Source organism: Prosopis cineraria, unplaced genomic scaffold (assembly GCF_029017545.1).
Source record: "Prosopis cineraria cultivar Desert tree isolate PC_DT_omini unplaced genomic scaffold, ASM2901754v1 PC2, whole genome shotgun sequence".
In the NCBI taxonomy this organism is placed as follows: Eukaryota; Viridiplantae; Streptophyta; class Magnoliopsida; order Fabales; family Fabaceae; genus Prosopis; species Prosopis cineraria.
In genome coordinates, this window is record NW_026555333.1 from 25,418,195 (window position 1) to 25,562,373 (window position 144,179).

Genomic DNA, 144,179 nt, shown 5'->3' on the forward strand with positions numbered 1-144,179 from the left:
GTAGCTAGATTTTTTCTCTCTCTATCATTTCCCTCTGCTTCATCACTAGTCCGAGCTAGCATGTGTGTGTGAGTGGCCTTCAATTTCCTTTCTTCTTCAACTGCTGAATGGCTTGTATGTGTGTGTGATAAGCTCAATTTTTTTCCTTAGTTGACCGACTATTCTATTCGTCTCCTTCTTGATCGTGTAGCAGATTGGAGCCCAGCTTTCTTTTTATAATGTTGACCATATACTGGTTTTTAGTTGTTGCCATTGAAATTTCATTTGAGGTGAGTTGCTTTGTTTTCCCCTCTTTCCTCTTCGATTTCCATAGCAGCAAAAGCATCCTTTTTCCTTCCTCTTACTAATTGATGCTACACCTATCTCTTATTGTTGCTGTCTAGAGATTCTAGAAAGAACTGAGGTGACATTCGAGAAAATTTAATCCTAGTTCATTAACCTAACGAGGATAATTAGTGAGTTCTTAAGATGTGTGGCCAGAAGGGTCTAACATGGTGTAATTATGGTGATTTCGACCCTAGAAGTGGGTCTGGATCGATGGCGGGCTACCCGGGCAAGGAAAGAGTAAAGATTTATTTTCTGTGTCACATGCCGCGGTGTGTGGTTAGTCCACCACGGTGCACAGAGACAAATTTAAAAATAATGGGCTCCTCCAAAAATTCTTGGTAAAATCAACACAAGTTTGTACATTATTTATGAAATATTATTTTTGACAAGTATTAAACTGAAATTTGAAATGATCCATGCGAGTTAGGTATTAAAAATGTAAAGTGTATTTCAGAAGTGATTATTCTTCACATGTTTGAAACATGATTTTTAGAGGACTCTAACAGAATACTATTACTAATGATAGTTTCGTTAGCCCATAGCACGCTGTGGTTAAAAACTAGCTAGTTGTCTCATGGGCATTATTCTCACATTTTGTTATTCGTAGGTTTTATACCTGCATTTGATTTCGTGGCCTTAAGCTGCATTTAGTTAGTATTGCTTTCGTGGATTATGTGTTCATGTTTGTTTCATGGGTTTAGATGCGTTTGGTTACTTATCCTTGTGGACTGTGTGTCCACGTTTGTCTTCGTGGAATAAGCTGTGTTTGGTTATTTACTTTCATGGACTATGTATTCACTTTTTTTATCTGTTTTGTTGAGTTCTCACAATCCTAAATTTTGATTAATATGTATTTTCAAAATTTCAAAGGTTTTGATTAGCAAGTATATCACTTTGATTTATGTGTGAATAAATTATTTTCTTTAAACATGATAAAATAAATTGATTCCAATTTACTTTCATTTTACAGTTATGATTATGATTTACAAACTTATAAGTTTATTATGTTGAATTATCATCTTTTCAATTAGTTTACATTATTATTTGAGTTTATTATTTTAATTCTTTTAAATTCTACTTTGAGAATGCTATTCACTGTAAAAATTTATTTTGGTCTCAAATTTATTAGCTGACGCTAATCCCAGCACCAATCTTTGAAGGGCAATACAGTTATATTGGGTAAAAATTTTGTTTGGTACTGTTACTTTTTGATGTAAATATTTAAGTCTTATATATTTTGATTTAGAGGAAAGATTAGTTGCTCCACATATATTGTTGTTAGAACTTTATTTTAATCTATATACTATTTGTTGGCTAGAAGAGTTAAGCTCCGGACTGATACTATATTTTATGAAAATTTGTTATAAAATTTTCAAAAAATCTTATTTATAAGAAAGGTTTTATCAAAATTTTTACAAAAATGTGAAAGAATTGTTATGAAGTTATTATTAAAAATGTTTAAAATTTTCATATAATCTGATTATTTATTTTAAAAATGAAATGAATTTTTATCTTGAAGCTTGCGGAAATGTATGAAATGAGTCATTTTCATATCAATCACCTTCTATTTTTGAGGTGTGATACAAATCCTCTCATTTTCAAGATCTATGGAACTTTCTGTAATGGAACGCCAACCTGGAGAAGAAAACGCATTAGGACAAATAGGACCACAGCCCAATCTAATTCATTTCAATGCCAACTAAATAAACGTCTAACATGAGTGCTATCCGATCCAAGTGATAGACAAGGTAAATGCGAGGCCTGATTTATATGGATTAGGCCTATATGAGTTTAGATTCAAAAATCTTATTATTTTAAAATTATTCATTTTTTCAAACTCAACTCTTATTGATCGATTTTAAGTCCAGGCTTATAAGCCCATTTTCTTATTTATTTTTATTTTTAATTTTTTTAAAATTTTTTGAGAATTTAATTTTTATGATATAATATTAAATATTTTTTCTAAAATATAAATATAATTTTCAAAAATTTAAAATAAATAGTATAAATTCTAATTTTAAAGTACAAAGATATATATTCTAAAATCTAAATTTAACATAAAAATAAAAAATATCTTATTTTTAGAGGTAAAATTAGAGCTGTCAATAATAATTGGCTCGGTTCTTATAAGCCCAACCTTTAAGAGCTTAAACTCATATAACCTTTTTGTTTTTTAATTTAAATTTCTCATTACACTTCTTAATCAAATGTTTAAAATATAAATATTCTGTAGTCCTTTATTATCATCAATCTTTGTTTGAAAATAAAATATTAGACCCTTTAGAGAGAAATCTACTTGGAGAAGGTGATACTGTTTCTCAATTCTACTAACTTCATCTTTGTTACCTAGGCTAAATATTTAACAAATTATATTATTCTCATATATTAATTCAAAACTTTAAGTAAATTATATAAATAGAGTCCCAAAAACAACATAAGAGCTAAAGGGTTAGCCCATGTTCGTGCTCATTTTTGTATGGTTAATAAGGACAGGGTAAAACCTCTTTTATTATTTTTTTCCCAAGCATGTCCCTAGAAAAATACAAGGCCTAAAAACGTAGCTCACCAAGCCCAGTTTTCGTTGACAACTCTAGATAAAACTAAATACATGCCAAAACAGGTAGCATAAGGAAGCTTGTCTTGGGTTGGTTTGATAATTAATATGATATATTTGATTTGGTAATTTGTAACGGATAATAAATAGTTTAATTATAATGTTGGCATGATTGACTGTAAATTTCACACACACACACACGATAAATATTATCTAAAATATTTTTATTTATATACATTATTTAAATTTTATTATTTTGATTAATATTGATTGAATCACGATTTGATTATGATTCAATGAATCAGCCTTGACCAATTCAATCCTCGATCGATTATAACAACATTGGTTCTAGCTACAAGCAAAGGAAACTTTGAGTCAATAAAAGATGTAAACAAATAACCAACAAACAGTTGAAGTGCTTGTAATTTTATTAAGTATTTATTTTATAATTTTATTTGGTCATTTTATATAGTTTTTATGTCCCTTTATGGTTAACTAAGTGTCAAAAGATTTAGATATTAAAAAAAATATTACACAAAAAATAAGTTTAAGAGCTCAGACACTCCTAAATTTTAGTTTAGATTTCAAATTACCATTTAATCTTTTGTTATACAAAAATAGTTGAAAGTCCTTTAATTAGATTCACCTCAAGTTTATATATTTCTAAACTTTTATTCCATTTTTCATTAAGTATCTTCATACTAAAGATAATTATATTCAATGCATGATCAAGTATTAGATGTTGATGAGAATGGCTCTCTAAAGAATAGAAGAAGAAGAGAGATGAAAATGAAAGTGGTGAATGGTGCTTTCAAAGTGTGGGTAACAATTTCTTTCAGGCTTAATTAGTTCCCACCTACTAAAGTTTATTCAAGAATAAGTTGAGTTGATGATGGATTTCTTTTAGAATATAATGAAGACCCTGAGTTAGTGAGTTACATGGATTACACTTTCAAGACTTGAGCCAAGACAATAGTGAATTTTACAAAATGATAAATTTGACTTTATCTCCAATACATTCAAAGACAAAAGCAATGAGTTTCAATAGATCATGAGTGTTAATGGATGATCAAAATGAGTTATAGTGAGGGGATATTTAAAGATAATGCATGAAATGATGGCTTGAAGTGATACTCTTCACTTAAAGTGATAATAAACCCATCTTCGTTCATGATCCTATATGTTAGTTTATGAACAACTCTATGTTGGTTCATGAATAACATAGTTTAATAATTAATATTAACCTAAAGTTATTTGTAATAACTTTTTTTAAAAAGAAATATTTTTTTAATACGTAGATTTTTTTTAACATATTTCTCATCAAGTGACACTTTTTAATTTTATAACCTTTCAAAGGTGCTTTTAGAAATTTAGAAAAACATGATCTTAGTGACTATCTTTACATAACTCTTCATAAAAATTTCTTAATTTATAAAGACATGATTTTTTGAAAAAATCTCTTCATTTAATTTTGAAAATATTTCAACATTTAGTTTTGCATGGGAAAATATGCTCATGAAACAACACATGTCGAGAGACAAACATGCGACCAGTGGGACGATGAAGGCATTTGTATCCATGATTCGAGAACTATACCCAATAAATATACAAGATGCTGAACGAAAATTGAACTTATGAGAGTTATATAGTCTTAAAAGAGGAAAACAATTGTAATCGAAAATCCTAAGGATAATGTAATCAAGTTAACATCCATGCAGCTTCTGAAATGGGGAAAGGCCATCATGCACAGTAGTGGGTAACCGATTTAAAAGAAATAATGAAGTAGTAAACGCTTCGCTCCAATAATATAAAGGCAAAGAAGCAGTAGCAAGTAACATCAATCCCATATCAACAATAAGAAGATGGCGTCGCTTAACTACACCATTTTGCTCAGAGGTATATAGACACGAAAATCTCTGTTGAATGCCACGCTATTTGAGAAAAGGTGTAAAAACTACAAACTCAGCCATTGTCACTCTATGCTTGCTTAATTGTAGTAGAATATTTATTTTCAACAAGAAGTTTAAATTCTTTGAAAGCAGCAACCGCGTCAGATTTATGAGACAACAAATAAATCCAGGTAAATCTACTAAAGGCATCCACAAGGGTAATATAGTAGCGATAACCATTAGAAACAAACGGACAAGGGCCCCAAACATCCATTATTATAAGATCAAGAGGATGTGAGTATACTGTGGTAGTAGGAGAAAATAGCAATTTATGCGTCTTGTTAAGTTTACAAGCAGAACAAGGTGTAAGGAAACTATTCTTGGGGACTGAGATTTTAGCTGAACGAAGTACTTGATCTACTGTATGCAAATGAGGATGGCCTAGTTGATAATGCTAGAGATCAAGGACAGATGAAGACGTAGCCTAAAAACAAGTAGCATGAGAGTTGATTACAGCAGCATGCTCTAGTGATGCATCTCCTAAACAATACATCCCTGCATGTTCAGGTCCATGATGGAGTATTCTCCTAGTCTGCACATCCTTAACAAGACAAGCATAAGGGAAAAATTCAATAGAAACATCATTCTCCCTTATAGCTTGTGAGATAGAAATAAGATTCTTCTGCATAGATGGTACACACAACACATGCTGCAAACGTAAAGGTATAGAGTATGTACAAATGTGAGAATGCTAATAGAGGAGACAGGAAGAGATCTACTACCTCCAACAACAACGTTACTAGTCCCTTGAGGAGGAGGGGCATCTTGAAGAAGTGCAGAATTGTTAGTGATATGTTGTGTGGCTCCAGAGTCGAGATACCATGCACTATCTCCAACTGCTTCAAGAGTCGCAACATACGCCTTAGGTATAGGATCAAAAGCAACTACAAAGCCAGTTGTTTGAAAAGGAGTGCCAGAAGAAGGTACAGTGGATGAAACAGTAGAAGACAGAACAACAGTAGGTGGAGCATTATACGTCATTGGATAAGTGACCATTGGAGATACATAGGTTCCACTCGGTACAGCATTGTAATCATAATAAGAAGGTGCATCAGTACAGTAGACTTGATTTATCAAACGAATAGATGAAATGGAGTTATTAGAGTATGAAGGTTCGTACCTAAAATAACACCGATCAGTAGTATGTCCGATCTTTGTACAGATCTAGCATAAGGGTCGGAAATGAATGCTTCCACGACCACGTCCTTGATGGGTATAAGGACGAGTTTGAAATGGCCAACGACCACAACCAAATCCATGATAGGATGGCTGGACAACATATGCATGAGCTTCTTCTTTTGGAAACTCTAAACTAGAAATGTAATTCGCATGAACAACAACATTGTTGAGAAAATTTCATTGTCGAGCCTCAGAATCTATCAACATAGTAGTAACAGTTTCAAGGCCAAAGTGCTATTGAGATGAGTTAATAATAGCAATAACAGATTCATATTTTGTTGTCAAACCATTGAGAATATGTGAGACATGCATAGATTCAGATACAGGTTCTCCCAATAGAGCAAACACACAGATTTGATACTAGCAAGATAATCACGCATGCTTAATTCTCCTTTCTTTTGATTAGTAAGGAGATTACGATAGTATAGAAGCTTAGTCTCAGGTCTACTAGAGTAGACTCGAAGAAGTTTCCTCCAAATTTGAGCAGAGGACTCTAAACCAACAAGATCGGGGAGTACAGAAGAGCTTACAGATGCAAGTAATCATGAGGCCAACGCTAAATCTATGGCTTTATATGCATTGAAAGATGAGTTAGGAAGAATTTAACCTTCAGGAGTACAAATCTGTTTCGGCAGAATAACGATGGATCCGCCAAGGTATGGTAATAACTTGTGCTATTTGACAATGAAGAAAATTTGCTGTTTCCATAACAGGTAATTATTCTCGTCTAACTTGACTGTATTTTTTATTTGTGAATCCTCTTGTCGTTGCATCAACTGTCGGAAAAAACTTCATCAGAACGAGAAGATGCCATGAGAAAGGAGAATAGAACAGGAATCCGACACAGTGATTAGAATACTCTCAAACCTGTGAAGGCTCTGATACTATATCAGAGTTAACATAAATAAAATTAATATTTCCTAAATCTCTCTGTATTATTGCTTAATCATCAAGATTACATAATGGACTCTTATATAGTTGTGGTTACAACAACTCACAACAACTCATTTTTAATTAGTTATAACAAAACTCATAATAGCCTAACAATACAACTGAACAGTTAATGGACCTGGGCTTTGAGCCCATTTAATAAGACATTTGGTCTTCGACAAGGACATATCTAGTTAGTCGTTAGAAGGGGAAGGAAAGAAAAAATTATATAAAATGATTCAAAAAAATTTCTTTGCCCACCCAGAAAAATTTCAATTGCCTACTATTGAAGGAAAAAATTCATTTGCCTTCTTGAAAATATCACTCATCTCCCTAAAAATTTATTCAACTCAAATCTAAATTATATGTTATAATTTTAAATAATGATATAGTTCAAGAATGAAGGAATAATAATTTAAAAAATATTTTTTATTTTTTAAATGAAAATATTATTCCAAAAAATCCTCTACCACATGACAAAAGTGGCTAAATTTTATTTATATTAGATAGTTTTATTTAATACACCTATAATTGTATGCTTTATGCCTTGTTCTCTAATAATTATTAACAAATTTTTCCTCTAATTTAATTTATAAAATATTTAAATTTATATTTTTTAATTAATTAATATTTGTCTTGAGTAAAATTTTTGTTCCCATTGCTTAATTTTTCTGGGTTAACTGGACTCTCCGGCTAGCTCTCTCTATATAAGCTTATTAGTAAATTGAAAAATATTGAAGCAAATTTTCTCATGAGTGATCAGATGGCTAAGTTCTCAAGGTTCCTTCTATCTTGGCTTCTTTTGCAGCTTCTTCTGCTTTAAAATTCTCAATCTGTGAGTAGGTCAAGCACATAGAGATGAAAAACTGAGAATAGGTGTTCCTAAGAAAGATGGTTTCACCCAGTTCGTGAATGTACACTGACAACATCATGAAATGAAGTATGAAGTCTCCGGAGGATACAGCATTGATGTCTTCAATGCAGTAATAAAGCACTTGCCTTTTAAAGTTTCCCGTGAGTTTATTCCTTACGTCAAGCAAACAGGATAAAGCGCAGGACGCAGGCACATACGATTCATTGGTCCAACAAATTCTTGAAAAGATTAGCAACTGATCATTATTAAACTGAGTTCTTTTGCCCTTCTAAATACTGAAACTTTAGATATTAATACTAACAAATCATTTTTTTCGATTTCTGATCCTTGTCAAATTTCATGGAACGCAGTACGATGCTGTGGTGGGAGATGTGACGATCATGGCTAACCGTTCAAAGTTTGTGGATTTTACTTTTCCATACACAGAGACGGGAGTATCAAAGCTAGTGAAAGTTCAACATGAGAGGCACCTAACCAAGTGGATTTTTGTGAAACCCTTTAATTAGGGCCTATGGCTTAGCATAGCCATGGCCTCTGTCTACATCAGTTTCGTCATATCAATCATGGAATGCAATGTCAACAATATTAAAGGGAAAGAGAGAGAGGAGTTAGATTTTAAAATATAGAACGATAGAGTGAGTAAGGAGCTTGATTAGATTTATTAAGTTTTAAAATAAAAAATGATAGAGTTAGGAAGGAGCTCGATCTGATTTAAAAAAACTGATTAAAATTCATGTCAGTTTTTAAAAAGCGATATGAAAAATATCTAAAAAATTAATAATTTAAAATAATTTATTTTCTATAATTCACTCACTATCTAAAAAAGCGATGTCACATCTTTAAAAAACGTTGTGAAAAATGTCTACAGAATTAATAATTTAAAATAGTTTATTTTCTATTTTAAAAAGCGACGCGAATAATTTATCCATGTCACTTTTTAAAAAAGAGACATGAAAAATGTTCAAAAAATTAATAATTTAAAATAATTTATTTTTTATAATTTACATTGCTTTTTAAAAAGCGACGCGTCACTTTTTAAGAAAGCAATATGGATAATGTCCAAGAATTAATAATTTAAAATAATTTATTTTTATAATTCACGTTTCTTTTTAAAAAACATGAATAATTTATCCATGTCTAAAAGCGTGAATAATTTATCCACATCTTTTTTTTAAAACCGATGTGAATTATATTTAAAAATTAATAATTTAAAATAATTTTTTTTACAATCCTCACCGTTCTCGGTAAAACAATGTGAATTTAAATTTTGACGTCTTTTTATGGAAAGTGTTGTTGTCGCATGTAGGCTTGTTTTGCTGAAGCATGAAGAGATAATATTAACAGTTCAATATATATACATACATATGTTTTTGTAATAGAGTTCAATATTTTTAATATGTTGTAATCAGTAATGAATTATTTCTGAGATATTCTTGTGGTTTAATGTTATTTTCTTTGTATTCTTCCTGTCATCTTTGACTGCGTATTTGAATAATTAATATTATAACAAAAGTTAGTCCGTGGATTATAGAGATAAAACAATTTATTATTTTGGTCCTTTCAAATTTGTTATAATTTGCAAAGAGAGAATAGATCCTCTGAAATTAAGAATCTATAAATTTTAAAAGATTTGATTTTTGAAAACGAGAGATTATTTTATGCTTTATAAAAAATTATAAAACGAAAAAATATAAAACATAAAAATTCATGAATATCAACATTAGATAAGGCATTTTCTTGTAAAAACTAATAAATTAGTAATTTTTAATTAATTAAAGATCATTTTCTCTTTGACAGAGCTAATGGAACTTCAAAAATTTTGAAACAATATAGCTCATAATTTCAAAAATCAATATAATGTTTTTTTTAAATTTTAATGGTCAACATTGTTTATAAAAAGTTCCATGGCTTGCACTAAATAGTTGACTTAAAATTTGAAAATGGCTTAAATCTCATTTTTCAAAGGATTATATGTTATATTGCTCGATAATTTTTTTAATATGCTAATAACTCTTTAGAGAATGCTCTGAGGGCAAACATGTACTGTAATCATATTTTAATTACCCATACATCTGATATAATTAGATCTATATTATTCAATACACACATATGGAATGCAAAATTGTCTAATATGAATGTTTCTTTTAAAAAAACATTTAGAGAGGCAAATATTATAAGTGATATCAGAATCCTTAGCTTACATATCATTATCATTAGCAATATGAATGTTTCTATTCCTTCTTGGGATTTATTTTTTTAATCTTTTTTCATGTTTACAATAATTACATGTTTTTCCTTCGCCGAAATGTTTCAGTTGTTCACTAATGACCAGCTCAGGACATGCTTGTTCCATGATGGAAGCTACGAATTCTACTGCAGATCCAAATATACGATGCATCATGAATACTTTTGTTTATTATTGTGACAAATATATAATATTTAGTACACAATTAATTTTTTTTCATGTATTTATCAAAATTTTACATTAGCTGTTGAGACTAATACAACTCTCCTCCTTTATATGAGCTTGAGACTAGCTATAAACATAGATGGAGTTTTTTGGTACATAGTTTCTTCAATTAATTATGAAAATATAGTCTAATTCTTTATTTTGCCATTCATTTACATTTTAACATATAAAGATGTTTTGTGTGGACATGAAATGTATTCATTTTATAACGATTTATTTGTATTATCTACCGATTGTTTGTTCCATTTTTGGGGATTCTTAGTATCTGAAAGCTGGATTTTCTTCAACCTTTTTCATAAACTAGGATGCACGGGTCTTTTACAATAATATTTTTAAATTAGTATCAATACTGTAAGAAAATTCTTTCTCGAAATAATAACTTGTGGCAGGCACATTTTTCATATTATTCTATATATATCAGGGTTATACAATTATCATCATTAATATTAAAGATACATATTAAAGTAAAGAAAATGATAAAAACTAAAATTTTATTATGTAATGGATACAATCCAAAGGATATTAACAAAAAAATTATAATTTTGTAGATCAACTTATCTTTGGATATCAAAATGACATTAAAAGAGTAAATTAAATTATAATTGTGTATTTAATAAGAGTAAATTAAAAATGACATGATATTAATAATTTAACCACTTCTCTTTAATTTATATTATATAATTAGAATTTAGAAATAACTTTTATATAGGACTGGATACAAAAATATTTGATTGATGTTTTTTCTCCAAACAAATGAAAGATCTTTTGATATCAAACAAAACCTAGGCCAAAAGATAAAAATTATTATTATTAGCATGATTAATTTCAGGTGATATCACATCCTAAAACACCATAAAATTATCATTGTCAATATAGATTTTATGATATTTTAAGGTATTGCGTCGGATTTGGAAGTAATTTTCCCAAAATTATTTAGAACCATTACGTGGCCTCTGCGATGTACAGGGCGTAAAAAAATAAAATGTAAATAAATAATGATAATTAATACAAATTCAAAATCTAATTAATTGGAAATAATTTATAAATTAAACATATTAATGTTTAAAATAACTTTTAAAATGAATATAGATAATATAAACTGAGGTGCATCTGACAACATCTAGAATATTTAGATTAAAGGAGCCTCATAAAAAAACTAACAAGGCCCGCGTGTTTGGAAATAATGTATGAGTATATATAACAACAACAACATTAATAATAATAATAATAATAAAGAGTGAATTTCTAAATCCTAATATTTGAAACATTTGGATTCAAATAAAAATTAAATCTTTGCAAAGTGAAGTCAAGAAAAACACATAATCCAAAAATAAATAAGAATAAGAAAATTACAAACTATAATTACAAGTTATGGTAAAAAGAATGATATACCACTTCCTTGCACTGAATATGTAAAATCAGATATAAAATTTGTAAAAAAAGATAAAAATATAATTTAAGTAAATAATGATACTTAATTAACATTCAAGATATGAATTCTTTTTGAATTAAAAATATATAAATTTATAAGTAAAAACTTGATTATGCAAAACATGTTATTAAGAGAATTTATATTTTTGGCCTATAATGTATTGTTTAAGATCGTCAAATTAAAGGATCTTACTTGCAATCATATATGACACTATTTACAATAGCAACTACAAGTTATTGTGTTCAACGAAGCACAACTCCCTTAGACAAAAGTTTTCATCACACAAAAATGTGGGCTATAAATTGAAAACTCATTGTGTATGATTAGTAGAAAGTGTTTTAGCTACACAGTTACATGGATGCTTGAACTAACCCATGAGCTTTAAAAATTGGTAAACAACTTGACTCCCTAACTAGAAATGAGTATGCATTGATGAAAGTAAGAAAAATAAACATCATCATGAACCAAAAGCATTCCATATTATAAGGCAATATTAATAAGAGGTAAATCAAATTTGTAAGGGCTGCATAATTAAGCTACTTTGCAATACTTTCATAAGATTTAAGATAAATATAGTTGAGATATACTCTCCATTGCTTATGTTCTTAAAAAAATAAAGCCATCCTAACATAAAAGACAAAACTTGCAATATGCTGGCATTAAGTTGATATTATTTAAAGAAGAGGTGGGCATGGGATAGTTACCAAGTAAAATAGAAACCTTTAAGCATGAGGAAATTCAAAATTGAAGCAAGTTGAGGTGACTGAGCAAAAAGTTTGTTATCCCAGAAATAATGACAAAGAAAAAAGCAATTGATCTAGAAAAAATGAACAACAACCTGAAAAGAAAAATACGCATGAGATTCTTCACCAAAAAAAAAAAAAGAAAAAGAAAAATACACATAATTAAGTAGTAATTATAAAAATGATGTCATCTAGAATACAAGAGATCTTTTATACAAAAATTAAACACATCAAATTATGGTGAAAAAAATATTTAAATGCTTTTTAAAAAATGATTACATGGAAATATGGTCCAACATTAATGCAATAATATTCCTGGCAGTAGGACATGCAAGAAACATTCAATACTAATAAACTATTTTTCATCTAAGAGGAGATGCTCATAAACTTTAATGCCTAAATTAATAATGCATACTTTTATGTAATTGTAGCTTATAATTAGGTAGTATTAGAAAGATGATTCTATTAATTTATAGAAAGCACTTGAACTTTAAGATAAAATTTCCAAATTCCATGTGATAAATATTTCAAAACACTTATGGCATGCTAATGCAAGTCTACTAACCATGGTAATTACATATCTAAATGAGATCTCATAATCATAAACGAATTCATCTCACCCGCGTCAAGTATCAAAAAGATGGGAAGTTCCCATTGATTAATAGTCACAAGTAGAGATCACTTTAGAAAGAAATAATCAGAACAGGACAAGCAGACAACAAACAAAAATTGACAACATGGCCTTTGAATGTTTAATTAAAAGAGCACTACATCAAAATTAAACTATAAAAATATCTTACATTTTTTAATATTATATTCAATCCCTTAAAAAATACCTTACAATTATATCCAGTACAATATGAGGAAACACTTGATGATTTATGATTGAGAGTTACTACCTCCATTAAAAATTATAAAGCCTTTTTTAAGGGGTTAAATATAATGTTAAAAATATAAGATATTTTATAGTTTAATTTTCATGCGCGGGAAAAGTTGAAAGAGAAAAACAAAAGACAAACCTTGCGGCGCTATCATCATGGAGCATGAGAAATTGGTTGCAAGAAAACATATCCTCCCAATATGATCCAAAAATTATTAGTCTCCACTTAGATCATGGGATGAGGCAAGTTACACTTAGCCGTTCATATATGACCTAATTTTTAACCACATCCATAGGAAAATCAAAAAAATAAAAAATTATGATTTGAAAATATATTAAGAAAGTCATATGTGTGAGTGGGATAAAATGAGAGAGAAAAATAAAAGGTAAGACTTAATAAGAGAAAGTGGCTTCTAACAGTTTCAAAGATGTTACGGTTATTATTTTTAAGAAAATATTTTTAAAAATCAATGCTAGTGGGAAAGTTATGATAATGAGGGGGATAGTGGGAGAGAAGATTAGAGGTAAATAAAAATAAAGGAGAGAGAAATAAAAGATAAGGGGAAGTAGTTTCAATTAGTTTTAGAAACAGTTGTCATTGTTTTTCAAAAAAAAAATTAAAAATAATTGAAGAGATAATGGAGAGATATGTTGGAATGAAGTAGTTTTATTTATTTTTGAAATAAACAATAAAACATATATAAAAATATCAAAGACATGTGGCATGATAAAAGTGGGAGTGAGGTAGTTTTATTTATTTTTAAAATAAATGATAAAATATAAAATATAATATATACATATATATATATATAGAATTTAATGTAAATATTTTATTAATTCACATGATTATAATAACATTGGCATAAAAATTATTAATTAATTATTTAATTCAACTTTAATTTGTCTATTTATATGATTTAATTTGTAAGAAAATCATTTAAAAATTATTATTCATGAAATTATATTATACAAATTCCAAATTATTCACCAAATGAAAGTATATGGAAAGTTATATTTGAAATCATGGGAGAGAACATCAAGGTAAAGGAAAGCAATTTTTGTCATTTCTCAAATAATAATTTTATATAGGACTAGATATTATTTATATTGATATAGTATTTTTAAAATTAAAATTTTAAATTGTGAATTAATTGAGAAATTATATTTAATATTTTGAGATCATGGGAGAAAAGTTATATTTTCAAATTACAATCTTATAAATTCAAAAAATAAATATTCATAAGAGTCTTCCTTTGATTGTGATATGAATTGATATAATTTATAGAAAGAAGATATATTGAATGAATTAAGCTGCATTTTTAAAAATTAAATTATAATTTGGGAGGTTATATTTGAGATCATGGAAAAAAATATCGAGGATAAAGGAAAGCAGTTTTTGTCCATTTTTAACATAATAATTTTGTATTCAAAATAATATGTGGCTGCATAAAACTATAAAAAACTTAGTTGAAAAACTTAAAAATAAATACAAAAACTAAATCTTACGTGGCTACGTAAAATGGAGAAATAAAAAAAATGAAAACTTGTTATTATTATAGCTTTATTCTACTATTATATATATATATATATATATATTGATTTGCAGCAAGAATTACATTAATAAAATTTTTAAATGTATTGAAATCTCAGTTTATATTTATAGAAGTGAAAATCTCTTTTCTAGAACAATAGTAGAATACAACAACAAATTTTTTTTCATAAATTAACAGTTCACACCTGAAAATTATAATAACATCAGCAGTAATAATAATAGTACTAGAAAAATTTCATTACCAATAGAAAAAATTCTTCACAGACTATTTTGCGATGGCCCTGATATTATGATGCCACGGAATTTTCTTTGATGCATTTGCGAATTTTACTTCAAAAAAATTCTTGTGACACAAAATTCTGTCACAAATTTGTGCATAGAATAAAGATACTTCAGAAATTGTGATGAAATGCGTTAATGACAACACCAAATTGCATGCATCGTATATAGTGGGAAGCACATGGGCACTGAGCAGCGCATGTGCTCGCATGGTCTGTGGCTCTGGGGGATCCGTGACAACGAAGATACGGAAATTATATTACTGATCACTAGATAGATATAAACAGCCAGTTACTTCGTGCTTTCGAGGTTTTTTCTTTTTTTTTTTCAGTGCTTGTGAACTTAGTGATATGAACTCGATCACTGCCTGGCATCCAAAAAAAAAACACAGAGAGAGAGAGAGATAGATACAAACAAAGAAAAGGAATTAATTGCTCTGTATCTTCATTTACCTTGCGTATTAAAAATAAAAAAAATACTCCCTCCATTTAAAAATATAAGTCAATTTTTAAAGAGTTATGTGTTAAAAAATATAAAGCATTTTAATATTTTAAGGTATAATCATTGTCTTTTTTTAAAAAAAAAGTACTTCTATTAATAATAATTTTATATTTATTATAGAGTGTTTAATAGAGGTAAATATGAAAATATAGGGTTAGTTGAAAAGTAAGTAATTACTTTATTGAAAGGTAAAATTCGATTAAAAATACCTTATATTTTTTAATGGAAGGAGTAGTTTATTTTATTTTATAATTTCTTAACCTTGTACAGATTGTAAATATAAAATAATATCTTATTGTACTCCACATTTCCGCCAGCAATTTTACTCCATAATTTTTCACCTTATGCAAATGAAAAACAAAAACAATATATCTTATTCTGGACTTCATTATCCGATGCATGGTGTGTGTTTATACAACTTGGTTGTGGGTTATAAGACATTGTGTATTGATCATGTAGTTTATATTGCCACTTTAAATATTTTTAAGAATAAATTACACACAACTTTTTTAAACTTTGAATCAAACGCAAATTACTCTTTTAACTTTTAAAACTTAATAATAAATTTTCTTGAGCTTTCAGATTTATGCAAATAATCTGTAGCCATTAATTATCTACCATCTTAAACTATATTTTTATATGCATTTAAGCCTTTAAATTTTAATTTATATATAGATAACCCTTTAAATTTTAAGTTATGTGTATATAATTAATATATAAAATTAATCATATAAAGATATATGCATATATATATATATATATATATAAAAGAGTTGAGAGGGTTGAAATTAAAGTGTCAAAGGTTAAGGAATTTATATGTATATAGTTTAAAGTTTAGGAAAATAATATATAATTTAGCATATTTTTAATATGTTGTAATCAATAATGAATTATTTCTGATATATTATTATGGTTTAGTGTTATTTTTTTTCATCTATATATATATATATATATATATTTTGCATCTTAAAAATTCTTACTCTTAAACATTCAAAATCGGCCTACAATTAAGTTTGACAGTTAATTAATTCTGTCTCTTTTGATCGGAATGTCTACGTGTCACTCCATCCTAATCTGAATCTCTCCACCTCATCTCCTTTTCCCTCCCCTCAACCACAGCAAACGGAAATAGCAAAGATTGAGTGCGCGAGACTGTTTCTCTATTTAAGTCCGTTGTAATTCACCTCAACAATCAATCGGTCTATCGATTCCAAATCACTCTATGAAACCCCAAGATCCCACTGGGTTGCCATCTTCAACGTCGTTCCACAACACAACAATCCTGACCTCCGCCTCCAAGGTATGCTCCGTGAATTCGAGCTGGTCGCTTCTTCGTGGCCCGGCCCTCTCACTCATCCCCTCCTCTCCGTGTTTGAAATCAGAAGACGAAGGAGATGTAGATTCAGATTCCGAAGGAGGGAATGCTGACTCCACCGCTGCAGATCACCGTTTTGACTTTTCTTAACTTTTTAAAAATTTAATTAAACATATCTTAAAGTTTAAATTTAATTTAAAAATTGAAAATATTTTTTTTATAAAACAAAAATGTGTTTAAATGGGCTATTTGTGTAAGGTTGGCATTATTAACTCACAATTAACTCTAAAATTAAGATAATTATGGGACTAATTCAAACGGATTCCTAAGTTTGTAAAATTTATATGAATGGAATCCCAGGTTTGTAAAATTTAAAATATTATAAAATTATTTTATAAACTAAAATCAAAACAAAACATATACGAAAGCATGAAAATCATACTAACTAAGATAACAACTCAAATTAGAGCCAGATGAGTCAAAAATAGCAATTATGGCACAACATACCATGGCATAATGCACATACACAGGCATGGCAAAAACACTTCAACAAATTTGGCATTACACAGCGGCATAAAACATAGAACTATTGTCATGGTAGATTTTTTGGCCAAACTTTCAATATACCCCATTTTTCCATTTTTGGTGTCTTTCTTTTTGTTTTGAATATTTTCTGCATTTTTTAAAAAGGCTTATTCTCGACATTATGCTAAGGTGTAAATGCATTATGCTGTATAGTGGGCCAAATTTTAATTTTTTCTATATAATTTGAGCTTAGATGAGCCAATTTACTTTCAAACTTAATCCAAACGCTAAAGCCAAACCCAATAAGCTCATTAGTTATTTCTAACTATCCTCAAACTCAATTACATTTAAATTTATATAATTACCCTTTATTATATTAATAAATTAGGGAAAAAATTTTAAAGATGTTATAATCTATGTCCAAGTGTGTTTTTATAAGGTCTAAATGGGCCAAGCTACAAGTTTGATTATATTAAAATTCCTCGATTTTTTAAGCTTGAGTCCTAAAAACTGATTTAAACAAGTAGCTTGTTAAGCTTAACTTACATTCTTGGCTCTTATATATATATATATATATATATATAAGAATATTCTTGGCTCTTATATATATATATATATATATATATATAGCTTAAAGAGTAAACTCCACCAGCAACAAAAATTATCTTCTTTGAGATATGGAAGACAAATGGTAGACTTATTCTAACTAAATTGCTACATACTTAGCTATATTTGTCCACATTTTTCATTTATTACAATAAAGGGCTCAAAGTTGCAGACAATGATCGAAATATTATAGAAAATGATCAAACAAATTTTATGGGTGCTCTACATGTATTCTTGAACAGATTTTTATTTTTTCACACATGGTTGTACTAAAATCAATCTAACACAAACTGATTGGCGGGAAAAAATTTTGGAACTCAATCTGGTAGAAGCCAAATTTTTATTTGTAGTATATATTGGGAAATAATTTTGAACTTGTAGCATTTTGGGAAATTATTTTTTTGGTATAGTGCCATGGTCAATTTTTTATCTAATTCAAATTAAAATTTATTTAAAATCAAAAGACAATGATAAGGTATTTAATTGTAGAAAATATTTCCTAATTGGGTTATATTGTTATTTTGGGCCTGTACATTGGGTCTAGGCTTCCATAGATAGTTTTTACCTTTTTCTCTTCTTGTTCCATTAGGTCAATTGGTCAGGGTTGTGTATGTGTATCCTTTTAGTATTCTGTATCGAGACCGAAGTGTTTTTCCCTGGGCTTATTTGCCACAATAAAGTAGTGTTCAGTTTATTTTCATTTACCTATATGATACCAGAGCCAAATCTCCTAACCTGACCCATTTCTCATCTTCCAAACTTCAAGAATTATTCTTTCCTTAGAAACCCTAAGACCCTATTTGGTACATAGGCTTCAATTTAAAGGGATTGAGATTGGAATTGGTGTTGGTATTGGTAGTGGGAGTGGGAGTGGGAATGAAACTTTAAAATTATGTTTGGTATGAAGTAATATGTGTAGAGAATACTTACTTTTATTTTATTTTACAATTAAACATAAATTATGAATAGACTAAAATACCCTTTACATTTAAAAAAAATAAACCTAGCTTGTGAGGTCTGGAAGCAGTCGAATGCGGCAATCACCATGGCAACGTAGCTTTAGTTTCAAGTTTGAATGCGGCGGATCTGGAAGAAGTCAACAACGTCTCCGATTCTGATCTTTCCTCTTCCTCCATCTCCTTCTTCGTCGATGTGCTGTGTCTCTCTGAATTTTATTTTTCCTCCTTCACCTGCGTCTCTTCCTCCTCCGCAATTTCTTGGCAGCGTACAGATCGAAGCTTGAAAAGAGGATTTCATGGCAGCTGGACGGAGTGTACAGATCGGAACATACAGATCGAAGCTTGCGATTGTGTTGCACGAAGAGAAGAGACGCGAGAGAGAAATGGGTGAGGGCAATTTGGTCCAGATATTTTCATTTCCTGAAATGATTTTGCAAACCCAGGGGGTGGGTGATATTGTATAATCCCATGTAAGGTGGGATTGAGATTGGGTTTAAATTGTTTAATGATTCATACCAAACATAAAAAATTATTTTTCTTAATCCCAATACCAATCCTTAGCTTTCAATCCTATGTACCAAACAGGGCCTAAAGATATGAAGTCTTCTGCCGTGATTCATCATTGTTCATCATCTTCCTCATCGCCTCGCCCAAATCTTTACCTCATTCATCGTCTCCAATATTCAACTCGACAGCTTTTAGTCACCTTAATCATACAATTATGCCGACGATGAAGAAATCAGTCCAAGTCCTATTTCTTCCCTTCTCGGTCTCAATCACCCACTGTACCTCCACCCTTCCGACACCCAGACGACCACTTTAGCGGCACAACCGCTCACCGGAGCAACTAATTACACCATTTGGAGTAGAGCCATAAAGATGGCACTTCGAGCCAAGAACAAGATTGGAATTATTGCTGGAACATGCACCAGAGACAGTCAAAATCCATGGCTTCATCCTCAATGGGATCATGATCATTGCAACGCCGTAGTTCTTTCATGGCTGACTAATTCAGTCTCCAAAGACATCTCGACGAGTATTACCTTTTCAGAAGATGCAAAATTAGTTTGGGATGACTTGCAAGAATGTTTCAACATTACAGATGGTACAAAAATGTACAGTCTCTGCCGTCTCCTTAACTCTCTCACTCAGGATTTCATGTCTATGTCAAATTACTTTATTCGAAGTAAAAAAATTTAAGGAGAATATTCTTGTTCTGTCCCTTTACCCAGTTGCACTTATGCCTCCTCTATAGACTATTCTAGTATTAATCAACAACAAAGATTATTTCAATTTTTGATGGGATTCAATTCTTCCTATCAACAAGTTCGAAGTCAGATATTACTCATGAACCCACTCCTGACGATTAACCAAGCTTATTCTATGGTATGCCAAGAGGAAACGCAGCATACTCTGTCTTCCTCTTCATCTATTTCGCATACCGAAGGTTCTGCTATGGCTGCCAGAGGGAGAGGGCGATTTAGAAGAGTACATGCTCGTGGGACTTCATCTGAGGAATGCTTCTATTGCCATAAACATGGTCATAAGCAAGACGAGTATTTCTAGTTAGTGGGATTTCCTACCAACTTTCAAGCAGGAAGAGGGAGAGGAAATCAAGTCAGACAAATTACTCAAGCTGATGCAACCACTCCCAACTCAAATGCTAATTCTATGGCACACCAATCCTAGCAGCGTCAACTCCTATCACAATAAGATTATACGAATATACTAAAGATGTTGAAGAATGAAAATGCTAATGTGAGAGCCATTGCTGCCATTGACCTAAAAGGATCTACAGGTTTGATCCATACCATTCTATCTTTAGGACAGTGACACACCACACTAGTTGTTGGATTTTGGTGCAACCTGCCATGTTGTCAGTTCCTTGGATTATTTAGATATGTATGAAGAATATCATGGTCCTCCTTTGCGAATTCTAATCCCAAATAATGATAAACTAATAGTGGCACACATTGGGTCAGTTATACTATTTGACAATATTGTTTTACATAATGTACTTTATGCACCTGGACTTTGCTATGATCTGATTGATTTCCATCTCTCAACTTACTGAGGAGAAACATTGTGTGGTTACTTTCTTCCCTAATGTGTGTATTTTATAGGACCTTTACAGTGGGAACACAACAATGATTGGTAAATTGGACTATGGGCTGTACATAGTTAAAGAACCTGATGCTTATACACGCTACTCCTATTTCTATTTCTGAGCTATGGCATTTTAGGTTAGGCCATGCATCATATCATGTACTTAGACATTTGAAACTGTTCAGAGATGAGTTGCCATGTGCTAATAATGATAAGTGTACTGTGTGTTTACAAGCTAAGCAATCTCATCTGCCCTTTCCTGTTTGCAATATTAAATCTGCTCATTATTTTGATCTCATTCACATTGACATTTAGGGACTTTATAAGGAACCTACTCATCAACTTGACCCAATGGTACTAGATTTAGTCTTAACTTCCTTAAGGTGGTAGAGATTGGAGGTTCAAGTCTGGGAAGGTTCCAAAAGACCTCTTTGGTGGGGTGAGGAATAACCCTTAGGGAAAACTAGCTTCCGCTGCAGTGATGGGGGTTGGCAGAGTCCAAAAGACCCCTGGTGGGGTGGGGTGAGGACTGTTACAACCTACAACTTACATAATTAATAGGACACCATCTAGGGTTCTTGACTATAAAACCTCATATGAATTAGTTTACCAACAACTACCTGATCTTAGCCATTTACGAATTTTTTGGTGTTTGGATTTTGTCAAAAATTTACAAGGGGTAAGATAAGTTCTAGCCTAGGTCTGAACCATGCATATTTCTTGTTACCCCAGCAACCAAAAGGGTTATATCCTTTATAGTATTACAGATGATAAGTTCCTAATTAGTAGAAAGGTTATTTTTATTGAAGAAAAATTCCCATACAAAGATAAAAGCTTAATGGCTCTCAATTCAGGGGGAGAGTCTATCGAATTGAAATCCCAAGATCCCTTTTTGTTTGATTCTGATTTGACAGATAGAGTGCACCTCCAGATTTTTCTCATGATCTAGTTTAGGAAATTCAAAGCAATAGCAAGGAAGCATCAAAAACAAATTGCCCTGTTAGGAATCGACAACCACCTAGCTGGCTTAGAGACTATGACTGTTCAAAATTGGACCACATAAACAGTATGGAGGTAAAAGGTAAAAAGAAAATTCTTTATCCAATCCAGTACAGTGTGTGTTATTCTAATATTTCCTCTTCTTATAAGGATTTTCTTGCTTGTACTGATGAAATTATAGAACCAAACACTTTTAATGAAGCTGCAATTGACAGTAGGTGGATAGATGCAATGAAACATGAAATTGATGCATTGGAAAGAAATAGCACTTGGGAAATAGTTGATCTCCCAAAGGGTAAGAGAGCCATAGGATGTAGGTGGATCTTTAAAAAGAAGTATAATGCAGATGGAACTTTAAATAAATTGAAAGCTAGATTGGTGGCAAAAGGGTATAGCCAGGTAGAAGGGGTAGATTATTTTGATACTTTCTCTCTCGTTGTGAAAATGCCTACTGTTAGAGATATCTTATCTCTTGCTGTGAAGAATAATTGGTCTATGTGTCAAGTGAATGTAGATAATGCCTTTTTACAAGGGGATTTAACTAAAGAAGTTTTCATGAAAATACCTCCAGGTTTTGCAAAACAAGGAGAAACAAAGGTTTGCAAGATTGTTAAATCCTTACATGGGTTGAAGCAAGCTTCTAGATAATGGAATTTGAAGCTTTCTGAATCACTAATTAAGGGAGGTTTTGTACAGAGTAAACATGATTACTCATTGTTTACTAAAGTGAAAGGAACTAATTTTATCATTATTCTTGCTTATGTGAATGATTTAATTGTTACTGGCAATTCTGAGACACTTATACAAGAAACAAAGGATTATCTTCACAGTAATTTCCAAATGAAAGATTTAGGTCCTTTGAAATATTTCCTACGACTTGAGATTGCTCAATCTGCTAAAGGTTTAGTGTTGAATCAAAGAAAATATGCACTTGATTTGATTGCTAGTACAGGATTAGGGGCTGCCAGACCTAGAAATACCCCTATAAACTAAGGATTAAAGTTGTCTAGTGAACCTAGAAAGGGGAAAAAAGATGATTTGTTACTTGATCCCACTAGATATAGAAGACTCATAGGAAAAATGCTTTGTCTAACTATGACTCGTCCAAATTTAAGCTTCACAGTGTTGGTATTAAGTTAGTACATGAGTAATCCAAGAAGATCACATTTGAGAGTAGCCATAAATGCAGTGAAGTATCTGAAGAAGGATCCAGGCAGGCGAATTTTCTTTCCTTCCTCTGGGCGAAAGGAATTAGAAGGATACTGTGATTCAGACTAGGGTGCTTGTGCTAATACACGCAGATCAGTTACAGGGTACTTGATCAAATTTGCAGGGGCACCCATTGTTTGGAAGTCTAAAAAGAAAAATACAGTGTCAAGATCCTCTGTTGAGGCTGAATACAGGGCACTGGGGAACATTGTGTCTGAAATTACGTGGTTACACGATCTTTTGCAAGATTTAGGTGTGATAAGTTTTTTACCTATTATTATACATTGTGACAGCAAGGCAGCAATACAGATTTCCTTGAATCCAGTGTTTCATGAATGAACAAAGCACATGGAGATCAATTGCCACTTCGTGAGGGAAAAGTTGCAATAAGGATTAATCACAATTCAATATATATCTTCAGCTGAACAGGTAGATATATTCATAAAAGCATTAGGTAAAGGGAGCCATGAAAAACTACTAAATAGGTTAGGAACCTTGAATTTATTCGGTTCTAACTTGAGAGGGAGTGTAGAAAATATTTCTTAATTCGGTTATGTTGTTATTTTGGGCCTGTACATTAGGTCTGGGCTTCCTTAGATAGTTTTTTCTCTTGTTCCGTTAGGTCAATTGGTTAGGGTTGTATATATATACATCCTTTCAGTATTCTGTATCAAGACCAAACTGCTTTACCTTGGGCTTATTTGCACAATAAAGTATTATTCAGTTTATTTTCATTTACCTATGTTAGTTAGTTTAGATATTTTATTTTATTTGATATAATACTTAAAGATAAAATAAAACACTAAATACTAAATTCTAGAAAATCAAATCATATATTTTTGAGTTAAGGTTCAATTTTACCTTTGAATTATACTTCAAAGAGCACCCAGTGATCTAAACCATTTGTTACAGCAATTTTACCTCTAAAGTAATTAAAATATAACATATTTGCCCTTGATGTTAAAATATTCCAATGTTGACTATTAAATTGCTACATTTAACGATGCATTTTTGAGTTAAGGAATATTTTTGCTATGTTTTAATTATTTTAGGAGTAAAATTACTACGATGTAAATAGTTTAAGATATTGAGTACTCCTTAAAAAATAATTTAAGAGTAAAAATGCATTTTAATTAACTTGGATCCACTTGGCATTATAAGTGACATTTTCAATCAAACTTAAGTCCCAGTCAACATTATTCAAAGTCAACATTATTGTAGTATTTAACATTAGGGATAAATATGTTATGTTTTAATTATTTTGGGGACAAAATTGCTATGATAAATAGTTAAGAACACTGGGAGCTCTTCATAGAATAGTACATGGATAAAAATAAACATTAACCCTATATTTTTCATCAGTTTATAACTTGACTATTACAACTTGGCACATGGTAGATAGAGAAATAGCATCATATGATCAATTATCAAGTATAATAGTTGTAAATTTGAGTAGTTATGTTGAGACGTCAAGGTTTTGGAACATTATTATAAAAATACATTGAACCAAAACAAAAACATTATACTGATACTTATCAAACATTTCCTCTAAACTTTGTTTATACTTTTTATTAATCTCAATATAAGATGTGGTTATAGAATTTTAGGTGTGCTTAGGTGATTTGCTTAACCTCGTAGCAAATATAACCTTATATGAATAGCGTAGTTTTAAAGAGTTGGAGCAAGAAAAAATGTAATTTTTTTCCCTTTTGGCAGTTTCTATTTAACTTATAGGAATATTAATCAAATTTCAAGATTGATATGTTGGAAAGTTATGAAGCAATAATTAAGATTCTAGAACACTCTCCAATTGATTTTTTTAAGCTCATTTGTGGATTGATTTTTAATTGTGAATTTTGAAATTTTATTTTGATTTGTTCCAAAAACCACTTTTAAAATTTACTCGTTTAACTTGAATGAACTTAATTTATTGAGTAATTAATATTAATTTTTGATAACTCCTTCTACAATGACCTTGACTCTCAATTATTTTACTTTTAGACTCGTATGCTTGCGCGCGGGTGCTATATAATTTTAGACACATCAATCTTTCCCAAAAAAAAAAAAAAGAAAAGAAAAAAGACGCGTCAAGTTTTATGAAAAAATGAACGGACATGACTATTAGCTAACACCTTTTTTTTCTCTCTCTCTCTTTCACACCACTTTATTCTATGTTCGTAAAAGACAAGTTAGAAAAAGAAAACATAGGACAAATAATGAAGTAAACACATTGGAAATTCATATCTCAATCGTTGTCATCTTTCTCATGCCATTAATGGCGCACGGCAACTACCGTTGCAGTTTTCATTTTAGGATTGGACGCTTATGTTTGTTCTCTGCCATTAAATAATACTGGAAAATTTCATTGTTAATTAAAAAAATTGTTGCAAACCATTAATTTTCAGACGAAAAGCCATTAATTTTTCAACGGCCCTAAAATTAGGATGCCACGGAAATTTCACAAATTTGTGTATAGATATTTTAGATGTGGTCACGGAATGCACAAAATGACAACACCTAACATGAGAATTACACATAAGTAGCCTTAGGTGAACCTGAAGTAGGAAGATAGAAGGATCACTACAAAAGAAATGACTTTTAGTGATGACAAAAAGTCACCATTAATATCGTTGCAAAAGCTCTAATTGCTAATTCTATCTACATCGGAGGCGACATTTGTCGCCGCAAAAAGGAATGGCGACTACTTAGTCACTACTAAATGTTGAGTATTAATGGTGACATTTGTTGCTATTGAAAATTGATGCTAATTTGGCCAACCATATGACGCCATGTCACCCTTTCACTTTCACGCGGTGCCGTGTCACCTACCATGTGTCACTCGTGTCACCATCCACATGGCTCCACGTCACTGTCACATGTTGCCCCCTCATGCCACATGTTAGGATGTTATCAATTTATATTTTCATTTCACAAATTGCCTTTTTCATAGTTCAAACACATGACCTTCTTCTTTTATATTCCACTATTTTGCCACTGAGCTTGAATGAGTCTACAATCTATTATTGCATAATTAAATATATCATTAAACCAAACAAACACACACATATATTAAATAGTATAAAATATTATTACTATCACCAAATACTTCAATTTAATTATTTTAATTTATTAAAATTACAACTTATATTATTTATTTTGTCTAAAAAAAACTATAAATATAATTGATACAATGTCATTTATATTATTTTTTCCTTCTTGAGGTTATTGTATTATTCATTTTAATATTCATATTTATAATTATAATATAAAAATGTCTATGAATAAATAATAAAAATATAGATGATTATACATTAAATCATAATTATGAATTTTTCTTGCTATTTTTAATTAAAATTTTATTTTTACTTTTAATAAAAAAAACTTTTGAGTAATGTAATTGTCATGTTTTTAATTAAATTTTATTTTGTAATTCGTTTTCATTTGTATATTATAATTTTATAAAAAATTTATACACTATATGATCAATTTTTTTTATATTTACACAGCGAGATAGCGTAAAAAAATCATATAGCATCACATACATACATACATACATACATATATATATATATATATATATTTCATATATCGTAAAAATGAAAAGTAGAATTTTAGAATATTTCATTTATCTTCTTTTCATCTTCCTCTTCTCTATCATTGGCTATCGAACTAGAAACATCTAAACCAACATCAAGCTTCAAAGTTGCCAATATTAAATGTAGAATTTGAATTGAGAAATTAGATTAAATGAAATATAATTCTATGAATGAATGAATTTAATTATCACATGTTTAATTATTATAAACAAGTAGTGTTATTTTTAAAATATCAATTTAATCATAAATTTGAAAATAGACTCATTACCATATTATATGCATTCCAAATTAAAATGTTAAACAATAGGCTTTTGAATGAATGTATTACTTCACATAAGGGTGTGCATTGGAAAATTCTATTAGATTTGGTATTAATTGATGAAAACCAATGAATCAAACTGGCCTAAATAGTTGGACTAAATTAAGCTGAACATTATTTGATGATAAAAAATTGACCTAAAATAATATGATTTGTCTTGATTCTTTAATCCAGTTCATTAGCATTAAATAATACCTTAATTTTATCTTAAAATAATTTCATTATTTTAAAGAATCAATTTAACCATAAAATATATTAAATAAAAACTCATTACGTTATTTTATATATTCATCACAAAATTACAATAATACAACAAAATTTATGTTTTAAAGTGTTAAATATTGGATTAAACAAAAAATAAATAATTATGATGATGATATTGATTAAGTCCTTATTTGTTTGATCTAGTCTTAGATATTTTAACTTAGCATATTCAAGAAAAAAATCCCTAAATGCATGTTTTTCACAGATGATATAGTTCTTATTGCGGAGACAAGAGAATAGATTAATTGTAAACTTGAGTTATGGAGAAGAATATTGAAGTCAAAAGATTTTTACCTGAGTAGGAGTAAAATAGAATATTTACATTGTAATTTTGATAAGAGTTTGGTGAGTAGTAATTTGGAAGTAAAATTGGGTAATTAGATCATACCTTAACTAAAAAAGTTTAGATATTTGGGAGCGATTATTTAACATAATAGAAAAATTGATAGAGATATTGCACATAGGATACAAACTGGGTGGTTTAATTAGAAAAAGGCTAAAGGAGTTATCTGCGATTGTAAGATATCTAATAAACTTAAAGGGAAGTTTTATCAAACTGTTATAAGACCAGCAATATTATATGGTAGTGAATGTTAGGCTTTAACAAGATAGCAAGAGCATAAAGTTAGAGTAGTAGAGATGATAATGTTGAGATGGATATACGGATATACATGTAAAGACAAAATTCAAAATGAGCACATACAAGAAAAAAGTGGGTGTTGCATCTATTAAAGAAAAAATGGTAAAAAACTGTTCGATGTGATTTGAACATGTACAAAGAAGACCACGGGAAGCACTTGTGAGGAAAGTGGAATAGATAACTTTGAGCTCTGTCAAGAAAGGTAGAGGAAAGCCAAACATAATACTTTTAAAAATTATTGATCGAGACCTTTTAATTAATAATATTTCTAAAAGTTCAATAATTGATATAGCACAATTGCTTTATATAATCCATGTAGTTGACCCTACCTAGTGAGATAAGGTTTGTTGTTGTTATTGATAATGATAATATTCAGTTACTACTAATTATCACAAAAGTTAAACTTTCTACAACGACATACAAAGTTGCCGCTAAAAATCACACTTTTTATGATTACTCTAAAAAATCGTCAATGATTGTAAACTTTCAGTTGCGACAAAGTTTGACAATCAATGGCTATAAGTCATCAAAAAAAGTATGACTTTTAACAATAACTTTGCATGTCATTATAGAAGGTTAAACTTTCAATGGTGATTTTTATTGTCTCTACTGATTGCTTATTTTCAACAATGACTACTGAAAGTCTCATCATTGAAAGTTAAATTTTTTCTAATGATATTATTATTATTTTCTGTGCAACGTCCTAGCCCAATATGCCCTGAATGATCAAGAGTTTCATTTAAGCATGTGGGTCCAACTGTGACCCCAGTCCATGTCAAGTTGGGATGCTGTCAACTTAATAGGAGCTGTGACATAATCATTAGTGAATTTTAAAAAAATTTAAAATTTTAATAGTGAATATAATTTCAATTATGAAAAGACTAAAATACCTTTTACTAATTGTTAATTTTTCTACTTCACTTGTTAATTTACAAATATGAGTTACAAATTACATGAGTTAACATGTCAATAATTATATAAAATTTAACATCAGTTATTCAATCATAAGAAACAACATTAATTATTAAATTACTAACTTTATTTGTTTATTTACTAACATTAGTTGTAAATTACTTATATACAACTGATGTTAGTAAATTAACAAGTAAAATTAACAAATTAACAACTAATATTACTACTTTTCTGATAAACGGATGTAATTTAAAGTGATATTGATAAATTAATAAATGAAGTAAAAAAATTAATAACTAGTAATTTTACATAATAAATGAAGGATATTTTGATCATTTCATAATTCAAATTATTTTTACTTTTATCCTTTAAACTGAATCAAAATTTTAAAATTTTTTGAGACTTACTAATAATTATTATTTGAAATTCTCCCAATACTATTCCATCACGGATAGGTGCATTGCATGTGAACTAAATGATTGCTTTTGGAATATTCTTAATGGAACTTAATCATCGAAAAAGACCAAAACCACGCAGTATCGCCATCCAACAACTTGCAAGCTTCACTGCCCTAGTAATTAAAGCCTATAGAAGAAGATCAGCATCCAAAGATTACTAGACTGATACAGCAGGAACTTTCTGCAATGGCTGCTTCAACTGTTAACCAATCCTCAGAGATCGTTCTTACTGTGAAGAACCAACATAAGTCTGAAGACCCACCCAGTGGACAACCTGTAGATGATGAAGAAGAAGTGGTTGCGGCTGAACCTAAACCTAAGAAGAAGAACAAGTCCCGAATGAAAGAAATGGAAGAGTTCTTCAGATACGATAGTGAGAGAGATAAAGCAAGCGATGTACGGACAGCCCACCTCACTGTTGCTGTTCTAATGGTGACGGCCACGTATCAGGCTGGGTTGAGTCCCCCAGGTGGTGTGTGGCAGGAACACAAACCTGGCGGACTATGGTTTCCCCCAATACGCACAATGGGGCATCATTGACTCCAACACTGTATCACAAAGACACTAAGAGGTCTCTCATCTCCAACACCGCACCTTAATAAGTACTAAGGTGATCTTCTCCAACACCACACCTTACAAGGCACTAAAGAGAATTGTTTCCAACACCTTACCCTATCGGGTACTAAGGAAATCTTTATCATCTGCTATAGTCGGCTGAACTCCCACCTCTTATGATTATGCTTTCTAAACCATCTAAGGTTCCCATTTACTATTTTACTCATTCTTACACATAACACACACACATATATATTTCATTTGAAATCACACATTTCAATGCTTTATTTTGACTAAAACCCATTTCACACAACATTCACATAATGATATAAATCATGTTTAATCCAAAACAAGTATATGCACTACATAGCATACTAATATATAGTTTTAATAAACAGTAAAACAAAGGAAGTTATTCGGTTACCTCAGCCCTTCTGTCACTAAAAAGTTTACCCATGGATTTCAACAATCTTAACTGCTTATCTCAAGCTTCCTTCCTCTACTCACACGTCCAATATACCAATCTAGACATTTTTAGCACATTTTAGTCATTTGGTCCATTTTGACCAAAAACTCATTTCTACTACTTAGGGCTATATTCATCCATAAATTCTTTTCTAATTATTCATTCTAAGTCCATTACTATCCAATTATTACTTTACATCAACTTAACTAGTCTTTTTCACTTAAACATGATTTTTACCCTAATCTCTCTCTCTCTAGAGCTAAAAATTGAGTTACGAGTTCAAAACTCTATGGTTCAGCTTTAAACTAGTCGCAAAGCTCTAATTTAACTACCAAAAACCTTTACATTACTATTGGGAAAGAATTAAACCTATCAAATTTCACTGATTCAATCTCCTTATAGCTCATTTTCAAAGAAATTTATGTAGAATGGAAGATAAGAGTTATACGTAGATTACTTGATAAGTTATCGATCCGAATTACCTTCGAAAGACTTGAAATGGCTTGTGCCAACTTCTCAGCCCTTCTCCTCTCTCCTCTCGTGTGTTTCTCAGATTTTTTTCACTTTTGAAAATCACCAGATTTCACAACTTAAGAAGTGATTTTCTGGTCCATGTGCACGGTGCACGTAGTACAAGCCATGACACATGGCACAGTGAGATTTATTCTCACCACGCGCACTTGCTTCGACCCAAAATGTACTCCTCTCAATCGTATCTATTCATCCAACACACCAATAAGTCAAATCATCAAGCAATCATCTGAATCTCTAATCCCATACTGATTTCTACTTTCCCTCAATTAACCACTAATCACAAGATTAAGAAATTCAGGATGTTATATAGATTGTATGCTTATGTATAAATTTTTATCTGCTTGTAGACTTGTGACTAGGAAACTTGGTTATGGTGTGTAGTTTTAATGGAGTTATATGGTAGACCAAACTTTCACTATAAGGAAATGTTTATTTTGGTGTGTGTGTATATATATATATATATGAATGTGTGATTCTACACAAAATTGCAAAGTGGTTGCATTATGAACTGTGTACTATGGGCAAACATAAACCTTGGATATGGAAAGTAGGTATGTGGGCCCCATGGGGATCTTTGAGCTAAGTGAAAATATTTATCATGTGCATTTCTATGAGTAGATTGTGTTTGGAATAGTTTTTAGCCACTTGTGCAATTTATGCATTTTGAGGGTTTAGGGTCCATTAGGAAACGGCATTCGGGTGGTCAAATTTTGATATATGAGGATTTTCTATCATTTGAATACTCTATCAAGTACTCCTAATCCTATTTGATATGTCCAAAGTGTTCCTATAGGCTCTTGACTATTAGGATGAGAGCAATTTGATAGCAATTTTATTGTCAAATGATAGTTCGTAAAGTAACTTCCATCGAGCATCAATTTCACATATGATGTCCGATTGAAGTGATTCAAATATCTACATAAAGCTTTTAACATATTCTATCTAATGAGATAAATTTGGATATAATCTAATAGTCTGATCTAAAATTAAACCCCTAGGTGTAAAAAAAATTACTTTTTTCTTTCAAAATTAGTACCCTAAGTGTTCAATTCTCATTCCTTATGCTATTAGACCATTTTAGGCCTTGAATCAAGTCCAAAAGGACCATTTACACTTGATTGACACAATATATCACATATATCATATCAAATACTCATTTTGACTTCTCAATCTTACATTACATACTTATGGACTTATATGAGGCACAATGCATACAACCACATACATACATAGATTTTTTTTTCACTTTCAATCATCTGACTTCCTCATATGGAGCTAAGCTTTAACATATGGTTGGGAATCATAAATACACTTGAATCATATAAATGGGGCCAAGCCTCACCATTTGGTCAAGTTTCCTACAATACATAAATTCACATATAACACAAATGGAACAAGTTATACAATATAAAATGCACTTGCCTGATTAGCATCTAGGCTTACCCATATATCCAATTGATACCCTCGATGAGATGCAATACAAGTATACAAGCAAGTTCTTATTACATAATCACATATTCACATTTACATACATTTATACATTCTAATTGATAATTTAAATCTCTAACAACATATTTATGCATTCATTATATAACTAGGTAGTTATACCACTATCAATAGAGGCTACTCTTTCCTCACCTCCTTTTCCAGCCTTCTCATGCTCTCTTCACCTATGTATAAAGGTAATGAAGTGAGACATACATCCTAGTAACTTGAATATAACCCAAATACTGATTAGTAAGTAAAATCATAAATAAGAGATAAAGTAGCATTATTTCAACAACAGTATAAATATACATGCATTCATTACCATTCTCATTTATTGCTATGCTCATGTATTCCCAGTTCCCCCTAGCAGAGCAAGCTCTACACTTGAACCAGCACTTCTAGCCTTACACAAAATAGGACCCACCAAACCACTATCTCAGTCTGGGAATTATCAGTATAGGTGGCCTCCTAAGTCCCACCTAACGAAGCATTCTTAATGCTTGGACTGTCAGAACTTTCTAACCTTACATAGAGTAGGACCACAACCCCTTACCCTAGTCTAGTGTATACTCGTGGATCATTCTCCTAGATCTTTCCTAGAAGAGTAAGCTCTACGCTCAAGATCTTCAGGACTTTCTAGCCTTACACAGACTAGGGCAACAACCTCCTACCTTAGTTTAGGGTACACTCATGGATGCAATGCACATGCTTATGCATATGTCACTTCTTTTGCATTTTAAACATCACTCACACACCCGCATGCATCATTCTTTCACAATATTGATATTCTATTAGTTCATAAAACACAATGCACACTTTTATATAAAGTACTTGTAAACAATTTAACAAACTAACAAGTAAAAGTGTTACTCCAATTACCTTTTTAACCTTATTACCAAAGGTTACCATTCACACAGTTAACTTCCAAAGATGTAGATTCCCTTGAGAAACTTATCAATGCTCAATCTATATAAGGAACATTTCTCAATCAATTTCTCAACATTTAACATATGCACAAATTTAGCTAAGCCAAATCTCTTAATGCATAAAACTCAATTAAGGCTCTTTAAGTTCATATAATCCTTACTTTATAGTCATTATCTTTGTAGGCTATTTAAATGATCAAAACACCCTTCTAATTTTTCTATTTTCACGAGCTGAAAACATCAACTTTAAGCAAATTATGTACCATGTGCCACAGTGCATGCAACACACACCGTGATGAGTAGCACAATGAGGCTATTCTCACTAGTGCTCGCATGTTTCATACTGGCTTACCGTTCCACCTGTCAACCCTATTAACATATCAACCAACTAACACAAAATGTGAACCCAACATTCAAACAGTAATCAATTAACTAATTACTAATTTACTGCTAATTAGCAACTAGTTTTCCTATATTGAAATTTAGGATGTTACATTATTGCCAGTAGAAATTCTTACCACAATGGCAACAAATGGGAATCTTTACAATTTTTGAGGTTGCCATGCATAATTCTTATTGTTTCCACCTTGATCTCCATAACTAGTAGTGATTCCTTAAAACCGCTACATGAATCATGATGTTAGGTGACCTTCTAGTTTTTGTGCCAATTTTATAGTGGTTTGATTTCCAAAATCACTATTCAAAATTGAAGCCAGATTTTGCACCATTTGGTACCAAGGTTTGTTATGATTCATTATTAATCGTGACTAACTTTATTATGGTTTTTCCCTCACAAACCCCTACAATGATTGTTATGAGTATTCATGCCAAGAGGCAAGGGTCTAAATATGAAAAAGTAGTGGCAGTTTTCAATCTTGAGTTTTAGTATGCAACCATGACATGATTTTTTAATAGTGTCAAGACAATCGTAGATGCTACAAGAAAAGTTTGAGGGATAAAATAATCCTAGTAAGGTTTATGACATTAACAAACAACAACCATAAAGCTTAATACCAATCAATAGAATTATGAAAGGTACTAAAGGTAAATAGGATCAACCTTGCCGATTTGAAAAAACTCAAATTAATTTAAAAATACTTTCAAGCTAATGGAATCTTAAAAATGACTTTAGTTTGGAAACTAGTTAATAAGGCCCTTAAAATCACTTAAAGTCATAGTACCAAAGTCATGGAAGCATAGAAATTTGTTTGAGCAATAAAACAAGTCAAATAGGATTGAAAAGAAATCATTTTTTTAAAAAAATAAAGCAATCCACCATAGCAGGTAACAAAATGCCATCCACCACAGCTAATGAAGCTTTTTGCTGTGACTAATAAGCTTTGATAGTAACAACAATGATAGCTCCTAAATTCTAACTTTTGAAGTGTCTAACTTTCAGCTCAGACCTCTGATTAGGGTGACCTAAGTGCTCACACAAAGATGAATAAATAAGACATCAAATGGCATTGGTCATATTTTAATCTGGTATCATACAAGTATTTTGGGACACTTAGGGCTAAGACTTACATATCATACTTTTTGCCAATGAACCAAGTGCCACAACCTAATAGTTAGCTGTTAGCCATAACAACCCATCATTAAACAAGCCAAAAACAAGAAAAACTTGTTTAACCACTTAACACGCCAACTCAGTTAAATGACAATCCTTAATAACACACTTGCATGATATCCCTCATTAACAAAAGCATCATGATGGCCGATGACAAAAAATTAACCAAGATTATAATGGGCTCATGAAAATGAAATGTTAAACATACAACAACCTATTGTTGTCAAGATAACTATTCAATTACACAAAGATTAAAATAAAAACTTTACTAGATGAAGCTCTAGTCCCTAACCTCCAAAGCTTACACCTTGCCTTTAGCTTTATCATCTCCTAGAAAGTATTAACAATAAGAGTGAGATTATACAATCTCAATAATCAACAATTTAATTAAAGCATATTAAAGTGTGGTAGTCATAAGCCAACATCACATAAACTCACATTTGGCATTTCATAAGTTAACAACAATGCACTAATATGAGATATTTTGATTGAATCTATAGGCTATTAATTCATAATAGAACCAACCTATGTGACTAGGCTAGCCTTACTCTCCAATTATGTGGGGTTTCCTAGCTAAAGGTCCTCACACTTACTCTTAGATAATAGATTCTCCCTTCTCGAATTATCAAGGTGTCATAAATTGCCTGATTGATAGGAATCAAGGGACAATTCAGAATCCAACATTTAGTACCTTTGATTCATTGTAGGGTATTGAAGGATCAATGACTAAATCTAGAGCCAAGAGAATGAAAGAAGCCTTAAATTCATCAATTAGGGATGTTATACATGAATAATGAGCCCTAAAGAAAAATAGAGTTCTAGAAGATCCAAAAAAGACTCTTAGTATATAGAGCCTAACTCAAGATACTCAGGCCCATAAGTCCAATTGATTTAGTTATTATTATTTTCTTAAATTTTAAAAATTAGTTTACTTTTTTATTTTAAATTTAAGTTTAGGAAAATTAGTTTATTTTGTTTTAATTCAAATAAGGATAAAATATATCCATTAGGATATGATCTATCCATCTAGAATTCCAAGATTGTATCATTTAAGTTTTTAGAAGTCTATTTAAACAGTTAAGTCATTTGTATTTTTTGAATACTAGATTTGAATTTATGAATTAAATTTTTTTTAATTGCGAGGCTATTTTATTAGTGTTGTTCACTGTGAGATAACACACCATGGAATTTTAGATTATTGTGAATTGTCATTCGATTGCCACGTATCATTTGGTATTTAAAGCCTTAGTTGCTTTTTCAAGCTGTGTCTTTTTATCATGATCTTTCATTGTGTTCTTCATTATTTACCATTTTTTCTTTCTCATTTGTTTATCCTTCCTTCCATATATAACTCATTTTCATTGTGTTATTTATTATTTACCATATTTATCCTTCTCATTCGTTCATCTTTCCTTCTCTATATCATTCTTTTTCATAGTGTTCTTCATTATTTACCATTTTTATCTTTTTTATTCATTCATCCATTCTTCCATATATTATTCATCCTTTTTTGGCCATCTATTTTTTTCTTCCTTAAATTCTTTAATAAAAAAATTAAAAAAAAATCTTTTGGTTTTTATTGATTTTTGTATCTCTTTCCCTTACATATTTAGATTAAAACTAAAGGCAACGTGCTCCAAAAGAAAAATCCAACATATTTTATAGAAAAGAAAAGAAAAGAAAAGGTGCAAAGAAAAAATTAAAAAGACTTGAAAAGAAAAGTTGATCTAGAAAAAAAAATAGAGAGAAAGAGAATAGAGATTCAATCTAATAGAAGAAAGAGTTTGCATGTTTTTTCTAATTTAGTGAATCCTATCTTATCTTATCTATAATATCTTCTATCTCATCTTAATTGTGTTATCTCATCTTATTTTTCTTTTTGTATCTCATGTTATTTTATCATCTGATATCTCATCTAATCTCATATCCCATCTAATCTTATTTTATCTCACCTACCTTATCATCTCTTATCTTCACACTTCCTTTGTAACTTAACATTGGTTTCAGTGTAACTGTTATCTCATACCATCATTTCTGACTTAGAACTTTGCCAAATCAAATTTAAGTAAAGAGTATTTTATAACTACACATTAATAAATTGATAAATACAACTGATATTCTATTGAGTGAAATATGTGAGTGAGTGTGCAAGGTCTAAATTTTTTTTAACAAAGCTAACCTTTCAAGTACATCATGAGTGAGTATTTCTTCTCAAGGAAAAACTCTTCCTAGAAACCTAAAGTTGATTATGCTAAAGCACTCTGTAAGAAGCTTATTCAACTTGAAAAAGAACTTAGAGAACTGAAAGCTTCCTAAGGAGATGAATGTAGTGGCTAGAGTAAAGAAGAAGTTCATTGTAGGAGGAGGAAATCTCAAAATGGAAGTTAAGTTAAAAAAGTCATGAACACTTGAAGTCTAAGCTTTGAAAAGGCAATTGTGCATAAAATTAGTTTTGACCTTTTGTCATATTTCTTATCATATCTCTCACTACATATATTATTTTAATATGAAACATATCTCTTTTGAAAATAGATTCCAACAAATTTTTAGTGATAGTTTATTTATTCAAAATGATGTTCTATTGAGAAAGATATGAACTTTAGAATTTAAGTGTTGAGATATTGATTCTGCACAAGATTTAGTCTTGACCTTTGTCCACTCTTTTAATCATATATCAAAAGTTACATTGATTTTAAGTGTTGAACTTATTTCATTGAAAACTAGACTTCAAGAGCTTTCCAACCATATATAATTTGTCAAACTTCTATTGTGTGAGTTAGAACATTATGAAATTATGTGCAGTGATACCCTTCAAATCATGCGTGAAGACACCTTGGTCCATTGCTTGATTTGTCTTGAAATTGCCTCACCCTCCAAATCACACGTGAAACCTCTCTGTACACACACGTGGAATAACCTCTAGAAGCCTTATTTTTATTGAATAAGTTCTATAGGCCAAATCACATATGAATCACCTTGTGAAATGACTTCTAAAGTCTTGTTTCTCATTCAAATACTTCTTTGGTCCAAAACACATGTGAAACACTTTGCTCCCTCATGTGATTTTCTATTTCTTGCATGATTTGTTAGGTTTTTAAGCAAGATATGTCACCTATACATGTGAAAGTCCAAAACACGGGTGAAGCACTTCCAAAACATGCATGATATGTCACATTTGCTTAAGAAAACACTAAAACACGTGTGATTTAGCTCTGATTACACACAAGATTGATCACCAATGGCTATAATCACTGTGCAACGTCTCTAAACGGTCATATGATATCTCTACCACTTATTTCACTCCATGAGCTATAAATATAACACTCAAAACTCATCTTAAGAAGAGATTAACCTCAGAAATTATCAAGCTATGAAATTCATGTTCATATTACTCTTATTATATGAAAATCATTATTATTGAGCCAATATCATTTATATCTTCATCATTTGAGTATTAAAGCTATATTGTACTCATCATTAGTCTTAGAGAGAGTTTCAACTGAGTGATTTACATACTCAAAACCATTGTAAAGATAAGGGAGAGATTTCCTTTGTAATTAAGGGAGGTTGTTCTCTTAGGAAAAGAAGCTTACTAGTAAAGTAAGTTGCTATAAAGGCTCATAAGTGCCCAAACCAAACTTGTAAACATACTGAGGTGGCAAGCACCCACTTAAGCTTGTGTTATAGTGGAGAAATCTCAAGTAATTGCTTGAGCACTAAACATAGGCTCAAGAGGTGAAGCTAAACCAAGATAAATCATAGTTTGCACTCTCTCTTCCCTTAACTCTTTATATTTCCAACAACATAGTTTATGCTATGTTTTAGTGTCCAAAATATAATTTGATTTATTTATTTCATTTATTCAAATCTGCACTTAGAGATTATTTCTAAACATTCTTACAAATATTAAGATCACAAAAATAACTTTAGCATTATTACACATAAAGTTTAGAATTTAAATTTTCCTAAACTTTCCTTTGAACACAATTTTGCTTAAAAGGTTTTAAAACAATTGAAAATTCCTCAAACACCCAATTCGCCCCCGTCTTGGGTGTGTTGCCATATCTAATAGACCTTTCTGACTAAAAAGTTAACTATCCACCATTAAAGGGTAATTTAAATCTAGATGTTTATCTTGATTAGAAACTTAAAATGGAGCAAATGTTTCAATCTAATGACGTACCTAGTAAAAATGAGGTAAAAATTGCTACCCGTCAATTTTCTAATTATGCACTAATATGGTAGGAAGATTTCTTAGTAAAGCACTAAATCATCGCTAAAAAGCCTTCAAGATCTTGGGAAAAGCTTAAGAAGTACATGAGAAACAAGTAGGTGCCTAACTACTACTACTACTACTACAGGGAATTAAAAAGAAGGCTACGGCTGTTTAGCCAAGATTTAATAACTGTGAAGGAGTATGCACATGAGTTTGATGAACTTAAGATGTGACCTAGAGTACATAAAGATAATGAAGCTTCCAAGAACCAAGATTAGGCTAGTAATCAAAGACAAAATGGTTGCTTACACCTTTATAGATAAGGAAGAGCTCATGGATAAAGCCATCAAAATTAAGAAAAGGTTGCAAGAGAAACAATCAAGACCTTCAAATTCTAATTGTAAGAACTCAAAATCAACCTCCAAACTAAAGGATGCCAAGGCCTAACAAGAAGCTAAGCCTATGTGTAACACCCTCAAAAATACAAACCGATTTTTCACAAATTATTAAAACCATTATCATGGTAGAAAATTTTCTTCCATGATACATCCAAGACAATATACCACAGGTCTTAAAATATCTCAAAAAAGTAATTAGAACCATGAGGGACAGTCAGGATCCTCATGGCATGATATTTAAATTAGGTCATGAATCAAGAGAGACAAACATAATCGTCTTGGTCAAATAAATACTTTTAATAAAAAGGATTAGAGTTTACATGCTTCACAAAGAAGATATGTCCTAAGTTGGCCCAAGATACATTGTATAATCCAAAATAAGAGGCAACGTAAAAGATGGTGTTTCATACACCATAGTTACATCTCTGGTGCTTTCTCGGCCGGACTCGCTCTTGTAAAAATGTTAACCACGGGGAATGAGACTTGAAAGTCCCAGTAACCAAAAATTAATATGTAATGATGCATGCGGATGTAACTAATCATGCGATTGCTAAGTGGGCACACAAAACATTTAACCGAACAATATTTTCAAACAAACCGAACAAGTATTTAATTGCATGACTACACCTTATATCCTCCTTTCACCATGCTCAGACGCCAAGTCACCCGGCCAAAGGTGAGTTGGACCAAGCGACACACCACTCATTGGGTCCAATGAGGGCTTACCACGTGGTAATAATTAACCGAACAGAAATTCCCATTAACACCATACATTAAAATGCCCTGACAAGTCATGCATCATTCAAATATCCAAACAGGAATATATCCGAACAATAATATCTCATCATGATAAATAAAAATAAATTTTTGACCCACTTGGCAATAATTTCAAACAAGTATATAACAGTATTTATTTTCAATAATTCATAGTTTTTCCAAACAACAAGTCAACACATAACCATTCACAAACACACTCATCACAACACATTAATAATGGTTACCTTGTGTCTTGAATAACAAGTTCCCCTTCACAACTCCTTTTTCACCATTATCTTTGTCAATATAATCTACATAATTATTTCACAATACTATATATTAATTTTACATTAAAATAAATAACTCTAATTTAAAGAATTAGAAAGTCTTAGATCTATAATCCATATTAACACTAATTTAAGATTTATGCCTCATTTAACTTCCCAAATTCTTTTCTAAAATTCTCGTACCCTAACAAACTATTTTTTTTATCCTCAAATCACTTCTAGTATCACAATTTCATCCTTCTATATTCTAAAAATTCATCCAAAAATAAATTAAAAAAATTTAAAATTATCCTGAAGCCACAAATCACCTTTCTGTAACCTCAAAAATACCTATTCATACTTAAATAAATATTTAATAATCATAGGTTTATCCCTACATCTCAGATTCCACATAAATTCAACCATACAGATCTAGATTTTAACTCAAAAATTCTTAAACATGAGTTTCAACCTCAAGAAAATATTCTATAATATTTATTATATTCCTAAGAGTTTTAACCTATATTTTTAATCCATCATATCATCAGATTAACTATCCTATAGAAAAATCCTAATCAAAATATTTACTCTATCCTACAAAATAATCATATCACTAGAAAGCTAATATTATTTAGAAAATAACTATAAAATTAATTTTGTAATTAAATAAATTTTTAAATGCTAATCTAAACAGGAAAGTTAGAACATACCTGAAGAAAAAGATAATAACCCCCCTTGTGAGAAAAACGCCGAGCAACGTAAGAGGAAGAGAGAAAAATAATATAAAAATGGGATTGTGAGTCCCAAAATTATATTAAAAAAACTATAGGTTTGAATTTAATTATTCAAACCTTTGGGCCAAAAGTTACAATTTCCTCTAAATTGCATCTTAGCCTCTCATGCTTCCTAATGCACACACCCCCTCCTTTTTATACATGAAGGCACCTCTTCTCTTCCCTCATCTAACCAATGTAGGACTTAGAAACAACAACCTTCCACCCCCCCTTTTTTTTGTTCCTTCTACCTTCTCTTTTTTTTTTAACACACACATAAAAAAAATTATTTATGTATTATATCTTAACTAAATATTGCTTATGTGGTTTTAAATTTAAATTTTTAAATTCATAATTAAATACCTAATCATAATATTATTTCTAAATAACCTCAAATAATATAAATTCCTATTATTATCATTTTTTTCCTCAAAACCTAAATTCCACAATTTCTTTATTATATAAAAATCAGGATGTTACACTATGCCTAAGGCCAAGGAGGAATCTAATGTGATGAGGAAAGACACCATTCAGCTCTTATTTGAATTATTTTTGAATTTTATTTTCAATGCCCAATCTGATGAGGAAAGACACCATTCAGCTTATTTCCATCAAAGTTTTAGATTCAAACACTCATTCATTCACCACATTTCACTCTTTCTCATATTTTCTCTCTAGTTCATCTTGTCCTTCATTTTCTCTCATTGGTCTTCATTTTCCAGCACCTTAACCTTCACTTTCAGCCATTAAACCTCTACAAAACCTACACCATTCTTCATCCCTCACCTTGCTCGTCCCTTCCCTTACATTCTCATAAGGATCTAAGTTCATCTTCCTTATCTAAGCTTGCTATAGAGTTCGGCCACTTAGAGAAGCTCTTTGGGTTCTTAAAGATGAAGATGATTGGCCAAGTTTTTTAGTGAGATCCTAGAGAGATGAAGATAGAGGATGAATCTAGAGCTTTATTTGGTTAAGTTTCTTTTGTTTCCTATTCTCTTCTCATTTTACTTAATGATTAGATGTCTTAATCTAGAGTTTGATATCTTGGCTTATAAATTGTAATATGAATTTGATCTTGATATAAAGAGAAGAGGATTTTAAGGTTAAATTCTTTCTTTGGCTGGCATGGAAAATTTTGGCCTCCTTATGTTAGACACATAATCTTATGTTTTTCATTTAGTGAAATACATGTGTGATGTTTCATAATCTTGTGATGTTAATGCTTGTATTGTTGAAGAGCTGGACATAATCTTGTGGTTGCTCACTTCTTGCTTTAGCTGTGGCATTTGAAAGGATATTTTGAATAATTTACTTGGCTAATCTTTGCACCAATTTGTTAAATGAACTAAAGACTTTAATCTAAGACTTAGAAAATTTAACTAATTAGGTTAATTAGCTTAGGATAAACTTCTTAGGTCAAGACAGCTTTAGTTAAAAGGGAAGAAAAGCTAAGTTTAGCCTAATCACAAGAGGATAATGATTCCAAAATCAACTAATTTCTAGGGTTCCACATTCTTAAAAAGGGAAGTCTACGCCAATCACCTTAGTTAGAATTTTTAATTACTTGTCAAGTAGGTAATTAGGTAATCAACTTTCACAACATTGAATCACTTATTCCATTAAATAGCTTTTTAATTGAACTCAAACCATTCCTTAGGAGATGGCTTAGGTTGGCCCTATATTACATGGGGGTTAATCCTAGTTTGAGGGTTAAGCGATATTGTATCATGTGTCTTGATGATTACAAAACTAAGAGAAGAGGCATTTGTTATGTGTGTAGATATAAAGAATCATGGATGAAGACAAATCCTCAAGAGCATAAAGAATCAAGAAAAAATAAAGATAATTAGGATAAGTTATTTTAAATTCTCTAAGATTCAATGTGAAAACTTTGAGAGCTTAATCACTTTTCATAATCATTAAAATGAATGCATCATGTGTCTCATTTATATGCATTAAGACTCATCTAAGTGTATTAAATCTTGTAAGTAATGTCTTTTCAGCATGTTAAAATTCATTATGGCTAATTGTAGTGTGAGGTGTAGAATCACGCGTGATTCTGTAGGTCACTCACGAGAAGCTACAAGATAGGCTCAATAACTAATGAATCACAAAAGAGTCAGGAAGTAGTTCACATGTGATTTGTCACTTATTATATGATGCCTTAAGCCTTGCTTCTGCATGCAAAATCACACGTGAGAGTCATTGTTGTCTATGTAAGTTTTAACAGCTATGCTTCATTACATTGTGTCAAAGTGCTATTTCATGCCTGAGATTTGATGGTAGCCACACGTGATTTGTCACTTATTACACAATCACATTTTTCTATGTTAAGTCTTAAGTCATCTCAAGTCAAGTTAAAATTATTCAATTGTATGATCCAAGATTCATGAATCCATATCTCTTGATCATGCAAAATCTTACTTGAGTCATGTACAGTTCCACGCGTGAAAATGAACCCAAACTAGCTTGTGCATTATTGCCTGCTATTTCACATGTGAGTAAATATGTGATCCATGCGTGATTTTTCATCCTGTATAGACTAAGTCAGGAAGTGGTTATTTTATACATGATAGCCTTTTGGTTTCATATGAGTTTTGTACACCAGTATTGGCTTTGGCATTCTTCTAGCCATTTTATGCATGAAAGCAAAAAGGTGCCACACATGAGTTTTCTCACAAAACTAATAATAGTCTCTCATATGTAAAACCACACATGAGAGCTCAAAGTTCGCTCACGAGTTTTAGCACATAGAACTGAATGCTTTTTCATAAGTGCAGAACCACACGTGATAACTCATGTAGTTCATGTGTGATTTGTCACATATACATATCTGGAACAAGCCAAGTGCAATTTCAAATGTGATTCTACTAGTCACTCACAAGACATTGCACCAACAGATAGAAGCACTGTTCCAATAGTCTATTAACTACCAAAACTATATATGTGACTCATTCAAGCTAGAATAGAAACTAATGATCTTTAAGCGAACTAATCTTCATTTGAGCATTTGAAAAGCTTTTAAATTGTGCTTTAACATCTTGTATTCATTCATTATTCTTGAAAAGAATTGTGAAAAGGCTTTCATAAGTTCATAATCTTTTAATTGTAATTTCATCTACTCTTTAAAAAAGTTTTCTATGAAAGTTTATTTTATTACTCAGAAATCTTGGAAAAAAAAATTTCAAGTGTTTGTAATAACTTGCTAGCTTATAGCAAGGTTTGTTGAGTGATTCAAGACAAGTTAAATCTTGAGATTTGTATTATGGTGGCAAGTACCCATTGAAGCTTGTGAACTTAGTTGAAAATCTCAAGTGTGATCTTAAGAACTGGACGTAGGCTAAGTTTGGGGCTGAACTTGTATAAATCTTGAATGTCTCATCTTCTTCCTTCATACTAAAGTTTTTTACTCTTTTTAAGTTTTTAAAAGTTTTTAATTATCACCCAATTCACACCCTCTTGGGTGCCAACCTATCCTAACACATGACAAACTCCATCACATGTCACCAATTTATCTCGAGCTAATTCATCTAAGTAGAGGAAAATTTAAGTAAAGATATTTATATTCAAGATACCATAATATATAGTGGGAGCCCAAATCAATACATTAAAGGCCTAATACATAAGCATACACTTTGAGGAGGTAAATTAGGGCATAATCTTGCAGACCTTTCTTTATTTAGTACATGTGATTCGAGGATGAATCCTCTTCAGGAGGGAGGGAATGATAGGAATCAAGGGACAAGTCAGAATGCAACATTTAATACCTTTGATTCATTGCAGAGTATTGAGACCAATGACTAGATCCAAAGTCAAGAGGATGAAAGAAGGTCTAAATTCATTAATTAGAGATGTTCTACATGAACAAAGAGTCCTAAAAACAAATGAAGTTCTAGAAGATCCAAAAAAGACTTTTAACATATGGGGCCTAACCCAAGATATTCAAGCCCATGAGTCTAATTAGTTTAATTTTATTATTTTGTTGAATTTAGAAAATTAGTTTACTTTATTTTATTTTAAATTTAAGTTTTGGAAAATTACTTTATTTTGTTTTAATTCAAATAAGGTTAAAATATATGATCTATCCATTTAGAATTCTAGATTAATTAGGATTGTGTCATTTATGTTTTTAGAAGTCTATTTAAATAGTTAAGCCATTTGTAATTTTTTTTAATACTATATTTGAATTTATGAATTGATTTTTTTTAATTGTGAGACTATTTCGATTGGTGTTATTCTTTGTGAGATAACGCATCATGGGATTTTGGATTATTGTGAGCTATCATTTGGTTGCCCCATATCACTAATCCACACTGTTCCCCATAGGACCCAGTGATACTTAGCATCTTGCTCAACCTATATCATACTCGCATGTTAATAATAATAATAAACATATGTAATTAATAATAGATGCTAGCCATTATGTGTAACTCTTTGTATTGGCCACACCACAAGGATTTTCACAGCGTCCTTCTCACTTGGGTGATCTCTCATTCATTCATGATCATGCAATTTCATACATATGCAAAAGCACACTCGTAACTTTCTCAAATTAAACTCAATACAATCTTAAACTTACTATTGTATTCATCACATGCTCATTATCAAGCTTCTCAACTCATACTCGTGGAATCACACATCACATAACATTACCAATCATAACTTCAATTCAACATGCTCAAGAATCATAACTTATGGCATTAACACAACCATGCAAGTCATCAGTGGCGGAGCCAGGACCCGAAGTCAGGGGATGCAAGATAATTTAATTTAAAATTAATAATTTTTTTAAAAAAATAATAATTATACTAGGACTAAATTGTAATAACATAAGTAAATTGATTATCATTTTTTTAGAAAATTATATTGAACATGTTAATATGATCTCTTATGTAAGTAATTTTTTCATATTTTCTTTTGATCATTAAAATATTACATATTAATAAGTTTTTAAGTCTAAATATTTTTTTATTTAGTTTAAAGGGTGCAAAATATCAACAGGAGAGGGTGCAAAGTTATAAAATTTACATACTCTATTTGTAATTTTTTCCAAAATGAAGGGGTGCATTTGCCCCTTTACTACTAAGTGGCTTCGCTACTACAATTCATCATGCTCAATTCATTGTCATATAATTCATGCCATAACCATACTAACTCATGAATTGAAAATGTAATTATATACTAAAATTAAACTCCCGGTTACCCTAACCCTTGGGCTATCACCCCAAGAGTATAGTTTGGATTTTTGAGGGAGCTTCCTAAAGCAATAAGCTCTTATAACATTCAATTTACAATTCACGATTAGCAAGCAACATTAATGTCAATCATCATTAATTAACCCTTAATCATGATCAAGGATTAATACCCTCATTAAGCATGATTAACTAAAATCAACCTCAATTCTCACTTCCATTACTTATTTAATCTCAAATAGGCTTAATAAACAATACCAACCAACTTTATTAACTTAATCTAGGTTGAATAGCACTAGGGTAACTTACCCATCATTAATGACACTAACCACTACAATTATCTTAAACTAATAATTAGAATCTTAAATAACCCTTATTAGACTGGATTAAAGTCATTAGAAAAGGTAGAACTCAACTACAAATTTGGGTCCTACCTCTCACCTCCTAAAAACTTACAATAAATGCATGAAAGAGAGAGTAGAAGGGAAGGGGAACCATACCCAAGGGTTTGCTAGTTCCAAAGAAGCCTTTCTTGACTGAAAATGCAAGCCTTGGTAGAGCCTCTAATTTCTCTCTTCAACCCTCTCTCAAAAACCTCTCTTTTGTTTTAATTTCAAAATGCAAGTTTGGATTTTAAAATCCATTGCATTAGCCATGGCACACTATGCCTTCCACCATAATGGATGACTCAATCTAGTAACCCTATTTAAGCCCATCACTTTGGGCCCAAATTGGCTCAATTACTCCTTAACCCCCATTCTAAGATCCTTGTAGGGTCCAATAGACCCAAAGAGTCATCCAAATACCCCAATCAACTCTCAATTACCATGATTACATAATTAAACTTCTCGATTAATCTAGTTAACTCTCAAAATAAATTTGGAGATGTTACAATCCTTAGCCCATTTTTTAATATCAGAGACAAATAATTTAGAAATTTTAAAATAACATAGAGATATTTTAGTCAAGTATAATTTTCTTTCTTCTCTTCCCTCTGAAAAATACCAATTTGGAGTAGAATTCCAAAACTTCTCAACCAGTCTATTTTTACACGAGTTTTGGAACCTATGTAAAAAGCCATTTTTAACATATGTAAAATGTCTTTTCTGTACTAGTGGAAGCTACTTTCTCTTTATGAAAATATAAAGTAAATGAAAAATTCCTTCACGAGGATCCTAGTTGGTTCTTTAGTCATCCATAGTTTAGTACATTGGGAGGTGTAATGTTTGTTGTTTTTTTGGTCTTAGTACCTTTTACTGATATGAGCCCCACAAGTTTGCTCCAAATTAGTATAATTTTACATTATTAGGAAACTTAAATTGATTGTTGCAAGTTTGTTAATTACTAGATATTTATCCAATTAATTTTGCATTGTTGGGAAACTTATATCGGTTCTTGCAAGTTAGGTGATTATTGGATATTTATCTAGTTAATTTTCCATTTGATTTTTTATCACTGCACAAATAAGTTAGGCTTAAAAAAAAAAACATTCGCTTATAAACAGACTTTGGATTTTATCTAGGATAAATTAATGCTATGTTAGTAGGAACTTTTGCATTTCTTCCATAAAAGTATTTAGCTAGGTGAAACAACACTATCAGTTTATATTTCAGTGTAGTATATGTTAGTTACTGATTGTATTACATTATTGACGAAGAAATTTACTGGTATTTTTATAAATTGCAACCGGGAAGATGAAATGCGTAATCCTGTTCCTTTACATCTAGAACCTGCAGCTCTTCCAAGAGAGATATTGTGTAGTTTCCCTATGAGGATAACATATGACAAGAACATTATTGAGAAGAACTTGCATAAAATTTTTAGATGTTGACAAGTGGATCAAAATTGTTAGCATGCAGCTTGAAATGCAGACAGGACTATGGCATGGTGTGTTGACTCCTTCTATAAAGCTTCGATACACACCAAAAGTGTTGGAATCATGGATCTGCCTTTAATAGGAATTGGATTATTATGTCAAAGCAATCAGTGGATCTGACATTATTGTGGTAATAATGAGTTAACTGAAATCATAAATTAATGTCCGATTAATTTCTGATTGAATTTCAAAATGAAAAATATTCCTTTGCAAATGGTGATTATTCTAATGAGTTTATTCTCTCCATGATGAAGTGAATTAATATTGATTTGATTTTCTTTTTTTGTGGTGGCCTTCCCTCACTATAAATATAGACAAGTGGCTGAAGGAAGAACTCACCCTTAAATAAACAGTTCTCTCTCAATGTTCATTCTTCCGCTCCCTCTGTTTTCTCTCTTTAGTGCATTTGTTGCATATCTCAGTTTAAACTCTAGTAGTCTAAACTCGTGTCGATAATTAGGTAAATTTTACTATGCCTGGATCTAATAAGACTTTGACCCAGCTCCTTTATTTCATTTATTATTCATTTAAAATATTCCTTCAATGTCATCTGAGTCGTGTTGTTTCTATGGCTGTGGTTATGAGCATACTGATAAAAAAATATTTTTATCATTGCTCTATTTTTTTTTATTATTTTATGCTTCAATGTGCATCATGCATAAACTCTCTTTCCCTAGCCTTTTGTTGATCAAGGGGCTTTATTATCTTGATTTAGGACTTGACTGGCTTATCAACGTCCTTTATTTTCATGTTCCTCACACGTGGCTTCCCTCTTCGGATTGAGTTGATGGTCAGCATGGCGGCACTAACCGCAACTTATTGTTCATCCATGTACGCCATCATGCCCTCCAGCGAAAATCTCATCACTATTTTCTATGGACTATCTGTTGGTCTTCCCATCTCCTTACCTTTCATAGTCCGATATTTGAGAGACTCCAAGTGTGTTCGCAAATTCAGGCCTGATATTAAGCGAAACCCTGAAAGGGTTACGGAACCTTCACTGCACTGAAAGGGTTAAGGGACTGTGACCTGCAGGCCACACTAGCACATACCAGATATCATATCCAGGGTAAAAGAGTAAATTGAACCCTAAACTATAGATATAGGACTATCTAGGGTTCTACCAATTAAATTTTCTTGATCCTTTTCTATAATTTTTTAAGGTCTTTGTCTGTAATTTTTCAATCCTTTTATGTTATTTTCTAGTCAATTAATGATTAAAATTAACTTTTTATTAATTATAAGGGTCAAATCATATTGTTTTTAAATGTTGAAAGAAAAAATTGTACAAAAAAAAATTTAGAATTTTAGATGCTTGTGTACTTATAATTTAAGGATTAATTTGCCATTTAATCCTTGTATATTATGCGTGCGCGTCCGAGCGTACCCTCTCTCTCTTAATTTGTCAAGGGGCTATGGCTTAGTTTGCTCAACTTTATGCTTTCTTTCCATCTTTGTCCATCTGATTCTGTATTGTCGTGGGTCTTATATATGGTTTACACTTGTGTTTGTTTGTCCATTTACAATAATAATAAAAATTAATATGTGAATAAATAAATAAATAAAAAGACAGATCTTTATGTTGTGATTGTGTATATTTTGTTTGTTTATTGTTGTAGATTTATTTTGCAAAAATATTGTAAATACTCTCTCCTATCCTTATTATAAAGCACCTCTAATAAACACCTCACAAAAATCAAGGAAGAGTGATTAAGTAATTAACTTTATCTTAAAAAAGAATAAAATTTTCCTCCCTCTTACTTATATTTAAATGAAAAATTTTTAAATTTGCCTTATACTCTCTTTCACAATTGATATTCCACCAAGTCTCTTATATTAAGATCCACCAAGTCTCTTATATTAAAAACCATCAATTTCTTCAAGAAAGTACTTTATAATAAGAACGAAAAGGAGTATTGAACGTGTGCGTGTGCTCGTGCATATATATATATATATATATAGAGAGAGAGAGAGAGAGAGAGAGAAATATGTTTTCTTATGTACTCCTCTTTTTCCTTATCATAAGATATTTATTCATGTGTCTTATCTTAAGGACTTTGGCTGATGTTATTTACCTTAACTAGAATCAAACCCCTGTGCGTTGCACGAATGATGATTAATGAAGATAAAATCAACAATTTTAGATAAAATGTCTAGAATTAGTAGCTCGACATTAGACTTATGACCAAAAATAGGGAGAGAAATAAAAATTTATTTGAAAAATAATTAGAGTCTTATTTTAAATTAGAGTCAAACACCGTGCAGTGCAGGGATGTGATTAAAATTTATTTGAGAGAAATAATTATTAAAATAATTTAAATTATAACATGAATAATAAGTAGTTCGTCCTCACACATACGTAAGAAGATGAATCTTAAGCACGATAATATTATTTAAAAATATTCTCTTTTTATATATAAGACTATATTTTTATTAATTTAAATAGTTGCAAATAAAAATTTTGATTATTTCTATATTTTCAATTTAAATGTCTTATTTGTCATTAAGATTTCTGAACTTATGATTATTTGAATTACTATATATATAATTTTAAAAAAAATTTATTAGAAATCTAACTATCATAAATTTTAAATTTCGGTGCTTTAATGTCATTCTCCCACAAAAATGTAGTCTGTTTTTTCCCCCTAACAATATGGTTTTTTACAGTTGATAATGTAAATGAATTATGCATATTCGTCATTTAAATTACATAAAAGATTTGAAATAATGTTAATGAATAAATATAACAATTTAATTCCCGTGCCTTGCATGGAAGATAACTAATTAAAATGGACACGACGTTTTAAATGAACGAATATTGGCGGAGACACATGAAATGAAATAAGTGAAAGAAAGAGGACTTCTTGGACATAAAGCATATTCTCAATTTAAATAATGTTCCTGAATTTAAATAATGTCAATGAATATGTAAATTTTAATTTTGAAAATGTTAAATGACAATTTCTCTGTAAAAAAAAATAATAAACATATACTTGTATAAAACTCAAATGTAAATCAAATCAATACTATAAGTTGGATGCGTAAGACATTAAATTCCCTTCAAATTATGTTTTCTTAATACTTAATGAGATAGATTTACAAGATAAAATTTAACCCCATCCATTGTAAGATTACTAATCAAACTGATTAAAAGTATAATTAAGTTTATTTTTTTTCATATTGACACAACTATTATTACTAAAAAAACCTCTCAAGCGTTTTCCACCAGTTTTATTCTTGGATTGACTGTTAATATTAAACTATTCTTTTTTAATACCTATGTATTTTCTATAGCAAATAAACCATTAAGTAATAATTTCTCTAGAATAAATTTTTTAATATAAATTAAAATTCTTAGTAAATGGAATAGTAACAAAGGAAGTATCACAAACCTAAGTACATTTATCAAAAATTTATAATTTGTGACTTTAGCTATCAACTTTCTTTTATCAAAAAATGTATAAAAGAACCGCACAAACAATTGTAGTTTGTCAATTGAAATGAGCAATCTCATTATTAATCTCAGTGTGTAAACAGATCAAGAGCTTTTAAAAATTATCAAACTCAGCATGGTTAACACATTGCTGTGGCACACAACACCCACATTATTTATAAATAGGTTAATGAGTGAATAAAATCTTGAACTCTTATTCGAAATTGCCCTAAACCTTGAATTCTTAAAATATGTAAAATAAACCCTAAACTTTTAAATTTATAGCAAAATAAACCCTAATAACTTTTTTAACACCGTTTTTGTCCATACAGATATTGTAACAGTCAGAGTTAAATTCATAAAAAATAAAGCCTGAACAGTACCTACATAGACGGTAACAGTGTTAAAAAGTTAGCTATCAGAATTTATTTTGTTATAAATTTAAAAGTTTAGAGTTTATTTTGTACATTTTAAGAGTTCAGAATTCAGGACGATTTTCCAACAATAATTCAAGATCCTATTTGCTCATCAACCCTTTATAAATTGGCTCCTCAACGTGTACAAGCACTTGATAATACTTTTATAATCTCAACTGCCTCATGGAAGGTAAAAGCAGGAAATATAGCATACTTGGTTGAAATCCATTGACCTCCTCTAGCTTCCGCATATAATAATCGGATACCATATCCTGCAACAAACCGGTAAAGTATCCCCACCACTGATAACCAAGGTTCTAATCCAACTATGTTTCGCCAAAAAGAGAAGAACAAACTACATCGACCATTCTCTAATGCTACTTTCTCATGCAATAGACCGTATGCAGGTAAATATTCCACTCTGAACATTTTCTTCCACCCCCCCCCCCCAATAGACTGGCTCTCGTGCATTGCACGGATTATACACAAGAGAATTGAGTGAAGCATCTTAGGCATCAATATTTAATAATAATAATAACAATAATAATACCACTACATTGAAGACAATTCTAGAAGTATATCTACTTTTCCCCCTTAACTTACATTTTCCAAATGTACAATCAATATAAAAAAAAACAATAAGATTTGATATAAAAAAAAATCATGGTCAAATCTTAAAAATAAACTAACTACATATGATCATTATGAATGATGTGGTAGAAGTATTTGTATGAGAAACCATTAAATTCATACATTAATAAAAATAACAAATAACGATATATGGTACAAATATCTATTACATGCAGTATGCTCTTCAATTTTAGATCAATTAGTCTTTGTCACTGTCCCGCTCCTTATAAGGTGTTTCCTATAGGAGAATCAATTAAGAAATGAAGAAAATCACTTAAATAGCAAGGAATCCCTTTCTACCCTTTATGCCAATCACCGAAGAAGATAGTTGTTAAAACATTACAACAAAAATATCATGCAAAGCTTACTAATAAGAATGTAAAGATTTCAAATTCTTTTATCCTCAAGTGCCTCTATCTTACGATCACTCCATTATGAAAGAGTAGCATCATTTAAATTAGTCCAAACAATTTTAAAAAAAAAAAAAGTCAATGAATATGAATCTGAGTTTTTAATGCTTAATAATAACTATATCAACTAATTGTTTTGATGTCAATGATTATACAACTCATTAGTATACACAATTAATATGATACGAATAAATTGGGGAAAACTATACAAATTCTGCAGTGTTTAGTACGCAAATCAAAACATACGAATATGTTTTCTTATTAGATGGATTCAGTTAATAAATTTATTTAGTAAAAATACTTAACATTAAGAATCTTAAGGTTAATTTGTATTGTAAATAATTAAAATTACCCTTAGTAAAACACGATCATCTTTACTTGTGAAAAGTGTCTTGATTAAGTTGATCTAATTAAATATTATTTAATATTTTATTTTTGCGTTTCAATTACAAAGCTGTTGAAGTTTGTGATGTGATGTTATTTATTTCATTATTACGTAATAATTTCCAATACTCAATAAATTCATAAAGAAATTATTTATGCATAAACAACACAGAATATAAGGATTGTAATAAAGGACTTTACATAGGTAAATACATTGTTATTAATGATATTGATACTAACAATTCAACATTGGAAAACATTTTTCCTTAATAAATACCCGCGAACGAATAGATATGTTATAGGATAAGGAAAAAAATTGTTTATTCTTAATTTGTTTACAATTCAATATTCCTGGCTTCTTAATTTGTTTATTCTGGCAGCCTTTCTTTTCTTGACCAGAGATGTCAATGATCTGTTTTTTTTTTTTTTTTTATGGGAGTAGTCAGATGTTAGTTTAATGAAATTAGTGCAAAGAACAGAAGAATAAAAAGAACCATACCATTGTTATTGGCCATTGCATAGCGTTGGTGAAGACAGTATGATTCAGGAACACATAGATGGGGAGACTGTCATGACAGGAAGTTCCCTATAGAGACAGTGTCAAATGTAGTTAGGAAGTACTTTCTAACTATTTACAATATGATAATTATACAGTAACTATTAAATCATATTTAAAATGCACAATTTATTGGTCGAGTTGACATATAGGTTCTCATTAAATGCAAAGCCCACTGAAAAAGGTTGCTCTTCCCAAGACTAATATAAAGAATGTTTTAGGAAGATGCCTTGATATCATTCTCCATGTCTTGGGAAATATCTCTGCTGCTTTTTCTTATTAAATAAAACTGATAATTGAATTTGAAAACTTAATTCTGATGGCTTAAAGTACAATGAATAGATGAAATTCATTTCTTAAATGAAGATGATCTATTTAAAACAGGGTTCTTCATAACTCTTTCTCTTTCCCGGTTTGTTGTGATCTCTGAGAATGTTGATAGATGGAGAGGGTCATGTTTCACACTGAGTTGTTGTTGGAGGTTGTAAGTGAATAGTTGTTGTTGTTGTACAATGATAGTCATATTCTCATTCTAATCTGTTAGGGCATCATGAATGATTAAATGAGGGTGTGTCTCTTACTATTATGTATGAGTTATTTTTCAGCTAACTTGCATGAATTTTTTGTACTGTTAAGCATTCAATTATGTTACTGTGAGTCTAATAATTCTTAAACTTTAAATGTTTTGAGTTTGATATCAGTGTATGTAATAGGATCGATAGAATTTAAAGTTTAGTTTGGTTCGTGAGGACATGTACATCCTTTTCACTTACTTCCCCAAAAATGGCACTGTCGATAGTTTAGATTAATTTCATTCCTTTATGTATTATTTGAATTGTGTAAGAGATGTTTTGAGTACAATTTCTGATAGAGTTGCGGATTTTATTCAGTAAAAATACAAAAAATATTTACCTATCATATATAATTATTTATAAGTTATAAAAATTTTGACAATCATAGAATTCCTTTTCTTACTATTCATTTCAGGAGCAGAAAATGACTTTGGTGTAGCAAATTCTAGGTCATCAGAAATACTAGTATTAGTATATTTCAGGTTGCTCTTGGAACTGGAAGACTCACTTAGAGAGGAAAGGAGCTGATCATTGTCAAATGAGGCGAAAATAGAAGCCTATATTGAATCCATTTTATAAAGAAAAATCAAATCAGAGTTGGTTAAAGGACTTGTTCTAACATATTAAGGATTAAATTAACCCCCACCTGTGGTTTGATCACATAAAGGGCAGGATCCTTTGAAACCCAAATGAGCAACAATTTTGTAACACAAATGAATGATAACAAAATATTGTTATATATCCAAAATATAAAGATCACATAATGATACCTGTGCTTTGGAGTATGTAGACTTCTCCAGGATCTCTGGGTCATCACAGCATTGAGACACACTAAGAGAAGATGTTTTATGCCGAAGGTTGAATTCACCGATCTTGACCTCATGACCATCTCTCTTCCAGTAAGAATATGAAGTGTTCTAGGGAAATATCTTTTCCTTGAACTCCGGGGAAAAAATATCGTATACACATGAATCCTGTAGGAATTGATAGTATCAACTTGTCTACCTGTCTGATGAAGGATAATTTCTGATTAAATTATTCTGCAAACCTAAGCAAGCAACTCTTGAACAGTTTTTTCTGATTAAATTATTCTGTCATCATTATAAAAAACCTCAGTAGCATCACCATAGCTTGAAAGTTGAGGATTGCCTAGAAGTGAAGGAAATAACATTTTAAAAAATGCTGGGCTGATAAATTAAGAATGAAGAATAAGGAAAAATAACAGATTCACCTTTGTAGAATCCCAAAACACACATTTGGATGATGACAACAACTACAGGAGGCACAATATCTGAATTCTTGTCATTCACAGCATTCAGAGTGGTGTCACCAAACAAAACAACGTCTAAAGGTTTTTCTCCAAAATGAAAAATAAGTTAGGATTAAAGGATATCATAACAGTGGCACTTGCATATATTATTCTGGATTTGATAAAGTACCAACTCCTGATCAGCTATAGATAGTGTTCGCCTCTTTTTGTTCTAAATCCCAGTCTTGTGATCGTGGATGGAACTGAACCACTGCAAAAACCCCATAACATCTGCAACAAACAACTAAACATTAAAACAGAGAGAATAATGAAAAAGATACCACAGAACTTGTCAAATTAATAAAAAACCACACTGCATAAATGTTGTTCATCCATCAAACATATCCTGTTATCAACATCGCTCAAGTTCAATTGAAAAATTCATATCTTTATGTGTTCTTATCTTTTTCGTAAGCCATTGTACAAGTTCAATTCTAAATGAAGCAAATCTTAGAAATGGTGAAAAAAAGTCATTGCAATCACATGATGAACTTACTCCGTAGATAGGCATCTTAAAGATTCCTCAGGTCTCAGGGTTGGTGTCACTTGGCAATAAAGAAAACCCGTTAATGTCAATGCATATGCAACCACTTTGCCCAGAAGTAGCAAGACATTTGTAGATTTGCTGAGAGGAGAGAGGAAAAATAGTTTTGAATCAACTAACTTAGAGTGCACATAATTTTTTTTTTTCTGAGGACAATCAATAGATAGGCATCTGCATGATGAATTTACTCCATAGGTAGGCAGCTTAACATGTCAGCGTTGTTAGTCATGAACTTGAAATTTTGTAGGGACTGCATATTTGAGGTTGTACGAAAAAACGAAGCAAATGACTGAGTTAATGATTAGTTCCTTCAAAAAAATTTACAGATAGATACATACCAGCAAAAATAGACAATAGCTGAAAAAATATACCTACAGACTCAAGTAAGGGGCGTCATCAGCACAAGTTATGATTCATGAATCAAGAACTGGAACAAAGAAAAAAGGCGAAGAGCACAGGTAATAAGTAGTAGGAAAATAGAGACCCAAAAAATGAAAACTTTTGAAACAATAATGATAATGGAAAAATAATATGAAGAATATAAGGAAGGAACCTGCTGAGCGGTTGAGATGAAGAAAAATCTCTCCTCTCAGGCTTATTGTGGCCAAAGATGGCCAATGTCTCTTCAACAGGTGAGATGAAGCAAAATCATGGAACAAAAAGCGACAGCTAACCTTTCTCGGCATAGAAAAGAGAGAAGTGGGGACTGTGTCGGCTAAAACCTAAATCAAACTTCTGAAAAAGCAAATGTACGGTCGCCTCCACCGAGGGCTTTACTCCCGGTAAGTTGCATCGCCTTTGCAGAGCAATTCAAGCAAAGTCACATAAGCACGAATTTCCACACATATTAATCAAAGAGCAAGTGACAGTTACCTAATCATTGAGGGAAATTGCCGCTCTGAGAAAATTGCTGCACCCGCATGTTGCAGAAACGAAGAAATCAAATAGAGAACAAATGAAAGAATAATCAGAGAAAGAATTCAAAATTCAAAATAGAAGATAAGAGGCGCCAGTTACAATGAATGGAAGAGAATGAGTAAGTGAAAGAAGAAGAATCGCAGGAAGCCGAATGGACGAGCAGAGTTTTCAAGGTTTTTTTAAAAAGAAAAAAGAAAAAGAGTTGCGAAGGAGGGCAACGGTTCGAACAAAAAGGGCGAAAGAGAAATAGAAAGAGAGAGAAATTATACATTATATTCAAAATAGAACATGTAATAAATGAATCCAACCAATAAGGGATGAGGAAAATTCCAACCTGTCCAATAAGAGATCACCAACATCTGACCCATGGACTGCGTTTTACGAGATTTGTATATTAAAGGTTGAGTTGATGACATTGGTTAATTTCTATTCAAACTCAAAGCCTTGATATCAATACAACTTGTTAAATTGATCGCAAATTATTACTCTATACGTATTAAATTATAAAATATTTTTAAATAAAATTTTACATACTAATAAACCTTATTAAATATATTAACAACTTTATTTTTTCAAAACAAAAGTATAAACTTTTCAAAATATCCTTCATTTAATATATTAAAAAAAGTAACATAAATTAAATATAAATAGTGAAAGGATAATATTAAAATAAACTTATTTAATAAAATATAAATTTTTTCAAAATGTCTTATATTTTTGGATATCGAATCTTTCCTAAAAATATTTTATAATTTGAGACAGAGGGAATACTAATTAATATTGATTATTGTAGCTTTTTTTTTATTGTCATTGTGGTTTTTAGCTTAGAATTTACTCCCTTCAATCCCTATTATACAACACCTACTAAAAAGATTTTTTTGATCCTTAATACAAAGCACTTGAAAGAGTATTAGTTATGTTTTTCCAATAGAATTCATTAAATAATAACTATGAGTGATAATATAATGCAAATTTAAAAATTTTAAACTTAAATAGAGATAAAATTAAAAATTTATTTTATTTTTAAATAAAATTAATAATTTAACCATCTTTTATTGGCTTTGGTGAAGTAGTTAGAGATTCTATCAATCTTAATTGTTTTAAATTCACCTATCTTGGTGTCAAAGCAAAGCCTATTCCAATTCAACCATTTCAATTCGTTCATTCTCATTCTTATTAGCTTTGTCATTTTAGTTTATCGATTACATGGCTATTCTTCTAGGTTATGGAACCGTTGCTGAAAGTCTTTTTTAACAGGTACCAAAAGTGCTTTCTGCACTAGTGAATGGCCAATTTCAACAAAACCAAGAATAAAGACTTCATTGAGAATGATTCTCCCACCTTCCTCTCTCCACCGGGATCGTTTTCTTGATTTCTTCTTCCATGTTGTTCCTAATACACATTTAACATGAATCCCATGATGGTCTGTTTTAACTTTGGCCTAGATAGCATTGTGGCCTCAGCAAGATTCAGTTGGAAACATTCATTTAGTAATAGAGATACATTAGTTCTGTACTATTTAGCACTTTCGGTAGCTGAAATTCTTTAGCTCCAGCTTGGTTTGGATGAAAAAAAAGAGGGAAGAAAATAGCAAGGAGATAAAATTAGAAGGAAAATTTTCTAAAAAATAGTAATTTTGCATTATTTTTAAGTAGTATTCCCTCTTAATTTTCTTTCCTCCTTATTTTACTCTTCATCTATATGAAGGGACGGTATGTCTGAAGGGTTTTGAATGGTATCAACCTCAGATGATGCATGTTATTTCTGTTGAGATATTTTCAAAATAAAAAGATGTTGTCATGCTCAGATTGTGACTTTCCTGAAAAGGGAAATCGATAAATGCAAGAAAATAGGAGACACCACTAAACTTTTTAGGAAAACCTTAAAAAATCTATAATGAAAAATGGTGGTCTATGAAAATAGGTTTAGAAGTCGATTATATGTGAAAAAGATATTAGGCACCTCACGACAGCCGTTCATGAAAACGGTTACCCTAAATTGATTATATAAAATTAAATTGGCATTTTAATCATATCTTAATTACCCTTTATTATAATCACAAACAAAAACAAAAATAAAAAAATTAATCAAAACAAATTATTTATTTATATGGAAAGAATTGACCTAGGACATATGTACCTTGTGATAGGAATGAAAGTCCACATAGTTCGGGGTATTAGTATTTAAATCTTTAATTTCTTAATTTTTGTAAAAAAGGAATATAGTTTTGGGTTAACCTTTATTAATATAATTATATATTTATTATTTTAAAAAAACTTATTCCTAGAAAGTACTTTGGGTAAATAAATAAAATTTAACTAGTATTGAAACTTATGGTGACTTATTATCACTCACAGTCCGCTGATTGACACTCTAAATACGGTAATTTAGTATCATTCATGAAAAATCCTAGAAGAATAAAAGGAATTTTTAAGAATAATTTTCTAGAAAATAATTCAATAAGGAAATTTTAATACAAAGTTTGATACCTACAATGACTTAGTATTATTTATGATATCTCAATTGACATTTTAGGTGATCTACGGTGATTTAGTATCACTCATAGCATAACCCAAAATATGCTAGCAATTTATTATTTTTATCTATGATGACTTAGTATCATTCATAATATCTCATTTAATGACTTTAGAGATCCATGGTGATTTAATATCACCTATGAAAGCCTAAAATATGTAAATAATTTTATTATTTTTACCTGTAATGACTTAATATTATTCACAGTATCTCGTTTGATGATTTTAGAGATCTATAATGATTTAGTATCACTCGTGGGAACCTAAAATATGAAAATAATTTTATTATTTTTACTTGCGATGACTTAGAGCCATTCATAGTATCTCATTTGATATTTTAGGGATCCATGGTGATTTAGTATCACCCTTGGAATATAATGAACAATAATATTTTCTTTTAGGGTTAAAATCAAATTTCATTTTTATATTTATTTTTTAAAAGTACTGGGTATTTTATACTCTTAAATAGAACAATTTTTTTCTTGAACTAATTCTTTAAGGACCAAAAACACATTTCTGCTGCAAATCTGTTATCTTCATCGTTAGTACGATTCGACTTCTTCATTCTTCATTCATTTTCATTCTCCTCAGGGTGAGTCGGCGAGGTCATCACTGAAGCCATCTCTGAGCTCCTCAGCCCCAAGGTCTCCTCCTCCTCCTCACCATTCAGTTCCTTTCCTCCAATCACAGCCCCTTTATCTCCTCCCTCAGCCACACTCATGATTCCAAACTCCTTCTCACTTATCATTCACAATTCCAAAGCTTCGGCCTCCAAGTTCATACTTCCTTTATGGTTTCCTCCGGGAACGTTCATGATGTCATCTGTTGCAGCTACTTCAATTCTTCATCTTCTCCTTGAGCTCCAAATCTAGCGTCTACTTGAAAATCCCAAGTCTTCTCGTCTCCTACACCTCTGTCGATCTGTTCCTTGTGACTGCAACTCTATTTGTGGTTTTTGAATGATGGTAGCAATCGTTTTGTTCTGAACTTATGATCATCTCTTGTTGGGGGTTCCATTTTCTTTCTTATCCCGTGGATTGTGAGTTAATTTTGTTCATTAACTGTGAGCTTGATACCTGTTTCCTTGCCGTAAGTTAATTCTGCTTCTCTTCATAAATTTTCTTTTTCTGGCTTTTGGATTGTGCAATTTCGTTTAGTTTGAAAGCTTGAAAACCTATTGAAAAAGCAACAAGCTCTATAATTTGAAGTGTTTTAGATAATTTGAACATTGTGAGCTGAGTTATTAATCAAATAGCTTTGAGCTCATTCCACAGATGACTCCAGCCTTTGACCCTTGCCACCGGCCACGTCTGAGTTCCTCTTACGGGCAAGGTTCGAATGGATTCTGGAGCTATTTGCCTAGATTGAAATGAATTTGTCAAAAAATAAGATGCCACGGCAGAAGGTCAAAGCTTAAGTGTGTTTGATTTTTAATTTGTCAAAAGTTCATTTGGTGAAAGTCCATTTGGTGAAAGTTAATTTAGTGAAAGTCAGTTGTTGTAACAAAATTTGTGTTTGGATATATTTCTTCAAAAGTTAGTTTGACACACTAAAAGTTGTTTGGTTTGTGATAGTGAAATATGCTTTTGAATGTACAATTATCAAAAAGAACATTAATTTATGATGATTTGTAATTTTTATTATACAAATGTAATATGTTTGAAATATTTAAAAAATATGATAAAAATTTTAAATAACATAAATTTTGATATATAATGCTAAAAATTTAATCTCTAGTTATTTGTATTTTTTTAATTTGTAATTTTAAAAAATGTGATAAAGATTTGTAATTTTTATTATACATTAATGCTAAAAATTAATATGATTAATTATTTAATTTAAAATGCTAAAAACGTGATGCCTGATTATTAGTATTGAAATAATAATTATATTTTTAATGAATTAAATATTTTTTAAGTAAAAAATAAAAGATTAAATTTGGGATAGTATGGTCAAATAACATTCTACTTTTCAAATATACTTTCCAAAAGCTTCAAATAATTACATTTTAAAAATTCACTTTCAGTTGCTATTGTTTGAATGTACTTTCAAGATATACTTTACTGCAAAATATTTCACAATAACTTTCAGTTTTTTGAAAGTAAAATTTTGCTTTTTGAACATGAAAAGTAAGAAAACCAAACGCACCCTAAAAATTGGATGCAAAGTTAAAAGATAATGGGCCTCATGTCACGACAGATCATCATAAAATAGAATAATAAATGGCTTACTAACTGAGGGATAATTTTGCTCCTTCAAAAATTAGCTCAGGGAGAAAATTATTTAATTTAAAAGTATAGAATGCCCAACTCTTTTAAAAAATAAGTATAGGAATAAAATTAAATCTTAATCCTTTTTATTATATAATAAAATAAAAGAAATTGAGGAAGATGAATGATAGATCCATTAATATATTTTTAGCATAATTAATTGTCTGCTAATCAAGTAAAGGATTGCCTCTAACTGCCATCGAAAAAAAAACCGCCTAGAAGAACGTGAAAAGAAGGAAGAAAAATCGAAAAGGAGCATGAAAAGCAAAGGAACAAAGGGAAGGACTGAGGGGTGAAAATGTTATCATCGTTGGCTATGAAATTGGATCATTGAAAGAAAAAATGAAGAAGAAAAAAAAATACAAAAGAGAATTAAGGGAAAAAATATAAACCCAGCACGCATTGCATCACTAATGAAAGGAGACAAATAAAAAAAACATATCACCCCACAATTTGTCACAATTCAGCAACGCGGGACTTTTTTTGTATCAAGACAAAAATAAAATAAAATAAAATGAATGAAAATTAACTTTACACCATTGTAGTTTCATGATAGTACTTTTTATTTCACACACACTTTCAGAGTTTCTCGTTCCTATGCCTTTTCCTATTCCAATTTTTCTATTTCATTTTTTCTTTCAATTTTTTTTTCCCTCCCGCCTTGTGGCCTACTCTCCAAAATTTATCTCCATTCATTTTTATAGACCCAACTAAAGTTTTTTTCTCTTAATAACAGAATCAATTATATCAAATTAAATTCTCATTTAACTTGTCCTCACCATTATTTCTGATTTTCAAATTTACATTTAATGCATTTAATTTGAAAGAAATATGATTGAGGAAATTTGGGATCAATAAAAAAAGGAAGATTCTTCTTTTAAAATTACATTTTTAATTAATAAAAGACATATTTATTTTTCTTTTTATAAATTTTTTATTCAATTTTTTTATTTTTTATTTATTTTCAATTTACATGTGAAAACTTGGAGAAAACACTATGTTCACAGATATATATCTTTTTGAAAAGTCATGTTCTTATAAATTAAAATTTTTTTATGAAAAGTTATGTAGAGAATTATAGTTACCAAGTCATATCTCTTTAAATTCTAAAGGCTCTTTTGGATGGTTATAAAAAAAAAAAACTAAAAGGTTCATGTTATCACTTGGTGAAGGAAAATGTATTTCAAAGAAAAAAAACTTTACATATTAAAAAGGATAATGTTTCTTTTCATGGAAAGTTATTTTAACATTAATATTTAATTATTAAACTACATTGGCTTGTGAACTAACATAAGATGTTCATAAATTAATATAAGGTTATTCTTGAACTAATATAAGGTTATAAACTAACATCGGTTATAATTTTTAAGAAAAGTTTCATTACTTAAAAGGTACTACTTCAAGATATTACTTCAGTATTTATAAATACTCCTCCACATCACTCATTTGATACACATCCAAAATAAAACAAAAATTCAACTATTGAAACATTGTCTTTGTTTTTAAGTGCACCAAAGACAAAGTTAAATTATTATTTTATAAAAATTATTACTGTCTTGGCTTGAGTCTCAGCAGCGTGCAAAACATGCTCAATGTTTTTCATTGTATCTTAAGGAAAATTCACAATCACCCAACTTGCACTTGAAGACGATAATAAGTTGGGGCAAATTTAAACCTAAAGGAAAATGATGCCCACACATCTTAAAGACATTTTGCGCAACTTAAAAGGCAATTCCTGCTAGCAGTTTCGGCAACCTTCAGCGCAATAATAACATGGAAGTCTCAAAATCGAAGACGTTGGTTTTGCCCCTCTCAGAGATTCTTGGGTTGCCGTAAGTCAGTAACCTTTGATCCGACGCTTGCCACTGAAATACACATCAACCCAGATAATCAAGAAGGGGAAATTTGTTTTTTCTACTCAAGAGATATAAGCATGTAAATTTTTTTTTTTTTTTGAAGATCATAACTCAACTTTTTTCAAATATCGCAGAACTCGAATAAGGTAAAATAATGGATGAAATAAAAAAAAAAGTTTCAAAAGACCTAATATAATGAGTGGGAAAAGATTAAAATAATAATAATAATAATAAATATGGAGCTCATATTCTTCATGTCTAGTAAATAGTTTGATAGCTTTTATGTTATATTTTTCAACCCAACAACAATTCATTCACGTTTTTGTAATTCTCACACGTATTCTCACTGTTTAATCCAATAAAAATTATTCCATGAGGATATTATGGTCATTGTGGTATATTAGTTTCTCTTTCTCTATCTATATTCATTCATAGTGTTATTCCCAATGCATTCATCTCATCCACCCATCGAATTTGAGTTGGCGCATGGGACAATATTCAAGGATCTCCTTATCAGATAGGCTCTTAGAATTTGCCTTACGAATAATAATTAAAGTGTTTTAAAATTGTATAATAATGCTACACGAAATGATAATTTAATCAGTTGAATTTTTTTTAGGTGTGATTGATCAAATATTATGAATTCCAATTTCTATCACAAGATAATATGTTTTTTTTTAAGGTGGGGTAGTGTTTAATTTTTCCCCAAATGTAGGACCTTTCGAGTGCTCCAAGCACTGAGAAGGCCGGAGATAGAGACAAAGGACCTATCACCTCACTATTGGACACTTGATTTAATTGATACGGGAATTGTACCCACTTAATCATAGGTTTTGAGCTCAAGCTCTAAGAATATAACAACGTTATTATGTAGAGTTTCCACCTGAAAATATTTTGTCCGCTCACGGTCTAGATTAGTCTATATCCCTTTAAAGTCTCTTCAAATTGACATGGGATAAATTTAAGACACCATGTATGCTTTACATAATACTACTACAAAAATAGCTATACTAGATGCCTCTTATTGGATGGTCATCTAGCTATAATCATCCAATATGTATAGGCGAGGAAACATTTTGAATGGTTATAAAGGTAACTATCTAATATGTCTCAATATATTGGATTATTATTTATTGAATCATCCAATATATGATTTCAAATTTTTAATTATTTTATTTTTTAATCTAAAATTCATATTGGATGGTTCAGTATGTTAACTATTTAATATGAGTTTTGTATATTAAATAGTTAATAATATATGATTTTAAAATACCCTAATAGCTCTTTCTTTCTCATTTCTGTATTTTTTTCGGTGTCCTTCCTCTCTTCTTCCTTTCTCTATCGTGCCATCGTCCCCCTTCCTTCTCCATCATTGCAGCTACTAGAGACGTTGTGGGTCGTGTTTCCCTCCCTCTTTGACATCATAAATCTTATTTTCTCCATCATGAGTGTGTTCACAAGTCGTTTTTGCCTCCACTGTTCAACAATCAATCCCATTTTTCTCGTCTTTTCTCCTCTAGCTCAATCTGTCTTATGTGTTTGTGCTATTATGTTGTATTGTTGTTGGGAAATTGTGGGCATGCAATATTTTTGTTGAGGTTTTATTGTATTAGTTTATATTATATAGATTTTTTATTTTCATTGTTGCACACAAGGCTTTTTGATAAAATGCTTGATAGAAAAAATTACATTTGACCAAAGGTTACTTTATGTTTGAAGCTTTCATGGAGGTTTACCATGATTTTTTTGAGTTTAAAATTTAATTTAAAGTGGAAAATGAGTTGGGAATATTAATTGAGGGTCTGAAATATATAATTACAAAATCAAACGAAATGGGATTGCGATTCCAATTGTTCTTTTTGCACTAAGTTCCTCAAAAAGTAAGGGATCGAAGTTTTGAAACATTACTTTCCTGGTTTTTCATGTAATTTCTTTCTTTAGATTATGATGTCACGACTATTCTACTCAACAATTTAGGTTGTCTTTGATGAGGCCAAATCATGCCATTGCTTCTTCAATAAATTCATTCTGGAGAATGACATTTTAGTCCTAAAGAATTGATTTAATGTGAATAAACTTTCAAGAGATTGAAAAATTATTATCAATTCCCAATGATCCTTTTATGAAAAAAAAAAAGGACGGCATTATCCCTCCTTTTATAAGGCAATAATTGATGTGACGTGACTTCGTCCTCTCTCTCTCTACCTGTTGGAAATTTCTATTATAAAATAATAACCAAATTCCAAAATTCTCTCTTTCATTTTTTTAAATCCTTTTTACCACAATAATTTTCAAAACTATGGCTTCTAATTTCTAATCAAAATTTAAAAAAGGTTATTGTTTAAAATTTAAACACAACAACTACTATTAAATATAAATAATCAAATATGTGAGGAAAAATATTTCACGGCTATAAGGTTCAATATGACTTAAAAATAAAAATAAATTTGTGACAAAAATTTTATCAAATTACTTATATATATATATATATTAAAAGTTTTAGGTTATATAACTTGAAAAAGAAAACTCAAAGAAAAATATTACATTTTTAAATAAAAATGAGTTAAAAATCAAGATATAAAAAGTTGTAAATACGAGAACTTTCATTGTGAATCCATGAACAAATAAATTTTTTAAGTGAAAATTTATTTAATATTTTTTCTAATTAAAAACAAAAGGAGAGTTGCAAATCCCTAAGATTGAATAATGCCTCAAGAAAATAATTTAGTATTAAATCATATGATCCTCATCAAATATAGGAAATGGAGTTGTAAATCAAGATACAACAAGGTGCAAATTCAGGGGATATAGTTGCAAATTCCTGTGATTGGAAAAATAATTGTTCAAGAGAAAATTCGATGCTAAATCTTATGTTCCTAAGTAAAAATGATCAATGGAGTTACAAATTAAGGTATAATTAACAAGATATAAATTCTAAGGCATAGCTGCAAATCAATAAAATTAAATAAATAATTTCTCAAGAGAAAATTCAATGTTAATTTTTCATTCCTAATTAAAAATGGGAAACATAGTTGCAAAGAAGGGTATCACAAATTGAAAATCTAAAAATGTGGTGGCAAATTCTTTAAACTGGACAAATAATTTTTCAAGAAAAAATTCTATATCAAATAATGTCTTCACAGTTAAAAATAAGAAATAAAATTGTAAATTAAAGTATCATAAGTTGCAAAGTGAAGAATTGAAGTTGTGAATTCTTGAAATTGAACAAATAAATTCTTAAGAGAAATTTCAATATTAAATCATGTGTTCGCAATTTTTTTTAAAATCAAGACATAAGAAGTTATAAATCCGACTAATTATAAATATAGATTTTGAAATATATAATTACAAATTCAAAATATACTGTAATTTAAAATTTATAACTTGTGAAATATTTTTAAAAAATTAGTTAAAGGGGGTGAAAAAGGTATTTAATAATAATTTTATCCTTAAATTTTAAATAAAATTTTTTTTGTTAAATTTTGTTTAGAAATTGAAGGGTAGAATTTTTAAATTTATGGTGACAAAAGAAAAAAAAAATTGTACGCACAGATAGGAGAAGGAGAGTGTTTTGGAATCTAGTTAATATTTTATAATAGAAATTGCCATCATACATTACATGTGATTGTGAGAGGAAGTCAGGAAAGGACGGAATGGGATCAGCTACAGAGAAGGATAATGCTGTCTTCTCCTTTTTCATGGAAGGGTCATCGGGACTTGGTGAGCATTTTTCAATCTCTTGGAACTTTGTTCGCATTACATCAATCCTTCGGGACTAAAATGTTATTCTCCCAACTCATTAGCCTTGTTAATGTCTTTTTGCAATTCCTTCAGTCTCGCGCTTTTTGCCATATCGTTCATTTGCTCTCTCTTAATGGAAGCACCAAATGAAATGATCAAATAAACACAGGGCAACTGGTAGAAATATTGCTACAAATACATCAAGTTTAATAATCATAAGCTTGTATTGCATGAAATGAGCTAAGCTTGGAAATTGACAAGAAGGAAGATTTCTCAATCATTCCACACCCCTTAATAACCAACTTTGTCTTTATTATAATCCTTCAATCATAATCTAGATCACATAATTTCCATACCCTCTTACATGTATGTTGGCTCCATCTAACAGTTTCTTCAGCCTGTAGCATGTGTGTTGTAATTGCAGTTTGAATGTAATTGTTGTTCAAAATATATATGCTAATGGGTGCTTTGGTTTTTAATTTGCTTCATTATTTCATCATATTTACATGAAAAAATTTGGGTTTGCTTCAGTTTTGGAGCTCCTGCGCTCGTGCTTGGCTGTGGGTCTTCAACTCATTTGATTGTAGCAAATATGTGCTCCTGCCTGTTTATATCGTGGTGAGTTTTCTATGCTAATTTTTTTTTTCTCTAAATTAATTCGTGGTAAGCAGAATTTTTGTGTTAAAACTGTTGGAGTTTTGTTGCATTTTTATTTATTTATTTTTTTTGACAATTTCATGACTATTTTTTGTGTATTTTTTTGTTTGAGCAATATGTGAAAGTAATCTAAATTGACACTTTTTATTGTTTGATTGTTTGAATGATGGGTTGCTGAATGGAATTATTGTGCTTATTTGGAATTGTTGTGCTGGATAGAATTGGCTTTTTTTTGTTGTAAAAATTCTCCCATATATATATATATATATATATGTATTTGTTATTAGTTATGTTTTTTGTAACTAAAATGAGGGCAAAATGCCCAGAAAAGTCCCATTTTTATACCATTATGTTGCTGGATTTTACTTTGAGTAGTAATAAAATTTTATAGTTGTATTACTTAGCTTTTAAATCTTTTAAACTCTATTGTTACTAATTTTGTTGCTATTAGGATTAAGTTGAGTTAGTATTAGGTTACATTAGACAATACACAGATTAAATTCAATGAAAAGAGAGGGCAAAATGTCAAGGAAAGTTTCATTTTTAAGTTGTTATGTTGCTAAAATTTTCATTTAAGATAGAATACTTATAATTAGTTTAACATAATTGTAAGTATTATCTTAAATTTAATTAACTTAGAGAGGGATCATATATATGTGAAAGCATGTGGCTCATGATTGATTGAGTGATTAGTTAATTTATTCATTAAACTAACCATTTCAAAATGATTTAGCCATCAATATCATTTCCCTCAAAAATTCTTGTTAGATTAAGAGAGCTCATGGACAAGAAATTGATGTTTGCGAATAGAGTTATGAAAGAATATGTGGTGAAAGAGTTAGTTAGATTTTGTACTAAAAGCAGAAGACAGATCATAACACCATTTTGTGCCTTGTGTAAGGTGTGGCCTTTTGAAGCGGGTTATGTGAGCGAGTTGGAAGACCATTTAGTGTGCCATGGAATCAATTAGACTTATACATATTGTCACAAGCATGGTGAGCCGAAGGATGTGACTAATAGAAGCCATGGATATAGTGGTGCGTACATGTCTCATGATTTCGAAACAAGTATAGGTGTAACATCCTGAATTCCTAAATTTAAAACTAATTTCTAATTAGGGATAAATTAATAAATTAGTGAGTAATTAGGATTTTGGATCACAATTTAGTGTTTTGACTTATGGGAATGTTGAATGAGTAGGTTCAAGCAAAAGAATTGCATTTCAAAATGAAGTGGGTGCACGTGGTGAGGATTTTTCTCACTGTGTCATGCACCCCACACAAGCTTCATGTGCCGTAATATACAGCACAAAAAGTTGCCTTAAATGACGTGGTCAGCTTATGATTTCAAAAGGAAGGAAGGTGAAAAACATGAAAGGAGAAGAAGAGGGGAGTTCTCTTTGCTAAGGCAAGAAGATTTAAGGCCTTAGGAGACATTTCTGACTAATAGCTTATCAGGTAAGTTTCGTACTACCCTTAGTTCCCATTCTACATTAATTGCTCTTAGTTTAAGTAATAGAGAAATTGAATCAAGAAGTTTTAAGGGGTTTGTTTTTTATCTTTTAATAATAAAAAGATTCTCAAGAATTTAATTAAGGTTTTGTGACTACCTTTGAGTTAAACGATAAATCTTAAAAACTGTATGCTCAAATTAACCCTAAACTAAGAGAGAAGGAGAATGGAAATTGGGAAGAAAGTGGGTTAAAATTGATAGAAGTGATGGCAAGGGGTAATTGGAGTATATGGAACCTAGATTGACCAAGTGAAAGGAAATGAATAGTTAAATGTAATTTTAAGTGATAATTAGTACTTGTGGTTAGTTTGATTAATTGACTAATAGTGCTAATAATGTGTAAATTGTTGTGTTGTGAGTGTGTCTAGAGAAAGGAAACATGTGGGAATGTTTTACTATTGGGAAAAATCTACAGGTAACCCTTTCTTATGACAAGAGGGTTGAGATAACCGAATAACTTACTCTATTTGATTATCTATTGTAACTGTTTGTGAGTATTATAGCTATTGCATGAAATTGTTTCTAAATTTGCATGTTTTTGAGAAAACAAATGTTTGTGCATGAAAATGAATTTCCAAGAAATGAATTTTAAGGAAATGGAATTATAGAAATATACGATTGTATACCTATATATATAAGGATTTGAATACAAACAAGTGGTTTGTATGTGAGCATGACTAACATAGAGGGTAGGAGTTTACCCATAGGGAGAAGTAGTGAAGTCCATATGGCATATATTCTCCTTAATACCCGACAGGGTGCGGTGTTAGAGAATCTCATCTCCTTAGTACTTATTGAGGTGCGGTGTTGGAGATTATCTCCTTAGTACTCATGTGGGGTATGATGTTGGAGATTTGTGCTCCTTAACATTTGTGTGATATGGTGTTGGAGTAACGATGCCATGATCATTGTGTGTGATAGGGAAAAATTATAGTTTAAAAGTAAGACAGAATACCTTTAGTTGGGTGATTCTACCATTGATGGTGCGCTTGGGTTAATGAGTGTGTATTGGCCTAATAGAGCCTATAGTTTCGATCGAGGTGATACAGAGGATCGAATGGTAGATGATCATGCTAGTGATGATTGATTTATGTGAAAATGATTTTATGAAGTAAAATCTATAATATATGGTTTTACTTGTCATGTTTACACTCTACTTGTTTACAGTTACTTGCAATGATTAATAGTAGCTAGTTATTATGTTATTGATATCATTATCTCACCTCATAGTTACATTTTTACAAGTTCTAATAGTGAGCCGAGCAAAGGGAAAGATTCAAGACCAATATAATGGTGCTATTGCTGTGAAAATCTAGAGATTGTGCAGTGAGATTATTTTGTTGTAAATTTATAATGAGTTAAGTTGCCATAGGATTCATATACATGTTTTAGATTGTGACAAGTGATAGTTTTGCGAATCTTACCCGTGTATGTGTGAATGTGTGTTACATGTGGTGAATATTAATTGTGGGCTAAGATTGCTTTGTGTGTGTAAGTTTGAATGTGTTTAAAATTGGAGATTTTATGGATAGATTGGCCTAAATAGTGTAAATATGAAAGTTCGTGAAAAACAAGCCTTATGTTGCGTAAAATGGGCTGTTTGACGGCCAATTCTTGATGTATTTGTTGATATTGTTGGTCAATCAAGTGTGAATGGTCCTTTTGGACTTGGTTCTAGACCCAAAATGATCTAATGAGACAAAATGTGAGATTTGAACAATTTAGCGCATGATTTTATAAAGAAAAGTGGCTTTTTGCACCCAGGTGTTCAAATTTAGATTGGATCGTTAGATCGTGTCCACACTTATCTTATTAGTTAGTTTATCAAATAAGTTTCATGTAGACGTTGGAATCACTCCTGTAACATCTTAAATTTCAATCCAAGGAACTAGTTGCTAATCAAGGGTAAATTAGTAATTAATGAATTGATTGTGATTTTGGATGTTAGACTAATATATGATATTGGTTAATTGGTATGGTTATAGGATCAGATAGCAAAACACTAATCCAGGACATGACGCACTAGCAGCAGTGGGAATTGCCTCACTGTGCCACGCGTTGCGACATATGTTATATGTGCCGTGGCACATATCACAGTATTTTACTTAAGAGCTAAGTCAGAACTCCTGAAAACAAAAGAAAAAAAGTGAGAAAATGTAGCTAGAGAGGAGAGGAGAGTTTGGCTCTGCTAGGGCACGCATTATCTGGCTATCTGGAGTTTGTTTTGATTAGCAACTTGTCGGGTAAGTATCGTACAACCCTACACTATATTTCTACCCTATTCTCTCTAAATTTGACCCGTAGAGAAATTGAATTAGGGAGTTCTAAGGAATTGAAATCTAAAGGAAATGTTTAAAAAAGGCTTTCAAGTGCGAAATTAGGATTTTGCAACTAATCTGGAGTTAAAGAGTTGAACCTTAAGATTTAGGCTCAAATTAGCCTAAAAAGGGCTAGGTTAAAATGGTGAATAAATGGGTTATGAGGATGTTATGGTCAATTGACTGCAGATAATGGACTTTATAAATTCAAAAGGTTCTAAGTAAACTGTTTTGTGTATTAAGGGATTCAATTTAGTCAAATTAATGCCTAAATTGGGTATTAATGATTGATTGGGAGGTGTACATTATGTAGATTGAGCATCTGAAGGTTTCTTAAGGAAGTTGGACTAACTTGAGAGGTTTAGTACGAACAGCAATCTTTGATAATAAGGTCAAAAAGGTAACTAGAGTAACCCTTGTACTTGTTTGTTTGTGAAATTATTTACAAGTATTTTATATAACAGTGTGCATTCTGTTATGAACTAATAAAGTAGCAATATTGTGAAAGAATATGCATGTCGGTGTGTGAAAGATGTTTGAGATGTATGAGATGAGACATATGCATAGACATGTGCATTACATCCGCGAGTTTACCCTAGACTAGGGTAGGGATCGTGGTCTTACTCTATGTAAGGTTAAGAAGTCCTGAAGGTCTTGAGTGTAGAGCTTGACTCCACCAGGAAAGACTTAGGAGACTACCCATACATAAAGAGGATACCTGGTCTGAGACAAAGATATGGTGGGCCCTGTTTCATGTAAGACTGAAAGTCCTGGTCTGAGCGTAGAGCTTGCTCCACTAGGAGAAACTGGAAATGCATGAATATAAGCATAATGGATGATGTGTATGAATTTATGTATATACATATTATACTGCTTTTATTGAAATACATGCTATTATATCTCTTGTTTATGATTTGATTAATAATCGGTATTTAGGTTATATTCTAGTTATTGAGACACATGTCTCACTCCATTACCTTTGTTCATAGGTGAAGTGAGCACAAGAAGGCTAGGAAAGGAAACGAGCAAAGAATAGCCTCAATTGGCAGTGGAATGACTACCATTGTGTAAATGAATGTATAATATGTTATTAGAGTCTAAGTTGCCAACTAGGATGCATAAGTGCATGTGAAATGAATATGTGAATGTGTATATATTTTGTGGTTGAGAACTTGCTCTCTATATATATAAATATAATTACGCATCTTGCCAAGGGTACCACAGCGGTAGGTATATGGGCAGGCCTAAATGCCAAATAAGTAAGTATATGCTATTGTATAACTTGTTCCACTTGAATTGAATGTGAAATTATATATATATATATATATATATAAGAACTTGACACAAATGGTGAGGCTGAGCTCCATTTGGAGGCATCAAGTATGTTTGTAATTCTTGATCGTATGGTGAGGCGTAGCCCCATATGAGGAAGTTGGATGATTAAAGTGAAACGAGTATATATGTGTAAGTAGTTATAGGTGTTGTGCCTCATATAAGCCTACAAGTGTGTAATGTGGCATTAAGAGGTCAATTTGAATATTTGATGTGATATATATGATTTGATGTGTTAATCAGATGTATATGATCCTTTTAGACTTAGTTTAAAATCTAAAGTGGTCTAATGGGATAAGGAATAAAAATTGAACACTTGGGTGCAGGTTTTAAAAGAAAGGGTAGTTTTTTGTACTCAGGCATCCAAATTTAGATCAGACCATTAAATCAGGTCCAAAACTTGTCTCGTTAGATAGAATATGTTGAAAGCTTTGTTGGGTGCCTGAATCACTCCAATCAGATGTCCGATGTGGAAATGGCACACGGTGGAAGTTCGCCTTGCAAACTATCTTATATATGCATTGTGGCGCATTGTGAGCCACATTGCGGCATATGGCATAGAGGAAAACAGAGCCCGTGACTCTGTATCACATGTCGCAGCACATAGTGGTGTGAGCCACGGCACATGACAACTTTTTAGGATAAAGAGTTTGTTTTTCTTGAGCCATGAATTTGTGCTTATGCTTCCATGTGCCCTCTTATTTGAGCATACATTTTATGAAGTCAGGATCCCGCATTTAAAAAAAACAATTTGAAGGCTATTACTCTGATGTTGTGTGATTATTCTATGATGGTTATGTGTCAGGAATGATAAAGTCTGAATTAGATAAGGGACTTTACAACTTCGATCGGACGTAGTATGTGAAAACAGCTCACTTCGAAAGTTCACATTTGTGAACTGTTATTTGACAAAAAAAACTTGTCATGTGCGTTATGGCGCACGGCATGGAATGGGAGCTCGTGGCTCTGTGCCACATGTCATGGCGCATGTGGTGCATGCCACAGTGCACTGCCCCTGTTTTGGAGTTATTTGTTGATTCTGAGTCAAGCATTAAGAGTTATGAATGCAGGAAATTGTCTTTCGCTGTGCATTACCTGATATGTGATTAATTTCAAATTATTTTAAAGAAGTCTTAGGTTTTCAAGTATTTTTAAAATAAATGTTTTTCTTTAATCTTATTTGATGGGAAGTGGTGATTATGTGTCCTTCCAATACCAGGTGGGTATTAGGGGAGGTTACAATAGGCATCGCAAGAACAAGCAACAACGTTATACTAAATTCCTTCGAATAAATAATAGTACTCTAGGGAGTTATTTTTGTACTTTATATCCAAGGGTGAGTTTCATGATATCCTAATCAATTTAATTTATCTTTTCTTTTTAAATTTCATAACACGTGCTTTCAAATTGTCTTAGAAACCATTAAATGCTGATCGGCATTGTGCTAACTATTGTTAAAATTGTAAAGCTTTACTATTTAGATTGTTGCTAGTGGGTAGCCAATAGAAAGAAAATGATGGACATATTCAATATGTAAGTTTATATTTTAATTAACTTTTATATATGTTTTGTATTTTTGAATTTATAATTTCAATTTATTTTCTTTCTTATTAATAGTGGGGTACTTTATAACACATAAATGATCTTTCCTATACCATTAAGATAGAAGTTATATGATTTGACCTATAGAAATTAGAAGATAATAAAGGTACTTATCACCACTAATTTAAATAATTAATACTAACTTTTTTAATTCATTCAATAATATGCTTATTGGTTTTTCTATGTAGTGCTCATGACAAAAAGCATATAGCGAGGATTGTAGATACTGCTTGATGAAGTTTATCAAAGACATCATTAAACAATTTTATAGCAAATAGTCTTAGTTTTTATAATTTTAATAAAATTACTAATTTAGTATAATTGCTATTAGTTTAGTATGACTTTGGACTAGAATGGACTGTATTTGAATTATATTGTTGCAAGAGGATTGCTAGAAATGCAACATCTTATTATACAAAAAACAACATTTTGGATGGTTATAGACTATAATTATAAGGTTGCCTTTAGTAAACCACAATTAACACAAAATTCAAGGCAATCATTGGACTAATCTAATTAGATTACCAAATTTGTAATTTTTGTAGAAATGAGATCACAAATTTTCATATTTAAAAAAATACTCACAATATCAATATTAGAGTAAAATACTATTATGGAAGCACGAGATATCTTTTTAGAGTCATATAGACTCAAAACTAGTTGGAAATACTGAGGAGTGGAAAACAGAGGGGCACGTCACGACACGTGCACATGCATCATGGCTGTCCTTCTCTGTGTTGCGTGTCACGAGGTGTTGCACAATATTAGACAGTGTTTAGGTATCAAATGACAACATCTGGGGTTAACTTCTGATGCACCCAGTTTCTTCATTCAATGTCTGAATGAGGTGATCTAGGTGTTTACAGAAAACTCTTTCCATAAATTAGTTAATGGCATGGGTTTTGCTTCCAAATTATTTGACACAAAGAAGTTAGATAGCCAAATAAATTTTTCCAACATTCCATACTTTTTACAACTCAAAGATGTCTAAAACCCCACACACATGCCAAAAGCTATCACTAACATCTAGAAGATACTCAATAGACTAAGGACCACCTATTCAACATATCCCATATATATAATCTCAACAAAATCCCATTTTATTTGCTTAAACCCTCTAACACCACTTAGTAACCAAAATACGTCTATCTTGTACAATTGCATATTAATTGACAAAAACATGTAATTAATAGTTGAATACTCAAAAGTATGTGCGCACATATGACACTTATCAAAATTTTACAATTTGACTTGTTCTCATTTTTCATAACTCACATCTCAAGGCATATTGCCACAATATAGACAACCATGTAACAATGGCCCATCTTGTTAGATCATGTGTTTTGATGATTACAAAATTAAGAGAAGAGGTATTTATTATGTGTGCAGATATAAAGAATTATAGATGAAGACAAAACCTCAGAGCATGAAGAATCAAGAGAAGATGAAGATATTTAGGATAAGTTATTTAAATTCTCTTAGATTTAATGTGAAAACTTTGAAAGCTTAATCACTTTTCATAATCATTAAAATGAATATATTATGTGTCTCATTTATATGCATTAAGACTCATCTAAATGTATTAAAGCTTGCAAATAATGTCTTTCTTACGTGTTAAAAATCATTATGGTTGAAATTTGTGAAAGTTGTAGAATCACACGTGATTCTGTTGGGCACTCACAAGAAATAATAGGTTGGGCACACTAACGGATAAAATTACTGTTCCAACATTCCATCAACTATCAAAACTATATATGAGATTCATTCTGAGCTTGAAAATGAACTAATATTTATTTGAGCATTTGAAAAGCTTTCAAATTATGCTTTAACATCTTGCATTCATTCATTATTCTTGAAAAGAATTGTGAAAAACTTCTTATAAGTCTATAAGCTTTCAATTATAATTTCATCTACTCTTAAAGAGAGTTTTATATGAAAGTTTATTTCATTACTTAGAAATCTTGAAAATGCGTTTTTCAAGTGTTTGTAACAACTTATTAGGTTATAGTAAGGTTTGTTGAGTGATTCAAGACAAGTTAAGTCTTAAGAGTTATACTGTAGTAGCAAGTACCCATTGAAACTTGTGAATTTAATTGAAAATCTCAAGTGTAATCTTGAGGATACTTTAAGTTCGATTTGAATAAACCCGGCCTGAATTACCAACTATAGGCTATACCTAAAACCGGATGGTCCTTTAATCCTTTCTAACTGTTATCTAATCCCATTTTACTTAATTAAACCTGATCATCTCACTAATTAACTTAGGATTAAAATTTAAAATGTTACAATAATCGTCTAATATAATGGTTATATTGGACAGTTCATTATGATTATGACTATCCAATACATCTTTTCCTCCCATAATATTGTATGTTGGACCACATAGTAGACACTTTTTTTCAATTGTCCAATATGATAATATTGGAGTCCAATATGTGTTTCAACGGGGGCAAAAATAACTAGCTAATATGATTTTTTTTGTAGTAGTGTAAATAAAATCTTGTTACCTTTGCATCTATCTCTCCACTCGGAGAGTTTCTTGCGTTTGAAAAAATCATAGGGAAAAATGACAATTAAAGATCCCATAATAACATTAATTATAATTATAGATCCTAAATTATTGAAATTTTAATAACAAACAATGGTCCTGACTCATGATAAAGCATATTTTGATTATTGGTTTGAGATTCACAACTGACTTTTGTAAATTCTTGACTAATGCTACAAAGATTTTCAATTATCTTTTGTTGACTTTTCAAGCAATTTATCTATATATTAGTAACAAAAATTTATAAGTGATTGACTTATGATTCACAACCGACCCTCATAAGTTTTTAACTAATATTACAAATAATTTCACGTGTATTTTGCATATCTCTAAAACAATTTATCTATCTATTGGCAACAAAAAATCATAAGTGATTGATTGCGATTCACAATCGATTCTTATAAATTTTCAACTAATGTTACAAATAATCATAAGTGTATTTTATTAATTTCTCATATGGTTTATTTATATATTGACAACAAAATATTGAGATTTACAATTGACTTCTCGTAAATTATTAACTAACATTATAAATAATTCTAAATGTATTTTGTTAATTTTTCAACTGACTATTCATATTTTTTTAGTTATAAATAAGGATCATGATCTATTATTAAAATTTTAATAATTCAAGGTCTATAATTATAATTAATGTTTCATGAGATCTCAAATTACCCAAGGCCGGTGCACTTTCTCAAGTGATTGAGATGGAATATCTTAATTACCAACCACATCAATTTTAAGGACACTTTTACATGTGTGCACGCAAATTAAGCATGTTGACCATTTGGCCCTGATTCGTTAGAAATCCGCACAATATTTATTCTTATTTTGCACAGTTGCACGATGTGTTTGACTCGGATCCAACCCTAGCTCGCAAAAAGATTTATTTAATACCACATTTTGGTGTGAGCTCAATGTTTATTTTGCAACTTTAGTTGGATGAACAGTGCACCTCATGAATAAGATAGATCAAGGAGATTGGCAGATAAATCTCAAGAAAATTAATTAATTTAAATTAAATTTTAAAAGTTAAATTTTAAAAATTTATAAGATTAGCTTTTAATTTTATAATTTCATTATAATAAATTTATAATTTATAATTTATATTTTAATATTAAAAATAAGTTATAAATTTATCATAATAAAATTATAAAATTAAAATTTAAGCTTACAAATTTTTAAAATTTAATATTTAAAATTTAATTTAAATCAATTGATCTATACGACGTAAGTGTCATTCTCCCGTCAATAAATCAGACTTTGGTTTTAATGTTTTTCATTCTTGCTTCCCGGACCCACCTACATTTAAGGTTGTAGGGTCAATTACTCGTTTTTAAATGTGAAAACTGCATGTAATATCTCAAAAAATCCAATTCTGTTGTCGGCCAAATCAAAAAATCCAATTCATACCCCACTCATCTTTTAAAAAAGAAAGTTTCATTTATGCTCTCATAAAAAAAAGTCTATTTGCTCATATTAAGAATTTCACTACCATAGAGGTTAATATGACTTTTAATATAAATGTTATTTATATTGGGATGATTTTATTTTGATGTTATTTGAATAACTTTTTAAATATTTTTTATTATTTATTGTTACATTAAATTAATAGATACTTATAATTATATATTTTAAAAAGGTGTAATTAAATGGCATTTATATTGGGATGATTTTATTTTGATGTTTCTTTATTTGAATAACTTTTGAAATATATTTTTATTTATTGTTACATTAAATTAATATATATTTATAATTATAGATTTTAAAAAGGTATAATTTTTACATTGTGTGAAAAATTTCCCTCACAATTTAATTCTTTTGGCTCCGCCCCCTTTTTTCTACCATTTGGTATATAGTGGTAACAAGCACTAGGAATTGTTGCAAAACCATTTTGCTTGCCCCACAACAAGCTATCAAATTAGCACAAGCCAAATTAATACATATATTGATATACCGTGATATTGATAATTATTGTCCAAAGAATATATGGTCTAATGAGATCTGATCAAACAATATTCTTCTTCTTCTTCTTCTTTTTATAGTATAAAGAGTAGATTCCATTGACAGTAGAAATTATCTCCTTCAAGATATGAAAGGCAAATGGTGAATCTCTTTCAACTAAATTAGTATAAATACAAGAGTTGGAATTTAAACTCTTAACTATTTATTTAAGTAATGAGAGCCCTTACTATTTACGTTAATTTTAATTGGTAAACCAAACAATATTCTAATACAATTAATCTAGATTTTGTGTATTTAAAAGGTCACATTGTTAATATTACTGTTTGGAAATAATGAATTAGGCATCCCAAACATGTTGGGATTAGGAATCCCAATTTTTTTATATTTACGATTCACACATGCCAAACTGGGAATTATATCATGCATCAAGACCTCATTTCATGATTAAAAGTTATAACTGTTTGATTTATTAGAGATCCATGAGTACAGGATTATAAAATGCATTATGCACACTAAAATTGTAATAAGTTCATAAAATATATCATATTTATTTACATAATAATAATAATAATAATAATAATAAAATCGTATACAATATACTCCATCTACCCCATTTTATAGGAAGCATGTTTTTTTAGTGATCTGATGTTTCATAATATAAAATATTTTGAGAAAAATAATAATTTATTAATGAAATTTATTTTAAAATTATCCTTCATTGTTTCACTCATATATTTCCCTCCTCCCCCTTTGAATAATATTTTTTGGAATTTTTTATTTTTTAAAAATAAAAATTTCAAACTATATGCATTATTAATTCACTTTATTAAATATTTACAATTTTATCAAAAAAAAAATCTTATATAAAAATTACGGAGGCATACCTAAAAGTAGAGCTGGGAAAACGGGCGGGCCCGGCCCTTAAGGGCTCGGCCCTTATGGGCCCGGCCCTTAAGGGCCTAGGCCCTTAAGCCCGATTCTTCATTTTCAACCCCTTTTCTGAAGCCCGGCCCTTATGTTCAGGGCTCAGGGCCGGGCCCGAAAGCCCTGATCTAAAAAATTAAAATAAAATTAAAAATTAAAAATTAATTAAAATATTCAGAAATTGAAAACAATTAAAGTCCTCTCAATCTTTTAAAAATTAAACAACATATTTAAAAATCCAAACAATACATATTCATCAATCAAAACATAAATCCTCCTCATCTTCATCATCTACAAATAAAACATTAGAACTCTGAGAAGTAGGTCCACTTGTTAAAGGTGGAGGGGCTTCAATATCAATATACTCTGCAACCACTTCTTCCTCACCTACAATAAAAATGAACAAAATTGTGTTATTATTAAACATACACAATCACATATATCACAAGACAACATTTCACAAAACAAAAATTACCACATAATGGTGGAACAAAACCATGTAACCAATTTCGAGTACAAATTAATGCTTGCACATTATCTGGAAGGAGGCTAGAACGATACTTTGTTAGAACACAAGAACCAATACTAAAAGCCGATTCACTAGCTACCGTAGTTATCGGAATACTTAAAATATCGCATGCCATCTTTGAAAGATTGGGAAATCGTTGTTGATTAGTCATCCACCAATGCAACACGTCCAACTCTGGAAATTGGTGACCATCAAGAGAAGCTTCTTCCAAATAATAATCCAGTTCAGATTTCCCAACAGAAGAAACATCCTTACTCTTGAAATTAAGAAAATCCTATGTAAAAAAAACAAAAAGTATCAAATAAGGGATTATAAACCAATAGTAATGAGATAATGTGTATTAGATAAATAAGAACTTACACCATAAAGTTGAATCCAAGACATGGTTGGTTCCTTCTTCTCTACCATCCTTCCACTTGTGCTTGAGCTTGGTTGACTTTGTATTGGAGTTGAACTTGATGTAACATTAATGGAAGATCCACCCATCTCTTTGTATTGATCAAAGATATAAGACAACTTTTGTTTGATATTATCAACTTTCATGTAGTAATCCACAGGATCAATCAAAGAGAAAGAATACTTGATTGCTTCAAGCTTTGCTCGTGGATCAAAAACACTTCCAATTGAAAGGATCACACTATAATCACTCCAATACTTGTCAAATTTATCCTTCATTCTAATTGCCATACTAGAAATCACAGGATCACGATTGCTAATGGCATCATTCAACAAAATCTCAACTTTTGCTATTTGTCCAAAATACATATTGGAAGTTGGATAAGATGTGCCAGAAATCAAAGTAGTAATCATTGCAAATGGTTGTAAAAAAATGCACATTTCCTCTGCTCTCCTCCACTCTTCATTTGATAAGGAATGCTTAAAATTAGTGTCACGACAAGACATGCAAACAAAAGCTCTTTTATATCTAATTCCACTTTCAAGCATGTCATAAGTGGAATTCCATCTAGTAGGCACATCTAATCGCAATCCCATTGAGGTGTCAATACCACCAACTTGCTCAACACATTGCTTGAAAATTTTCATCCTGGACTCAGACATCTTAACATATTTAATGCTGTCTCGAATTTTATTTATCGCAACATTTGTCACCTTCAAACCTTCTTGAACTATCAAGTTCAAGATATGTGCACAACACCTCACATGAAAAAATTCCCCATCACAAATCAAATTATTTTGCAAAATCAACCTCTCTTTCAAGATCTCAGCCATACAATCATTTGCAGATGCATTATCCAAAGTAATTGTAAAAATTTTCTTTTCAATCCCCCAATCACTTAAGCTCTCAAAAACTTTACTGGCTAATTCATGTCCAGAATGTGGAGGCTCCATTTTACAAAAAGAAAGTATCCTACTATTAAGCTTCCAATTTTCATCCACAAAATGTGCTGTTAAGCAAATATAACCCTCAGATGTTACAGAAGTCCAACAATCAGAGGTCAAACATATTCTACTAGGACACTTTGATAACATCACTTTTAACTTGTCTTTTTGTACCTCATACAATCTTCTAACATCTGACACAGCAGTCTTTCTACTCATAAGCTTAACATCAGGATTACATTCCTTAAGCAACTCCTTAAGAAGAGGAAATTCAACAAAAGAATATGGCAAATCATGTGCAACAATTAACATCCCCAACAACTCCCTTATACGTGAATTATTGATTTGTCTAGATCTTATGTTGCCTTGATTATCTAACATCATCAAGCCTACATTGTGAAACTTTGGAAGAGCTACACATTGTTTAATATGACGACTTAAATGTGAAGTGCCGTAATTTCCACCACATGCTAATAAAGTGCCACAACCATTACACTTAGCCTTTGCTACCCCCTCTTCATTAACCACCCTAGAAAAAGATTTCCAAACGTCTGAAGTCAAACCTTTTACTTTCTTAGGTGGTTTTAGACTACATGTAGTAAATTGGGTGGAAGTTGATTCTCTTTTACCATCCCCTTCAACTGACTTCTTACTAGTTTCATTACTCTTGGCACTAGAGGATGACATACTGTGCAAAGAAACATAAACCATATTATCAAAATTAAAAATCATGCATCAAAACTCAGAGTCTCAGACCAACATCATCATATCATCATTTTACAAAAAATCAGGACACAATATCAAATCAAAAATAGACAACATTGTTATTTAATCAAGTGAATAAATTATTTTCTATGATATAATCCAAGTCAAAAAATTAAACAAAGTTAATCAGGTGGGTGATTAATTGATTATATGTTAGAAATTAACTAACTTGTGAAAGCCGAGATGAGCGAGAGGGAGAGACAAGATTCAAGAAGCAGAGAGCCAGAGACCGAGAGACGTGAGGCGTGAAGATCTGAAGGAGAGCAGAGTATGGACGAGAGGAAGGAGACGAGCAAGATGAAAAAGAAGGAGATAGAGATTCAGACGATCAAGGGAGCTGCGACGGCCGACGAGCTGCGACGGAGAAAAAGGAGAGAAGGAAATCCGAGCAGATTCAGGCGAACGAGAATAAAAGGTGTGACTGTGTGATTGTGACTCTGTGAGGCAAAGGAGCGAGGGCGAGGACGACGGATCTGGCGTCGGCGTGAGGCTGAGGGAGAAGCTCCAAGTTGAGAGCTGTGTGAGGCGTCGGCGTGAGGCTGAGGGAGAAGCTCCGAGTTGAGAGCTGTGTGAGGTGACGGCGTCGGCGTGAGGAGTCTTAGGGTTCAGTGTGACTGAGAAGCTCCGGTTCACTGTGACGCTGAGACCGAGTGGCGAGTGGCGACTGAGATTGTGAGAGCAGGGAGAGAGCTGTGTGCTTGAGTTGTGTCTGTGTCAGTGCAGTGCGTGAGGGGCTGAGGGCTGAGGAGTAAGGACCGAGACGGCGAGACTGACACGGCTGAGGGAGAGTGGGAGACTGGGAGAGCCTGAGATTATTCAATTTGGATTTTGGACTTTGGAGTGGTTTGGACTTTGGACCGAGTGAGAGTATGAGAGATTTGCTGGCCTGGCACCTGGTGGACTGGACTAATTTTTTTTTTTACATTATTATTTTATATTACTTAAAAAAAAAATAACCGGGCTTGGAGGGCTTGTCCGGGCCCGAGCCCTTTTTTACAGGGCTTATCAGGGCCAAGCCCTCAAGCCCGGTTACTTTAAAAAAAAAAATTTTTAAAGCCCGAACCCTTATTTAAACAGGGCTTTCAGGCCCGGCCCTCCAGGCCCGGCCCTTATTCCCGGCTCTACCTAAAAGAGTCAACTCTTTTTTAAGTTCCTCGCCAAGGCCATCAGAACTGCCGTGCGAACAATTGACTTCCACGCTACACTAAAAGATATTTTTTTCCCGCTCCACATCATAGCCTTATCCACGTGTCGCATTGTCGAGTTGGTGTCTTTTTCAACATTTTTTTGTTCATGCTTCCTATCATGTGTGGGGCAAGAAGCTCAACATAACATACAAGTTTGGGAAAATTACACCAAAATCATACAAAAGAGAATTTATTATTAATAGGTTTCATAAAATATATAAAATACTCATAAATATTCATTATTCAGTTATAAATGCACTGAATTTTAAATTTATAAATATTTTATAAATTTTATGAAATTTATTAATGATAATTTTTTTTATAAAATCTAGATATAATTTTCCCTACAAGTTTTCCGTTAGACTCTAGCGAGGTACTACTTTTGGAAGCTAAACAAACTTTTGTTAGTTTTCTAATCCCTGTAATCCTTTCGTTAGCTTTCTCGTACTCTTGTTGCTATGTAATTTTTTGGGAAAAAAGCATGTGCATGTGTTGCGTATATATGCAGATGACCTCCGTGATATTTGACAGTAAGAAGAGATCAATTAATATATTTATGCAAGCAAATTTCTTGCGCTTAATTTATCCATTATTTAGCTGAAATAATATAAGGGAGAATAATTGATAAATTCATCTAAAATAAAAAAAAAATAATTTAATCTCATGAAACGTAATATTGATAGTGAAATCTCAATGGACTTCTTTGAGATTAAATTTAATTTATTTATAAAATTATTTCAGTACACCAAAGTTGTGATTTTTTAAATCATTTTAATTATTGATATAATTAAATTTGCAAATATTTATACCAAATTTATAAATAATATAAAATCCGTTGAATTTTACTGATAGAAAGTTATAATTTTTTTTAAATTGTTTTAGTTATCAATGAAATCAAAATTGTAAATACTTATATAAAACTTGCGAATTATATAAAATTAGTTATAGAGAGATACTAAAATAATTTTACATAAAAATTTAATCTCAAAAAATTTTTTTAAGACCTCATGTCATTATCACATTTAAAGAGATCAAATTATCATTTGCCTATTTTAGAAAGATTTATCTATCATTATCATTATCATTTTACAATAAATCAGTTATCAAACTTATCTTCCTATGTCCACCATTCCAATTTTTTCAGATACAAATACATTTGTCTAATATTCTATAGGGGCAAATACAATAACAACCCTTCCATTTTGCTAAAATTACAATGGTCTTTTCTCTATTTTTAAAACCTATACTTTAGGCTAGTCATTAGCATGGTTAGGAATGTGTTGTTAAAGATTATAAAATACTTTTTTTATTTTTAATTATGTTAAAAATTTTAAAATTATTAATTTGCTTTTATGATCTAATTGTTTACTTTTTCTATCCTATATATATATATATATTTAAATAGGAATATTTTAGTTTAACATATGTAACTTAATAGTCAACTAATGGTTAGATAAATGAAAATAAAATATTAAAAATATAAAATTTTTTTGTGTTTTATAATCATTCATATTAAGGGAGTTTCTTTATAAGTTTAAAAAATTGAATAGAGATATATGTAATTAAGATAAAATGAAGGGAAAGTCAGAATATTTTACTCTATGATGTACTATTAAATGAGATCAGGGGATTGGAAATAACATTTTTTTATTTAAAAAATATGAAGTCTCCACAAAAGGAATTTTATTTTTTTCAATGCATATTAACTCTATTAATATTAATGGCATGAAATGTTTTTTCTTTTGACCGAAATTTCACGTACACCATTACTCGTAAGTCGTAAGTGCTTGCATGCCTAATCTCACTCACTCAGGACTTGGCAAGCATGAATTTCTTGAAAACGAATTCAAGGCCGGCAATTGCGCAACTAAATATTTAAAAATATGTATATTTTAAATTTAAAATTAACAATAATAGAAGTTTCAGATTCAGTGTCGCAGCTATTTTTAACAGCGCGATTCTGAATTCTGTTTTTGTGATTTGTGATATTCGCTTACCCTTTCTCTGCTTCTTGTTCGATCAACAGTTTCATCAGCCATAGCCATAGCTTGAGCTTCCTTCCTAGTCTTTTTTGGACTCAGATTTGTTCTGATTCTTCTCACTGAAAGTACAAATCAGTTTCTAGTTTCCACAACTGCGGCTCTTTTCCCTTTCTTCTAGTGTTGGACACTTGATAGAGAGAGAAACTGAGTCGGCCTTATCCTCCGCACCACTTGCGTAGGAAATGGAGACGCCCTCCTTTGTTTCCAAAGCGAGGACTGCGCTTCATTCTGCGGCTGCGAAAGCGGAACGTGTTCTATCGGACTTGAAATCTGATCGAGGTTTTACTCTGCTGACACATACACTTGTTCATTTTCGGCATTTTCCATTAGAAGTTTGTCGTAATCGTTTCTTGTATATTGTTGCCACCCTTCTTTCCAATTTTTTCCTTTTCCAAAATTTCTTTGGCTAATTTTTTTTGTTCATTTTGGGAAAATCTAATTATTATCTATTAGCGCTAACCCAATTGTTGATCCGTGAAGATCCTGATAAACAATCGCCCAACAATTTGACAAGGGAAGAAAAAGAAGAATCTCCTCGGAGTGAGGGCGAGTCAAAGGTAATGACAATTAGAGTGATCCTTGTCCGCCTGTTGGCTGTTTTGAATTTCGACATAGAAGAAGCATTTTACTATTATCTATAAACTCGGGTCCTTACTAACAAATAAAAAAAAAAAAATTTTTGCAACGCAGTATCCGACTTCTTAAATTCTCAGGCCGAGCATTTACATTTGCTTTTCTGGCTGTGGCAGCATGATAGTGCATTTTGATCACCGACTAAATGTAGAATTGTTTGTTTTTATGATGTTTAAATTGAATATCAAATAGGAATTGAAAAGCCTGATCAGGTTCCCCCACTCCCCCTCCCCACACACACACACACACACACACACACAAAGGGTTTCTGACAAAGCATGAAGAATCTTTCCCAATCCCCACTAAAATTATTGTAAAAGTATTTGGTAGCAGTCTCCTGATTTGTTAGGATGCTAATTTCCAACCAGTGATAGTTCCACCCTGAAATGTCTCTTAGCTTCATGATGATTGAGACACGTTTATTTGTATTTGTTGTTCTGTCTAGATAGTTATTAGGCAACATCGATCCTAAATGGAACACTAAATTCTTACACTAGTGTTGGATTCTGATGGTGCAGCTGCGCAGCGATTTGAAAAAGTGGAGACCTCCACACATAAGTATAAAGCAGGATTGGCAAGATAAAATAAAAAACATTCGGATAGGGAGAAAGGAGGTTGAAGACACGGATAAAGTTGGAGATACAACAATGACTTTTCCATTTTATGATGAAAATCTGTACATCTTGAATATGAAAAATGATATTGAAAGCAAGGTAAGAGGAATTTAAACATTTTTAATTCAGGGATTTATGCTTCTGTTAGTGATATTGAGTGCACATAAACTAATCTCATCGTTAAGTGGCTGTTAAGTTCTTTGAGAAAAGAATATTGGCATGTTTGTATTCATTAAATGATTCAATTATACAAATGGGTTGCTTTGATGATGTATGCTAAAAAAAAAAAAAAAATTTAGGCTTCTGAAGCAACACCCACAGTTGAAGGCTTGATTGCTGCAACAAAAGACCCCATTCCTCCATCATCTGTGCTGAGGCAGTTGGCAGTAGCTGTGGAGTAAGTTATACTGTCTCACTTTTAACATTTTCCGGCCCATTAGGCTGCCACTTCTTATTATACTAAATTATTTACTGTTGCAATTTATTTTGAAAAACTCTCCCTATGTTTATAGCTGGTTCCAAACCCCCAACAGCCAATGTAGAACTTTGTTGAATCTCACATGAATATGAATAATAGACGCAATTTATTTTGAAGAGAAAGATTATTAAATTGTTTCCATAGTTCATAAAGATTTTCATCTTCTGATACAAATAGACCATTCTCTGAAAGTTGCAGAACTTTTTTTCCAGGGATGGGAGGAGAACAAGGTCAGTTAAGGATTTCACAGCTTCATCTGCAAATTCTTCTCCTGCCGGAGACAAGGGGGGCTTAAGTCTCCAAGCAATGAAGGCTTTAGTGCTCGGTGAAAAGGACGAGAAACTTGCCATTGACTTTATTAAAGATGAAAAAATTGGTTTCTTGATTAATTCTCTGTTTGATCCAGGTATATGGATGTTAAGGTGGCTTGCTGATAACGTAATTGTATTAATGAACTTCTTTGTCAAGATATAAATTTCTTAATGCTTTATGTGGTGATCTTTCACTTCCGTGGTAATATTTGCAAGATATTCGCAGAGGGAGAATTCCTCAAGAGGAAGATCAACTCTAAATCAGAGGAAAATTCCATAGCATCTTTGTCAAGAGATATTCATGGGGCCCCTCCTGAAAGCATTGTTGTCAAGCTAGCGGAAATCATTGGAAACTTCAGAAGCCTTCAAAAAATGGCTTTGTTTTGGTGCAGTGTTGTTGTTGAAGTATGTTAAAATCAATAAAAGATTGTTGTTTGTCATATTGTATGAACAATTTGCGATCAATCTGAAATTATAGTTTTAATTTTCTTTCCTGATCCTTATGATTTATGATCTGTTGTATCCTGCTATAGTAAATGTTTATTTCTCTTTTTGGTTTTTGAGGTGTTGTAAATGCTTTACCCCCCTTGTTATCATATGTGTTTTTGGACAATGTTGTCTTATCTTTTTCGCTAGGTCTAATATATTCTCTTTCCACTTCCCCCTCTCTTTCTTTGATGGCAAATAAAGACTGAGTAAACTAAACAAGCACACATTTGGTTAATATTATGTTCATTGAGCATCCAAACTCCTTTTGAAAACTTCTCAATGCTTTTTGATCATGACAAGTTGGAAAGTGTAGCATTTTATTTTTCATCATTCTTTTTTTGATAAACTTATTTTCACCATTCTATTCATGAATGGCAAAGAAAGTTTTGCCATTTGAGTTTCTGGTTTGAAGTTGTAATTTGAACTGATTAAGGATGCAGTAGTTCTAGTGTTTTATTTATTTATTTTTTGCCTTAATTTGCCGCTGTAAGTAATTATTTCCCCTCCTTTTATGCAGCTGAAAAAACTTTGGTCTGAGGAGCAACACATACCTGGTGTGCCTCTGGATGAAATTCCAGATCTTAGGTCATGTCTTCTATACCAACAATTTCAAGTAATTAATTGTTGCATCTCTCGGAAAAGGCGCCGCTATATTGCCACTGAATCTCTGGACTCTTTGATGGAAAGCAGTTCAATTACCACAGAATCAATGGACCATCGTGATAGCATTCCTAAAGCCCCTGTTTTATATGCTAGATTAAATACAGGGGAGCTTGTTCTTCGACTGGGTGCCGATCGCCCATCAGGGGATCTGACATTGCTAGAAACTGGCGAGCCTGTGTACTCTCCGATCATGCAGGTTGGTTTGATTACTGCACTAAACAAGTACCCATTTCATGTTGCTCCTATAATTGAAATCTTTTTAACATTAACATATAGGAAGGACCTTTGCTTACCGAAGATCTAATCAAAGAAACAGAGGAGTTTGTGTTGCGGACTGGGAGGTTTGTTCACTAACTGAGATCCATCTGACCCAGTTTATTTTGTTAAGATCTAAACCTATATATAACATACACGAAATGAAACCTAAAGTCACTTGCATATATCTCAAATTAAAGCTTTGTGACTTAGTTTTAACAGTCATAAGTTCCTTTCTTTCAGAATGCAATTCCAGTTTAGTTTTATTCTTCCTGCTAACGCAAATTAAAAATAAAAGAAAAAGATACTTGGCTCAAGTACTGTTATGAGAGAATGCTGAAATTATGGTATTGCTTCCTTGTATTAGATTGTTACTGTTGATCAATCTTGTCATCTGATATGTATATTGAAAAGTTTTCACCCCCATGCTTGAGCCAATCACCACTGGGTCTTTGCTTTTTGTTTTACATGGGTCAAAAAATTGCAAGATCTTCTCTTTGTATGATCAACGGTGACGGTGGTCATGTAATGATATAGTAATTGTTCAAGTTAGTTCTTTTGCCCTTGTAAATGTCGCAGGATGCAAATAAGACAGCCTTATAATTAGGTATATATTATTCTAGTTAGGAAACAATGAGCGGTAGATTATTTTGTTTTAGAAGTTTATAATCAGATTACATGAACTGAACCCACATGTCGTTCTACCTTTTGTGAGATAGCATTCTATTTTTGGCACCATTAATGTTTACTGAAAGAGACTTTTAAGAGGTTTTTAGATTTTCAACAAGGCTGAAATAGTATATCATTTGCTGCTGTATAACTGGCCTTTTCTTCCTTTCCCTGTCTTCATGTAGCAATTCTTTTTCGCAGTTCTACTTTGTCTTTTCTACATTAGCAAAATTTTTTTATGAATATCTTCTGAGTCAATTATATTCCATAGGAGTAGATGTTAAAAAAAGTGGAGTTTATGATGTTTTGCATTGAAGTCTTATTTCTAAGATGACTTTTGTTTATACATACACGCACGCACTCACACATCCAACTCACGTTAACAATGGGTCTTCCTTTCTTGTGGCATAAAAATGGTGAAGTCTTGGTGCTTGGCATGTCAATTCCCTTTTTGCTTTGTAACAAACGCGATTCTTCTTGCGATCAACTGGTAGTATAAAATTTTATGTTGTGATGTATTGATAATCATGCATCTATTTCTTACAACATGTGCAACTTTTAAGATTGGCTCGGGCATCTATAATTGATCCATAAAGGATAGTTTACATTTTATTTCATTGAAAATATAATAACTTAAAATTGTGTCACTTGGGTATTTCTTGATAAGTTTTCTTATCTTATATGATCAGTGTTGGTGCTGGGTGCTCTCAACTTCTATCAGATATGCAGGCTTTCAAGGTCAAGCCTTCCCTTGAAGTGAACTTTACCAAAAATCTAAATACACGTGACAATTTGAACATGTCTATTGTTTTATCTGATTACTTTTTACTTACTAGCATGATTTAGGCAGCCAACCCTGGTTGTATTTTGGAAGATTTTGTGAGATGGCACTCTCCTCCTGATTGGTCAGAATGTGAACAAAATACTGAGGCTAAAGATTCTTCTGATGTTGGTGACTCTGGTGAGTCATTGTCCATCAGAGGTCAGCTAAGTCAGCGAATGCAAAAAGAAGGTGCGGTACCATATTTTTTAATAATTTATTCTTGCTTATTTCTGCAGCTGCTAATTTTTGTGGTTGAAAAATCACCATCACATAAGATTGTGAATGTTTCTGCTTGGACCTAAACTATTACTTCTTTGCACCTTGTCTGCAGTGAGAAAAAGATGTGAGTAATGCTTATATGATTTACGTAGATCTTGCTAGACGTTGTAATTTGCTCAGCTGTCAAGAAAGGCCTGCTGAGATTACCATACTACACGCTGTTTATGCCAGAATTATTTTGGCACTTTTATGATTTAAACTCAGCTTGTTTGGCCTTATCTTAATTCCTAATTGAAGAGAACATGGAAAGAATCTTATATTTCTCTTATCAATGGAATGGAATAAGAAATTTATTAATTTATTTTCTTGTGAGATTCAGTTGGCTATTGCATAATGTAACTAACATGTGTCTAGGCCTTTGCCAAGCAATCCCATAAACACTGCCTATCTCCTTGGAGAAGGGGTTGTGTCTCCACTCTCTCCATAACTCTGTTCTCTTTTTCTTGTGTTACTCTAAAGGTAGGATATCTATCCAGTCAATCTCTTAACTGGTTCAATTGTTTCTCTTACTGTTTCTCCACTTTAGTGAAGGTTTTATATTAATATATATATATATATATATATGTATGAAATTCAAAAGCTATAGTATATTTCTTGCCCTGTCTTCTGGAGTTTTATGTGTCACAATTTGTATCGTTGTTAACTTCATGTGGATTGGACATTCATTTTTCTTTTCGCTATTTCTTAACCCTTCATTGATCTTCTGGGATCATTTCAAATAATGTCATGTCATATCAGGAAACTTCATTGCATGTTCATGGCAGGTAATTTGTGGCGCGAACTGTGGGGAACATCTAAACCTGTACCAGCTGTTAAACAGACACCTCTTTTTGATGAGGATTTGGCAGTGTAAGTCTAAGTATTAGTTTGGCTTTTATAGTTGAAGCTATCTAACTTGAATACTGTTTACATTCGTTTGTAGGGAGGGCATCCTACGTGCTTTTGAGGACATCCAGCCTTCCGAACTTTTTAAACAATTGTTTGTTTCTTTGGTGAGTTCTTTATTTTGGTTTCCCATGATGGGGATAGAAAATAGTTGCCAGCCATTATCAACAATCTTTCAAAGTAGTTATAATATTCAAAATAGTTGGGTAAATTATTCTTTTATTTAATTCACCTATTTTTGCAAATATCTGATGGTTGGAAGATGTGGTAGGCTTGGCATGATGGAGCCAATTAAGAGTTACACAAATTTTTTATTTTTTGGTAAAAAATTTGGGTGAGTTGGGTTCTAAGAACTGATCAGGGCCAAGGTATACCTTTAGGTTCAGTTAACATTTATAAAGGCACTTACAGATCGCTCACCAATAAGGTTCTTACATTAGTAACAGGATTTGTTCCCATGACTTTGTGGGTTATAGGTCCAATCCTTATTAATTAGACCAATTTTTTGTTGGTTAAACATTTTCTTTTAATGTGAGATCTAACAGTAGGGCTGAGTGGTTAGACTGTCATGCCAATGAAACAAGTCTCCATCAAGCACTATTTCCTGTTTTCCTGTAGATTTTCTATACCTGCAAAGTGCAGGTTTACCTTTTAACAGCTCAACAATAGATACAAAATCAAAAGAATATTTCATGTTATTTTAGTTTATGCCTGCATGTTAAACTTATTGAAGTGATTCTCGAGATAAACTCCATATAATAGCTGGAAGTTACAAAATAAATTAGCACTGTAGTATGTCTTCTAATGAGGGAATCAAAATAAATACTTTATATGTGAAACCTTCAGTATATTTGTTTGCAAAGAATAACATTTGCACCTCTTGAATAACTTCCTAGTATCACTGTAGATCCCAACTTTTTGGATTAAGGAAAGGAGGTGCCTCTATTTCACGTCATTAAAGGTGACAGGATGAAAAAATGACCCCCGACATTAGACCATTTTCGGGTAGTGTTAAATACAGTTGCAAAGTAAGGCCATAGTTTTCTAAAAATTGTAAAGTGAGGAATTTTGACACAAGGTCTTGAACCACTTGAGAGGAATATCATAATGTTTATGGTTATGCGATCATGTGTACCTTTGTGATAGAAGTTCAGCCTGTTTTTTTCATTCTTCAAGCATGTTGACTAGACTGCAGTTATGTGGATGCAAAAATATAAAAATTCATGTCAGACGATAGAATCACTAATGTACTATGTTAACCATATTCTCTGCTTGGTTTACGCAGCTTGGTTTAGGATTTGCAATCGCTGAGCCTTTGCTGTCTGGTAGCAGTGATTTCTCAAAGTTGTTCTATGACTGCAAGGAGTACCTAGTTGTCACCTGTCAAAGCAGCACTTGGAGTGAGAAAATTGATGAACTATGCCAGGTCAGTGCTTGTGGAATAACGGCTTAGTTCACAATGCAATGTAGATGCTCTGAAAGGTCTGATAAACTATTTCGAGTTGACGCCTTGGTGAAATAGCCGATTTGTTTCTGGCGTAGTGAACTTCAGAAATTTTGGTCTCCTTTGGTTGTTGGAAAGGATGAGAATGGGATGAAATAAAAAATGAAGACAAAAATGAACTACATCACCCTCCTTTTATGGGAAGTGTGATAAAACTAAATATTTCAATATCACAACATTGAAAATTATTGCATCCTTCACAAACCTCAGATCTTACGAACTAAATTATCCTCTTCTTTCATAAATATGGTTGACTTATCTTTCCTCTCTATTATGATCATTTTATTTGTCTTTTTTTTTTTTATTCCATTTCATGGACATCATTTCCAGTAAATAAAAGGGCCTTTTCTCTTTAATCTATGCCAAGACTAATGATATATAGTCTGGCATATAGGAGTAACTTTGTTGGTCTGATCAAATTGTAAGAGTTTTCTTTGTAAAATACCTCCACCTGTAAACCCGTGGGATTGAAAATTGATCTCTGAAGGCATGTTGCTATAAGTATATCAATATTTAATGGTTATGTTCCTGGTATTTAGGTATATCAAACAGTGGAAACAATGTTAACAAATCCTGAGGAAGCGCTAACGATGATGAAGCAAGCAGAAGAATCAGCTAAAACTACCGGCGAATTGAAGCGTCGGTTTAAGAGGCTAGGCTTTATCTTCAGTGGCAAAGATAAACCTTGGAAAAAACCTGGCTCTGAAGACATGATAGACTCCGAAGACAACCCGATTCGGCAATCTTTTTCAAGTTTCTTCGACAGCAAGTCATCTGTATTTTCAAAGAAATCTTTAAAATTCAGAGACATTTCCCCATCAGGGAAATCTCCCAGTCCCGCGAGTAATCAGACAGTCGTTTCGGCAAAGCTCTCTTGAGCTTTCTTCATTTCATTGAGGATGAGCAAGAACAACATGCTTTTCCTTTTAATTTTTTTTTTAATTACCTCTTCCACCGGGTAACTGTAAATTTCCCTTCTCTCTCTCTCTCTCTCTCTCTCTCTCTCTTTCTTTCTTTGGTTTTTTTTTTTTTCGGGAAACTCAATTGCTGAGTTCTTTTAGTGTATAATACTCGTCTAATCACAAAAGGAATTCAAGATTTTAGCCTCTTGTCTTTTATAAGTTTGAATTAGCGGTGTTGATTTGGTTTTATGAGATTTATAAAAGGAATATTCTAAAAGTTCCTGCAGTGTAAATGTACAATGTAATTTAATATCTTTGAATTAGTTTTTCTTAGTAAAAACGATCAAATCACCAAAGATTGATCATGTTTACGGTAACTTGTAAGGGGTCTCGCAATAAAATATTACCGAAAAGAATTTTTTTTATTCAAGATGCATGATCAAATCAACAAAGTGTCATGTACGTTGAGACATTTTGTTTCGGTACTGCCGAATGTTAGTAAAGGAATATCAAAATAATTAATGCTTTACATAGCTAGTTAAGCGTCTTATAATACAACTAAAAAGTGTTTTGTAATAAGGAGTATAATGTAATATTTTAATGAGTTTATCTTTTGTGTACAAGACCACAAAATCAACAAATATTTGCATATCTTCTGTTTATTCACTAATTATAGACACACTTGCACTTTTCTGATCTTTTTTATAAAGTGCTTTCGATTACTTCATTGAAATCATGAGATGACTATTAATTCATGAATTAAACTTCCTTGTGCTTTGTATTAAGGACAAACTTTTTTTTTTTTTTTTTTCTCTAGAAGATGTCCTATAAGAGGGGGGGGGGGGGGGAATGTGTGTGTAAAACTAGCGTACTCCCTTTTGTGTTACTTTTGAATAGGAAAAAAATCATAAGGTAATTTCCATAGATAAATAATGCTAAAGACTTTCATAATAACACCAATCTTAATCTTGCATTGGTACATAAACAGCTAAACACCACAAGTTAAAAAAAAAAAAAGAATTTGCATTTGAAGTGAACTTAGCATATGCCAGTCTACCTCTCTTCGGTTGCATTTACATCGTTAACATTCTGATCTTCTTTTACCTTGTCAAATCCGAAATACTTGGAGATGAGCTCTGGCACTATGAAATTTGCTGTGAAGTATAGGCAGAGAAGCAGAGCACTGCAATGGAAAATAAAAATATACACTTAATTAATTAATAAGCATTTTAGAGAATCTCCGAGTTTTTTCTTAAAAAAATACATACAAGAAAAAAAATACAATTGTTGGTTTCGATACTTTTAATGTATTTTGGTATTAATCCCTGTGTTTTTTTTTTATTTTTCCGTTGCTACAAATCCTTAAATTTGATATGTTTGCAATGTTAGCCTTATATTTTTAAATATGAGTATAAAGACTTAATAATAGTTAACGCATATATAAACACTGTTACTTCTGATGTGGCTTATTAAAATTATGTTGAGTTGTATAAAACATAAGTACTAAGCCAAAAAAAGAAAAGTAGCAAAATCCTTTAATTCATAATGAATGAAATTTCAAAGGGAAGAAGACATGACAATTATAATAGACAAGCAAAAAAATTAGCAGCCGTTTTACTCATACAATGTTCCAGTCATTATAATATTGTTAACTCAAAAATAGAATTAACCGATATACATTAATGGATTTAACTTTGACAATAACAATAAAGACTAACATTACATATTGATGAGACTTAGTTTGAAGGAGGAAAACAAATATAGAAACCAATACCAAAATACTAAAAAAAAAAAAAAACAGGGATCAACAACTCTATTTTCCATATATATAATTAGCATTAATTAGATGCACCAGGATGAGAGATTCTTTAGATGAAGGGGGTGAAGGAAACAGACCTGGTTTGGAGGAAGACTGACATGTCGAGGGGCTTGGGAGGAGAAGTGGAGGCTGCAATTATAACAGAGGAATGTGGAAGAGCCTTCCTCATAACTGGGCTTTGTGAAGCAAAGCGAAGGCTCTGATGAACAGTTCTTGTGGGAAGATTATTATTGGTGGCGAAAGGACATGGCAGATTGGTATGGTTGCTTCTAAGAAGCAGGGTAGAAGAAGAGAAGTGTAATTTCAAAATGGAGTTCATTAGAAAAATTGGGATGAAATTGGAAAGATCTCCTTAAGTGAGTAATTAATCTGTGTTGTGTCTGTAAGTGTGAGAAGCTTTTAATGATATTGTTTCAGCAGCAAACTGAGACTTCATTGGCTTCTACTACGCCGCCCTTCTTAGCTCTGGATAACGTTTTTGGAGGTCGCAGATATTTTTTTCTCATTGAAAGCGACCCATAGGCCACAGCCACTCCCCACCACCCCCCCAAAACAAAACCCTCTCTCCCACTCTCTCTCTCTCTCACTCAGAGTTTTTTTTTTTATCTTTTTTTTTTTGCCCGACCACTTGCACTTTTTTTTTTCCCTTGGCCAACAAAGATATTCATTCATTGAAGAAGAACTTCTTGCACTCTCTAACTTCCTTTGTTTAATTGAAAACTCAATCTTTTGATTTTTTTTTAAAAATAAATTGAATCCCTTTATGCTACTTTTTATTTTACTTTTTTTAATCAAAAAATGTTTAGATGGGGTGAGTTTTGAGAGCCTACAAAGACTAGAATATATATATATATATATATATGTCAAAAAATACTAATAAAGATATATGCAGATCGCCTATCAATAAAAATAGTGTATTTGTAACAGGATTTGAACCTATGATTTTGCGATTTGAGTTAAGTCTTTTACTAATTGGATTAATCTTTATTAACAAATCTCTTTGCTACTTTGCCGCAAGAGGAAATTGCATCAAAGTAAATTATCCATGTAAAATCTAGATAGCCTTTAATTATATATATATATATATATATAATGAATCTTTGATAAATTATTATTTTTACTTTATGAGAAATATCATACAAATAAATTTATAACTGAGTTCTTTAAATGAAAATTAAATATTAAAACACAAAATATGTTGTTAGCAATAATAGAGAATCTGCATACATTTAATTGAATAATAAGAACGATTAGGGAGAAAATTATGTTTGAGTATAATGGAGACATTCTTAATTTTCTACTTCATATATTCTTTTCATGTAATCAATATCTCCTTGGCCCCAGTTGGATGAGATGCTTACAATTTTCAAATGTTGATGAAATCTAATGGTTGTGATTAAGACATTTATTGAGTGAGAGGATTTAGACTTACTTCTAAGATATGAAAAGAGGGTAAATGAACACTAGGTACATGAAGATTTAGGGAACATTTATTGTTTGTTCAATAGAGGGTAAATGAAGATTTATGGAACTTTTGTTGATCAGGAATCTATGATATGAAATCTTAATGGGTATCAAGTTTGGTCTCTGTGAATTTTGGGTTTGTGTTTTGGATAGTTCTTTGAATATAACAATGATGCTTATTTTAGTGTTTGGGAAAGTTCCATAAATTATGTCATGTACAATGGTTTCATCATCACTTGTTGCACATTCATATTTTGTATCATATGTAATGAAAAATGTGTTCTTAAACATGTTGCACAATGGTTTCATCGTCACATGTCTTATATTACAATGATTATTTATGACTAACCAAAAAGATGACGATATTAGCACGAAAGCTACTCCTCTTTCTCAATATTACCAAAAAGGGGATTCACTAACTCATGAATAAGAGAATCATCCAACAAGTGGTAGGTTCTAATAGTCTTCACACAAGAGGTAAGGGAAAAGTTTTAACATCATGTAACTTGAAGAGTGAATGGATAGATGATATAAAATTAACTATGTAACATTCTCAAATTTTAAATTTGAAATTTTAAAGTTTTAACAAGGGTAAAATAATAAATTTGAGCATTTATTGAACTATTTGTGCTTTTGGACCATTAGTGAGATTGTTAGATTTTTGGATAACTTTAGAAGTGGACTAGGATGAAGTTTAGGTCAACTAGACTCAAGAGATGGCCCAATTGGCATTATATCTTGCTATGTTGTTAAGAGCATATGTCGTTTACACTTCAAAATAGCTTAGCTAACACTAATATAGTAGTAGTGACAACCTAGGTCATTTTTCACTAAGGAGGCTAACTAAGGTTAATTAAGGTTAAACTGGTGAGCTAAACTAACCAAGAGTTGATTGATTTTAGCTAATTAAACTAAGTGGATAGATTTAATTAAAAACTTATTTAACTAGTGAAATGAAAATTGGAGTGTTTTAAACATTTCTAAAGTGGAGTCCTAAGAGTTGTGGGATGTTAGATTCCTTGTCTATTCTTTTTAATTAGGCTTAAGTTAATTTCTACTTCCTTGATCAAATTAAACCCCTTACACAATTTTGTATAAGTGTGCCTTCCTAACCAATTCAATTAACCAAGTCATTGTACAATTTTGTACAAGTCCCTAATCAATTCCTTAGTTAAGTGCAATGTGATCAAAATTCTTCTTAGGTTCCCTTTATGTGCAGCTCGACTTATGGTAAGTCTAATGCATAATTTTAAACACAAGAAATTTTATCAAACACCAACCAATCACATTTATGTATAGCCAATGTAAGACATATTTAACACACATAAAACATATATTTATATGGATTACAATGTATTGGAAAAAATTTCTAGCAATTATACAAAGGGAAATCAAGTAAAAAAAACACTAAACTAACAAGTTAAATACTAATTTTGATAAATAAAAACAACATATAACAATGCTCCTAATTTTAAAAATAAGATTACATCAGCTTAGGTTTAATGGAGAGTGGCCATAACCCTTAACCTTTCTTGAGGTACTTCAAAACTCCTTTAACATCCTTTCTTCCTAGCACTCCTTGTAGACTTAGCTTCTAGTCATCTTAGAACCCATTTTAACACAATCCTTCCACCACGGTTGAACCATACTCATAAACACCTTGAGAATTTTGAAGCCAAACTAAGAAAATAAAGCTTCAGGTTTGAAGACTAAGGTGGAAGAAGAAGAATGGTGGATTCAAATTTGAATTTTGATGGTTGGATCATGAGATATGAAGGAGAGAAGATGAGATGGAGATAAAGAACATGAAGAACAATAGAGAGAGAATGGAGAAGGATGGAGGCTAAAAAAATGAGAGTGAATGGAAGAATGAATGCTCAAAATAAAATTAGGGTAGCTTGATTCAAGTCTAAGGTAAATGGGCCCGACTTTAATGTTAAGAAAATGGGTGAAAAAAATGAGTTAGGGTAACTTTACTATTTACCATGGTAAAATAGATGAAAATTCAGATGAATATGGTTTGAAAATTGAATTAAATAAAACTAAAGATAGTGGAAAATTAAGAGAGAAAGTGAGTGGAATCAAAATGTGGTACAATATGTGTAAGACCACGTAAGGCTTGTACTTTCACCCTAAAACTCAAGTGTTTTGCCTCTTGACTCATCTAGTATTCCAATCCAATAGTTCTCATGTACTAAATTCAAGGTGTGTAACCTTACGCAAATAAATGTGATATATAAGGTCAAAGTTCAAAGCATATGGATAATAATTTATATTTTTAATTAAAATTAATTCCTGAATTTGTGGCACAATGCAAATTAAATAATAAAAAAAATTTTGACATCATAAAAGAGGTTAGGAGCATGCTATATAGCCTAAAAATTATAAGCCTACACATGCAAAAAATGACCTAGTCTAAGTGCAAGAAAACAAGTTAATTCAAAACTTTAACTTTCCAAACTAGTCAACTTGTAAAATTAATTACTCTCAATATAAAATGAGTTTGAGAAATCTAATTAGACCATTATTTTTCTTGACTAAAAATTCATCTTGATAAATTTTCTCAAACATTTTTCTCAAAAGTCAAATTTTATGACCAAAATGCTCCTAATGCATAAAATCCTACACTTAGGAAGATCTAATCACCAAGATCAAATTCTAGAGGCTTTTTTCTCTTATTGGCATAGCTCTTCTTCCTACTTTGGGTTATAAGCAGTCATTTCTTAATTAATTGTATTTTCTTAGTGGTCTCATCAACTAATTAAGCCCTAGCATGCTTCTCTCACTAACCTCATCCCAACACAAAGGGGATCTCCAGTCCCTCCCATAAAATGCTTCAAATGGTGCCATTTAGATATTAGAATAATGGCTATTATTATAAGAAAATTTAGCAAGAGGTATATATACATTCCAATTTCCTTTTATATCAAAACAAAGTTTGAATAATAAACTTTTAAAACAAATGAAGTTTAGAGAAGAAGAAACTTGACACAAGATATTTATACTAGTTCAGTCAAACCACTTGGCCAATACCTAGCATTTTAGATTACACTTAAGAGTTTTCACTAAAATCACAAGCTTCAAAGGTACTTGCAACCATAGTATAGACACAAGAATTCACAGGTCTTGATTTCACCTTACAACCACTTACAAACCTTGTAAGCTATCAAACACTTATGTCTCATTTGGTATGATGGAGATTGAGGTTAGAGGTAGTGTCAACACTAGTTAGCTATCAAGAATCATGATGCTTTGTAGAGGAGGTCTTCATAATTCACATTGTCCTATTTGACAAAGAAACTAAAGGGTCACGGATAGCAAGATGGAGGCCAAGGCTATCACCGTCATTAAGGTCATTGCTGTCATTGTCGTTAAGCCTATCATTATTGCTAAGGATGTTGCCTTCATTCATTGATCTTTGTTCACCATCACCATAGTTTATAGACCATAATTTGTCAAATGATAAGATAAGAGGAGGAGGTCAAAATTGTCATAAATCTCACTTTTATGGAATTCTATAAAAATTTCATAGATCAAGCAGTAGAAGCCAATGTAATCATTTTTATAGAATTTAATTCCACGTGAAATTAAGACTTGACATACCAAACATGATAAAATTTGAATTCCATCTTCAATTGCATTTTCATGTCTCTAAATTTTATCATACCAAACATGGCCTTAGGAAAAACCTTTCCTAATATTTCACAAGTGAAAATAAGCTTTCTAAATGATATCATATAGGGTCAAATTAACAAAGTTAACTTTGATATAGTTTAGGGTCAACCATGATTGAATCTCTTGAGGAGTTGATATTATAAAATTCTAACGATTAAAAACACTAACAAAATAGCAAGGCAAAGGTTTGTTCAAACTATTTAAAAAACCAATAAAATCTATTTATATTTTTTTCTTTTATTTATTTTAATGAATTAAATTGGAATGAATGGAGTAAAATGATTGTGTAAAAATGTGAGTAAAATCAATGACATGGACTTCCCTTGGATGACTTAGCTACCTAATCCTTGCTCCTAATTTTTATTTTAATTTCTTTCCACTTAATTGGGTTAACAATACCTAGAGTTCTCTAAGTTGAACATCAAGTTACTTATTATCACTAGTGACCAATTAGTAACAATAAACAACCCAATGTTATAAAAATTACTCAATTGCTTGATAGATTAATTTGGACAGCCCCTAACCTTTGCCACAACCATAACACAATGTGTTCAATTGAAATTTTGAGTACTAGCCTAATAAATATAACAAGCACAATTATGTCTTGAAATATCCACCTTAACTAATCACCATTAAAACTGTAATTCAAGGTAATCAAGGGACCAACCCTTAAGATGATTAAAATCAAGGGATGCCAAGATTTCATAAATAAAAAAATGAGTCAAGTTCATTCATTAACTCTTTAATCAAAGTAAAATTAAGTTACGAAATCATATGATATCTCAGAGGAGTGAAAGAAGTTGACAACAGTTGAAAAATCTCACTTTATTGAAAACAGAGCAATGCACCGTGGCTTTTGCATGTTACGTTGCCACTTGTTGCTCTCTCTGTGACTCGTCATGGTGTGTTGCATGTAGATAATAGCAAATTTTGTATCATTTGACAGTAGAACTTAGCCAACTTTGGACGTGCCCTATTTCTTCATCTAGTATCCAAATGACATGATTTAGCTATATATGGAAAGCTTTTTTTATAAACTAGCTAATAGCATAAATTTTACTTTCAGAACAAGTAACATAAGAAATTTGGACATCCAAATACATTTTTACCACTTTTCCCAACTTTCACAATAAAAAAAGTATCCAAAACCCTACACAAGTACCGAAAGCAAATTCTAACACTCAGACCATATTCATTGAACCTAAGATTACTAGTAGAACTCACACAAGCACACATATATCGCTACATCAAAAATTTCACTCTTCAACCCCTTAATACCAAAAATAGAAGGGGGCTTTTCACATTGCATTTCAAAATGATATTAACCAATCTAATCAAATGAGCAATTATAACTTGCACTAGTATTTTTGCCTTATAAACATTTACAACTTTTCATTAACCACAACTTGAGGCCCAAAATATTGACCAAACATTACAAACAATAATTATAGTGCAAGTGCAAATAATATGCATCCTAAATTGTCAATAATATTCTATTACACAAAGTACATGAATAAAACAGAGGCATACAAAAAAGAATGCATGAATTCCTAAACCTCAAGAGCTTTATCCCTCATTTCACCAGAGCTAGAGCCTATAAAGTGTTAAAGGAGAGGGTGTGAGTCTAGCCACTCAATAATCAAGGTAAACCCATCATATGCAGTTGTATATCAATTGAAATAAACACCTAAGTTGAAATAGGGTTTTATTAAAACACATAGTTGTACATGAATCACAACGCATCATTTCTCAATTAACTCAATTCCATTTTAATCACATGGTATATAGCCATAAGACACTTAGACATGTGACCATGACCTGATATATTAATACAACTTGCCATAACTTAATCATATGACATGTTTATAAGACATGTTATATAAACACACATAGGTATGATCAAACCATCCTTATACCCTCCTTATTTCCTCTAACTAAAACCATGAGCTATAACACTAAATAGGGCTCTATTTGTGGATTAGACTACCCAAGCTTACTAATGGTGAGGTGTGACCAACTAAAGATCACATGACTCACTCTTAAACAACAGTTTCCCCCACTCTTGAATTTCTAGGGTGTCGTATACCTTAAGCTAATCTCCTCAATAAATTGATGGAGATAGCTAGGTTTTAGTTTCTCGATGAATTATGAGGTAGTCCCTTAATAAACTATAAGACAAGGCTATACCTTCGTGTACTAGAAGGCAGCCAAAAATACTATATGGATTTAACTACTTCTCTCCTTAGGCAAACTCCTACCAATTGATCATGTAGTGTACAATGCTCACTCATTTTTACACAATATCATTTTCAATGTCAACATATTAGGCTCACAACTATACGCTGCCCAAGTGAGCATCAATTCTCATTTTCTCATTTATCACATAAATATAATGTATTTATCACTTTCCACCTTAACACAATCATCATTATCATACTCATCATCAACTACTCATTTTCATACCATCTTGTAACTTGTAATTCATTTCTAAAATTACTTTTACATCTTTATTACAAATCAAGCAAATATACTATCACAAGTTGCATAACATGTGAATCCATACACAAATCACAATTATACATGCCAATATATGAAACAACTATTCAAAATAGGGTTCTCTTAGTCGCCTCAAACCTTTAAGATGGCAAAAGTTTTCCCCTCAATACTTAATTTACAAGCTTGATTTTTCTAAGCTAAATTGGTGCTCAAAGGTTCAATCTACAATTAATTAATTATAAACCTCATTAATAATGCCAAATATACATTTTTCACTCTTATACCTTTACTTCTACAACACACAATACCCTTACTTTTTACCCTTGGGCTTACTCATTAGGTTTATTAACTGCATTTAGCTCCCAATATATTAATGAGCCATTTAACCTTCATTAATGGCATTACAACTCTTACAACAACCTTCAAAAATGCTATTTTTTGATATTTATAGGGCTTACCAAGCAAAGATATCAAATTTCATTATTTCTAGGTTTAAATACTCTTAATCAACTCCCATTAGTTCCATTTGAGTCAATAAGTTTGGACCCATAATTTATACAAATTGAAAATCATTATTCCAGCTCAAACCCTAACTTTAATCCCCATTAAAAAGAAAGAGATACAAAGGAATGGAGTTTAGGATACTTGTCTTAAGTGATTTCTAGCTCCAAAATGCTCTAAACACCTTCCATAAATGAACCCTAGTAGAGTATAAGCCATCCTCTTGGTTTCCTCTTTCTTTGCTCTTTGTTTTATGCCTTAGTTTGTGAAAAAAGGGCTGTGCATCATGGTGCAGGCAACACACACCGTGATGTATGACATAGAGAGACCTTCTTGCTTTAGTGGTCATCTGTATGCCACGGTGGACGTATTGCATGCAGAGCATATAGTACAGAACCACTTCCTTCACATTTTTGCCTTTTTTTCATTGCCTAAGTGGCTCGACTTCACCTCAGACCCATAATTAGGGATGAAAATACAACCAATTACATATATTAGACGTCTCTAGCCACACATCACATCAAACATTCAATTATCATAATTAAACTTAATTAGTTCCTTAGTAATCCAAGGATTAAAATGTGGAATGTTATATGTCTCACTTATATAAAATGGCAAGTAACAATTTAATTCAATAAAGGAATGTAACAATTAAATCTATCTAACAAACTAATCCAAAATTAATCTCAAACACCTCAAGTATGTCAACATTAGCCATACATTCATGAATTCAAAGACATAGCATTAATATCTCAATAAATTTAGTCCCAATTCATGAATTAAAGAGGTAAAAGGAGAAGAAAATTCTCATTAGAGTGGAGCTCATAGGTGTGTTTGTCTCTAAGGGAAGGAAATGCCTAGCCATGTATGGAGAGTATTATTGAAATCTTTATTCAAGCTCTAATGATGCATAGCCATGGCACAAGAATTTTGACATAACACAGATTCTAACAAAGCTCAATGAATCTAGTGAGATTTTGGAGTGGACTAAATGAGGAAGACAATGGTGAAGTTAGATTTTGGTTTGGATGGTTGGATGTTGAGAAATGGAAGAGAAGAATGATGAAAAATGAAGAGAGGGAGAGAGGGAGAGAGAGAGAAGCATCAAAAATCTATAGAAAAATTGAAGAAGAAGATGATAATGATGCAAACAAAAAAATAATGTCCTACTTAGAAATGAATTCAAAATTTTCCTAAGTCTTGTTTGGAAAAACAAAAAAGTAATAAAAAATGAGTTATTGTGCAAGTGTCTTTAAGTGGTGTGAGTATATGTGTGTCTAAAGATATATGTGAGTATGAGAAAATATTTATAAGAATTTATTTAAATGCTAGAAAAATAAAAGTAACAAAGGAGAAGATTAGTAAATCAAATAAGACTAAACTATATGTATGCATGATGTATGATGATGCAAGTAGGAAATAAAAATAAGAAAAAAAAGATGAAAAATTAGGAATTGATAAACTATTCCTAAAATTACAAATTAGGTCCAATAAATTCAAATAATGCTCAAAATACTCAAAACAGGTGTCAAAAACCAAGAATAAAGGGTAATCAAATGATATAGAAAAATATGATTTATCACTAACATGTAAACTCTTGAAAGAGTATATAGAATATAGTAAAAGCTTATAAACTAGTCAAATAAAGAGCTAAGTTTGAAAAGTTTAATGTAGTTGGTAAAATAATGAATTCAATCAGTTGAACTCTTGCTCACTCACTTAAATGATGTTCTATTGTGTGAGGAAGATTATAGCCATTAGAGTCTTTAACTAGCTATTTAGAGTTGTTATATTGCACATGTATATGAGGAAACTAAACAAAAGCACTTTTTCCACAAAACTACTCATTTAATATGTCAAAACTCTAAAATTTAAATATTTTTAGTTCATTCTCGCATGGATGAGAGGAGAAAAAAAAGCTCTAGGAAGAATAGGATAAATACAGACATGGATTCTATCTTATACTCACATGTTTTAAGGATATATATAAGCACAAGCTTCTGTAAAAGATTGAAATACATGTGAAGGCTATCTGGATCACATGAAGAATAGGTGCAAGAGATGAATGACCTCTTGAAAACTTTAAAACTTGCTTGGGTATGATCTAAAACATGTGAGTGTGGGTTAGACAAGTTTTGAACATTTAAGATGAAGAGATTTAACTTGGGTGTTCAAGGGTCAAACTTAAGCAATCTTGAGTAACAAACTAAAACTCGCGTGAGTAATGTTAGAACTCGTGAGGATGAGTAAGAACAAAGGCTCAAGTTTTAATAAGTAAACTAATACTCATAAGATGGGATCTTGTCCTTATGAGGATAGGTAGTCCAAAACCTTACTTAACATTGTCACTCTAAAACTTGCGTGTCTAACTACTAAAACTCACGTGTTCAAAGTAGCTAGAGCCAAACACCTCTCTGCAATACTAGAACTCATGTGTCTTACCATTAAAACTCATATGTTCTAGGTATTTAGAGGCAAGCATCTATTTTCCACTCTAAAACTTGCATGTCTTAAACATAAGACTCAAGTGTTTAAGTAGCTTAGAGACAACATCTTCTCGTGAACTTTCAAACTAACATGTTTCATCCTGAAACTCATATCTCTAAGCATCATAGAGGCTAAGTATTTTAGAACTCTAAAACTTGTGAGGAGTCCCCTAAAACTTACAAGTATTGACACAACCACTCAAAGAACGATCTAAGGCATCTTATTGGAACATGCATGTTCTAGCTATAACTTGCGAGGAATAACATAAAGTATGGAATGAACAAAGGTATTTTCTAAGTTCAAAACCTCTTTCACTCTTTGAATTCCTTTGTTTAATTGGGAACTGAATCTTTTAATTAAAAAAAGGAATTAAATCCCTTTACTACTTTTTATTTTTTTTTCTTTGTTTAATGAAAAAAAGTGTAGGTAAGGTGAGTTTCAAGAGTATACCAAGACTAGAATATACCTGTCAAAGAATACTAATGAAGATATATATACAAATCACCTACCAATAAGGTTCTTATATTTATAGTAGGATTTGAAACTAAGAAGTTGCAATTTGAGTCAAGTCTTTACTAATTGGATTAATCTTTGTTAATAAATCCCTTTACTAGCTAATTATTCAAAAGAGGACATTGCATCATAGCAAATTTAGATCATCTATGTAAAATATAGATAGCCTTTAATTATTATTTTTATATATAACTAATCTTTGAGAAATTGTTTTTTTAATTTTATGAGAAATATTGTACAAACAAATTTGAAACTGAGTTCTTTAAATGAAAATTAAATATTAAAACATAAAAATATATTTTTGGCAATAATAGAGAATTTGTATACATTTAATTGAATAACAAGATCAGTTAGAGACAAAATTAGGTTTAAGTATAATAGAGACATTCTTAATTTTCTACTTCATATAGCCTTTTTATGTAACAGATATCTCCTTTCCCTCAATTGGATAAGATACTTATACTTTTCAAGTAGTGATGAAATTTAATGATTATGATTAAGACCTTAATTAAGTGAGTGGATTTAGACCTTCTCACTTCTAAGATATGAAAAAAAGGTAAATGAAGATTTAGGGAACATTTGTTGATCAAGAGTCTAAGATATGAAATCTCAATAGGTGTCAAGTTTGGTCTCTATGAATTTTAGGTTTGCATTTTAGGTAGTCCTTTGAATACAACAATGATATTTATTTTAAGGTTAGGGAAAGTTCTGAAAATTATTTCATGCATGATGGTTTCATCATCACTTGTTGCACATTCATGTTTTGCATCGTATGTAATGAAAAATGTGTTCTCAAACAAGTATTAGTGTGACTAACCAAAAATATAACGATATTAGCACGAAAGCTACTCCTCTTTCTCAATATTACCCAAAGGGGGATTCACTTACTCATAAATAAGACAATCATCTAACAAGTGGCAGGTTCTAATAGCTATTACACAAGAGGTAGGAGAAAAGTTTTAACAACATCATGTGACTTAAAGAGTGAATGGGTAGATGATATAAAATTAATTGGGACCACAAAGAACAAGGTAACATTAAAAACCATATCACTATCACACATGTGACATGAATGAATGCTTCTAATACAATAGATTGAGTAGTGGTTTGATAAGCGAACGAGAGACTAGTTATTAGAAAAGGGTGGTCAATATTTCTAACAAAAATGGTGCATAGGGTATAGAATTTGGAAAGGACCCACATATTGAGGATTACATTTCTATGATTTGATTGATCGACATATGCTTGTGGCAAGTGTTACTCTTAGAAAGACTTGATCACTAAGATCAAATTCTAGAGGCTTTCTTCTCTTATTGGCATAGTTCTTCTTTCTATTTTAGGCTATAAGAAATCATTGCTTAATTAATTATATTTTCTTAGTGGTCTCATCAACTATTTATACTCTAGTATGCTTCTCTCACCATCCTCACCCCAACACATTAGGGATCTACAATCCCTCCCATAAAGGCCTTCAGATAGTGTCACTTAAATATTAGAATGATAACTATTATTATAAAAAAAATTTGTGAAGGGAAGATATGCATCCCAATTTCCTTTTGTTAAATAATTCGGTCATTGTTGAGGGTAGTGAATTAAGTATTTTGTATAAATTTTCACCATCTTTTTTCCTAAAAAAAAATAGAGTTTGAATTAAAACAAAGCTTGAATAATGAACTTTTAAAACAAATAATGTTTAGAGAAGAACAAGCTTGACACAATAGATTTATACTAGTTCAGCCTAATCATTTGGCTTACATTCAGTCCTCAAAATCATATTTGAGAGTTTTCAGTAAAATTACAAGTTTCAAAGGGTGCTTGCAATCATAGTATGGACACAAGACTTCACAAGTCTTGTTTTCACTTTACAACCACTTACATACCTTGTAATCTATCAAACAAGTATGCCTTGTTTGGTATGATGGAGATTGAAGCAAATACACCATTCATCTTGAAGCTACTAAGAAGTATTAAGACATGAAAAAGTGTCAGTGAAGAAGAATGTCATGGAGTATGTCACTAAATGTTTGACTTATCAAAAAGTTAAGATAAAACATCAAAAACCCCCCAAGTTCATTACAACCACTAGAGATCCTTGAATGAAAATGGGACAGTATTTCTATGGACTTCATTACAGGTTTGCTCAGAACTTAAGCAGGTCATGACACTATTTGGGTCATTGTGGATAAATTGACTAAGTTTGCAAACTTTTTGGCTACTAAGATCACCTACCCCTTAGAGAAATTAGTAGAAGTGTATATTCAAGAAATAGCACAACTTCATGGAGTACCATAAAAAATAGTTTTAGATTGTTTCGAGATTCACTTCTAAATTCTGGAAGGCTTTGCATAATGCTTTAAGGTGTAAGTTAAAGTTTACTATGGATTACCACCCTTAGATTGATAGACAGACGAAAATAACAATTCAGACTTTGGAGGATATGCTTCAAGCTTATGCTATAGAGTAGACTGGTGGTTAGGACAATCATCTTCCTTTAGTTGAATTTACGTATAATAATAGTTATCATTCCAGTATCTAGATGGCTTCGTATGAAGTATTATATGATTGAAAGTGTAGATTGCCTTTGTGTTAATAGAACTTAGTGAGAGGAGTACTTTGGATCTAGATTTGGTGTACTAAACTACTTAGAAGATTGAGACAATCAAGCAAAAGCTACTAACAGCTCAGAGTAGACAAAAGATTTATGCGGATAAACGGAGGAGACCATTGGAATTGATAGGAGACTATATCTTTTTGAAGGTAACATTGATGATGGGAATTGGTAGGTCAATTAGGGCCAAGAAATTGACTCCTAGATTTATTAGCCCGTTTGAAATTTTAGAGAAAATTAGGCTGGTCGCCTACAAGATTACCCTACCACTATACTTGGCTAGTGCGCACAATGTGTTTCATGTATCTCAATTGAAGAAGTACCTACTAGATCCATCTCACATAATTGAAGTTAAGAATGTTAAGCTAAGAGAGAATTTAACTTATCAGACCAAACTAGAGTGGATTGTGGATACTAAGGACAAACAACTAAGGAGCAAGACCATTCGATTAGTTAAGGTGGTTTGAAAGGGTATGATTCTTGGAGATGCCACATGGGAGATTGAGAACAAAATGAGCAGCAATATTCACACCATTTCCAATAGGCAGGGTTTGTTATAGCATTCTTTATATGGTAATTGAATTTTGAGAGAAAAATTCTTATTAGAAGGGAAAAATTTTAACATCCTAAAAATTTAAACTAAAAAATAAATTAAGAATTAATCAAGATTAATGTGATTTTAAATTTTGATGACTTTATTTTAAGTCATATTATTTAGCAAAAGGAGAAAAATAAATCAGGTTAGGAAGACTTAAATTAAATTATTTAAGATATTGTTCTAACTTATCATAAACATTTTAATGTTAGAATTTTTTTAAAAAATAAAATTATACAAACTTAGTTTAACCCTTCAAATTTTAGGAGAAAATAATAAAAATTAATGAACATATAAATGAAATATAAAACAAAGGGAGAATAGAATAAATTATATATATATAAGAAGGTGCTCATGAGCTTGCAAACTGTTAGGGGTTATATATTAAAAAAAAGAAAAAAAAACAAAGAAGGGAATGTGAATTTAAATAGTAGGCTACGGCTCACTATTGCCTCTTATTACATGGCAAGAGCAATACATTCAATTCTCATTTCATTTTTCATTTTGAGGCACGCACAAGAGGAGGGTTGAGAAACTAAGAGAGAGCATCGCATAATATTGTCCGAGAGGGAGGAGATTTCAAAGGTTAGGCTCTATTATATGATATTTTTAGTATGACTTAAGATTTTTTAAGACCAAATAAATTTCCTAAATATTTTTCTCAGTTTACTTCTCCACTTTATTTTCAAATTTTTGACAATGAAATATTTAAGATTTTCTATAAAATTAAATTTTTGGTTGTTTTGACCATAAGAGAAGTTTTAGCTATCATAAAGGAATGAAATAGTGTTGTTGGGAATATATATTTTGTTGTTAATATAGTAGGTATGACTTATTTGGGTTATTTATTTGAATTTTTGTTAATTCAAGCAAACCCTAGATTGGAAATAGGCAATGTGATAACTATGTTAGTGGTTAATGGGTTTAGTTTGGCTTAGTAGGATCTAATGAAGGTAATGGAACTATTAGGTAGCATGATTATCTAATAAATTACAATTTAGAATTTTTGAGTAAAAATGGGTACCTAGGAAAATGGTGAAATTAGTATTATTTTGATATTTTTGAGTTGTCTAATTATAAACTAAACTCTTTTATGCTCTTAGAATATTTGAAAGTTAGAATTGGATTGAATCCATAGGTGTCCCTTTTGAGTGACTCAAGGGATAGAGGTAATCGAAAACCTAAATTCCCTCATATGCATGTTTTCAGTGTTTTTGATATTATAAAAATTATGAAATGTATGTTATATGTGTATATGCAATTTTAGTGTTTTTAGAAAATGTGTAAAGTAGGTATAAGGTAATTTGTTGAATAATGTGGATGAAACAAGTAAGATGTGCTTCATTGTAAATTATGAGAATAGTTGAGAACTCTTTGAATATAAATTGTGAAGTATGTATATGTAGATGAAATTGAGCATGTTGATTAGAAATTGTGATTTCTTGACATGTGAAATTGCATTATGGTACATGATTGAAATTGTAATACATTATGGCATGATTGAGAACTGAAATAGGTGGGAGTTCACCTTATCTGGGAGTTGATTATATTATAAATTCACATGGCATGGACAACACTTGGGTAGCTTCTAGTGTTGGATAGCTATGGCTCCGACTCGACGAGAGATAGGTATGGATTTGACTTAGTCGATGATACTCACTCAAGGAGTGGATATGTATTGCTGGCAATAATTGTGACACCTTGTAGGAATTAAATTAGTAGGGGAGTCTATAGTCCAATTTAGGGAGTGGTGATCTTTGGCAGGGTTACCCCTTTAATATTAAAGAGTTTGAGCTAGTCCAATCACGTGGATTGGTCTTGTTATGAATTGTAGCCCATGAATTCAGTAAAAAGAGATAAGGAGGAAATAAGGAGGAAAATTAATTGATCATGCATATTTAAATGTTTTATTTTGATCTAATATTAGTAGTTACTGCTTTATATGCACTAATGCTTATGCCTATATATGTTAGAAGTTAGGATTCTTTGGTTACTAAGATATTTATCTCACCCTATAATTATTTTTTTAGGTAACATTTCATATAGTGGTAAAGGGAAGGATCTGAAGGCTTAGAGCTAAACTGCATCTTGTATAGCCTCCTTTGCATATATGGTTGTAATTGCTTTTGCGATTATGATTGTTGTCTGCTTAGTCTTTTGTGAAGAAAACTCATGAGAGTTTGTGTTTAGGCTATTGAAATTATTATGGATTAATTATTGTGCTGAGATATTATTAAACATGGGATGTCTAGCCCTTTTTGTTAATCCAAGTCTTATAGACTTGTAATATGGTTAGCAAAGTTGTGACTGGCACTTATGTATGATTTTGGTGATGATGTTTATGATTAGTGTAAAGTTTCTTATATAATTTGGGCTTTACCACTCCTTACATACAATTAACACACCATAACAATACAAGATCAGAGTAGTATCCCTTTATTTATTTTCAAAATGCGGGATCCTGACTTTGTAAAAACTATATTCAAATAAGAGGCCTAACGGAAGCACAAACATAATTTTATGACTTAAGAAACACAACCAATTTCTCTAAAAAAGGGCCATGTGCTGTGACTCATGCCACATGTACCGTGGCATGTGGCACAAAGCAATAAACTTCAGTTCTGTGACATGTACTGTGGCTCACACACCATGCGCTATGATGTATGTATCAGATTCTGTTATCACCATAGCTTTTTGATATGAACTTTCGCCACGTGTCATTTTCACACCCAACATTTGATTGGAGTGATTCAAGCACCCACATGAAGCTTGTAACATATTATATCTAATGGGATAAGTTTGGATATGATCTAATGATTCGATCTAAAATTGAATACTTCAGTGTAAAAAGTCACTTTTTCTTTTAAAAATGGCACCCTAAGTGTTCAATTCCCACTCCTTGTCTCATTAAATCATTTTGGGCCTTGAATCAAGTCCAGTAGAACTAAATACACCTAATTGACACATCATATTACATATATCACATCAAATATTCATTTTGACCTCTTAATGCCACATTACACTATTGTGGACTCATATGAGACACAAACATATAACCACATACACACATACACTTGTTTCACTTTCAATAATTTGACTTCCACATATAGAGCTAAGCCTCACCATATGGTCGGGAATCACAAATACACTTGACTCATAAATGAGGCCAAGCCTCACTATTTGGTCAAATTTCCCATAATACATAATTTCACATACAAATTCACATATAATACAAGTGAAACAAGTTACACAATATAACATAAACTTGCTCAGGTAGCATCTAGGCCTACTTATATATTCACTACTCTGATACACTCAGCGAGATGCAATATCACATATACAAGTAAGTTCTCAACAACAAGTTTATATATTCACATTCATATACACTTATGCATCCTAGTTAGCAACTCCAATTTCTAACAATCCATTTATATATTCATTACATAACAAGGTAGTCATACTACTACTAAGAGAGACTACTCTTTTCTTATTTTCTTTCTTGACCTTCTTGTGCTCTCTTCACCTGTGTACAAAGGTATGAAGTGAGACATACATCCCAGTAACTTGGATAAACTTCAAATACTGGTTAGTAAGTAAAATCATAAATAAGAGATAAAGTAGCATCATTTAATAAAATAGTATAAGCATGCATTCACCAAACATTCTTCACAATCAAAACTATACTCATGCACTCTCAGTTCCCCCTAGTGGAGCAAGCTCTACGCTTGAATTAGGACTTCCAACCTTACACAAAATAGGGCTCACCAAACCACTGTCTTACTTTGGGAATCATTAATATAGATGATCTCCCGAGTCCCTACTAGTAAAGCATTTTCAACGCTTGAACTATTAGGACTTCCTAACCTTACACAAAGTAGGACCACGACCCTCTACCCTAGTTTATGGTACACTCGTGGATCATTCTTTGAGTTCTTTCTTATCAGAGCAAGCTCTATACTCAAAACCTTTAGGACTTTTTTACCTTACATAAAGTAGGGCCATGACCCCCTACTCTAGTCTAGGTTACATTGTGGATGCAAATGTGCATGTCTTTACACATGTCACTTCTCATACATTTTAAGCATCACTCACACTCCTGTATGCATAACTCTTTCACAATATTGCTACTTTATCAATTCATAAAACACAATGCATTCATTTATATAAAATACCTGTAAACAATTTAACAAACTAATAAGTAAAAGAGTTATTTCATTTACCTTTTACCCTTATTACCAAGGGTTACCAATCACACTGAACTTCTCAAGTCAATTCAACCTCTATGAGCAATCTTCGAATACTCAATCTACACAACAAACATTCTTTGCTCGATTCCCAACATTTATACAAGTATACATTTGGCAAAGCCAAATACTTCAGTACATGAAATAGTTTAATTAGCACCTTATAAGTTCACACAACACATTCTCTACAGTCATTTATCCTCTAGCCTATTCAATCAATCAAAATACCCTCCTAACTCATTTATTTACTAATTTCCTCTACTTTCAACCTTTCAAATTAAGGTAATTAAACCTATATCCTAAAAGTTCAACCATTAAACTTTATACTAGTTGAAAAACTTTAGTTTTTTTATTTGAAAGCCCTTTTTCAACCTTTCCCTTAGATTTCAATTCCTTAAAACTTCCTTATTCAATTTCTCTACTGACCAAGCTTAAAAAAATTTAGGTAGAAATATAGCATAGGGTTGTACGATACTTACCCCACAAGTTATTAGCTGAAGCAAACTTCCAATCTCTTATAGATCGATACCCTAGCATAGAGGTCCTTTTCTTTGTCTCTCATATTTATTTCTTTCCTTTCTTCTTCTGATTCCACAAGCTAATCACATCACCTTTAAGTAAATTATGTGCCATGTTTCGCAATACATACAAAACATGCCATAACGCATGGCACAGTGAGCCAAATCCCACTAGTGCTCATGTGTTAAGTCCTGAATCACCGTTCTACCATCTGATCCTACAATCATGCCAACCAATCAGGACCATATAATAATTCCTTATTCAAAACACAGCCAATCTACTAATTACTAATTTATCCCTAATTAACAACTAGTTCCCTTAGACTAAAATTCAAGATGTTACAATTAGACTCTGGTTTGAAATGTGCCTTTTGACTTCCATAAATTACTCCGTTGAATTGTTAAGTTAGAGAAGTCAACTATAGTGTGAATGCTTTGTTTTGTGAAAGAACTAATTTCTCCCTATACTGTGGCATAACCCCCATTAATGGGTTATATCTTGCTTCATTTTTTAATAACTATGTTACTATGCATTTTTAGCTCAATGGTTTTGAAAATTATTTTTATTAGGATCCCATTTTCAAATGGTTTTCTCTATCCTTATTTTTGATAACTATAGTTAAATATGTTCTACCATGGTAATGGTTAATTAGGGATATTAGCCATAATTACCATGGTAGTAAGGTTAAATTAGTGGGCAAATTATTGTGGGTATTACAACTTGGACACCACTACACATTATACTAAACAATTATCAGACTCAAACACTTTTTTTAAAAATACAGGATCTCGACTTTAAGTTAGAAATGCACAAAGAAAACACTCAAGAAAGTATAAGCACCTTACCCTTGAAATAAGAAATCAAACATTTATTTTTTTAAGAAAGGCACTATACACTACGGCATGTGGTGTGGAGCCATAAAATCTAGCTGTATCATGTGCCATGTGCTGTAGTGCACATGTCAGATTTTATTGTCATAATAATATGCTGATATGAAATTTTATCTTGTATTGTTTTCAGATACGTCTTTCAATTTGAGTGATTCAAGTGCCCATAAGAAGCTCATAAGATAAGCTAACTAATGAATAAAATTTCAACATGATCCAATTATCCGATCTTGATTTCAATACTCAGGTGAAAAAAGGAATTTTTATTTTTAAAATAAGCACCTTAAGCAATCAAATCTCCTTTCTTTATTAGACTACTTATGGCCTTGAACCAAGTCCAAAAAACTAGGTATACTTGATTGACACATCATGTCATATATCATACACCATATTCTCCATTTGATCCCTCAATGCCACTTTTCACTTAGTGGACTTATATGAGATTTCCCACAATAGATTGTATAAGTAAAAACCCTAACATGCATATACATTTCTACTTGTTCCTCTTACATATAATTGACTTGCACATATAAGGCTAGGACTCGCCATATAATTAAGGTTCACAAATAGCACTTGATTCACACCATAATCACAGTAGCAAATAAATATACTAGTGAAACAAATTAACGGCACTTTTAATTCTCAAAACTTGCTTATTAACACATACATTTAGCTTTACATAAGTACCTACACTCTAGGCACCACAAGCTAGGGAAATATCACTTACCACATGTTATGGAGCATTATTTCACAAGAATGAACACACACACACACTCTTTTGTGTAATAGTGTCTAAGCCTTCCATCATTACACACATACACACAAATGGCAAAGATACATAACAGTTAGTACAAGCAAGTCACTCAAAACAATATAAACATGTTTATATCCTAGTTAGAAACTTAAATACATTACATAGATATACATTCTGTTTCTCAAGAGTAGCATTACAATATGTATCAACGCAGCTATTCTTCTCGTGTTTCCTTTCCTGGCCTCTTCAAACTCTTTATAACATTCTAAATTCTTAATTCTGAAACTAATGAGTAAATTAGTAAATTAGTGATTGATTAGGATTTTAGATGATGAAGTATTGTTTTGACTCTTTAAGGTGTTAAATGAATAGATTCAAGTTGAAGGATCGTGTCTCAGAACTAAGCATCTAAGTGTGGTTAGAATTCTTCTCATTGTGCCACATGCTGTGGCATACGCTACATGCATTATGGCTCACAGAATAGAAAATTAGCTGATAAGTATGTGGCTAGCTCATGTAAAGTAAAGGAGAAAGAGAGGAAACACGAGAAAGGGAAGAGAAGGGAGTAAGTCCCTATTAGGGAGAGAATTTATGGAGCCTTTGGAGATATTTTTGACCAATAGCTTGATGGGTAAGTTTCGTATCGCCTTTGGCTCTAATTATACCTTAATTTCTTCTAGTATAAATTATAAAGAAATAGAATCAAGAATTTTTAAGGAGTTTATTTATTACTCTTTAGTAATAAAAATATTCTCGAGCATCGATTTAGGGTTTTGCGACTAGTTTTCGAGTTGGTGATAAAGCTTTAAAGTAGTAAGCTTAAATTAGCCCTAATTTAGTAATAAAAAGGGGGTTGAAATTGTGTATGAGAAGTATTAGAACTTGTAGAAATGATAAGAAGATCAATTGGGGTGTATGAGACCTAAATTAACCAGATCAAAGGAAATAAATGGTTAGTTATAATCAAGAGTAATAAGTGGTACTTGTGGTCAATCTGTAAATTGACTAGTAATGTTAATTTGTGTGTAGATTGTTGTGTTGTACGTGTACTTTGAGAAAGAAGAAGTGTGTGATGATACTAAGCGCATATGAAATTTATGGGTAGCCTTTCTAGTAATAGAAGGGTTGAAATGACTGAATAACTTACTCTATTTGATTATCTATCTTAACCGTTTATGAGTATTGTGGTTATTGCATAAAATTGTCTTAGATCATGAATATTTGTGAAATAAATGTTTGTTGCATGAAAATGATTTTAAAGAAGTGTGTTTATGAAAATATATCATTGTATAACAATATGTATGGTAATGGATACGAACATGTAATTTGTATGTGAGCGTGATCATGATAGGGGGTGGGAGTTCACCTATAGAGAGAAGTAGTGAAAAGTACATATGTCATTTATTCTCCTTAATACCTTCTCCTTAATGCTTGATAGGGTGCGAAATTAGAGGATTCCATCTCCTTAGTGCTAGTGAGATGTGTAACATTCTAAATTTTTAATCATGACAATAGATGTTAATGTAGGAGTAAATTGATAAATTAGTAGATTAATTGAATAGTTAGGATTTTGAATGATGAATTGACATTTTGACTTGTTAGGATGTTAAACGACTAGGATCAAGTGGAACAATGATAGTCCAACATGAAGCAAGTGAGCTACAGTGAGAAGTTTCTTATTGTAACATGTACCACAGCATACGCTATGTATGTCATGGCATATGGCAAAGAAATTTCATTAATAAGGTCATGAATCAAATGTGAGGGTAGAGGAGAAAAAGGAAAAGGAGCACGAAGGAGAAGAGGAAGAGTGGTTCTTTGTTAGGGTAAGAGATATTAGAGTATCGGGAATTAGTTTTGACTAATCACCTATCGGGTAAGTTTCTTACCACCTTAAGCTCCTATTATACACTAATTTCTCTTAGTTTAAGAGATAAAGAAATTGAATCAGGGAGTTTTAAGGGGTTATCTCCTTACCTTTGAGTATTTTACGACTAGTTTGGTGATTTTTAGTTGAATTATGAGGTTGTAGGTTTAGTTTAACCTGAATTATGAAATTAGAAGGGTGATAATGTGTGTGTGTGTGGTTATAAAGGAGCTAATAATAAGTGGTGGAAGGCTTAAGGAGAATGATTATGACCTAAGAGGAATAAGTAATAGTGATTAGGTAATTGATTTTGATTTGTTGTAATAACTGGCGTTTATAGTCAACTTGGTAACTTATATATAGTGATAAATTATGTAAGTTAGTGTGGTTCCTATGTGTTTAAGCAAAAGAAGGCTAATAGAGTAAGCAGTACCATGGGAAACCCTTTCTAATAACAAAAAGGTTAAGGTAACTGGATAATTCATTCTATCTATCAATTAAATTAACTGTTTATAAGTAACTGGGTATGATATGATGCGTGGATTTTATAAATAATGGCATGATTGTAAACTTGCATATTATATTTTTTTAAAGGGTGTTGTTTAGAAAGTGAATTATTGTGAAAGTTAATTTAAAAGGTAGACTATTGATATATATATCTCTGTGTGTGTGTGTGTAGAGATTTGAATATGCATATATTTTCATTTACTTGCATTAGAGGGTGGGAGTTCACCTGTATTGAAGAGATAAGCATGAAAAATCCATATAAATTAGCTAACACTAGTAAACCAACAGTGAAGCCAATTTCAGGGACTGTTCTATGAAAAATTTAGGCAATCTAGCAACTCTTTAGTACCCGTAAGGGTATGGATAGGAGTTAACAACACCCCTAGTGTGTGTGAAGGGGGAATTCGTAGTCTAAAAGTAGGATTGAACAACTTGGCCTTGTTTTTTATAATGAGTTGTAATGTTATAAATTATTATGCCTATAAGTTTCTATAAGAATGCATACCTATATGTGATGTTGATGCTCTTGCATGAGCCCTAAAATATGAAAGCGTATAATGTGATGTGGAATTTGGTCATGCATGTGAAATATGTGAAAAAAGTGTGGAAAACAGCCCTATATGTGGGTAAAGGGCATATTTGCTGTCAAATTCAGAAATATATGTAGTTACATGTAAATTGAGGCTTAAAGGGCTAAGATACTTTTGCAAATGCATGATAGTATATTTTAAATGTTTATATGATTTGTTGGCTAAGTAAGTGGGCTTATGTGCATATATATGCCAAAAGAAGGCCCTATTGTGTGGAAGGGCAGTTAATAGGCCAAAATTATATGTGTTGTCATTATTGATGAAGTGTGTGGTCAATTAAGTGTAAAGTGTCCCATTGAATGTGGCCAAGCCCTTAAAAATGGCTAATGACATAAGGTTTGAGTTTTGGATGCTAGGGTAAAGGAAAATGACATAAAGCAGTCATTTTGCATCTGGATGTTCAATTTTTAAATGAGACATCATATTGAGATAAAACCTATGTCATTAATTAGATTTTGAAATAAGTGACATGAGGGCCCTTGAATTACCGCAATTAGACATCAAATGCAAAAATAGCATGTAGTAGAAGTTCGTATTAGCAAAGCTATTTTGACAACAAAAATCTGATACATGCACCATGGTGCATGGTGACATGTTGTGGCGCATGACACAACATGAGAATTTTTGGTTCTATATCACATGTCGCAACACATATGGTACAAGTTACGGCGCATAGTCTTGTTTAAGTGAAAATTATTATTTTACTTTTTTTATATAGAAGTTATGCATTCCTAAATGCTTCCATTGTGCATAATAAATATAGACTTTTGAGAAGTTGTTATTGAATTTTAAGATTCCTATTTTCTAAATAAATTCTTGTAATTTAATAAACTGTGGTTAATTCATAGATCAGACACAAGAGGTGTTTTGATTACCTTAGTATGGTTTGTGTGCATGAGTTAGTAATATCTGGGAGAAGGGCATTACAAGATGCGGTGTTGGAGATTATCTCCTTAGTGCTCATATAAAGTACAATATTGGAGATTTGTACTCTTTAGCATCAATACAATGTAATGTTGGAGTAATGATGCTCTGATCAATTATGATAGGGGAAACCATAAGCCAGAAGTGAGATAGAATACCTTTGACTAAGCAATTCTACCACTGAAGGTGTGCTCAGGTAGATGAGTATGTGATTAGCCTAATGGAGTTTATGGTTTTGGTCAGGGACATATGGAGGTTTAAATTGTTGATGATCATGCTAGTGGAGATGATTTGATGTGAAAAAGATTTTATGAAAGAAACATGTGTTTATATGGCTATATCTATTTACAAATAAGCTTTATTTATTTATAGTTACATGTGATAATTAGTAGTACTAAGTCATTATGTTACTAAGATTATTATCTTACCCTATTGTTATATTTTTATAGGTTTGAATAGTGAGTAGGGCAAAGAAAAAAAACTTAGAACCAGCGTAGTAGTGCTATTGCCATAAGGCCAAAGAGTTCATGTAATGAATTTGCATTTAATATATATTTGTGAATGATTTAAGTTCCCATAGGATGCACATGCATGTTGTGAATGTGATGCATGATGATTTAAATAATATATTTTATTTTTGATAATAATAAAAATAATTAATTTTAAATTAAAAATTAAAATTTTAAAAAACAAAAAAAGTTCAATAATTTGGATATTTTGGGCCAACCCAAAGCTCAAGAGTGTTAGGGTCAAATTTGAATATATAGACTTTTTTTATAAGTTTAAACTTATTCAATCCAGCTCAAATTAGTAGCTTTAGTTCAAGTTATCTTATTATCTTTTGGTTATGTTCCCTTTAGATACATCTTTACTTTGTGTGCATCTAGAGGAATAGGGTCAAAACAAATTTGGATCCTTTCTATGCTCTTTTTAATCTCATTTATCCATTTAATTATTTATTTGATTTAATGGTATAAGTATGGCATTAATTAAATATGTTTCTCATTTTATTATTATTATTATTATTATTATTATTATTATTATTATAAAGAAGCATTATGATACTGTTTTCAAAAACATTTAAGTGATCATGATAAATATATGGTCATTAAATCAAATATTAAATTAAATGGACATTAAAATTGAGTATAGATGGAGAGATATATTGAAAAGCGGTATGGAAATGATCTAAATCTAAGTTAAAATATAGGAGAAAAGCTATACCTAGTTTTTTAGGGATAGGGAATGCCACCACCCCAAGTCCAGGTCCATTAATTAGTGAAATGAGATAAAAAAGCTTGACAAATGAACCTCACAAACAAGTAATGTGAGATATGGTTTTAGTGTAAGGAACAAATGAGCTCCATGCACTATTGTTGATTTAGAAATACTAGAAATTTTTAGAGAAAACTTTGTTGGGTATTTTTATACCTTATATCCACTTTCTTTTTTTTTAGAAATAAAAACAGTCAACATTAACGAACATCGAGCAAATTTAATGAGATAGGTAATATTTCACTCATTAAAACAATTTTATTGGTATTTTTACAAAAAAAAGTTATTGGCTACTTTTTCCCTTTAATCTTATTTTTATCTAATTAAATCAAGACAAGTGAAATTTATTGTGTTAATAATATTAATAATAAGATTTTGTTATAGAATAAATAATGTATAAAAAAATATACATGTCTTAATTTAATTAGAAACAAATATCTTAAGTGTGTGTGTGTATGACTAAGTATATAAATTTTTTCCTTAAATTAATATATTTTTTATTTAATTTCTATCATGAAGAACTATTAAGATTTTTTTTTTTCAAAATTCAAATGATCATAATAAATATATGGTCATTAAATCAAATTAATGAGATAGGTAACATTTCAGATAGGTAATGAGATAGGTAATATTTCACTCATTAAAATAATTTTATTGGTATTTTTTTTTTAAAAAAGCTACTTTTTCCCTTTAATCTTATTTTTATCTAATTAAATCAAGACAAGTGAAATTTATTGTGTTAATAATATTAATAAGAAGATTTTGTTATAGAATAAATAATATATAAAAAATATACATGTCTTAATTTAATTAGAAACAAATATCTTAAGTGTGTGTGTATGATTAAGTATATAAATTTTTTCCTTAAATTAATATAATGTTTATTTAATTTCTATCATGAAGAACTATTAAGATTTTTGTTTCAAAATTTAAATGATCATAATAAATATATGGTCATTAAATCAAATGGTTAATTAAATGTACAGATAAGACAAAATATAGAGAGATGTATTTTGAAAAAATATAGAGAGGATTTCAGTTCTGGTTATAACATATTGAAGGTGAGGGACTGGCAGATCAAGTCATGGCCCATTAGTTACATGAGAGGAGAAGTGAGCCTGACGAACAAAAAATACGAGACATGGCTTTAGTGTAAGAAGTGCTCATCAGTAGCATTTTCATGTGAATTTTCAAGTGACACTCATATGTAACATCTAGAGAAATTTTATTTCTGAATTATTTAAGGTGATGTTTGGATTTAGATGCATAATAATTTGGATTTGAATTTAAATTTAAATAAAATATTTATTTAAATAAATAAAAATTTATAAATTTGAATTTAATTTTAAATCTAAATTCATTTTTTGATGAAAAATATAAATCCATATTTTATTATAGCTTCTTTATAATTTTAAGTTTTCTTTAAATAACCTTCTAGTTATTTGAATTTTAGTTATTCTGACCCTCTCATTTACTTTCACATTTTTACAATTGATGCTTTTTACTACAAAAATAAACTCGATTTAGAGATGGGGTTTAGAGATAGATTAAAATGTGTCTCTAATATGAACGGCATTAGAAATATATAATGGATATTTTAACTATTTATTTAACTTTTTTGGAAGAATATTTTGAAATTAGATATAAATAAAAAGGTATATAAAATTGCTGTCTCTAACTCCATAGCTAAATGTTAACAGAGACAATCTTTTTTAGGCAACTTTTGTCCGTCTCTAATTGTTTGAGTTATTTTTTTTTTATACTCTGCATCTAAAAAAACTATTGAGACTTTTTTAGAGACAACAAGAAAATCTATATTTAACTATTAACAAATCTGTTTTCAAAGTTGTCTCAAAAATTTTTAAAAAAAATCAGAAAATTGTTTTATATAACTCACATTTTAAGAAAAAATTAAAAAAATATATATTTGCGGCAACATTAAGATTCGAACGTGGATCTTTAATTTCTAAAAGCACTTGTTTAATCGCCACGTCTCCTTTTCTCTTGCTTTATTTCTTAAATATCAAATGATAAAATCAATTTTTTAAAAAGCCCGACTTAAAATCACTAAATCCCAATTCATCCCCCCATCCCCTCCATTCTGCCAAACAGTGGCGCCATTTTTTTCCCTCCCATCTTCCAGCAAAATTGTAGGTCCTAGTTCATTTTACTTTTTTCCAAAAATTTGAAAAAGTGGCGTATTCTAATCACCGGTTGAATCGAAAACCGATTTTTAGTTCAGTTCGATTGACCCTTTAAAACCGGCCAAAAAAAAAACTGGTCAAAAATAAAAAAAAAATGGATTGAAAACTAGATTGATTTTCTTAAAAACCAGTCTAAATTATTTAACAATTATAAAAAATAATTTAAAAATTAATTAAAACAAAGAACAGCCAAGAATAATTAATGTTAATTATGTATTTATAAACAATATATCATTTTACCAAGTATTTATTAATATTTTTTAAAATATAAATATTTTTATATATTCTTATTTAATTATGATACATAAATTAAAAATATATTAATTTAATATTAATTGGTTCAATCATAAATCGACCGCAGTTGAATTAATGAATTGTGAATTAATGACTAATCTGGTTCAATGACCGATTCTGTTTTTAAAACCTTGATTCTAATTCTTCACCTCACTATTTCTCACTATTTTGTTCTGGTTATTTCTTTCCCTCATTTCACCAAAGCCGGTAGTGCACTTTAGCTCTCTTCCACACTGGTACATTCTCTTTCAATGGACGCTTCTTCTCCTTTTTGCTTTTTTTTTTTTTTTTTGGTTGGAGGAGAGACACCAGCACAAGACGAGGAGGAGCAGTGATGATACCAAGACCTTAGGTCATGGGATGCAACATTTTTAAAATTAATAATTTAATAAAAATATTGTACCTTATATGGCTTTATATTATGAAATTGTTAAGAAATCATCTCATTTTTTATGTTAAGAAAAATATTTTTTTAATATGAATTACTGGACAATTATTCATCAATAGATCTTCCATACATTCTGTAGTCGATTTTTCACAAATTTCATAATAAAAAAGACTTTTTCTACCATTGCTATAGCAACTGATAATATCATTCCTAATTTCAAGAGAGCATAAATTTTTTTGGAAACAAAACATCTTAAAGTTGAACTAAGGAGAGCAAAATATTTGAATCAAGAAGTGGAAAATATTGAAACATATTACCTCTTCTTGTAAATTTTTCTAAGTTCAGGATGTGCATTTGCCCCCCTGAATATTGTATAGCGCCGCCCATGAGGAGGAGCAAAGACGGCAGTGAAGACGCGAGGCTCAGTTGCATGAGAAAAATGACAAAATAATTGAAGGGTATCGTGATCAAATATAAAAATTAGGACCAGTCATAAACGATCTCATCCTTCACATTTACGTTTTAAAAGCAAGCAAATGGAACTTTCAAAATTTCACATTTAGCTCGGTTAAGAATTACTTTTACAAAGAACATTTAATCTCATTAAAATACACTCAAACAGTTTTTCATATCCTAAAAATGGGAAAGTGTTTTTTATGTGAAAAGTCATTCATCCAAACGATGTCTTGGTTCATTTTGCTTCCTTCTGAAATTTGAAAAAGTGGTGTGTTCTAGTTCTTGACCTCACTATTTTGCTTTTGAGATGTGAAAAGCCATTTGTCCAAACGGTGCCTTTAGTTCATTTTGTTTCTTTCCAAAATCTCAGAAAGTGGTGTGTTCTAGTTCTTCAGCTCACTATTTTGTTCCAGTTATTTCTTTCCCTCATTTCGGAAAAACGGTGGTGCTCTTAAGCTCTCTTCGTCACTTGGTATGTTTTCCTTTCATGGATGCTTCTTATATTTTTTGCTTTTTTTTTTTTGAGTAAATTTCAATGACCTCCCATTTATTTTGCTAAAATTACCGAGACCTTCCCTCTGTTTTCAAGACATACACTCTAGTCTAATTTCTAACATCATTTGGAATATTCTATCAAATATTATTTTTAATTATATTCTTAATTATGTTAAAAAAATTAAAAATTAATTTTTCCTTATAATCCAATTTTATATTTTCTCCCCCTCAATTTAAGGAACTTTAAATAATTATGAAAATAGTTAAATGAATAATTTAAAATTTTTTGTTTAAATTAAATAAATTTAAAGAAAATAAATATAAATTATATTGAGAAATTTAATTTTTATTATATATTACAAAAAATTTCATTATGTTTTTTATATACATATTTGAAATATTATTTTAGAAAAATTTCGTATTTATATTTTTTAAAAATTACTAAATAAAAATTTCTAAAATTAATTAAAAAATTTAAAATATGAATAAAATTTTAAAAACATATGCATTAATTTTTTTGATATTTTAAATGATTTTTAGATAATACCTCAAAAGAGCGTTTTGGTCTAATATATATGATTTAACGTTAAACCAATGGTTAGGTAGATAAAAATGGATTTTTGAAAATAAAAAGGAGGTTTGTGTTTTGAAATTATTAATCCTAAGGGAGGTTCATATATGTTATAAAAATAAAAGAGATATATATGTAATTAAAATAAATTAGAAAGAAGCTCAATTTATTTTACTCTTTTTTTTTTTTTTTGGGTTTCAGTCTATGTTGTTGGATAAAAGTGGTGTGAGAATGTAAAGCACTGAAATACACAAAATATATTATCAAATGTACAGAGCACTTCTTTTTTTCTATTTTGTTTGAATAAGTGGAAAATGTTTATATAATTTTTCTAGCTGTGAAGTAGTGCAGACAAATAAAATAAATGTCAAAATTTACAGATCTGTTCTTGATGGAAATTGGGTTAGTATGTTAGGAGCCAGTGGTAAATCTAGGATCCTAGATCAGTGAAGGCAATATCTCTTTAAGAAGGGGAAAAAAAAGTGATTATGCATATTATCATATAAAATTTAATATATACAAAAACCAAATAAATTATATGATTAGAGCTTAGATTCATAAAGTTTAGATCACCATCTTATCACTCCCCTTAATAATTATAATAAAGCATTAAAAAAATTCAAACAACTCTTAAATTAGTTGCATATCACCTATAATAAGCCTTACTTCCTGAATCAGCTTATAATTAGATCCCACCATCATTCTTTTTCCTTTCCTACTTCATCGATTATATTCTTCCTTCTAACATCGTCAACAGAACTCTTCTTCCTTCTTCCTACTACTTTATTCAGTGCAAAAATTATGGATGATGAGTGGGGGCATAATGCTAAACTCTATTATTCATTTGGAGTTCACAAATTTGAGAGAGCATCTACCCACACTCACACCTACATAGATCCGCCACTGTTAAGAGCAATAAGTAAATCTAACATATTTTGAAATTACGAGAGTAAGCCGGAATCAATAATTAATAGTGGATTAATTTTTAATTGAATTCCAAAATAAGAAATGATTTCTCAACAATTAATTTGATTATCTGAATCAGTTTATTCTTTCTATTATGGGATGAATTAATTGTAATTGGATTTTCTTTTTTAACGGTGACCTCACTACACTATAAATAGAGGTGAGAGGTGAGTGGCTTAGGGAAGAATTGCCTCAAAGCGAACAGTTCTCTTTTAGTATTTGTTCATCCTTTCTTCTTGTTTTTTTTTTTTTTTCTCTTCAGTATATCTGCTGAGTACTTTAGTTTAAATCTGCCATAACTCTGATTTGACTCCAATTTTTTTGATATATTATTTATGCTCAATATTTCTTTAATATATTTATAGCACAAACCCGAATCATAATATTGAGCGAGCTAACTTGACAAACCAATGGTAATAAAATAGATTTATTTTCCGACCTTTCAATGAGGACCACGATGCCTCAATCTGCAACAACAAATCAAGAATAATTATTCAAACAGCACTTTCTGACAGAAGCGTTTCTACCTGTCTACACTTTCTATATCACTAAATAATTCCAATAATTGCATTGTAACCTGGTCCCACATGTCACACGTCTATTACCACCTTTGCTCCTCATTTCTCATTTTTTTTTATCAATTAAAAAATAAAAAAAAGTTGTTGCTTCCAATCTTTCATTTCTGTTTAAAATTTAAGTTTTCTCTCTTTTATCTTTAAAATTTTTACACAATCCAAACAAAATTTTAAGTTGTCTCTCTTTCACCTTTAAAATTTTTACATTATTCAAACAAAATATTTTAAATTTAGAATTTAAATTTAAATCTGTCACTACTAAAACCACCTAAGGTTGAATCAAAGGAGTTTTACAGGTATTGATTATAAATAATACCAGAGATGCAGAGTTCCATCACTTGACCATATGTGAAACATAGTGAAATTATGTCCGTGTATACAAAAACACGTGCAAATGTTAATCTACTACTCTAAAAAGATTCCCATGAGAAATTCTACAGTTAGTTCTTCTTAATCATATGTTTAGATCAGACAGAAATAATCTTTAATTTATGCAATGTTTAGATCAAAACTATAATGGAAAACAAGTTCAAACAATCATCTTGGACAGAGGCATTGAACATTGGAAACAGAGTATAACGATAAGGCATAGTAACACAGGGGGAAGAGGAAAGAAGTGGCTTGAAAATTCAACAGTCAGGCACTAGGCACACTACACACAGCGGTATAAAGGCACAAACCCAAATGAATGTTGGGCAGCCATTAACTACGATTAAGTCGCTGGTTTTGGAAAATAATGACGCATTAACAAGCACTTTCTAATCGTTGGGAGGAGTAAATTATGTCCGGCTGAATTTCAAAGAATTCAAATTTTTCGAAACAGGCAAAAACAAGGCTTTGTATATTTTTATACAAATTAATTTTATATTTTCACAAAGATATATAATTCCAATAAAAAGCATTTAATTGTTTTCAATAGCATTTGCCATGTATTGACCTATTGTTGTGGATGTGAGCCCACCACTGATTCAAGTACATCTCTTATTTAAAAATCACTCTTTATTTGTTACACCCTAGTAATGAAGGTATGACTAGTACAGAAAATGAGATAGATTCACATTTCATAAGTCATAATTAACTAGAAAATCAATTCAAAATAACTATATAAATTTATATCTAAATTTAAAATTCATAAAGTTTTAACCATTTTGTAGAAATTTTGGCAAAGTTTTCCCTTTAATTAGGACCATCGAATATTTCTACAATGATAAAACCTATCAGCTAAATTAGAAAGGAGCTTAGCTCCACGCCAACATATTTCCTAATAATAAAATAAGATTAGGACCTAACTACGGTATACATGGAACTCTAACTTAACATCTTATTATAAAAAATTATTTACATCAAAAGTATCTAACACATACTTCCACAGTTTCAAAAAAAAAAAAAACAATTGTGTTGCTCAGTGATCGATAGGAGGTGCAGGGTCAATCTCAATATCTGAGATCAAAGAAAATTTTTTCGATGAGTAGCCCCAATTCACAGTTAAAGGAAACAATGAAAATCAATCAATAAGCCAATTATAAATTTATTAAAATAATCAATTGCAAATAATATAAACTAAAAATATATAAATACAAATGAAATTATTAAAATTTTAAATTATAAATTATTAAATTTCTACACATGCTTAAACATCTTGGTGTGAATATACAACTCAATATAAAACCCACATATAGTAAAAAAAATTAGTAAAAAAAAATATAGCAGTTCACTTCTTGAGATCAAATTGAAAGAAAATAGTTTCAAAATCCCATCTTTAGCGGAACTTAATCAGAACGATTAATAGGCATGGATACATAGCCCACAAGGATAAGTAACATATTCGGCGTGGCAAGAACCTACAAAAAGTAGGCGCAAGCATAAAGCTCACGAAAAATAGGTATGGATTATATCCACGAAACTACATTCTCCATTCTACATGTGTTGGCCAGCACATGGGGCTAGCATTTCCAATGCATCCTACTAGCTAGGTGTATCATGGCGCGCTAAGGGCTAACGAAACTGCTGTTAGTATCTAGTATTCTGAACTCAGTCCCCTTAACTAAATCAAGCGTGCATGGGGTTGAAACATTTATTGAAAACTATTCCTTTTAAAATATAATATTCAACTATCAAATTTTTTTTTCTTGTTATTCTTCATGCACGAATTACCGTATTAACAAATGTCATATAAGTTATAAAATTTAAACAATATAAATGTTTAGAATAAATAATCGATCAATAATGTACCGGATCCAAATATTCTTTAATAATAGCATAATTCTTGATGAAAATAAAATAAATTTTGTAATGAACCAATTAATATAACAGTGAGGTAAGCAAGAAGAATAGTATATATAATAAAAATAAGATTAACTAGAGTATTTACACAATTTATAAAGGAATAATATAAAAATTTAAATAAAGAAATTTTATAAACACTTTACAAGAAATTATTTGAGACATTACCCATTCACCTGAGAGGTTTTTTTTTTCAACAACTTTAAAGCTTGCTTTACTTCAGTTTTTCACTTATTTCTAAAGGTGCCATTAATTTTCCTAGTAAATCAATCACAATCAAAAATTACTTATTCATTCTTTTCTTAATATAAATAAGTAAGTGTTTTAATATCCTAATCATCAACAATTAATAAAGTTCTTTTTACTTTAACAAGTCCTCAAACAATTATTGACGTTTAAATTAATTTCAAATAGCATCACAGCTATACATGTTCACCCAACAACTTTCTTATTGCATTATTAACTTAACAATAACCCCACTAAAATATTAGAAGAGCTTTTTTTTTTTAATTATTTCAACAAACACACATCCCAAGTGAAATTATGGAACAAGCACCTTGATATAAAATAGGCAGTCCCACTTTTAATTAAAATTTTCTCAACATTAACAAAATCTCTTATCTCATAATATAATTTCCTCCTTCTCATAAATAGATTTCAAATTAAATTATATCAATTGATTAACACATTATTCTTCTCCTGAACATTTAAACAAATACTTAGGGAGTATTTCCATTTGGTCACTACAAAACCAATTCACATATATCCATTTCAACTTCTTATCACCTGTGAATTCCTAAGTCAAACTTTCGAACATAACTCAAGTATCATTAAGAACATAAAACATCTCAAATTAAATCTCAATCAAACATTTGAATCACATTAGGGAGCAACTAAAATGAGCATCTTCAACTAAAAATTTAAATATATATAGACTCATTCAACAAGCTTCTTCCTTCACTAACATCCAGCTAAAACAATTTAAACAAAATTCCAGCCCCCTCCTTCAACAGCCACAACAGCTCAAAGAGGAAAAGAATGCATCCATCGATCAAGTGAGGAAAAGAATAAGCTTACCACATACACCCATGAAACTTCCAGTAGCTAGGAAGGAAAATAAATTGAAGCTCACACACTCACAGACCATACACACTGACGATGAAGCAAGAGAAGATCAGAAATGAAGCAGGGCGAGCAAGAACAGAAAATCTAACAACTCCACTTCACCGAGGCAAATCGACGCTGGCGGTAGAAGGGTGGCGGACGACCCATGACAATGAAAAGGGCAGTGGACAGTGAGGAACAGAAACTCAGACCAAGGTGAAGAATCAAAAGAGCTTATGTCGGTGAAGAGAAGGAAGAAAAAAAACCGAAATGGAATGCTCTGTTTCACGCAACAGATATAGAAATTCTGAACAACAAGAAAAATTGGGAAAACTACAAGAATTGGCACAAGGAAACATTACAAGGCAGGGCACAAGGTTTTTCTATAATAAAATAAAACTAAACTTTTACTTAATGAAATTCTAACTCTAGACCTTCAAATAAGTTATTAACATAAGTTTTTTTAAATTATCACCCTCCACTTATTATAAAATTAATTTAATAAAATATCAATTAAAAAAAAATTTAATTTAATTTAAATTTAAAATTTAGGATCATTATATTATTATTTATACAGCTGGAGCTCCTCTTACTTGAATAATGTTGAACTTTATTTGTACTTTATTGTCCCATCACTCTATCCCCTCCCTTGTCTAAGTTGTCTCTTGTCTTTGGCATCCCTTCATCCTCCCTTGCCAACAGTGTTGTGCCACTTCCTCCCTTGCTGACGATGCTCAAATGGCCTGTTTGGTTTGTATTTTTATTTGCCATTTTTAAAAACCATTATGCAATATAATTTTTTAATTTTTTTCAAAATAAAACAAAAAAATATATTTGACTGTTTTAATTTAAAAACAGTTTATAATAAAAATTTTGAATGATAATAATAGTCACCGGTGATTAATGGTTAGGGCTTGTATCAGTGATTGGTCAAGATAAATGTAATTGTTAATAATAAAACATAATGTATTTTGAAAATAATAAAAATAAAATAAGAGCAGTTTTAAGAGTTTCTATTAAAAAGAAAAACAGAAACTAAACTATCCCTAAAAAGTTGTATATATGGTGGAACCAGACTTTATATTTGTGATGCGGTAGGATTCGAACGTCGATCTCTAATTTCTAAAAGCACTTGTTCAAACCCCACATCTTCGCTTCTCTTATTTATTTTTTTAATAATATCAAATGATAAAATTGATTAAAAAAACCTAACTTTAAATCTCTAAAGAAAAAAATATAATAAAATTATTTTAAATTATATAAATAATAATTTAATTTTTTAAAATATCATAATTTTACTGAAATTGTTAAAAACTTTTCTATCAATAAATTTTAAAATAAAAAGGTTATTTTATTTTTATTAAAAATAAAAAGTCTCAATCATAACTTTTTCTTAAAGAATAATAATTTTTATTTCATGAATCATAAAAGTTGAATAAAAAATTATAATTTATCAAGTATAATTTTTCTTATTAAAAACAAGCTCCGATTATAGCTTTTATTTAAGAAATAATAAATTTTATTATATGAATTGTAAAAGTTAAACGAAAAATCATAATTTATTAAATATAATTTTTATTATTAAAAAATAAGCTTTCAAAATAATAAACTCCAATTATAATTTTTATTGAAAGAATAACAATTTTTATTTAAAGAATTGTAATAAGTGAACAAGAAATTATAATTTGTCAATAAGAATAAAATAATTTTTTAATTTAAAATTTATTAATATAGAAGTTCCTATAAATTTTAATAAAATTATAATATTTTAAGAAGTTAGATTATCATTTATTTAATTTAAGAGATTTTATTATTATTTTTTATCCCTAAATTCCAATTCCTTCCCCCATTCTGGCAAAACAGTGGCGCGATTTTTTCCCTCCCATCTTCCGCGAAAATGTAAGCCCTAGTTCCTTTTGCTTCTTTCCAAAATCTAAAAAGTGATGTTCTAATTCTTCTGTTCTTTTGTTCAAGTTATTTCTTTCCCTCATTTTAGCAAAAAAAGTGGTACTCTTTAACTCTCTATTATCCTTCTAAGGGTGAGAATATAGACCAACTCTGATAATATAAATTGGCCCGTATGGCTTAGAAAAAAATATAAGTTGGGTTGAGTGAAATTCATTTTTACATGGGTTAAAAAAATCTCAATCTGACCTAACTCTTGACAGTTGGCAAGTTAAATAAGTTAATTTACCAACCCATTTATTTATTATTTTAGTTTATTTTTTATGATTTTTTTTAAAAAATACGCTCAAATAATGAGTTCTAATTGGATATTTTTTCATGATTCATTATAAATATACCAAGTATAATGTTTGTACAAAACATATAAATTAATCTAACTAAGTAAGTCATGTCCAATATGGTTTATATCTAAAAAATTTCAATTTTTTCTTTTTTAATTTTTTTTTAAAAATAATATGATTTAAATTGTCAACTCTAATCTATTAAGGTTAATTTGTATGGTTTACAAGTTATATGATTAGGGCCAAAAAAATCTTTTTATTTGAGTTAACTTTTTTTTTCCAACTCAATCTACATAACTCGATCTGTTTTTCCGGCTTTATTTCCTTCCATTAATGCTTCTTCTTCTTCTTCTTTTTGCTTTTATATATATATATATATTTTTTTTTTTTTTTTCGTTTTCTTCTTTGTTGTTGGGTAAAAGCAGTGCGAGAATGTGAAGCACTAGAAGACACAAAATCTCTGACCCGCGAATTATGAAATTTACAGAGCACTTCTTTGTTTTTTCTATTTTGTTCGAAGAATGGGAAAATGGTTATGCAATTTTTCTGGTTCTGAAGTAGTGCAGAAAAATAAAATGTATTTACAGCACAGACCGAATCACGATAACATTGAGCTGGCTAGCTTGACAAACCAATAGTAATTAAACTTCAATCAGGGCCACGATGCCTCAATCTGTGACACAAAATCAAGTATAGTTATTCAAACTGCACTTTCTGACAGAAGCGTTTATACCTTCATACACTTTCAATATCACTAAATAATTTCAATAATTGTATGGCAACCTGGTCCCACATATGACACATATGTCACTCTGGTCATTCTTCTCAATTTTTATTTTTTTTTATCAACTGAAAAATAAAAGTAAGCTCATGACTTTTAATTTTCTATTCTTACTTCAAATTTAAGTTATCTCCCTTTTATTTTTAAAACTTTTTACACTATCCCAACCAAAAAAAGATTTTAAATTTGAAATTCAAAGTTAAATCCATCAATACAAAAACTACTTAAAGTTGAATCAAAGGAGTTATCGGCCAGCCATTGAGTATAAATAATACCTGAGTTACAGAGTTCCATCACTGACCATTTCTGAAACACAAGTAGTGAAATTATGCCCATGTATACAAAAACGACTTGTACATGTTAATCTACTTCTCTAAAAAGACTCCCATGAGAAATTGTACAATCATCTCTTCTTAATCATGTAAGTATAGCCCCAACTACCCTTGAGATAGCAATCATCTTGAATATATGCAATGTTTAGATCAAAACCATAATGGAAAACTAACTCAAACAATCATCTTGCACAAGGGCATAGAACATCAGAAACAGAGTATGAAGATCAGGCAAAATACCAACAAAGTGGAAGAGGAAAGAAGTGGCTTGAAAATTCAACAACTAGGCGCTGAGCACACTGCACACACCGATATATAGGCACAAACCCAAATGAACGTTGGGCAGCCATTAGCTACAATTAAGATCGTTGATTTTAGAAAATAGTGATCCATTGATAAGTAGTTTCTAAACCTTGGGAGCAGTAAATTATGTCCGGTTAATGTATGATAAAATCTCACCGTTTCTAAATTTTAAAGAATTCAAATTCAAAACAGGAAAAAACGGGGCTTTATATATCTTTATACGATTTAAATTTTATATTTTGACAAAGATATATAATTCTATAAAAAGTATTAAGGGTGTGTTTGGATTTTAATTGGAAAAAATTGATTAAGAAAAAAATTGATTATTAGAATGTGATGGTGTTTGGATAAATTTTCAAAAATTGATTATGATATTGATTTTTCAAAATGGAACAAATTTTAGCTTATTCCAAATGGAGTTTTGGAAATCAAATGGAGTTTGGGAAAATTGGAGTGTTTGGATAAAAATTTTCAAAACCATGATTTTGAACCCAAAATTGATTCTAAAAAGGTATCCAAACAAGCCCTAAGCTGTTTTTAAATGCATTTGTCTTGCATTGGTCTATTGTTGCGCACATGAGCCCGCCTCTCATTCAAGCATAATTGCCAAGCAACGATATCTCCTTATTATTTATACATCTGGAGCTCCTCTCACTTAGATAATGTGGGACTTTATATTGACACACTGACACATAAATTACAACAAGCTCAATCCAGATACAGCTTAAATATATTAATTGTTTTTTTTTTCAAACTTTTAATTTAAATCATATTTAGCTTATTTTTTCCCATTATTTTGCAATTGAAGGGCCACATCCTGCGAACCTAAAGCCAACAATTGAAAAGAACTCAAAGCAAGCATGTGGCATGATGAGTAGAAAAAATTAACGGTCAAACCAAGTGTTCTAACTAACCTGAATCCACCTCCTTTAACATGAAGAAGTGCTCGTTGTTCTGGGAATTATTAAAGCAGAAATCTATTGGTAGGAACTAAATGATGTGGCAAAGTTAGAGAAATAAGAACTAAGGCCTTGTTTACAATGAAGGAATGAGAGATTGGGATTGGATCTTGGTGAAACCAAGATTTTATGTTTGGTGTGTGAGAATTTAAAAATTAATTTCAATCCCAATCCCAATCTTACCTAGGTGAGACTACTCAGTACTATTCCCCCTGACATTTGAAAATCAATTCTAGGATTGATCATTTTTAGATCAAATTGCATCTTCATTCCATCCCCTCCCTTGTTTAAGTCTTCTCTAGTCTTTGCCATCCCTTCTTCATCCTCCCTTGCCAATGGCGCTGTGCCACTTCCTCCCTTGCGGATGATGCTGTAATGGTCTATTTGGTTTCTCTTTTTATTTTTTGTTTTTAAAAATCATCATGGAATACAATTTTTAAACTTTTTTAAAATAAAACAAAAACGAATATCTATTTCACTGTTTTAATTGAAAAATAATTTAAAAATTTAAAAATTGAATCGTAATAACGATCACTAGTGATCAATGGTTGTGACTTGTAATTAGATTAGTTAAAGTAATTATGACCGTACTTTGAAATTTGAAATGAGAAAGGGTTGAAGACATGTTTATATTGTAATTTGTAAGTGACATTTTTTAGGCTTCATTTTATCTCTCACCTCTGTAAATTTCCTCTCTCACTGGAAAACATATTTAATATGCATGGCTGAGTTGGATGGATAATAGATTTGTTATCTTAAATATAAAATATTTGATCGATTCTTGCTCCTATTAGTGCTGTATCAGTAGTCCATCTAACTCTGCTCAGAAAGTTCTTCATCTCATCTGATTTCCCAGCCAACTGATGACTCAGATTCATCCGACCCCACTTCATTGAGTAAACACCAAAGATGCGGGACCCACACGAAGGCTTTCAAACCAATCATTCACATGTGCTTTCCAGATCAGGAGGAAATACAAGTGGCGGCGCAAGAGGGGTTCTCGGCCCCATGACCCGTCATCTTTTCTCATTCCTTTTTATTTTTCTGTTTAAACTTTATACTTTTTTATCTTGCCTTTTAATTTATTAAATCCTTGCACTTACGGATGAAATATGAAGACTCTCGACCCTGAACTAACTAATTCAATTCTGAATATGTTTGGATTTCAATTGGCAAAAGTTACTTATAGAAAAAGTTGGTTAACAAAACATGATGTTTGGATAATTATTTTGAAATTAATTTTGATAATTAAATATATTTGGATAATTTTTAAGAATTAATTATAAAGATGAGGAAATGGAAAATGTTCAGATGTTAAAAACTGATTGTCAAATGGAGGAAAAAAAAAGCTTCTCTAAAATAAAATTTCACAAACCAAATGGAGTTTTGCAAAATTGAGGTGTTTGGATAAGTTTTTACAAAATTATAATTTTGATCCCAAAATTAATTTCAAATAGAAATCCAAACAGGCCCTCAGAGTGTAACCTTATAAAAGAGAAATTGAACCAAAAGATTCAATAATTGTCATTCTCCCTATAAACTAGAGGGACAATATTTTTTTACTACTTAACAAATTATAATTGAAAGAAAAAAAGTTAAAAATAAAACAAAGCATTATTTTCATGCAACCTGTAAATTATTCAATTGAAAGAATAATTTTTTAAAATTTTTTTTGGCACTCTTTTTCTTGTTGAAAAATGTATTACACTTTTACCTTCTATAAAATTATGGAAAACTATATATCCTTTATAACATTGGTCAGAGTTTGTGAAAACGCAATTCATATCCCACAAAAGCTTGTGTTTAAATCCCAATATCATTATATGGATCTCATTAGTCATTGGTGAGCATAATTTGTGAATCTATCTATTAGACACTCTTTGAATCAGGAGTATGACTTGGCCTAATGAATCCCCAAAACCCAATAGATGAAGATAGTTTTCCTTTCAGTCATATTTTTAATGTTATTTCAACACTTTCATGTCTTATATCTGATCAGAAATATCTTATTCGTATCAAACATAGATTTTGACAATATTGATAGCCCACGCATACACACACATATAAAAGTATATAATGTTTTATAATTAAATTAAGGTGTGGGACCTAAACATAATTTTTCCTATAATTTAACGGTTTTATATGAAACTGGATCTCTCCTATTACTTTTAAGCCATATTATTATTTTCTTTCCCTATCTATATTTGATGATTTTCACTTTTTTTAACGAAAATTTAAATGTCCTCTTGTAATGCTGAGAGCAAGCCATTCTTGTTTAGTTTACAAAAGTATACTTCAAAAGCCAACATGGTTGTCGTCTGATTTATTCAAGACTAAGGTTGAATTGAATATAAACAAATAATAATATTCATAACCCCAAACTACGTAGCCGCAAATCAATGCATGCAACCAAGATCAAATTCATCAATGTGAATATCATTATCACAAGTTGGTGAAGACTTGTGAGATCGTAATCTTTTCAAATGAAACAGTTGAAGGCATTTAAGTGTGCCAACGCGATATTCATGATTAGCTAGGAAGATGACCAAATTTATGAAGGCTCAACCATTTCCAGGTTCAAGCTATTATATTCTTTTACAAGTCTAATAATAGTGTCTATATAATCCCCTCGTTCCTCTTCCTTTTCTCATCATCTTGGATATAGTTTATCAGCTATTATTTCAAGATATGGCTTCCAGGGTTCTTTTTCTTTTGTTTCTTGGTGCCCTTGCTTTCACCGGTATTGGTGCAAGAAGTCTCGGGACTAAAGAGAGTTCGTTTAGGGATGACAAGACATTCTTTCATGGTCATCCGAAATTTAGGGGAGGTACTGTTGGAGGAGGTGGTGGTGGTGGTTTCGGGGGTGGTGGAGGGTTTGGAAGAGGTGCTAGTGCTGGAAGCGGATTTGGAGGAGGTGCTGGTTCCGGAGGTGGAGCAGGCGGAGGAGGACTAGGAGGTGGTGGTGGTGGAGGGTTTGGCGGCGTCGGCGGTGTTGGAGGAGGTTCTGGGTTTGGAGGAGGAGCTGGATTCGGAAGTGGTGCTGGAACAGGTGGAGGAGCTGGAGGAGGTGGCGGTGGAGGGTTTGGGGGTGGTGGTGGAGGTGGGTTTGGTGGCGGAGCCGGAGCTGGTGGAGGGTATGGTGGCGGATCCGGAGCTGGTGGAGGGTATGGTGGTGGGTTGCCTTGAAAACCTAAAACCTTCAACACATACATAACTGCAAAAGCTAGCAATTTCCTTCTACTTTCACATTAAGAACATGCGTGCATGTCACTGTATTGATCCAACATCGTTTGGTTTTAGCTGTCTGATTTTCACTAATTTAATCTGTTTTGCAGAACTAAATAGTACTGCCAAAAGGGATATTATTTTCAAATAAATATATTTATTTTGTTTACTGTGTGAAGTTATGTTGTTAGGACATTGATCTCCCGTCATTATTGTAACAATCAATCATAATAAGATTAAATCCTCTCAATCTTCACTCCTTTTTACTGGTCTTGTAGCGCCACTACTGACATTAATGAAGCATTTTCTTTTTGCCAACTGTATCAATGTCATGGTGTGTTGTGACTATCACCCAAAAAAAGAAAAATGTTAACTGCCACATTGTGACGCTCATAAATGATTCTAATTAAGGTCCGAGTTGGCCAAAAAAAAGGATAAATTAAAAATAAAAAGCATGTACCACGCGGGAAGAAAAACAGAAGGACAATGAAAATACTTCATCCGCATCATTTTATAAGACATTTTTTAAGTGATTTTATATTTTACAATACTCTCTCCACCTTAAATTATAAAATATATTTGGGAGATATTTGACATTTAAAATATAAGACACTTTGATAAGATTAATATTTTATTAAATAAACTTATTTAAATATTACTTTTTCTCTCTCTTTTTAATAATTAAATGTATATTTAAAGTTATTCAATAAAGGGTATTTTTGGATGTTCATATTTTTTTTTAAAAAAAAAGAGTTGTTAAATGTGTTTAATGAGAGTTATTGGTACATATGTAAGATTTTATCTAAAAGTATCTTTAGAATTTGGGAAGGACAGAGTATAAAACATTTTTTTAAAAAAAAGGTTTCATTAACAATAATTATGTTGATACTACTTTAGTCTTATTTATAAGGTACTTTTAATATATTTCACCATAACTAAGAAAAATATTAAAACTCATTAATACCGTCTAGAAATTTAATAATTTTTTAACTTTATCCTTATTAAGTATGCAAATTTTAACAACATATTTTCTCTTTTCAATATTCAATGGAGGTCAAATGGGGGAATTCATGATGAAAATTTAATAAAGTAACTTATAAATAAGACCAAAAAAAACTTCTCTTTGCCCTAAAAATAGGACCAAAGAGAATATTACGTACCCTTCATTATTTCACTCTCTAACTAAATTTCTTTTCTTCTATCTTATTAATGAAGGGTATTTTTTAAAGTTTATAGAAAAATTAAAATTGTAAACTATATGTAATGAATTTTATTGGTACACATAATTTTACAAATTTTTTTTTATAAATTAGAATGAAGGGATTACAGAAGAGATAATCTTTATGCACTACTCTAAAGAACCATCTAATTAATTAAAAAATGAGAAGTAAAAAAATAATTAACTAATTTTATATCATAATAAAATTAAATCAAATTGACCTGTTGTTTAGATATTTAGCTTCTAGTTTTTACACATCACATGCTCCTTCTGTTTTTATATATAAGATGTTTTTAATTGAATCACACAAATTAATAAAAATTAGTTGTCTAATTAAAAATATAGTAACATTTCAATTTTATCCATAATTATTGTAAATAAAAAATTAATCTCTTCTTTCAAAGTAAATTTATAACATCCCAAAAATTTTAAGACTTAGATTTATTTTAAAAAAATAAAATAAAATATCTATAATTAAATTAAAATTTAGAATAATTTAATAGATGTCTAGAGTTTGAATTTTTCTGAGCAAAAATTTAGTTTTATTTGATTTTTAACTATAAAAAAATTACCAAAGTTGACCCGGGCTTTTGTGCTATAATAAAAAATTTTGGGCCTTTCTTATAATTTTCCCAAGGCATTAGATCAGCAATTTAAAGAGCAAAACAGACGCAGAAAATGCAGAAAAGGAAAAGGAAAAGAAAGGAAAAGTGAGAGAGAGAGAGAGAGAGAGAGAGAGGAAGAAGAAAGGAGAAAGAGAGGGAGTTAGGCTCGGATCCAGGAGACTTTGCGGCCGTTGCGAGTTCGGCTACGCGATAGGTAAACTCCCTACTTCAATCCTCTTCCCTTCCTCTTTGTTTTTCTCAATTTTTGAAAGATAAAATTTGTGGATTTTGATCCCAAAGGATTTATTCTTATAAGCTTTTGTTTCTTTGAATCCTAGGGAGGATGTTTTGAGTTTCTATATAGTGATCTAATATTTTGAGTGGATAATTGGATGAAAAGAGGTGTTTTGGGTACAAATTAAACCTGAGAGATTGGGTTTTGCTCCTCAATGGTTTAAGCCTATTGATTTAGTTATAATTTTGCTATTTGAGCCCAATAAAATATAAGTTAAGGTTTGGTTTTCATTATAAGAGCTAATAGTAAAAGTTAGTGACACCAAGTGAAGGTTTTTAATTGATTAAAAATTATATAAATTGGAAATTAGCCTAGTGATGGCTAATAAATGGTTTTGGTGGTTAAGTGATGCTATGTAAATGGTTGGTTTAATATATGGACCATTGGGATGGACTATGGCTCACAGACCCAAGTTGTGTGGTATGAGTTATAGTCTTCATTAATGCTATTTGACATGATAAGTGATGTGGATCACTTATATGTTGTAGGAATTGTTGGTGAAATTTGTTCAGAAGTTAAGGAATAAGCCGAGTCCTATTTTGTACAAGAGGAACCCTTTTGGTACCAAAGGGTTGCGGTAACAGGGGAATTTATATTTCTTATTATTTTATTTTAGCTATTTTTGAATAAATATTACTAGCTATCATGCATTACATGTTTTAAAAGATTAAATGTGCTTTATAAAGGGTTATGAGGTACTACTTTGATTATAGTGCAAATATATTTTCTAATTATTTAACAACAATGTTTTTATGGAAACGAAATTTATTGCATGTATTGTTATCATATAGAATAAAAGTTGCACTTAAGGAAGTGTAACTAAGTAAGGTACCTTAGATAGGCTAAGGAACCATTTAAGGGAGATTTATAAATGTTATACTACCTTAGAGTGTTGAAGTGGTTAATACTCGGGAAAGGTAGACACGAATAAAAGGCATGATCTCGGTGGGAGTTCACCAATGAGAAGGTGTGGACTTTTGATATTCTGTGGCACACTGTCAGTACTTAGTGTTGCTTTACATATTGTGGGCTCAGTGCACTAAAGTGGTTAGTGTATTGAGTGTTTGACACTTCTCAGTAGGAGAGGAAATCCGACATATGAAGTGTGAGGTTGAGTGCCTAGGCTAAGGTAGCCCTCACATGGAGAGTAAGTCGGGCTGGCTTTGGGAGGGAGTTAGCTTTGACTGCTCAGGATTCACGTCGAAGGAGCATAGGCGGTTTGATGGATTAAATCATGCCTTAGATTATGTTTTGTGCCTGTGGAGGTACAAGTAGGTATAAGATTTACCTGCGATTTAAAGAGTGCCAGGGGGCATTCTGTTGGTCATGAAAGGCCATACCGGCCTAGGTCATGCATTCATGCATTTTAAATGGCTAAATTATATACTATGTTGAATTTATTATTCGTTTATTCGATTATGGCTTACTTTGTAATAATCAATATAGATTTCTCTGTTACTGAGACTGTGGTTGTCTCACCTCTTTCTTTTCAATATTCTAGGTCTAGGTGAAGGAACCAGTGGAGGACGGGTGAAGGAGCAGAGCTAGGGGTTGTTTATAAATTGTAAAGAACTGCAACCCCTTTCTTTTGAATAAATCTATTGTAATGTATTTAGGATTAGGGTGCCAGTAGGATATGATTATGTATATGTGCATGATTATGTGTGGATTGTATGGCTTGTGTATGAATTTTTAATTGCTTGTAGACTTGTGGCTAGGAAACTTGACTATGGTATGTGGTTTTGATGGATTTATTTAG

At 31.0% G+C, this 144,179-nt stretch overlaps 4 protein-coding genes and 1 long non-coding RNA gene across 20 annotated transcripts; 2 read left to right on the forward strand and 3 right to left on the reverse strand.

Annotated features, from left to right (window-relative positions):
- Positions 1-52,081: 52,081 nt before the first annotated feature.
- Positions 52,082-57,988, reverse strand: LOC129303104 (uncharacterized). 16 transcript variants are annotated; one of them, XR_008591422.1, is made up of 8 exons: positions 57,722-57,988; positions 57,402-57,644; positions 57,224-57,275; positions 57,037-57,098; positions 56,801-56,929; positions 55,766-56,535; positions 54,367-54,453; positions 52,082-53,311 (listed from the first exon to the last, which is right to left on the reverse strand). It is a non-coding gene; the product is annotated as an uncharacterized LOC129303104 (long non-coding RNA). The 16 variants fall into 16 exon arrangements; XR_008591415.1 differs by having other exon boundaries at positions 57,220-57,275; XR_008591413.1 differs by having other exon boundaries at positions 56,801-57,098.
- Positions 57,989-64,327: 6,339 nt separating this feature from the next.
- LOC129302678 (zinc finger BED domain-containing protein RICESLEEPER 2-like) lies at positions 64,328-83,606 on the reverse strand. Its single transcript, XM_054941582.1, has 4 exons — positions 81,915-83,606; positions 81,501-81,828; positions 81,330-81,412; positions 64,328-64,435 (listed from the first exon to the last, which is right to left on the reverse strand). Exons 1-4 carry the CDS (start codon positions 83,604-83,606, stop codon positions 64,328-64,330), a joined length of 2,211 nt encoding a protein of 736 aa, XP_054797557.1.
- A 3,177-nt stretch (positions 83,607-86,783) lies between these two features.
- LOC129303138 (uncharacterized) lies at positions 86,784-95,595 on the forward strand. The gene is made up of 14 exons (XM_054942233.1): positions 86,784-87,168; positions 87,370-87,446; positions 88,041-88,235; positions 88,436-88,533; positions 88,827-89,020; positions 89,152-89,330; positions 89,932-90,273; positions 90,354-90,418; positions 91,691-91,739; positions 91,848-92,013; positions 92,868-92,952; positions 93,026-93,095; positions 94,274-94,414; positions 95,032-95,595. The coding sequence occupies exons 1-14, from the start codon at positions 87,072-87,074 to the stop codon at positions 95,368-95,370; spliced, it is 2,097 nt and encodes a 698-aa protein (XP_054798208.1). The 5' UTR covers positions 86,784-87,071; the 3' UTR covers positions 95,371-95,595.
- Positions 95,596-96,288: 693 nt separating this feature from the next.
- Positions 96,289-97,649, reverse strand: LOC129298587 (uncharacterized). Its single transcript, XM_054937011.1, has 2 exons — positions 97,291-97,649; positions 96,289-96,577 (listed from the first exon to the last, which is right to left on the reverse strand). Exons 1-2 carry the CDS (start codon positions 97,530-97,532, stop codon positions 96,448-96,450), a joined length of 372 nt encoding a protein of 123 aa, XP_054792986.1. The 5' UTR covers positions 97,533-97,649; the 3' UTR covers positions 96,289-96,447.
- A 42,101-nt stretch (positions 97,650-139,750) lies between these two features.
- On the forward strand, positions 139,751-140,592 carry LOC129301704 (glycine-rich protein 5-like). The gene has a single exon (XM_054940303.1). It carries the CDS (start codon positions 139,765-139,767, stop codon positions 140,260-140,262), a length of 498 nt encoding a protein of 165 aa, XP_054796278.1. The 5' UTR covers positions 139,751-139,764; the 3' UTR covers positions 140,263-140,592.
- Positions 140,593-144,179: the final 3,587 nt, after the last annotated feature.

What these genes read in the sequence shown, in the direction of transcription:
- LOC129302678 (XM_054941582.1), bottom strand. Translation starts at nt 83,606, where the DNA reads ATGGTTTATGTTTCTTTGCACAGTATGTCATCCTCTAGTGCCAAGAGT. An exon ending in CTTGGATTCAACTTTATGGT is followed by an intron (nt 81,829 to 81,914) that starts GTAAGTTCTTAT and finishes TTTTTTACATAG; the next exon opens with GATTTTCTTAATTTCAAGAG. An exon ending in CTACTTCTCAGAGTTCTAAT is followed by an intron (nt 64,436 to 81,329) that starts GTTTTATTTGTA and finishes TGTGTATTTCAG; the next exon opens with TGGCAAGCGTCGGATCAAAG.
- LOC129303138 (XM_054942233.1), top strand. Translation starts at nt 87,072, where the DNA reads ATGGAGACGCCCTCCTTTGTTTCCAAAGCGAGGACTGCGCTTCATTCT. An exon ending in GGTGCAGTGTTGTTGTTGAA is followed by an intron (nt 89,331 to 89,931) that starts GTATGTTAAAAT and finishes CCTTTTATGCAG; the next exon opens with CTGAAAAAACTTTGGTCTGA. An exon ending in AACAATTGTTTGTTTCTTTG is followed by an intron (nt 93,096 to 94,273) that starts GTGAGTTCTTTA and finishes TGGTTTACGCAG; the next exon opens with CTTGGTTTAGGATTTGCAAT.
- LOC129298587 (XM_054937011.1), bottom strand. Translation starts at nt 97,532, where the DNA reads ATGAACTCCATTTTGAAATTACACTTCTCTTCTTCTACCCTGCTTCTT. An exon ending in TCAGTCTTCCTCCAAACCAG is followed by an intron (nt 96,578 to 97,290) that starts GTCTGTTTCCTT and finishes TTTCCATTGCAG; the next exon opens with TGCTCTGCTTCTCTGCCTAT.
- LOC129301704 (XM_054940303.1), top strand. Translation starts at nt 139,765, where the DNA reads ATGGCTTCCAGGGTTCTTTTTCTTTTGTTTCTTGGTGCCCTTGCTTTC.